General features: G+C 43.1%; 2 protein-coding genes and 2 long non-coding RNA genes across 18 annotated transcripts; 2 read left to right on the forward strand and 2 right to left on the reverse strand.

Annotated features, from left to right (window-relative positions):
* Positions 1 to 41,053: 41,053 nt before the first annotated feature.
* LOC119143014 lies at positions 41,054 to 47,922 on the reverse strand. The gene is made up of 5 exons (XR_005102548.1): positions 47,504 to 47,922; positions 46,695 to 47,061; positions 46,270 to 46,402; positions 44,140 to 44,221; positions 41,054 to 42,028 (listed from the first exon to the last, which is right to left on the reverse strand). It is a non-coding gene; the product is annotated as an uncharacterized LOC119143014 (long non-coding RNA).
* A 3,132-nt stretch (positions 47,923 to 51,054) lies between these two features.
* On the reverse strand, positions 51,055 to 65,065 carry THAP12 (THAP domain containing 12). Of its 3 annotated transcripts, XM_037376727.1 has the most exons (7): positions 64,872 to 64,983; positions 60,051 to 60,253; positions 59,440 to 59,548; positions 57,615 to 57,735; positions 55,970 to 56,077; positions 54,926 to 54,962; positions 51,055 to 54,635 (listed from the first exon to the last, which is right to left on the reverse strand). In XM_037376727.1, exons 4-7 carry the CDS (start codon positions 57,627 to 57,629, stop codon positions 52,714 to 52,716), a joined length of 2,082 nt encoding a protein of 693 aa, XP_037232624.1. In that variant the 5' UTR covers positions 57,630 to 57,735; positions 59,440 to 59,548; positions 60,051 to 60,253; positions 64,872 to 64,983; the 3' UTR covers positions 51,055 to 52,713. The 3 variants fall into 3 exon arrangements, with proteins under 3 accessions (XP_037232624.1, XP_037232622.1, XP_037232621.1); XM_037376725.1 differs by lacking the exon at positions 59,440 to 59,548; XM_037376724.1 differs by lacking the exons at positions 59,440 to 59,548; positions 60,051 to 60,253 and having other exon boundaries at positions 64,872 to 65,065.
* On the forward strand, positions 64,665 to 67,175 carry LOC119143013. The gene is made up of 2 exons (XR_005102547.1): positions 64,665 to 64,906; positions 65,501 to 67,175. It is a non-coding gene; the product is annotated as an uncharacterized LOC119143013 (long non-coding RNA).
* Positions 67,176 to 74,930: 7,755 nt separating this feature from the next.
* Positions 74,931 to 114,252, forward strand: EMSY (EMSY transcriptional repressor, BRCA2 interacting). 13 transcript variants are annotated; one of them, XM_037376280.1, is made up of 21 exons: positions 74,931 to 75,088; positions 76,224 to 76,337; positions 79,832 to 79,931; positions 80,577 to 80,651; positions 82,893 to 83,068; positions 84,214 to 84,366; positions 87,768 to 88,027; positions 92,441 to 92,714; positions 93,668 to 93,970; positions 96,086 to 96,235; positions 97,741 to 97,914; positions 100,165 to 100,301; positions 101,800 to 101,973; positions 102,882 to 103,080; positions 104,236 to 104,400; positions 104,666 to 104,824; positions 106,588 to 106,647; positions 107,675 to 107,829; positions 109,103 to 109,666; positions 110,548 to 111,060; positions 112,577 to 114,252. In XM_037376280.1, the coding sequence occupies exons 2-21, from the start codon at positions 76,307 to 76,309 to the stop codon at positions 112,769 to 112,771; spliced, it is 4,017 nt and encodes a 1,338-aa protein (XP_037232177.1). In that variant the 5' UTR covers positions 74,931 to 75,088; positions 76,224 to 76,306; the 3' UTR covers positions 112,772 to 114,252. The 13 variants fall into 13 exon arrangements, with proteins under 13 accessions (XP_037232177.1, XP_037232174.1, XP_037232180.1 ...); XM_037376277.1 differs by having other exon boundaries at positions 76,224 to 76,332; XM_037376283.1 differs by having other exon boundaries at positions 76,224 to 76,332; positions 110,692 to 111,060.
* The last annotated feature ends 29,497 nt before the right edge of the window (positions 114,253 to 143,749 follow it).

Genomic DNA, 143,749 nt, shown 5'->3' on the forward strand with positions numbered 1-143,749 from the left:
CCAGGTGATCCTAGCCATGGGACAGCCTCTTCTAGTAGCTGTGCTGATGGAAGAAGATGCTCTTCCAGATCACACACACCTGTGCTCCCTCCAGCCATCCAGGTCTGCCAGTAGGGCAGCTTATCTGGGTGATCACCAACTCTTTTTCTACTCGCAGGCTGCACTTCTACTCTATATCTCCGAAAGCCATAGCTTTGCCACCTAAAGGTTGTAGCACAGACGCAGCCTCTGGTCATAGAGGGTCTTGGTGAATCTCTGCCCTGCAGATTTAGGTGCCCAGGTCCAACACTCAAGGTCTGTGACACAGAGGAGCAATTCACCTTTCTGCAGGACATAGGAGCCCTTACCCTCCTCCGCCTCTCCTCACACCAGTCACACACTGAAGATCATACCCAAAGCATAAGAAGTGGAGTATAATCTAGGTAAGCCTCACCAGAAATGAAGTTGGTTCTCTACCCCAAGACCACCAGGCAAAGAAAAGCCAGGGAGCACAGCCACAGCAGAGGTTTAAATTGGATAGTAAGAGAAAAATTTCTTCACTGAAAGTGTCATCAAGCACTGGAACAGGCTGTGCAGGGAAGTGGTGGAGTCACTGTCCCTGGAGGTATGTAAAAGGCATGTAGATGTAGCAGTTAGGGACATGGTTTAGTGGTGGACTTTGCAGTGATGATGATCTTAAAGGTCTTTTCCAACCTAAATGATTCTATGATTAAGCAATTTGCCCTTTGGAAAGGACAACTGGTACATGCATTTAGAAGTGTTACAAGCTTTCTACAGAGTCATGCCTTGGAGCAATGATTTACAACCCTACAAATGGCATATTTATCAGCTGTGCAGGCAGCCTTTTCCCTCTGGCTAACATTTTCAGAAAATTTCCATCTACAACCTCTGCTGATTTCCCCTTACAAAATCTGATGCTTCAGGACTTCTGTAGGACACAGAAAGCCATCAGCATGGCCTTTAAGTAAAGGTTTAATCTGCATCATACGAGGCTATTCCTTTCAGTGGAGAGGGAAGGGGAGCTTGACTTGGTGACATTAGCAGAATTCCTGATTTATGCCTTCCACACACCCTTCCCAGCTGATCAGCTTATGAGATATCGAGAGCAAAGCACAAAGTCCAGCCCGTCTCAAGTCCTGGTTTTACATGACTTCCCAGAACAGAGGTTAAAGAGGAGAGCTGTGTGCCTCAGCCCTCCTTCAACCTGAAAATAGCTTGGGATATGACTTGGCCCAAGAGGGCTGTGGAGTAGGCAATCCAAGAAACACAATTGATTGGACATATAGGAGAAAGCTTTTGCCCTGTTGAAGATGATGGCAAAGTGGTGGAAGCTCAGCTGTGCTGTGGACTGCATGTCTTCCACCCAGCCAGGGGTATCTGCAATGACTGCAGATCAGCCTTGTCATGTCTGCAGGGCCATTTCTTCCTCCCACTGGTGCCCTTTCTGCAAGTGACCCTAATGATGCTCATAGTGCTATGGGCTTTGGCAAGGGTATGCACCACCAGACCAGACCACTAAGAACCTGTGAGCTCTATTTCTGCTGCTGTGGGGTGGATAGAGCAAGTTGAGCTGGGTCTTGGGGCTTCAGTAATGTCTTCAGAGGGAAATTAGGGTAGTCTAAGGATACGGTGGTGCTCCTGCACAGCACTGTCTGAGCTGACACGTTCAGCCCCAGCTGCTCAGCTCTGCAGCTCCTTGCTGTCCAGGCTCCACCCTCACCATCACTCTTGTGACTTTAAAAACTGTCTTAGTTATTCCTGCCTAATTCAAGTTGAGGGATGAGAACATGTATTTTTCCAAGTCTTCTCCCTTTCAGTCGCAGCAGATTTTCAGCTCAAATTCTCAGCAGAAAGGTCAAAACCTGCAGATGTTAAAATTTCACAGACCCTTTTGTCAGAATTAGTTGGCAATGTGTGAATGGGATAACTTGGGAGAACTGGAGTCATCAAATATTTGGGCTAGGGAGGGCTTCATGGACTGCGGTGCTTCTTGCAAGCTAAGCTAAGGGATGCCTTAAGTTTTCAGACCATCAAGTGCGGGGAAAGCTGTGACCCACTGCTGCTTTCATTTCTGTCCTGATGCACTTTGCATATTTGTTTTTGTCTTGCTTGGGTGTGATCCAGGCACACATCCTTGAAACGAAGCAAACCCATGCCGTCTGAGCATCTCTTTGCTCTTGGGAGCTGGGAGCTCCATAAGTCATTTCAGAGAGAGTGCCCAAAGATTTTTAACTTCTTTGGAGCTCAAAGCTGGTATTAAGAAAAGGCTGGAGCAAGTGGAATCTGTTTGAAGGAGATGCCAGCATCGCTCCCCTCTGCAAACAGGCTGCCCTCGGCCACAAAGCCAGCCAGTTCTGCAGCTCCCGCTGAGGCTGAGCTGGGTGGGCCAGGCTCCCGGTCTCCATCTGCATGCTCAAGTAGATCTTTCATTTGCCTCTGGGTGAAAAGCAAAGTGTCACCTCATCTGTGGGGAATTTGCATTCAAATTATACAGGGCTCCTAGCAGCAAAGAGACTGCAGCGGTGGCTGGCAGCCTATTCCTCTCTCTGTGGAGACTTCTGTGCTGCAAGTATGTAGCCACTGTGCCAAGTGTTGTGACTTGTGGCTTCCCACTGCTGGAGTAATTCAGACTCCAGGCGTCCATCCGTGTCACATAAATATTGCAGCTGGCATAACTGCAAATACATATATATTAGGGTATAGCAGGTCATGGGTGCAAAGCACCCTCCCCAGCCCCTGGGTGGGCCAAGCAGGTCACCTTTCTATTGCATGTTTGTTTGTTTGTGCACAAGAGCATCCCTCCTCGCCCTGCTGCCACCTCAGGTCCCATCCCTTTCGAATACACTTAGAAAAGCTTGAAACTGCAAGATCTAGGTATTTGCTGGGGTTTCTTCCAGCCCCAAAATCCCCTGCAAAGGAGCTAACCTCTTCTTTGCAGCACTGGACCTTCTACCATCGCTGCCTGTCCTCCAGAGGTGGGAGCAGAAGGCTCCTGATGAGGAGCTGACAGCAGCCCTCCCACCTCAGCCAGACCTATGCCAACAGGACATCAAGCACCCTTTTCACATCCTCCATTAAAACCATACTGGTTCCATCGCACATAGGGTATTCTTCCAACCTCCCTCCTTCTGCTCTTCCTCTGTAGCACAGGGGAGCAGAAGGGTGAAGACGGATTTGGGTAAATGAATGGCCAAGTAGAAATGCCAGGGACCGACTTGTGGGCAGGACTGTGGACCACAGATGTAAGCACAGTTTTCTGGCCCCTGTCTGGCAGAATATCCCAAAACAATACCTGCTGGTAAAGGTGTGTATCTGCAGCACTGAGGCTGTGCTTTGAGCTGCTGGAGGAGCCTACTGACCACAGAGGGAGCTTCAGGAGACCACATTAGGTCTTCAGATGCTGGATGAGACCACAGTGGGTCTTTGAACACTGGATGCTGATGGAACTGTTTACAGTAGCCCAAATGGGCTTGTTTCCTCTCCTTTCTTCCTTGGGGTTTTGATTAGACAATTACCCATGAAGCCTGAAGGAGGCATTTCTGAGCCTTCTTGGCAAAAAACAAGTAGTAAACAGTGGGGGAGAAGCAGAACATAATAACACCCTCTTAAAATTAAAATCCCCAAAAAAACAGTGCAAGCCAACACCATTCTAGGTGATTAAGAGAAATCATGGAGTAAATGCATATCCTTGTATATTGCTGGTTTATCAATCAGATTGCAACACAGAGGAGAAGGCAGAAGGAGGGGAGAAAGATTTCTCAACTTGGCTTCTCTGGCAGCCACCGACTGCTGTTTATGAAGCCCTGGAAATGTACAACATGCTTTACAAGACACACGTGCTGAAGGCTCTGGGCCAGGGGGGGTCTATGGATGCAGATCCTGCAGCTCCTACACCACTTTAGCTGCAGGACACCTGGAAATTGGTCCCACTAGCTGCAGAGTGTGCGGGCTGTGGATCGCAGACTCATCCCTGCAGCAGAGAGGGAATGAGTAAAAATGTCAAGAGCTCATTAAAAATATAGAAGCAGAGGGAGTGTGAATGCAAAGAGGCTGTAAGAAGCATGTTAGTTCAAGTTACTGAATCCTAGAGCTGCTCTGTAAGCAAACAACTGCTCCATAACCCGTGTTTCAGTGGAGAGAGGTGGAAACCTTCACATCGTCAAGTCTGGCAGCTCTGAGACCTTGCCTGGGGCTGGGCTGCTGACCCAGACTGAGCACCTGAAAGAAGAGATGCCACGGAGGGTTAAATTAAAAAACCTCAGCCAAGCTCATGAAGGGGCTGATTTTCACCTTCAGCCACTAACTTCAGGCTGGAAAAAGCCCATACGTGACAACCCAGCTAGGAGAAATAGTGCTGGGTTCGTGATAGAAAACTAGAGGTACTCCAAGAGAAGGCAGATAGAGTATGAGGGAGGAGCTGTTTGGTTTCAGAATTTTATTTAGGTGCCTTAGGGACCCCCATAATACTTAAATCCTTTTTTTTCCAGCCCGTTTGGGTCTGGGGTTTCTATTCAGGACCCTTGTCTCAGGGCAGGATTTATCCTTTCAGGCCCATCCCTCTGCAGAATACATTCTGGGTTGTGGCTGGCACCACATCAAACACTTCCAGCATGTGATCTGAAGTAAAACATTAAGAATTGGATACGGCCAGACTTGAATCAACACCAGCATCATTATAACAGAAAACCTCCCAGGTGACATTAATGAGCTTTTGAAGGGGGGTACCAGCAGGATAATCTCCCCGTGCCCTGCAGTCAGCCGGGCGAAGAGGGAAGATGCTTCAGTTTCTCCAATGCAACTGCTGCAAAGTGAGCAATTATCCACTGACGAAACGTGACCAGAGCCAAGGATGGGGGGCTGGGGGGAGCACTCCTGCGATATTTCATGTTTCCTCAGGCGACAATTTCAACACAGCACATTTTTGTTGTCGCTGGCGTTCAAGAGCCTCCAGAAGAGGGGATTACGGGGTGGGATAAGGCTTGCCTGCCTGTCTGATAAAGCCTAGCTGGAGATAAGGGCTCCTTACGGATCTAATTTTAAAACTGCCCTCATCACCTTTTGCTTCTCTTGATTCAGAGACGATTGGTGCTGCCTGGGTAAGAGAGCTAAGAAATTGGCAAAGGGGCTGGGGAGGGCTGGGACTCCACCTCTCCCTTTCCACCCCAGCCATGAAATGAGTCCCCATGACTTGAAGCATCTTAAGATGCCGTGTTCTTCCATTTGAACAGCCACAGGAGCCAGAAAACTCCCTTCCCAGCACAGATGCCAAGTACCTGGGGCTCTGGACCTGCCTCCTCCAACTACAATACCAATTTTTGGAAAGCTGAAGCAGCTGTGGGGCACACACACAAAACACACGAGTGGATGGAGCTCTACCCACCTACCCTCCTGCCTCAGCATCACATTATCCATGCCTCAAGGCTTCCCCGTGACTATTGAGCTTTATTTAGCTCATGATAAGGTTGGAGCATCTCCAGCCATGGCTCAAGGCAGGATATGAGAGGTGTCCAGCCTGGCCCTGAAGCACATAGGTGCTTCCTCCAACCAGGGTAGTACATCCATCCAGGGGCTGAAGTTAAGCAAAGCTTGTCTGTCCAAGCCTCAGGAATTGCCATCTATTTATCTACCCTCTCTTTAAGTGCCCTGAACAGGAACCTTAGTGTGTCCTGCCCAGGAAAAGCCACCTGCCTGGCCTGGCCATCTTCAGAAACAGAAAGGTTCATCGCACCATTTCCATCCTCACACTTGCAACACTCAGACATCCCACACAACTTCAGAGTGTTGTATTGAAATGGGGAAGATGGTCAGCTGCTGCAAACCCATACAGCCCCAGTGACAGTGATGGAAAACCCATAGGTGACAACAGTCATCTGCTTTAAAGCATGGCTTTGAGAACAAAGCCCTGGCTGTGCTCCATGGCTCCCTTTTGCCTTGCATTTTTTGCCACTAGTGGGAAGGAAGAGGGGGAGGGAGAGGGGATAAGAAGGAAGAAGAGAGGGGAAAGGGAGGGGGAAAGGAGAAGGGGGAGGTGGAGGGGAAGGGGAAGGAAAAGAGGAAGGGAAAGGGGAAGGAAAACATGCACTCAAGGTTAGTAAAGGTATAATAAAGCTGGAAGGCAGTAATACTCAGTATGGTATAGTTTTGAGAAGTCAGCAATGAACCTCTGGTATATAAATCCCGCCATGCCTGCTTTTCATGCTTTGCTCATCAAATACGATTGCTAAAGCATGCAAGCCACAAACACTGACCCTCTGGCTACTTCATGCACCACATTAAAACCATGTTCTGAAACCCAGTTAATCCCTCAGTTGGAAACAAAGGGAATGGAGGAAACCATTTAACCATCAGAAGGTTCCAGGAAAGCCCCAGGGGACGTGCCGTGGGCTCACCGGGTAGTGATGCCTCCCGAGGACTGATCTGGATAGGCAATGGAGCGTGGAAGGAATCAGAGAAATGAAAGGGAGCTGAGTGACTTGAGACTGTGAAAGGGGGTGGGATAAATGCCCTTTCCAAATTTCTGCATATATCAGCAAATGGGCTGCAGACCCTGCCTGAGCTGATGTGCCATCCTAAGCGGCCATTGTGCACTGCTGACGGGACACCAAGCGCAGACCTAGCAGCCTGGCGCATACATGGTGCAGGGGATCATTTGGTACATCACTGGCACGCTCCTGCACATGGGGGCTCGGAAAGCCACAGCTGCTCTGGTGAGGTGCAGCGTGGTGCATCCTCCATCAGCTTGGGCCCAGGCTCAGCTGGGTCTGCAGGAGCGATATGTTGTGGCTTGCAAAATTCTCATTACCCAGTTTTGGATTTCACCAGAACCCTGCTGTGGTCCCTGGCAGCAGCCAAGGCTTCAGCTCTGAATCACGCCAACAGGCCAGCATTTAGCTGATGCAGTGAAGATCCCAGGCTGGAAATGAGCATGCCTATGTGCTACGCATTCGATCACCAGCACAACTGCTTGCTGTTCCTGCAGGGAGGGCTTTTATCCCCAGGTCTTCTGGCCCCAAAAGATCTTTTCAGACACACTCACACAATTTCAGCAGAAACTGGTTCCAAAGCAACATTTAAAAAGCAGTCATATATCCACATGAGTAGAGGACACACAAAGTAATATATTCACAGGAACAGCAGAAACTCATTGATCTAGAATTATGCCTGCCTTTATAACTTTCCCATGCAAGACCTCGAAAGAAAACCAGGCTGCAAAGAACTGTCATAAGCCTTTCAAGAGCTGACATGTATCCAGAAATGTGTCTGCTTCTCTGAATGATCCACTCTGCTTAGTCTGAAAAAAATCAGGGTCTTTCAGCAACAGTTGTGCCACGATTTCCCACCTCTATTTTGGCACAAACTCAAGGCTTGCCTTCTGACGTTTCGAAGCCTTCTCTTGTGATATTTGGAAAGCAGCCCCAGTGCAGACTATCAGTTCATGTGGCCCTTTGAAAAGGCGGTCTCAGACTTGTCCTTCAGAACATTGCTAGGGGGAGACACATTTTTGTCTCCTCCAATTACTGCTGTCCAGTTTTCTTTGCTTCATATTTCAGTCTGCTCTCCAGATTTGCTGGGCTCTGTACAATGGGGTCAGAAGAAACTTGCTTTTAACTGCTGAACAAAAGTGACATTTGTGCATGAGAAGGAAACTCTTCGGGTTATTTCAGGGTCAAGGAGGCTACTATTGATTCATATGATGGAGCCAGACCCAGTATCCTTCTATATCCCTCTGGTTTTCCCTTATGTTCCTCAGCATACTCTCAGGATGGTCAGTTTTTCCCCTCATGCTTTCATTTGTAGACCTCATAAGACAATTTTGGGGTTTGTTTGTGGTTGTTTTTTTTTTCTGGTTGGCATCCTCCTATCTCTTCTGGCCCAATGCTCTTTCAGTCAATGTGAACTACCACATGTCCCTCCTCCACCCCGGTAAAGGCTGAATACAGCTGCACGGGGTCTAACACAGCACAAACAACAAGGACTGAAGGCTGAAACCCCCATTGCCCTAAAGCCAACGTAGCTTGGCACAGCTTTTGACGCTAATGCTGAAGATCTGTGGAATATATTTTCAGACAGATAAGAATGCTTCTTTCCCCATTGATTGCAGGGTTTTTTCATGGTCACCACTGCATGCAGTCAGAAGGGTTACAAGGTGGTGGGTGGAACTATGCTGATGGGCACATTTACCATTGTAATGCTAAATCCCAATAAATTCTGTCTTTCCTTCTCCAGCCCTGACCTTTGAGCACTCAACACCAAGCTGTAACAGGAGGAACAGAGAAGGAGACATGGGATGGCTGGACAAAAAAATAGAGAAAATCACTACTTTCAAACTCAGCAGGGATGTGGGGAGGGAATGGGATTTGCTCCTAGGGTAAAACGTTGCTCCCTGAAAGGACCCATTCACGGGGGGTGGGGGGGTGGGGGTGGGGCATGTCCAACCTTGTGTTTCTACACCAAAGGATCTTGATTGGTTTTCCGGCCATTGACTTCGCTGTGTTCATCTGTTTCCAAAGCCTTGAGAAGGCAAGCTGAAAAGAATCCCCCCCAAAAGCACCTTGGGGACCATCCCATTGCTTTTAAAATAAGACAGGGTAAAGCAAGAGAAAATACACTGTGAGGAGCAATTCTGCTGCAGCAAGACAAATGGATCAAAATTCTCCTAGGTCTCTTCCAGCTCTCACTGCTGGGAAACTTGAGCCTAGACCCCAGATGCTTTATAGCTCTCGATGTCTCCTGTGCCACGGAGTCACATAGATTTATGCTGCCTGAAGATCTGGCCCTTGCGCTGGAGCTAGTTGAGGAGCAAGTGTGCCCTCTAAAGCACCTTACAACTTGTTGGTGTCACCACCAGTGAGCAGGACACAGTCATGGGGTCAAGGGGAGCCCTCGCTTTTAGGATGGTGGGGTGTCTCCCTTTTTACAATCTTCAGTAAAATCTTTCTTTCTGAGTATAATTTTTTTTTCATTTTTGATGTATCATTTTTGATGATGCATGTACCAGCCCCACAACACACAGGAGCAGGAAGGGTATTGCACCTTGTGCAGCCACCTGCGGTGGGAATTTCCTTGGCTGTCCCCCGAGTTGAAGAGACAGGCATGCTGAATGGGAAAAGCAACATGTAGGGAGACAATCTTGACAATCTGGCCACCCCATAATTTGTGATGTGAGCTGTGAACATTTATTGCATAAATGTGTGCTGCGATCCTCCTTTTTATAAGGAAATTGAACAAAGTGGAGTTTTTTGAGATCCTTACAAACTAAAAAAGCTGCACAGGGTGCAGAAAATGCAATATGTGTGCTTCTTGCTCTTCCTGCCTCTGCTCCTGATTCTTTCTGTGGCCAAGCATTGCCCCTCCAAAACATTTCCCCAGTCCTGTGCATGTGACCCTGCCTGCTGTAGGGCCAGGTGGGCAGTGCCAGCCCCTCACATCCCAACATCATTTATCCTATGGGCAAACCCTAAATGCTGTCCTCAGAAGTAGTCATTGAAGCACGATTCAAGTGATGCTTCATGACTGTGACAACAATGAAGGAGGCTCCCCTTGATTTGCCAGACTGGACGTATTTCGGAGATGCATCCTCAGATGAGGTGCTCTGGCTGTCCTCCTTCCCCTTAATTCCCAGTTACTTTTCTTCACACACATCTTTGCTTAGACTCCCCCTCACTTCTGTCTCAGCCCAGCACCTTTGCCAGCAGGGCTCATCCTCCTTCTTGGAAATCTCAAAGACAAGTCTTACTTTATATGGGGGGTGTTGAGAGGCACTGAAATGAAGATCATTACTTGGGTTTTCTAAAACAATCCAGAGCCTGACAACCTAAATCAATCAAAAATTTACAATGGTTGTACCAAAAAGAGCATTTGGTCTGATTTGGATGTCACTGAGATGTCCTGAATGTATCCAGAGAGGGAAGACAGGCTTCATCGTGCGCTTACACTTCCATTTGACCCCAACCTGAGGAGCTCCCTGTGTTTTGCAATACACTCACCTCCCCCTACTCATACCAGATTGAGCCATCATTTCTTATCAAGATCCCCAAGTGCAAGGTCACCAGGTTAAACTGTGTATTTCATTACCACAGGGCATGGGGATGCTAAAAGTTACAAGCATTCGACAGTAGGACCCCAATTAATTCTGCATATCTTAACGTGGTGGACACATTGCCTTGTATATTTGGACTCAAAACTTGGCCTACATTCATCTCTCCATACCAAGGGTAGATTCCACCTCCCACAGCTGCTTCTTACTAATTATCTTTCTTCTTGGTTTGGGGAGCAAGGGCTCTCTCTTGGGTTTGGTCAGAGGAAACAAAACAGCTCCATGGACATGTTTCAGTGTGTGTCTCTCCATATTTGCCACATGCAAACACAGGAACAAGCTGCAGCCCACAGCTCAGCGCAGTCCAGCTAGCACACTAATTATGGGAAGTAAACCGCTCATATGTGTGGGACATAATCTTTCCTTGCAGAGAAATTAGTTTTGACCTTCTGCTAACTGCTGAATACATTCTTGGGTTTGGGATAGGGTTGGGATTTCTTTAACTTTATCCAGATGAAGTGTATTAAGCAAGGGGCATAGGCAGTGGATATTTTTCTCAAAAGACTTTCCAGGCGGGTGATTCAAGCCCATCATCCACAGTAAACTCAGCAAAGTGGGCTCAATATGTTCTTTTTCCAGCTCTTGTGATCACACTTGCATTTCTGCTCTGGAGCCTCTAAGCACCAACAGGATGGAAGACTATGGTGCCAAAAGACATGGCAGGTGAAAGAAATAGTCCACGGACAAGGGTGTTAGACATGTTGAACTCCTTCCTGGCAAGTGTTTATAAATTATTGCCTCAACATTATGGCTTGTAGACCTGGGATCATGCAGACGGGACAATTCACTGCCCAGTCCAGCCATCAGGACCAGCCAGGTGCTCTGGCATGTAGCACGTGTGGGCAACACTTTACCCTCCACCCAAGAGCTGTGTGGACTGAGGTCTGCTCTCAGCTGCGCACATCCAGAGATCTCTTTCACATTTCAATCCACCTTACCCTAGCAGGACCCTGCTTTGGCCTCCTGACTGTGCCGTGCAAAGTGTGCTTAAGTGAGGGGGGCTGCCAAGGACCAGACCCCTGAGCAATCCCATTCCTGTCTCAGACTCTGGCAAGGAACAAATGCGTCAGGAAAACTGCAAGAAAATCCAGAATAAGCAAACGTGGATCAATAGCAGGAATCTCTTTCTAACTTCCAGCAAATATTGACTTAAACCCCCAGTGCAGACATGGACAAATATTGCCTCATCAGACCTTGGGGGAAGGGATTAAAAATGTCTTTTCAATGGAAAAAGAAAATCTAAGCTCTAAGCTTTTTTTTTTTTTTTGTTTGCTTCTATTTGAATGTTCTGCTTTTTTTTTTTCCCTGAAAAGAAAGGTCAAGTATTTTAATTTTTTCTCTGTGCTCAGAAATCTACCTACCATCCTCAAAGCAAAAACACCATGACACATTAAAAAGAAAACAATATTCCCTGTAAAAAAACAATTGGACTTTTACATCAGATTTGTTCTGGAGAATGAAGATTTACCTCCCTTCAGAATTTTCAAATTTTCTTTGTTATGTGAAAACTGATTATTTTAATTGCTGATGCTCTTGTTATCCTCATAAACATCCACTACCATGGAGAGAATGTGCCAGGGTCACGGCACATTATTACAGCATGTTTAATTTCTTCCTGAGGCTGATAGTCTCCTAAATAGTCAGTCTTGACATTTATACAGGGAGGCATTTGTGGCAAGAAACTCAAATACATCCAACACTGAAGCTGGCTGAATAAGCAGAACAAGACAAAAAAATCTTGAAGTGCAAGGAGGAAAAGGTTGAAATAGAGAGAGGTGTTGGCAGGGTAGGGGGGTGGTGTGGGTGGGTGTCAACCAATAACTTTTACATCTGTGTCAACTACCTGTAACACCAGAATGTTCAACTCCAGAAGAATTATAACAATACAAAGCTGTGGCTGGCAAAGCCATCATCTCACGGCTATTCAGTTCTCCTGTCCCTGGGCTACTGCTAGAAAATTAGTTTAGCTTCTTCTTTAACTTCCCTGCATCCACCATTGGTTTTCAATGTCATGCAAGTACGTAGTCATCTCACCCATCCTTTGCTCTGCCGTATGATTCTTCTCTCCTTTAAATAGATTACAGTCTGCAGGATGTTGTGATGTGAGTGTCAGTCCTGCGGTGAAAATCAAAGATCATCAACCTGCAGATCTGTACCCAAAATGACCAAAAGATCACAGCGTTGTTTGGTGGGAAATGCATCTCCACTCCACTTTCTGGTGGGTCAGAAAACCACTGCCACCACAAGCCTCCCCTTAGCACTGTTCCCTGCAGAGACACTGGAATGCCAGGGAGATGGCGACGGCATCACTCCTTTCCCCTGCAGCTCATCCCTCCATCTCCAGCAGGCAGGAGGTCTCTGGGTGCCTGGTGTGTTACTGAGTAGATGAAGTTACTGGATGCTGCTGATCCTGGGTGGAGAAAGGCTCCAGGGCCATTGGTGCTAAGTGCACAGAAGCAGGAGCATGTCATCTAAAATGTACACTCCCATGCATGCCTAGTAGGGCCTGTAGCAATAGGACAAGGGGGAATGGCTTGAAGCTGAGAGAGGGGAGATTTAGGTTGGACGTGAGGAAGAAACCCTTCCCCGTGAGGGCGGCGAGGCGCTGGCCCAGGCTGCCCAGAGCAGCTGTGGGTGCCCCATCCCTGGCAGGGCTCAAGGCCAGGCTGGACGGGGCTGGGAGCAGCCTGGGCTGGGGGGAGGGGGCCCTGCCCGGGGCAGGGGGTGGGACTGGCTGGTCTTGAAAGTTCCTTCCAAGCCAAACCGTTCTGTGATCCTACAGTTTGCAACAGTTGTGATGGCCCATGCCATCCTCACAGCAGCCCCAGGTCTGTTGGGCTGTGCTGTGAACAGCTGCCACAGCTGCCTGAATCCACCCACAAATTTCCCCAACAGCAGGGGCTTTGGCCACAGACAGTCCTGGTGGGGAAGCGGCTTCTGCCCATGTGTTCTGCAGAGCTGGCTTTCTCCTAGTGAATGCCCACCAGTCACAGCTAACGTGGCCCTGGGCTTTCTCAGGTGCCCCCATGTCAGGACTTGGGAACCTTTAAAAAAGCCTATATAGGCAGCTTGTGAATCTCCAACATCTCAACCTATTCCCATTTAGGACAGCTACTCCTCCTCCTTCCCTGCTTTCCTCTTACCAGCTCCTCCTCACTCCTTCCTCAGGGTCTGCTGCCTCATCCTCTTCTTCATCAGCACCGGCCACTTCTGTGGGACCCTCTTCCCCAATCCATCTCTAACTGCTAAAGGCCTCGAGAGGATTTAACCTGTGGAAATGAACTTCACTAACAATATACTAAATAATTCAAGTAAGAATTTAATTTACAAGCAGCAACAGAGACCTGTCTCTGAGCACCAGCCTGGGGGAAGGAATTTGCCACAGCTATTTCAAACATTTAAATTCTGCCTCTTTTTTTCCCTTTCAGTTGTCTAATTCCAAGATCTCAGCAAAGTTCAGAGGTGAGTGACTGTCTACTCAAAGAGATCATCAAGATTTTGAAATAGATGGAGCTCTTCTTGCCTGGGAGCAACAAACCATCCCAGACTTGCTGCGTCTTTGTGGAGTGGGTGAGTCCTACAGCTGTGAAGTTTCTTACACTGTCCTTGCGAGTATTTGGTGGTAGCTGTTGTTGAAGACAATATGTGAAATGTGAGTCAAAGTAGCACAGCAACTCCCAGGGTCCCAGATATGTTTGTTACTGGATTTGGTCATCTCTTCTGCCCTCTCGTCGTCTCAAAGCTGTATATTTTCAAAGATCCCAGTTCCAGAAAGGCCAATTGAAGATAATTTTGGGTATAGCCCAAGCCTCAGCTCCCTCTTTTCCTGTGGCTGACCCTGTACAGGGTAGCTGCCAACTCCCAGATAAATCCTCCTTCAGTAGCTCAGGGGCTATTGAATTGCACCCGCAGAGCTGGCGGGGTTACAGGACTTCCCTTGGACAGGATGGACAGTGTGATGGGACAGAGATCATAAACATGATACCCAGACATGGGCAGTCATGATAACCTTGCAGATGGCATCTCTGTAGTGATGGACCACAGATGCTCTCCACATCTGCCACCCCATTTGAGGCGCAAAGCAGGACAGAAGTCTTCACACCCAGCTCTGTAAGTATGTCTCCTGCTAGGCAAGGTTTGTGGTGGGGAGAACATCTATTATTACACCAACCTGCCACTGATTAGTAGACAAGGTTTCCATGACACCAGGCCTTCTGCAGGTCTGAAACAGGAGCAACAAAATTCTGTGGTGGTTACATTTCACTAGCAAGTGCTCAGAGTTAAACTAGATGTGTTAATTGACTGAAAGAAGGACAAAAAAAGGTTAAGTGCAAGCTATTCATTAATTGAAAGAAGAGGGTGGCAAGATGGTTATTTCCCATGGGAAAAGAGGAAGTTTGTCAGCTGTGGGACATGGAGAGTGTGGTGGTTTGGTAGGGAAAAGAGAGAGCTGGGGTTCCTCAGGCACTTAGTGAAAAAACAGTGTGAAGAAGAGAGACAAAAAGAGAAACTCCTTCAAATGCTTTCTACCCTCCCAGACCTGAGTCATACACTGGGTTTCCTCTGTGGAAGAAGACTCCCATCCAGTCTCAGACTGGCACAGAACAAAATCATAGCCAAAAGACAGAAACTCTAATGCATTTTAGTTGAATTTTACATTATCTTTAAAGCATCGCTATCTCACCTGTGTGTCTTCTGATATTCTCCATGCTAGTTACTTAACTAAATTATTGTAGTCAGAAGGTAGAGGGGTTTGCAACGTTATTTGAAGAACTTCTCACAAGAGTTCCAGGTAGCTGCCAAGGGTCTGGGGAAGAAATGCTGTCCACCTGCTGCTTCCCTGCGCCACTCTGTCTTTATTTATAGCACACTTTGAGGAGCTGGGCTGAAACCAAGCACCAGGCTGACAGCTGACACCAGCACTGAGCCAGACTCTGGCTGATTTACGCTGGGGAACAAAGCCAAAGGGAAATACAACTGCATGAGGGGAAGAAGTTGGCACTGCAGAGCACGGATGTATGGGATCAGCCAGGAACTTAATGGAGGTAGTCAATTTTGGAGCAATAATTTTGCTCCTCCTGTACATTTTGTTTTCCTTGTGTTAACATAAAAACCACCAATGGTCACTGTCTGCTGTAACTTCACATTTCTCAAGGACATTGACACCCAAAATGTGAAAGATTAGATCACTGACTCCAGGCTTGGATCTTGATCACCCAGCTGCAAACCTTGTGTGATGCCAGTCTCTGGTGTGATGCAAGGTGATGCAGACTGTGGTCCATGAAGGCATTAAACAGACCTGTGTGTGGCCAGGCAGGATGTGGAGCCCAAATACGTGTAATAGTTTTCAGATTTCATTGTACTCCCACACAAGCCTGTGCCCTATATCTGTGCCATTAACCTCTGAACTCTCCATGACCGTAATACCCATGTTCGGGACAAATATAGCTCAAGCGCTAAGCTACCTGGGTACCTTGGTATCACCACCACAATACCGAGGGCTGGGAACATCTTAAACTTTGTTTTAAGTGAAACCACTTGTATAGCTTAGCTTTCCAATATTTGGCTTTTGTGATAGTTGCAGGCTGTAAAAGATTTTGACCTTTGTGTTTAGGAAAGTGTTTAAAGAGTTTGCAACTCCTGTCCCTGTTTTTAAAGGATGATAAAGCAGTACTTCATAGTTCTGAGAGGTTTTTTTGACTGTATGTTTCCATCAGGGACTTCCTCTGCTTTGTGTTGCTGGTTGTTGGGGGTGGAAGGTTGGTGTCGGGGAGCTGATATTGTCACAGAGTGCTGCAGCTGCTTGGTCTGGGACTGGAAGGGCTGAATCACTCTTTGGGTTGCAGTCCAAAACTTCCCACGAAGTGGTCCCTTCCCAGCAGGGGATGGAGCTTGACATTGTATGAAAAATCTCAAAGATGAGCAGGAGGAGAATTAAGTGGGTTTACTATCGTTTTTTCCTTCCACAAACTCCAGGCTGAGAAATAACAAGACAGTGGTTAGTATCATCACCAAATGGGTCATCTACATCAGTCTATCTACTTCTTGTAGGGACTATGCAAAAAGAAAGGATTTGATCTGGGTATTGATCCTAAGTAGTGCAGATGCATGGCAAGGACAAAGAACACCTTCAGCTGCTCAGGGACAAGCTGGCTCCAGATGCCCTGCCTACACGTGGCAGCTAAGGCCAACGAGGCAACAGCAAGAAGTCTAGCAGGAGCTGTGAACTGCATCTGCTAAGGAGCTCTTGAGGTCCCACAGGGAGCTGTGTCAGTCACGACAGCCTCCACCAGGACCTGCATTATCAACATGACATTTTCAGAACCATCAGCGATGAAGGAGGTCTGGGTGCTCGGTGTTTTGTTGTGAAATGTCAGACTGCGTTCAGGTTCAGATGGCCAAAGCATGGTATTGCAGTACTGTTAGGATCACAAGGTGTATTGATTGGCTCTCCAGGTTAATTAATGTTCTGAGAAATGCACAGTGGCAGTGCTGAATGCTGATCCTCAGCAGATGCAACTTGATATTCAGTTGGTGAAAACACTAATTTCAGCCTGGCTGAGACTCAGTGTGCACAGACCCGAGTGTTTCTTTCATATAATAAAAGCAAATAGCCAGGAGAAAAAAATCAGACTGCTTGCCCACCACTCCTGCAGCCCACTCTGCAGTCACCTTAGCTCATCTCAAAGGGAGGTCTTTCAAATCCTGCCTTTCATTTTCAAAATGATTAATCTCCATTCTTGCCGAGAACAAAGGGACCTACAAAGGGCTTTGCATTTAGCGAGGAAAACCAAGAAAAAGAATGAGCAACGTTTCATTTTATACACCATCAGTCATGGGCTACTGGATTTTGGTAGAAGAGCTGACAGCAGCTGTGCCAGAACCAGAAGGGACCTAGCTGTAGGCACAGCTTGTTAGAAATGACCTGGGAGCTGTGAAAAATCATCTCCTTTGAAATGGGTACAAAACAGTTTGATTTTTTGCTCCATTTAATGTGGGCTCAGCGGGAGCTAGAGATGGGTGCCAAAGTGAAGCCAAGCAAAAATCACTCAGCCGAGCCTTCCCAATAACTCTGCTGCTCGCCAGGGCATTTGGTTACAGAAGCATGAGTCCTTCTCATTTGTGCCAAACATATTGCTACGAGGTGAGTAATTTTGCCTTTATAAATTGAGCTATCACTGGAAGCAGGCAGACAGTAACGCAGAGTTGTGCACACTTCTCCCAGTCCTTCCCAGCCTGGTATCTCTGGAGTGATCTGGGTTTAGTAATATTGCTCAAAGCATTTTAATTTTAAACATTGGCCTGGGTTAAAAAGAAAATAAAAATAAAAAATCCCCAAACTTGCAGAGCTGGGGACGTGGCCTTTCTTAAGTACAGCTCTTTGCTGTGAAGTAGAGAAATGTGATTTTGCAGATTCAAAACTTGATGCTTGAGTAAGTTGATTGAAGTGCTCAAGGTTTCCCATGGAGAGAAACTGGTTGAATAAAGGCAGTTCTGGTTCACTATTTTTCCTTATCATTTTGGAACTTGAAAAATTAGTAAAACAAGTAGAAGTCTTTCTTTTCCATAGTATTAAAGTTGCTTATAATAATAACCAGCATGACTGAGGATTAATACTGTCAGCATCTTCTGTCATCATACCAGATCCTTTTAATATTTCTTTTGTCATTTCTATCTTCCATTACATCTGAGGAAGAAGAAAATTGACAGGTCCTAATTTCCACTCTGTTCTGCTTAAATCAAATTAGGCCAGTTTATAACAGCTCAGTAATTCACATTTTTTTTCTTAATGGGAAAACCTAAATCTCTCTCTGCTTGCCTTTCTAATAACAATTCAAACTATTTTCTGAGCAAATCAATCCAGCAATACGCAGTTGTAATGGAGGAGATCATACCTCTTCCTCTTCATCTCAGCAGATATGAAGGAAAATTATAAGCAGTATTAATATTGTAAATGGTTTCACTGATCAAAGAAGTTTGGAACAGAGAAGGGCAACTGAAGACTGAAGATTTGGGTCATAATTTCAGGGGAACATCACCTACTGCTTTTCCCCTGTACGAGGATCTTCGTTAGGATATATCCTTATACAAATTATCTGTAACTGGACTTTTCTCCCATCTCCATCACGATTATGTTATGATTATCATTTCAAAAGTAGACAGTATTTTAGCAAACAACAGCTTGGACATGGGAGACAGTAAAGACCAGTTGTTTTTATTTAATGGTGATGTGAATTTGAATGCAATAAGATGCTGCAAGTCAGTGATGGAAGTGACTGTCCTTTTACTGCACTCCATGCAAGCACAGAACATAATCTCTTCTTAAAAAATGGATTCAGATAATTCACTAGATCTTTGCCATATAAAAATATATGTCCCTTTTTTAGCTAATAACAGATCTATAAGAAAGAGCCGAAGTGTGCCACCACTGGGAAAAGCTTTGAGATGAACAGTGAGGCACAACAAGCTACAGAAAATGGGTCCCCATGCATTTGAAGTGCAATGGAGTGAAATGCAATGGGTTATAAGGTGTGTGTGTGTGTGTGTGTGTGAGGAAATTATATATTTATTTATTTTTATACATTATATATATATATATATATGGGTTATATAAAGGATGAATTGTCCCCAAGAATTTGAGTTCACTTCTTCAGCAACAAGGTCTATCCAACGAGCCCAGTGAGCAATGCCTCAATGGAGTGTGCATCTGTCCCCTCAGGATTCAGGACTTCAGGCTGCTCCTGATGACAAACTGTTCCTCACCCTGCCAATATTCCCACTGAAATCCAGTAAGATGGGTAAAACGGGAATCAAAAATCTGCATCTTGAGTAGCACTCCTCTCCTATCAGCTGCTCTGTTTTCATGGTGTTATAGCTGTTATTTTTGGACACAGCAACCCACATTTCCTGCTAAGACTTGTTTCCACTGTAATTTATAGTCTCATTCCTACAGCGGCTTGAAGGTTCTTTGGATTGCAGTAGAAAACGTGTTGCTTATCTTGCTTGTGTAGGTCCAGTGGTCATCTGCCTGAGACGTGGTAGGCTCATCTATCAGGAGAGCACCTTGGTCAGTGTAGGAGCTGTATACAAGCCACCTGTAATGCTCCTCACCGACAGATGATTATTTTTGTGCAAGAGGCATTTTGAAAGACAGCGAAAGCCCCCTTCTGCTGTCTGGGGGCTGCTCCACAAGAAGTCAGGGGAAGAGGTGCTAAAAGCAGATTTCACAGGGGTGAGCTGGGAAACGTCTGCAGCCTTCACGTGTCCCATCCTGTCTGTAGCAAAATTGGACGTATTTTCTAGCCTGGGCTTGCAAAAACTCCAGGAAATAATTGAATTAACAATGATGCTGGCTATGATACACATTTGAACTTCTGTAGAAAAGTCTAAACTGTCATTTGATTTATGCCTGTACCAACATTTGTGTTTATACTAATAAACGCAACACATATATGGTAAGCCCATAATGTGCAGTTATCTGCTCCGAGCTGAAAATGGCCCAGCTAACCCCCGATAAGACCAGCACAGAGGCTGACAGCATCATCTCTCCTTGCTTGCCTGTGTCCAAAACACCAACGGAAGCATCCAAGGAATGGAAAATGGGATCTCTTGTACAAGTCCTTTCAGAGCGCATTGGACAGAGCCACGAATACCCTTTAGGGCTAGATCTCCAAGTAGCCCCAAGATCTGTGTGTCCACCAATGCTCACATCTCTGTTAGCTTGGATTAACAAAACTGTCTGATTCTTATAATGGGAGGATTGGCCTCTTCTGTATAATTCATCCTTTTACTCCAGGACAGTCTTCTATGGATGTAATCTTGTTAGCAGATGAAATATAGACTTGAATGCCAACACAACCCACTTCCAGTTCAAGTGATGTGTCCCCAGAAATGGACTCGCTAGTGCTCCAACTCTTCCAGGGCACCAGGACTGGGGCAAATCCAGGTGGAAGAGAAGTTGCAAGAAAGCATATGGGGGCAAAGACTACGACAGCAGGGAGAAACCTGGGAGAGGGGAAGACACTAACTGTGTCCCAGGACCTCAGACACATCTCTATGGGGTTTCCCTACCTACATCTAAAGAAAAATTCAGCTCACCAGAAATCCTGTCATTGGTTCAAAAGGTGGTTCCAGAAATGGAAATCTGTTTTGCTGGTCCTTTCTCCATTTTATCGGTGGCTCAGAGCTGGCAGTCAGGAAATCTGTTTTTCCTTCCCAAGTCTGTTATGGGCTCGCAGTAGGGCTAGGAACACATCTCCAGAGAAGGACGTGGCAATACCAGGTATGTTAGGTGGCTAATGAGCTGAAAGTGGGCTGGATACTGCATGAATGCCTTGGTTCTTCTAGGTGAAGTCCCCAAATATTTTTAATTTCCACATTTTTCAAAATGTTCAGATACAGAGTTGCAGTGAATCAAGCCCCCGTGCTGGGGTTACCTAGCTATGCACACTCCCCAAAATACCAAAAGATGCCTCATGGGATTTTCAAACGTGTCAAGGCACCTAAACCTCACTGACTTAAGAGGCTAAAGCTTACTCTCTTTAGGAGCTTTCAAAAATCCCAGCAGCATCACTCTGAATCTCTAAGCTTGCATGTCTTTCTCCAGGATAATGCCTCATTTCTGCCACATTTTCTGATGTCTTGGGCTTATTTGCCATTACTGGAAGGTTACCCTGGTAGTTAGACTTTCCTTTCTCAGCTAAGGAGGAGATTGCTTTACACAACGCCTTTCATCTTCCCTAATATGCTCCATATTATCCTCTTGATTTCTTCCATCTGGGCAAATCTTTTGTTGACCTCACCTGAAATCTAAAACCTTTCAAAATAAACCCTTCCACTTCTGTCTTCTGATCCAGCAATGGTGGATGTGACTGGGAGGTCAAAAGTCTGAGATTAGTCGTGACCTCACTCTTGGGCTTCGCGTTGGCAGTAGGTTGGAGGCTTTGAACTTGGCATCCTGACAAATTGTTATTACTACATACCAAAAATCAGCTCACCCTCGTGTCTGTGGGAGGGTGTGGGGGGAAAGACAGGGGAGATGGATTCCTTCAAAGAGCAAAGCTATTCCACACAGCACGACACCGAGACAGGAAGGTTTAACCCAAGAACCCCAAGGTAAATTCTTGACAGACACTAACTCCTAAAATACAGACCAGAAATGCTCTTAATTGAATCCTAACAGGCTCAGATGATGTGGACAGTGAATAACCATGTGAGCTTTTATTTTTGGAGGGTGAGCTGCCAACCTCTTGTGAAAACTGAGTAGGGATCAGAATTCTGCACTGAATGACTCTCACATTTTACAAATCCAAGAATAAATAAAGTCAGACTGACACGAATATTTAGTCTGTAACACCAAAAGACATGACAAGATCTTCAGGGTCATCTGACTCTGCTATCAGAGGCAACTGCTTTGACAAAGGATGTTCTTGAACATATCAACCTCCATCTGAAGAGATAAATTTTCCTTTAATTTCATGTTAACCTTCATTATTGTCTATCTTTAGCTTGGAGAAATGAAGCTATTGCAACCTTCTCTCTGTCGGACAGTGGGCATGTGCGTGTGCTCATGTCTGCCCATTCCCACTGTAACAGCATTCGACCCTGTTAGCCAAGCTCAACCAAACCTGAAGGAGATTAGAGGTCAAAGAGTCTTTGCTCAGTATCCCCCTGAGAGCAAGGCTTTCTAGCCAGTCAGGCAGAGAGAGGCAGACCCATAACCACACTGAAGCCAGACAAATTCAACTTGGAAATAGAGTCTGTGTTTTTAACAGCACGGCTGTTAAATGAGAAAAGCTTCAATCGGACTTTGTGTCTTCTTAGGCAGCAGAGTCAGTCAGCCTCAAGACACAAATCCAGAGGAAACCTGGCTCCTTTCGATCCAGAACTACCTATTTCTTAGATTTTAAAGTCACAGTGGGCCATAAGATCATCTATTCTGAGCTCCATATAATATGGACCATAAAATCGCATACTCCAATAAGGAACCCAATAACTTCTGCTTGGCTAAAACCTCTGTTCCAGCAGGCATCTGCTCACAATTTGAAAATATCTGAAGAGGAAGAATCTACTACTTTCATTGGTATTTTGTCTCAACACTTAATCATTCCCACTGTTAAAGCACTGGGCCTCATTTTGAAATGAAATATGTCTGCTTTTAGGTTCCGGCCTTGGACCTCTGATAGACTACAAGGCTCTGTTGCCTCTGGGTGTTTTCTCCTGAGGATGGACTTCTACCCTTCTTGAGCCTCCTCTTGACCTCCCAGCAGCAAGTGAAGCAGGTGGAGAACTAGCATGAGACTCGTTTTTCCTAGGATTTTGAAACATTTTGTGACTTTTCACTTTTTTTTGGGGGGGGGGGTGCGGCTTTCAAAATAGGTTGACATAGCAATAGCTTGGACAACTTACAAACTAGATTTTTATTGATGCAGTCAATGCACAAGAGGGACCAAAGCAGGGAGAAGGGTGAGAGGTGAAAAAGCAAGAATTCAAACAACCTAAAAGTCTAATTTCTCAGTCTGATGTAGGCTTTGACAGTGCTAAAATGTTCATGTTGTTCACTATCTCCTGTCCTAAAATTCTTAAGTCAGAAACTAAGTTTTCAGAGAGAGCCAGAGGAAGAAGCAGTGACATATTCAGGGCTCACAAGAGGCTTCCACTAAGGATGAGGAAAGGCTAGGAGAAGGCACAGAAATGATAATATGATATCCTTACGGCTTGCTGAGCGTGTCCCAGAAATGGTGGCTCACATGGTTTCCCTTCTGGCGTTCTTCTGGCACAGCCTGACTAGGTCTCATCTTTTGCTCTGAAGGATGTCTAAATTTAACTGCAGTAGACAGGAGAGCACAGAGGCTACTCTTAGTCAATTTGGTGGAGTTCACGGAGGGTGAAAAGCAGAACCTGAATATTTGTGCAGACTTAAGCTCTTAAGGCCCTTACTGCCTGGCCCAGGGGTAACACAGCCCATAAATCTCTCCTCGCATGGTTTTCATTTTTAAGTTCTGCTTTAAAACAGAAAACCTGCATCTGGTGGAAGAATAAGCCAAGTATAACAATGGCTCATCGGGTGTGGTGGTAAAGCCGTTAAAAGTCTCACTGCGGACAAAGAACTGCGTATTGGAGCCTTCTTCTAGGTTCAGGACACTGACCACCTGCAACATCTTCATCCATCGCAGGTCACCGGCAGATGGGTCATGGGATGTGCAAACCAGTATTGGTGCCTTCAGCTCAGGACCAAGCTCTGGCTTTCAGCGATGACCCCATCTACAGCCCAGCCCTGTGGGAATGCAGCAGCTACTGTCACAGAGACTGTCCACGTGCACTTCTCCATTGCCACCACCAGCAGAAAGCAAGCTGAGCCTTAAAAGGAAAATGATGAGTCAGAAAAGGAAAATCAGCTGGAATAGGTTTCAGGAAGCCTAGACTGCAAGGATGCAGCATGTCCTTTCACTTAACACAATAGTTTTATTTCCTTCATTCCCTGCCCCCAGAGTTGAAGAGGAGCAAACAAGGTTTCTGACCTACCAAATGCATGTCCATCTTCACAAGCATGTTGTTGAGTGGGCAACATACCTTCACATGGGAGAAGAAAAGAGGGACCTACCCAGCACTTTGAGGCAGCCTGATATTATTGCCTCCCTAGTATATGCCAGAGGAGACAGGGGCACTTTTCCTGCAGATGCTTTTTTTTTTTTGATCCTTCTCCACTGCATTGCACTGAAGACTTCTTGTTTGTGGGTCTGCTGAGATGACATACCCACGCATCTCCTAGACTTAAAGCATGGGAGATCCTAAATGAAGAGAAAATTGGATTTTATGGGACCCTGGCCAACAAAGTCTTCCGAGTGCAATGGCACTGCTCTGTGTGAAGCGTGTGAAACAGCACTAACAAGGAGAGGAAGAGGGTTTAACCTTTGTTCCAGAGGCCATAAACCGCCATCCAGAGGGTGAAAAATGAGCAGCAACTCTATGACTATAAAATCCACGTGCTATGCTAGGCTGAGAAAACAGCACCGTTGGAAGTAGCAAATTTTCAGAGCCCAAAAGGAGCACAATGTCTTTCCAAAGGCATTAAAGTGTCCCCAGCGCCTCTTTGGAAACTTTGGTGAGCTGCCTGACTTTCATCCCATGGGGAAAGAAAGAGGCAGGTTTTCTACATTCATCCCCATTCCTGCCAGCTCAGAGGAAGGCAGAGGCTTCACCCAGCCCCACTCCATCTAGGCAAAATGAGGATCCATGAGGACATGTATTTGCTCCCGTCCTGCACGTGTCCAGCCCATTATCAGCACCAAGAAATGTCTCTCCTGATCTCCTACTCCCAGGGCCACGCTGTCATCTTGGGTGTCCCTAGCCCTGCTACCTTTAAAAGGGTCCATAATTCAGTGCCACTGGTGGAAACCACCACAAAGACTCTACCAACATCAGCAGAGGATTTTAGCAAGGGATAACACTGTTCACGCTGCAGTTCCCAGACTGTTGCTTGAAGCTTGTGGGAAAACACCAGGTCAGGCTGTCCTGCAGCAGTGGAGAGCTCTGGCAGGTCCCCAGGTTCGGTTTTCCAAGGATGGTTTTGCTGGAGTTGCACCGCCCTGTGATAGATGTTCAAGAGAGGAGAAGAAAGGATAGAAGGTGCCTTAAATATTTCAGGAACAGTTTCACCAGGTGACAAGGTCTTCACATCGTGAGCCTTCAGAGACTGGTAAGGACAGTGCTGGAGGGGAGAAGGGGAGGAAGGAAGGGCTGCTGGTGGGGTAGGGAAGGCTAAGGGGGATATAAACGATACGTTTATCACATGCTGAGATGCAGGTCTGCTTTTGTGGCTTTTTCTGTCTCTGGCAGGCCACTCTTTAGCTGGCTGGTACTGTGCTTTATTAGGGTTGTTCCCTTACACGTAGATGAGATAACGCAATGGTTTATAAATCATTCACTTCTGAGTCATCCTATATGAAATTCATGAAAGACACAAAGGCCTTCAGGTATTCCCAGGTGTGTGTACTGTAGAGACATCCAAACTGGGTGCAAAAGGAGCATACATTCATATGTTGCTATGACACAAAAGTATTTAATCCTTTAAGATTTATGCCAAAATATAACAGCATAAACTGGGACTGTCCCACTTTAGCCAGTTGCACTTAGCGAGCCAGTTCCCCAACAGCAAATGACAGCAGGACGCGGCTCTCTCCCATGCAAGCTGTTCGGTGAGCCTGCCCGCTGTCACATGAAAGCTTATCTCAGGTTTAAGCCCTGGCATGGACATCCCACCAACCACCACCTCCAACCCAGCTCATGCTCATGTTCCTCCAGCAAGACATGCTGGCACTTCCCTGCACATTTCATGATACATTTTTATTAGTCCAGGCACGTGCATACTTTTTTTTTTTTTTTTAAACTCCATATCCTACATGTTTTTGAACCTGAAAGGGAAGCATTTCTTGGTTTTACAGGTTTGGATTTGTTCCTCTGGATTTAGGGCCGTATCTCTTAACAAAAACAAAATGCTGGAGTCCAATCTGTCAAATTAAAGCAAAGATTTACCAAAGGAAAATATGCTTACAAAGTAAATATAAATTAATTTAATTGGTTCCTATTATCACTTCTATTGGAGCCTGCAAGTATAATCTGGTGCTGAAGTAATTAATTGGGTGTGAAGTAGCTACTGTGCCAAAACTCACTTGTAGGGAATGAAACTCGCAGACTTCTTGGCCTGACTGTTACCTGCAGCGTCTTGGCTTTGTTATTTTGCAGAGCGGAGCAAATCACAGCGGTGAGCTGTGCAATCAAACGCTCAGATAAATGCCTCACTTTGTGTTTTTGTGATGGGGTGGTTATGACTACAGGCGTTTTCCCACCCGGGTCAGGTCGAGATTGGTTTCAGAGGGGAAGTCAGTGGACAGCTTTAGCGCTGCTGGGATTGCAGGCACTTATTTTTGTGGTTTTCTGTGGCTTAATATAGTCTTGGCTTTAATGGCTCTGTTTTTTCCCCTCCCTGCTCTGGCCTTGCAATAAAGGAGCTTTGTCTGGTGGTTTGCAGAGGGGATGGGGAGCAGTGAGGAGCGGAGGATGCTGCGATGGCATGGGTCTGTTCTCAGCAGCAGCAGCAATGAGAGTCAGCACTCATGGCCGTCCATTGCATTTTGCCAGGACAGTCACCCATGCAAACTGGGAATTAGCTCAGGCAGCTGATCTGGATCAAAAACCAACCAGGCTCAAGTACCGCAGAGATTTTTGAGGTCCTGACACGTCCTGAGATTATGCTCAGTTGCTGCAATTGGAGCAAACAGGAGACATGGCTCTTCATGATGCTTCTTCCTGCCTCCTGCAGTTTTGGATTATTTTTTTTTTTGCACTTTGCAACGTCCCTAAACAAGAGGAGTCCCTCTTATTTTGCAATTATGGTACGTCAGCAAGCCCAGCTCTTCCCTGTACCGGGTGAAGACAGAACTGAGTCTGGGAATTCACCCCACACTTACGCATTTGCTTTTTCTCCACTGTGTCCAAAGCAAGCAGGACTGCAGCTGCTAAATACCCTCAGGAAAGCAGGTTTGGGGCTGGGACGGCACTTGGCGAGAGGCACTGGACAGCCGTCACAGGGTCCAGACTGTGCTTAAGGTACAGGAGCAAAAATCAGCTCCAAACACACCTTCTGACCCCTCCCCATGCACCTCCTGCCTACGGGGTCTCATGGGCAGTTTGCCACTGTGTGGCCTTTGGGGGCTGCTTGGAGACACACACAAAGACTTTAGAGAGACAAGACAACACCAAAAGTACAAGGACTTCAAGGTGACCGCTGTCCCCAGAGCGCTGACTAAGATTAGGAATGGGTTGTGGTGGGGACAAGCCTTTACATGCCAAGACACCAGCTCTGCTCCCTGGAGTCTTCGGTGAAAACAGCCAAGATGAAAGAAGTGCTGCTACTATTAGAGCTAACAAAAATGCTGACAGAACACTATGGACAAAAAAAAATAAAAATAAAAAGGCTTTCTGAGCAAAACCCCAACCTTAGTAGGAACAGCCTGATCACTATTTTCCAGTCTATTCCCACAAGAGAAAGCAGAGACCAGCCCTTATATCTTTCTAAAGTAGCATCAGTGCTCTGGTTTTTATTAAAAGATCTGATTTGTTGAAAATTATGCAGGTTTTGGTTTGTGAAACTTCTTCGCACCTCTTCCTCTGTCTCTGTATAAACATTTATATATGTATTGAACCAAAAACTTATTCTTAAATACAGATTTCAACAAGGTCCAACATCTTCATTAAGGTGTCTGAAGACTTTTGCTCAATGCCCAGCCCTGCCAAGCCCTCCTCTGGGCACCCTTGAGTCCCTCCTTGTACCCCACAGATTTGGCTAATGCAATCCCGCATCAGTGGTGGGACAGAGAATTAAAGGGATTCTTGATTGCCAGCCACATGGATTCTTCTGGATGTTGGATGCTCTCAGTCCTGTGGGATCCACGATCACAGGGTCCTGTCTTATTTTGGCGATAAAGTTGCAGGGCACAGAGGAGGGAGCAGGAACCAAGCTCACTCAGGATGGTGTGGATACACCCTAATGCAAAGGCACCCTGGACACATGCGTCTGGTCCCCAGCCAAACCCCCCAGACCTTGGGGGCTCATGGGGGAGCATTTGCCAAGGGCAGCACTTCACTGCAAAGCCCCGATGGACACCGGGGGGAGGAAAAACGCCAGACTGCCCCGGATAGCCTCACTGTGAACTGCTGGGGCTGGGAACGATCGCGGCTCATGGGCCAGCCCGGGCTGGGGAACCTCATAAATCATGTGGAAGTGCAGAGTTATGAGTTTCCTCAGACAAACACTGCTAATTACAGTGTGCTCTGATTGCTGGTGTGAGGCCATGTAACTCACTGGCGGGCCTGGGTTGGGGGGATGCTGGATGGGATGGTGTGATTTTTGTGGGGGCAGCTGGACTAACACCCCCCATGAGATGCAGGGCTGGAGCACAGCTCAGATGAACACCATTCCCTGCCAGCTCCACCCCAGAGTTAGCAACCTCTGCGTGCAAAGCCTCAGCCCTGCAAATTGTCTGAATGTGCCCTATTTTCCTCCTTTTGAGGCCAGCACTTCCCAGCAAAGCAAAAAGCAGTTCAAACCAGGAGGAAAGGCAAGCTGAGAGGCAGGCGTCAATGGGAGCTCCATCTGGGAAGGGCGATTACTCAGTGGTGCAAGTGCTCCAGGGCTGGGTCTTTGTAGTAAAGCAATCCTTGTGATCACTCCACGCCCGAACCGAGTGACTCAGAGTAAAAATAATTAAATATGTTAATAATTATCAGGGCCCCCTTTGATTAAAACAAATAAAGCTTGCAGTGTGTAAGCAAGGAGGAATGCATAGGTTTGCAGGGCTCGGCTCACAACCAGGAGCCGACAGCAAAAGCGGATGTGGTGCCTGGGTCAGGCATCAGAGAAGCACAGGGGAAAGCTTGAGCAAAACCCAACTGGAGATGTCAAGGGTGGCCAGGTCCCTGCTCTAGCACTTGCTCTCATCCGTGATCCCAATGTGCTGTCTCAAGGCCAGAGATGAAATGGGGGACTGTAAGCATCACATCTCCACATCTCAGCCCACCCAGGTGGGAGACCCAGCAGGTTTTGGGCAGCTGGTCCAGGAACCAGCATCACAGCAACTGCCAAGGGAAGGTGGAAAGCAATTTTGGAAGGCAAAGAAAACGTTGAATATAATTAATTGCACCCTGAAGGGTGTTCCTTCAGGATCCCTGGGCACCTGATGGGCGGAGGAGGCCACTCCTGAAGGGAGATTCACATCTCATGGGGGTTTCGTTGGACTTTTGAGGTGGCCAGAGGAAAGCCAGGCTCATGGCTTGGCCCCTTCAGTGCAGGGCTTCTAGGGTGAAGCCATACCACAAAAGGGCTTTTCTGCGCTAAGCCTTGCCAAAACGTTGGTCCTGCTTGAGGCAGGACATGGCGGACGCTGTACCGAGTTTGGAAGGCAATTGTAAAAGCTTTTCAGAAGAGGTGACTGTGCCCAGACAAGTGGCCCCTCTGCTCTTTACCCTACATGGGATGCTTGTCCCCTCTCTCCTTGGAGCCAAAGGCATCACCTGCACCCGCTGGGGTTTCTGGCCAGCAGTGGTCTGCCTCAAATGCTGAAGACCTGCACTTTCGGCCAAGGGGAGGAGATGGTGCCGGTGTAGTGCTGGCACAGGAGAGCGTAGAGCTCCTCTCCTGTGCTGGAATGTGGCCGGGGGCAGGCAGGCGGCAGGGGTGCGCACAGCAGAGTCTGGAGAAGCCTTTCTACGGCTGTTTTGATCTCTCAAGTGTAAAGGTGATAAGAATCAGGGCCTGACGTTCTGGGAGAGCATTTATAGACATAGCAAAAAGCGCCTGTGGAGCAGGGGGGCGAGTTCACACCATATCACGCTCAGGATCAGTGACGCTCTAGGGAACAAATACCAAAACCTACTGCCAGGGTGTGTTTCCCATATGAGTGCTTATGCAGCACCATACGGTACCCACGCGTGTAACACCGCATGCATGTTATGGCCATGCTGGCTGCCAGGAGCTGAAGATCTATCTGCCTCGGCTTCACCATAGCTTTTGAAGGCAAACGCTTGAGTGAAGCTGCAGCCACTGCATGAGCAAAGACAGCACATCCCAGGGAGGAAATGCTCTTTGTATCCCAAAGCACTTTTATTCTCAGGATGGAGCTCATGTGAAACACAGGGCTCAGGTTGTTCTCCCTGCATGGCGTTGAGTGTCCCAGTTCGTGAGCAGATGCAGCTTTTCCACTGAAACACACCACCTCTGGGGCAGTATGTGAGAGCAGACAGCAAGATGACCCAACTGCTGGGAAGGGGAAGCAGGAAAAAAAACCCCAAAACACAGACCCGGTTCAAACCAATGGGGAAGCTGAGAGACATTCAGTGTACCCCCCCTCCCTGGAAATCAGCCTGGGCACTGGAGCTACTGCCCCTTCACAAGCCCAGAAGGGATCCAAACACAGCCAGTAGTGGACACCACCTGCAACTAGGACACAGCTATCAGACCCTTTCTTCCCACTCCTGAAGATGGGGCATGTGGAGAGGGGGTAGCCACCACCAACACCTTCTGCCATGTGGTCTGTGTCTGTTATTTTGAATCCCACCGCCCCGCTAATAAAACAAGCAATGTCCTTGTAGTGCTTTCCAAGGGGGAAACATAAAATGCATTTGCCGTTAGCTTATTTTTTTAAAGCTCTATTTAAGAAAAGGAGAGGAAAGGAATCCCTGCAAGGGGCACAGTTGCTAACAGGAGAGCTCAACACACGCTTGACTGCTCTTTCTTGTCCCTTACTACCCCACAGACTCCCTAGGAAGGCAAAAAAAAAAGGAGGGGGGGGGTGTGTTAGGTGATGTAGCTATACAGCATATATAGCAGCAGCTCCTTAACACATGGTTGTAGTTATGCAGCTGGGGAGCGGACATGAATGTTGGGAAGATACCTGGCCAGCGTGCAGCCAGCTGTGGTCTGATATCCAGGGTAACTGCGCCACCTCATGGTCCCCAGAGCCAAAGAGTTCAGGGATGCATGGTGTGACCCCCGTTCACTGAAAAGCATCTTCACAGCCTCCTCTGACAAAAGCTGCAGCAGCTTTATTCGCTGTAGTGGTCACCTCCTTTAGTAAGGCCAGCTGGGATTTGCTCCATGGATTACTGCCTTACTTTGACAACAGTCCCAGTAATCTGCAAATGAACTACTATTCCTTCTAAAACAATGACACAAGAGCTGGAGATGTCTTTCGACACAGATGTCCCCTGCCTGCTCTGGGACTGTTCCTTAAAGCACACACATTGCTTCTTCATCCAGTCCTGCTTTAAGAGACCCAGTCCCTGTGGCTCTTGCAGTCTCCCTGCAGATGTGAGCTTGCAACCCAGTAGATCCCAACCCAGAGAAGGGCTGTCCCAGATTATTGTGTCCTGCTTCCCTTTCCTTTGATCCACTCGAAATAATCTCTCCCGTTTGGCACCCCAGGCAGCCCTTCTTTCAGCCTCCTGTTCTCACCCTTCTCACACTTGCAGCTGATTGCTGGCCGTGTTACTTACAAGCTGTCACTCAGGCATTCATGCCTGGATTTTCTTGTTTTTTCCTCTGTAAGAGGTGGGGAGGGAGTTTTCACTGACTGAAGTCCGGCAAAAGATAGTCACCTAGTGCTCTCCCACAGTGAAGAGGGAGAGCGGGGCATCATCGGGGTTAAGCAAGCCCACTCCAAGCTGGCTATCTAACACCATCCTACAACCACCCTCTGAAAATGCCTCACTTTTTCCCATGGGCCACATAAAGGTCCAGTCAACTATGTTTATTTGGAGCCCTTAAGCTGACCTGAATGCCAATGTACACGACCTATCTGCCTCCTACTGTCCTCAGGGATCAGCACCTCCACCTTTTCCCACTTGCCTTCATCCTTTCCTGCTCCTGCAACCAAATGCACTGCTGAGCCCTTGAGCTTAACTCCATTCTAACAAGGAGAGATTGTCTGAAAATCTCAGTGCCTTCTTCCCCTCATATCTAATTTGTGGTGCACAGTCAGTGCTGTCCAGCACTCCTGCTGTCTCCTCCTTATCCATGTTCAGCCATGCAGATTGCATTTCTATGGACAATTTCCCTTTGCTCCACTGGTCCATCACCAGTGGCCCTGGTCTGCAGCAAGAAAATTATAAAGATCACCATTAATTTATGTCAATGTCACACAGACTGCGTGTCCACGTATCACCGAATCCTGGCATGGGTTATTCCCGACACTGTAAAACACATGTAAAGCACAAGCAGAATACAAAATACTTCAGAGATCTGACGTACCCTAAATCTAGATACAGCTATTATTTTTTAAATTTCTCTCCCCCTCCTCCCCGCCCAGCATCTGTTCATAAAAGGCGGCTTTTGGCAGAAGATGCAGTTTGCAGCAATGGGCTTAAAGCTGTTCCAATTATTATTCTGCCATCCCCTTTACCCATCATCTCTCTTCTTCTCCTGGTACATACCTGCTCTCAACAAGCACTGCTGTTCGGTGGGAGCTGCGCGCTGGGCTCTGACATGGTGTTAGAGCTGCCTGGGGTGAAGGCTGCTCTTACAGAAAGAGGAGTCCGCTCAGGGAGAGGGATTTTACCTGCCTTGTTTAGAAATTCTGTCCCAGGGATCACCAGGGAAGAAATTCTTCATATCAGGACAATTTATTAAAAGATGTTTGAAAATCTTTTCTCTGGATTGACCCAAGATGTGATACAGAACCAGAACAAAATACTTAAAGAGGTAGCTGTCCCTCTGTACAAACAGTTCACAAGGCGAAGGAGGGATGAGCTGGGGAAACAACTGAAATACAGCCAAGGGAACCCATTTCAAGCCATTTGAGAATCTGCTGGTAAACTTTACTTGAAATCTTTTCTGCATCCTTGCCTTGAGCATCCACCCTGGATATGATTTCTTACTTTGAATTCAGTGGTTCTTACTGGAATGAAGAATTAGGGAGAGTTTTAAAGCAGAGAGGAGTGACTGACTGCTCAACTGCTGCCAGACTTTTTGACTTCATGCTTCAAGTAAAGCAGTGAGATGCAAGGTGTCCTTGGAAAGCTGGAGACATCAGCCCCAAGTAAAAGCAATCCATTCTGCTCCCTCCCCATCTCTTCCTCTGCCAGCTTTAGGATTAAGCTCCCAAATGCACTTCATATGCAGGAAGGGCCAGAACTGAACAAACCCATAAAAAGCTGAAACATTATGACCTATGCAGCACGTCTTACCAGAACACCTTCCAGAGCAGGCACTGAAGTATCTCAGTTGTCTTTATGCCAGCAAAATGAGCACCGCCAAGGCCTGTTCCCTGGCCCGATGGCCAGATGAGATGGAAGGGTCTGTACCTTTATCATCAATCTCTGTTGCTTTCCGGAGCAGGCTGGTCACATCCATCTTGTCACTGGGAAGGCTACCTTGCCTGTGCAACTACAGGACTGCTTGGGTCTGGCCAAAACTGTTCCAGGGGCCATGCACGACACTTAGCTGTATGGCCAGCTGAGACCTGGGCTGGTTGCTAACATGGATATAGTCAGAGAGTTTTATGTTCTTGCAAGAGCAATGGTGCCACAGCCTCATCAGTGAAAACTTGCCAAGCGAGGTCCAACCTCACCCCACAAGTGAGGATCAAGGTTCAGATTCAGCTCAGGAGGTCACGTGGAAGCAAAGAAAGACCAAGACTGAAATGAAAACCTTATCATCTATATTATTTATGAGGAGAAGAGGGAAAACATTAAAAAAAAAAAAATCTCAGTCCCACCTTTTTTCCCCTTTGCATTGTGTTTATGGCCTTTTTCATCCAACTAGTACTGTCAACAAATTCAGTGTTCGACTATCCTGTACAAAGCTGCTCAACATCTGTCTGGAGTCAGTGGGACAGATGGCAGCTACTGGATGGATGAGCTGATAGGGACTAGAAAAAGAGTGCGTCACATTCCCATTTGGGTTCCAGCTCTTCTCTCTGCCCTAATGTAATGAAGTAATGAGACATTTTAGCTGCTTCATACCTGTGGCTGCAACATCCTGTCTCCATCTGCGATCAAAGTAATCTAGGCATCAAAAACCATGTCAAAAGAACCACTGAATGAAAGTCAATGAGCCAGATCATGAATTAGATCAAACTAGATAATAAAGCTAGACTCATCCAGACTTCAAACAGAGCTAAAAGTCCCCTTGTAACTCCTTTTAAGTGCTAAGGTCATTATCAGTTCTCTATGACAGATCACAAATAATGCCATTGATTTCAGTGGATGCAACCACAAGTTTAAAGCAGGAGAGGTTGTATGATATTAGACTTTGATTCCTAGAAATAGTCTCTGTGCCAGAGCATGATTTGCACATATCACCTTGATAATTTTCTTCTTCAGCGTGCCACAGGAGCTCATCCTGTGCCATCTCTCACCCAGGACTTGTCAAGCATTTAAATGTCACAACCTCTTTTTGTCAATATTGCTATGCTCTGCTTTACGTTGGTCAAACAGAGGAAGAGAGATGTTCGGTGTGTTACCATACCCACGGAGTGGGAAAGCACCCCTTTGCAATTCAGAACAGCACTTAGCACTATGCCAAGGTTTACTGCTGACCTGAATCACACCAAAGAAAGCGAACAGAATAAATGAGGACAGGAGAAAAGGGATTTGCACTCAAAACGCACATCACGTTTTAGGTGCAGCTTCCCCTTTAGTGGTAGCAGGTAAAGACAGGAGAGAGCCATGTGCCCTCCCATTCTCAGGTCTGTTATTTGGAGTTGCCATATCAGACTTGGGGACCAGCCCGAGCTCTGGTTCCCACCTTCTCTTCCTGCAGCAACTGGTTTTAAGCTCAGACTGAGTGTGTTGTCATGTGAGTTCAGAAGATACGTTGACCGTATTTGCCAGTCCCAGAATTTGTATCATACAGTTGTTTGTCAAAGCCCCACCTATCCCGTGCAGCACTTCCTTTCTGATAATTGCTGCTGAGATATAGAGCTAAATAATGGAAAGGGAAGAAAACACTAAATCTCACCATTATCTTCAGGGTAGCCTGTTAAAACATGAACCCTCTGATATTTTCCTCCATGCTCCTTCCCTGAGATATGCCTCTGAGCATCCCTGGAATTTCCTTGCACTTGGAACACTGCCCTGAACTGTTGTGGGAACATGGTGAAGTTGGGAAGGTGTCATTTGGCATTGAAAGCTTCTCAGTTTTGTCAGGAATTAATGGAAACACAGAGTGGTGAGCTGCAAAAAGGAAAAGCAATGAAGATTTTTTGAAGTCTAGCTGAGTTTATCTGTTCATTGTAATGGTGAAGAGACTATAACTATAATAACCTGAGACTTTACGTCCCCCCTGCAAAGCCTACCCAGGGCACGCTCACATCTATCCAAGAGGAGAGGCGGTCTCAGGGCAGGGGCTAGTTCCTGTAGTGATGGCATCAATGGCAAAAAGCCATTTTGGACCCGGTTTCAAATCTCAGGTGAATGGCAGTGGCCTCCACCACAGCCCTGGGCTCACTTCAGTCACGAGTGCAAACACCACCATAAATGCCAGGCTCGCTCTTGTCTGTGCTACCAGAAACCGCAGGCACAGCACCGCTGTAGCATGAAGGGCAATACGAGTAACCTGCTGGGGCCACAGCTTCTACCTCAGGCACACACTGCTTAATCTCTGAGCCGGGTACCCTTTACATCTTGAGAGCTATAGTATTAAAGTTACTACAGTCTCCAGCACCTTCATTTCACAACTGTTTCCCAGCTCTCAGTATAAGCTGTCAGTCACTGGGGGCAATCCTGCAGTCACAGCCAAAGGATGCACTAAGCCCATCCACCTTGCTGTGATCCAGCAGAAGACAACCAGCTCTCTTCCAGAGGACACACACTCACCACGGTCATCATTTTATGCAGTCCTGGCTCCCAGACTGCACAGTTTGGGCACTGTCTGACACCCAGCCTCAAGCCACCTGAAATCTTGGGAGTACAGGAGCTTGGAGTCTGCACCTGATGGTACAGGTTGTCCCTATGGCTTCCCTCCCATTATTCTCATGTCTGTCACTAGCACCTATCGAAATGGTGCTTTGCTCAGACACCCTGAGCTCTACACAAACTCCCACAGCCCTTTGTGCCGGCCATGGTGCTTTCAAGGCATCACTGCTCTTAGTCCACAGCTCTTGCAGGTGCCTATGAGATCCAAAGAGAAAAAAAACCACCCTGGAAACAAGCCAAGAGATCATCAGGGAGATGGGAAGGGGATGAGAATCAAAATGTCAGCGTAGGCAACAAGTGTTCTGAAAGAGGAGCAAGGCAGCAAGTGTCTTATTCCCCTACTGGCACTTGAAAAAAAGGAGCTAGCCAAGAAAGCTCTCACAGACTCTTACCTTTGCGTTAAACAGAGGATATTATTAATCCGAAACAAACCCCTAGGAACTAAAGTCACAAGCAAGTTTTGCCACAGCTTGATTTCCACCTTGGTCTCTCCTGTTCACCAGGGAAGGGGGCTCATCGCGCGCACTGTGAAGTCAGCAGAGACATCTAGCGGCAAAATCAACATTAAAATACGCTGGGGAATACACCGGAGTGCTTTGCTTCATCTTTCAGACAGCTCGATTATCACCTGCTTTCTACTACGCGTAACGAGGCTGTATTTTTAACCGTTCTGTTGAAAAACACTGGAACGATGCTTTCCTAAATCCCCCAAACCCCAGCTTTATGGAGATAAAACATCTCTAGAACTACTGTGCTTCCTGCCTGTCCTCAGCCCCCCAGGACACTGTTCACCCCAACTCTCTCTTGCTTTTTGAGGAGTTGGAGGTATCGGTATTGTGTCTGGTTCTGGTTATGTTTTTTGGTCATGTGTGAAGGTTTCTGTATGCCATTGCTGCTGGGCTGATTGATGTGATCCTGTTACACAGCTCAGAACAATTTTTTTTCCATCTGCTCTTTGCAAATATGTTTTGTGTTAAGAGCTTTTCAAATTTTGGCTTTGATGGCACTGACTTTTGTTTAAAGACTCGCATTACCTGTTATGTTGAACATCTCTGTGCAGCTGTTCCATTTAGTCCAAATCTGTTCCTCACTGGACACAAACCACTATTCAGATTTGGCAGCTCTTTAAAAAAAACCCAACCTCTAAGAATATAACAAAGCAACGGCAAAATTCAATTTCTTAGTGGAGTAGGTAATTCTGCCAATTTACCTGCAGTGAAACTCTGGCTTATTCTCATTAAAGCCTGTAGTCCTTACTCTGCATTTATTCTACAGTCACAGATAATGGATTAAATATAATGCTGCAAATGAAAGATGTGAACACTGAACTGACAGTATAGGTAGAAAATTTTACTTTTATAATGATTTTTCAGGGTTCACATACATCTCACAAGAGACATTTGGCCAACCACGGGAGATCATTGCTGCGACAAGACTACAGTTGCTCATGCAAGAGATGACCGTGGCCCAGATTTTAATTGGTATTTTAGCAATGTTCAGTGCTGCAGTGCCCAAAGGACTTAGAGGAAGACTGGAGTGAGGATGTGAGCGCAAACAATCAAGGGCTTAAGTGAGCAACATAACAGCCCGCTTAGCAAAATCTCTGTTCATCACCTGGGCTGTGCTACCCAGCTATGCGTGCGGTCCTACCCTTGACCCACTTGCAGCATTAAAAATTTTAACTTACTGAGAGCCAGCAAGCTGCAGGCACTTCCATGAGTGAATCAGTTTGGAAAGCCAAATTTAGGCACTGAAGTCCATTAGGCATTGCAAGGTGAAACATTGAAACACCTCATCACCCAGTGGCTGGGCCACAGAGACAGTCAGGGATCTCCAGAGCAGTTGGGATCAGATACTTGATGGGATTCCATACCAGCTGCGAAACATTAAAAGGTTTAGGGGATTTCAGTGGAAAAAAGAAGGCAATAAGGGCTAGTTTTTGAGTTACCTTTTCAACTTTGGTAGTGTTTTTTTGGTAGTGGGGTTTTTTGGTTAGAGATTTTTATGGGGTTTTTGTAGCCATGTTTTTTTGGCAGTGATTCCTGACACTTTTTAAGTTGCAAGGAAAAGCACCACTTTTACCAGTAGTGTTGGCATCAAATCCATTAAGCAAACGATGAAAACTGGTTTTAAATTGTTTGCAACCTTTCAGCTGTGCTCATAGGCGCTCCATTGAATACTTTGGTCCCCTCACTGTCATTCCCCCTTTTTGTCATTCTCTTTTTGACTTGTCACATCCAGTAGAGAAAACCTCCTCCACCTCCAAGCACAAATGAAGAGGAGGAGACACAAAAAAAGTCTGCCAAGTACTGGCTGTGCCAGCAAAAGAGGGTCACCTCTCAGAAGGACATGGGGTTATCAACCAAATTAAACCTGGGGAGGATGTTCACTTCTGGAAGGGGCTGTCTCCTCTCCTGACCTCCCGTGCCACACAGACTGCAAGGTCCCTGCGCACAGAGTAGCGAACAGCACCCACTCTCCTGCAGTCTGCACGCTTGCCCCCATGAGGCAGGGCTGTTGCTGGAGGGAGCTACAGCCCTGCTGTCTCCACCAATACATCTGCACCCATCTGGAGCATCATCTTACAGAAAAATATGTAATTTAACTCTGAAGCCTTCATGGGATGAAAAATACATCCTGTCTTCTAGTAACCTGCTCTAGTGCTAATCACTCACCCTGTTGAAAACAATCTTACTCCATCCTGAACACCGCTGCCTTCCCCATCAAGTCCCTGTCTCCAAGCCTGCTAACTCTACCAGTCCTTCTCTGTAGGCAGGCAGCAACCCAAGAACAAAAGGACAACCAGTGTCTCTGCAGTTCAGAGCCATGTTAATATTAGTGGCTCCATCTCTTCTAGTAAATAAGATATTTCAGGCCCTGGTTAGTTCCAGTACCTTTCAAACAACAGATCAGCTGTATAAGAGTAAAAACACTATCCAGAGCTGTAATCAGTAATATTAAGCTTAAGGGAGGCTATAAATACCTATGGCTTAGTGTGTGGCTGAACCTCAAGCTACTAGGGAGAAGGAAGGGGCCAGGAGAAAGCTTTTGCTTCAGGCATCTCACCTTCTAATACATCCTAAAGAGATTTTTGCAGTTTCCCCTGTGTTGCTGGGTCTGGCCAGTGTCTGCAGCAAGACACTGAGCTGCAGTTTTAGAGAGAATGGCAATTTCGGCGATGCTGCAAACCAAAGACATCCATTATTTCCCAAAAGAAAAAAAAACCCAAAAACCAAACAATGGAGGAGTTGTCCAGTGTTTCTTCTCTTTTGGGAATGGGGAAGATATAAATTAAGTAACTACTTAGCTTGCAGAACTGGGACGATCTCTTTTTCTCTGTACTATTGCTGTAATGTAGGAACCAGTGAATATGGCTCTTGTCACTTGATACTTCATTTCAGTGCAAGTCTGAAGAATTCATACGCACAACAGACTGAGCTCTAAATACTTCCTCAGGAGAGACTTGGCTGCTGTTCCCAGAAACCTCTTCCTTCTCTTCTCTCATCATTACTGGACTTGCTTTCGCAGTGTCAACCCACAAGGTGGAGGGAAATGCTTGGCCAGAGAGTGGAAGACTCATAGGTTTTACAAGGCTCCTTGGCATCGATTCCAGCTCCCAAATTATTGCTTTTCACTGTTTAAATAATACAAGAACTCAGTCCAAAAAGGCAGCTTATCTGCATGGGAGAATCAAGACAATCTCTGAACCTGCAAAATCAGGCCACTTGTCTAAATATTTAGATATGAGCACCAAGGCATACAATCACTTACTGAAAAGGTAAGCAATAATTTTATTTTTATTTCTAACCCAGAAAACCTAATTATTACAATCTCTCAGCTCCTTTGATGGTTTCTTAGTGCCACCATTTCTCAGAATAGCTGAAATACTCAGAAATCTGAAATTACATGAAAGAAGACATTTTAATGGCATCTGATTTCAAAGGCACCGGCCATGAACATACTGCTAGAAAGCCTTTTGGGCAGGGGCTGCAAATCAACCAGCTTAAACCTAAGGCATCTATAATCACCAGTCTCGTTAGAAAATTTGGAAGGATTTGCCGTTGACAGATGCTCTCCTTCCTGGTTTGCCTTGCACATCCCTACTGCTCCTGACCACATTTAGATTAACGCAAAGAAGGTGAATATATTTAAATGCAGGTGGCTCTCTGTGGTAGGCAGATGACTCCGTAGGGCCATGCCGAGGACTGCCAAGCAGCAATTTAGTGTTGTCTCTGTTTGCACAGAAGGACCGCAGTGACTTGGAAAGCATAGAAGAAGGAAATGTTTTCTCCATGACATACTATGGGCTGCCTATAATCAGCATCCTTCCTCGGCAGCTGGGCTTGATGAATGTTGCCAGCAGCTTGGGAATCCTTTTGGGTTCCCAGTGTCAAGAAGGAATCTGAAGCAATCAGGCAGGGACAAACACACCTACGCCCAAACCGCCCTGGTCACGCTAGAGCGAGTCCTGGTGTGATTGGGCTGGGAGACTGAATCCTTCAGAATAAACTCAATTCGAGCTGCTTATGGGGAATCATCAAGTTTATTAATCTAGTCCTCAGTAAGTTATCCAATCCTATTATATGGATCACATTTAAAAACTAGAAGAATCCCAATGTGCCTGGCTTTTCAATAGAAAAAATTAAACTAATTACCGTATTTGTCTGCTAGAATGTACTAAGTTGCCAGGCGGAAATGGTGTTAACAGTTCTGCATGCTCTTACACATGCTATTCTTTGACATGGTATTTTTAGCCCAGTTTCTGAAAGAAAGAATTTTTAAAACCCTGCGAATGTGCTGGGGTACTTGTGTGATCTTATCGCGCCTTCCACTAGTACCTTTGAACCAAATGGCCAATTTCATACAACTATGGGGAAGGAAGACAGGTCCTGCAGAACTACGAGAGACAGTGATCCGTCAGCTCCCCCTCACTACAAGAAACTGCTGGATGTGGGCTCACCTTTTATCAGACGTCAGAGAATCCACACAGGTGAGCTCCCCTTGGAAACACAAATCAAGATGAAATGAAGCTTCTTTGGCTCTGCTAATCCCAAAGTAACTTCAAATCTTCTCTTCAAAAGGGCGAGGTGATGCCATGCCCTGTACTTGTATTTCTCTGACAGACAAAAAAAAGGTCACATCACACATTTCCTCAGCAATCCTTCCCATAATATATTTTTTTAATAATCTCTGCTCCATCAGTGTGTTTCCAGGTTGACATTTCCACTGTGTTGGGACATTTGGAACAAATTTACCTTTCAGTATGACTGCATTCAGGCAACATAAAGTGGTAGCTTAGAGGTGCTTCAGGACACACAAGACCCTTTCCAGTACTCCCATCATTTACAAACACCCACATAAGGGGGGATCTGAGCCATCCTTTTGAATCAAAGCTTTAAAGCCGTTTGTTTTGGCCTCCTTTAGAGCTGCAGGCCAAGTGAACTACAGCCATTTGTTCTGAAATCATAAATCTCACAAACTATAAAGTGGTTTCCTAATCCTTTTATTTTACAGGGCACACATTTTCTCAGTGAGCCGTGCCCCTTCTTAGCTGTGATTTAGAGAAATCTGCAGGATGAAACCATTCCAGACTTCAGAGCTGGATTTATCCAGCTGTTGTATTTTCCTTATTTTCTGGGCTGTCTGCTTCCACAAATGAGGTGCTCCAACCTGTCACAACCACCCTGTAAGAAGGAAAACAAAAAGATCAGCAGCAGCAGCACAATAAAGCTGAACCTGGAGCCAAATAAAAACTGTTCTGGATATTCAATTCACTAATCTTTCTAATTAAAAAAAAAAAAACGAAACCAAAAACCAGACAAGACTGAGACATGAAGGGGTTATGGCGGTGGCGGGTAGCGAAGGGAGACACGCTTGAGCAAACAGATTTTGAGGTCTGCAAGGACATCCTTCCACTGGGCAGGATCAAAGTAACACTGCTGGAGTGCATTAGGGAAAAAGTCACACATGAATTGGGATCCTGATGGTCTAGGAGGCAAAAAAAACCAGGGGAGGGGCTTTGCTGAAGCTCCCCGTGACCATTCCTACTGCAACAAAATCCTGCACTTTAAATACCTCACTGCTGTTGAGACCACAACGGGCAAAAAAACTAGTAGGGATATCACAAACCACATACGACATCCACTCTTTTGGTCCTTCCCGGCCCTCCTGCTGTGTGCATCCTCTCCTACATCTGCAGCACAGCACTGGGTCTGCTCTCCCACGCTGAGATGGTGGAGGCAGGTGATAGCATCCTGCCTGGCTGAGGGAAACCACCTCCAGAAGACACCTCCTTCAGCAGCAGCTTAGCAGCAGTCACTCATGCTTTGCACAGGCCTGAACGTGCTGGTCTCTGCCATATCCATCACATGATGTCATACATTCATGAGGTGGCTGAGTATGCATCTGAAGACAGGGGTTTCACTCATTTTCGAGACCTGGAGGACCTCCTCCTAGGTGTCCCTGTCAAGAGTCAAAGAGGATGGGAGATGTCTCCACAGCAGCGCAAGGGAGCTAGTACCCTCTCAGTGAACCCCTCCTTCAACAGCGCCATGCACAGGTGGAGGACGTGGGAGCAGATGTGTAGATCACTGCCCATCTCTGCTTGCACAGGGAGAGGGAGCCAAGCTCTGAGTTACCAGCAGGTCTCTAGGGAACAGCCAGGGTCATGTCAATAGTCCCCATCTCCATTCCCATTCCCTACCCCGATCCAGTGGAATGACAGAGTGACACTTTGCAAAGAACAAAGAGAATCACCAGTAATTTTCCATCTGTAATGGGATATGGGCACAGTTTATTCCTAAAAGTAAAAGCAAATAAATGCAAGAAAAATCTAGAGCTGTCAAACACAGCACTGCTCTCTCGGCCCTCCAAGTACCACAGTTGTGCAGTGCCTGGCAAGCTTCAGAGGTTGCTGCAAAATAGGTGTCCTTTTCAAACACCTGTAGGAACAACTGTTCTTGAGTGTTAAAATGTCCTTCATTACGCAGTGAGGGTTTCATTTTAATAACTCTCTGCATTGCAACGTGAGTTTGCATGGTCCGGAACAGTTAGCCAGATGCTTGAGCTGAATCGTGTATTCAGAAGTAACAACAAAATAACAACACACAATGAACACACGAGCAGCATCTTTTACGTATTAGACACAAGTACAGTGAAGTGCTGAGAGCACAGAAAAAGCCACAATTTCCCACTTAGTTCTGCTGAGCTGATACTGAATCATAAATGTGGGATAACTTTCCAGAACAACTTTTCAAGATTTAACTGCAGCATCTGGAAAGTCTGTTCTGAAACACACTACACACCGATCTCAAGAACTCCAGGAAATTTGCACATACACAATCATTTTGCATTTAGCTTGGATCTCACCTGTATAGAAACTGAAGTTTATCTGCCTACTTCACATTCCTAGTGAGAAACTGTTATTGCCATATATTTTTCCTAGTATACAGTTTTGCTTCTTGTTCCCCTTTTTTTTTTTTTTTTTTATTACAGGAAGGAAATAGAAGAACGTCAGGTCTAAGGTGCCTGCTCTGTAATACAACACACATTTTTATTCCGCACGGAAAAGGAATGCCAAGTTGTTCAAATATCAAAACAGTTCTTCCCCTCACCCTGCTGCCGTAACACCTGTAACTTATCTATAAAAGTAAGCAAAAACCCCAACCCTAGACAAAAGATTTGCTCACTGCTCAGCTGTGCACTCACTCTAATTAAACGAGCTATCTAATAAATTGAAAAGCAAAACAAAAAGAAGATTTAATTTGTCTTTATCTGTTATGCAAATTAGTTGGATTGGGGTGGTACTGACATTTGATTTTATATAGTATTCATCCAGGTTTTTCAACTGAAACTTTCTGTAAACAGAAAATTATCTGTGAACTGCTCTGTTTTCCTGCATGGCTCATTCAGAATGAATGAAACTGGTTTTAAGATGAAATATTTTATTTTGATGATATCTAACCATACAAGTTTGTCTTAATTTGTCTTCAATTTAATCACTAGAAGATTAAAAATTTATAAAATTTTGCTTTACACCAGATTATGGCTGCTTCTGTAAAAGATACCTTCCTTTTTTTACTATTCAGGATTATTGTTGAATCAAAAATACCAATTATTTTATAGCATTGTTCCCAAATTCTTTCCTAGCCCAGGAGAAGCAGTTACTCTGTAAAGGCTATAATATATTGAAATATCCCTAATTAAAAAAAAATAATAATCCCAAAACTGCATACTCCTAACTCTTTATGCCTTTAGCACATTGAAACATCTACTGTGCAGCAGCTCTGGGACAAGCAAGGAATGCAAGACACATTTTTATCTGACCTAGCACAACTCCTACATGTAATAAGATATTACCAAGTTGTCTGTAAACGAAAACCCTAGTGGATCTCTGCTCGGCTCAGGGAAAGTATCACAGTACTTCAGGAAATACTGATTTGCTGGAAATGAAGAAATTAATGTATTAATTTTTTTGTAATTAGATAAACATGGGAGGTAGGTTTCTGAGTTGGCTGCGGATAGTTAATATTTTGAATGGATGTTTCCCACCCACGCTCCTTCCCTATACTCACACTCCTGTCTCCAACCTGTTCCCACCTTCTTTTCTGCAGAAATATTCAGTTTCAGGGTGCAAGTACCGGCGTGAAGAGGAACCTGTGAAGCAGAACCATTCATAAACTGCTGGCACCGCAAGAGGGGACAGCGCTGTTATGGGAGAAGAAGCTTGAATAACCAAAACCACATGGAATGAGTTTCTAAGATTCTTCCTCTGCTGGTGATCCTTCCTTGTCCACTGCTGACAAAGCATGAACCCAAACAGAATCTTAAGTTAGGAGAGGCTGTCTTAGCTTTTATGAAGGCCATGGATTGTATGTTCATTTACCACAAAGTAACTCACCCCTGCTACCTCTTCTCTTTAAGCATTGTTGGTCGTCTTTCTGCTGTCTCTCATCATGCCGTATCTGTAAGTTTCCTGGGCTAGTAAGACATTGTTTTATAGCACTAGGCAGGGCTTTGACAGACCTTGATGTCATGTTCTGATTCACTGCAAATTTTTCATGTGACCAGATAGAAGCTATAATCACTTCAGATATCTGATAACTGGGCCTCAGATCCCAGAGACTTTACGAAAATAAATCAATCAATGACATAGACAATATTCCATTAATGGGGGTCGTATGAACATCCACATTTATATCTACATGGTCTCTTGCATACAAAAGTGAGTCCTCCTGTGTCCCAAGCCAACCAGGAATCCTGGAGCCATCTCCCCACCTGCAGGAGGCTGGGTGGCTCAAATCCTCATAGCTAGAACATCTCCTGCTAAGCACGCTCAGCAGCTGACTGCCAGGGTGACCATCACATCTCATAACATTCTTGATCAGTGAGAAAACAAACAGAGGAAACGCTGCAACTTTTTATTTTTAAATACTGTAGTATTTAAACAACAGGCAATGACTGTACCAACTGCTCAAGCCAAGAATAAGTAGCTGTTCTGAGTGGATCCTGACTGTAGCGGCTGCTGCAGTCAATGGGTAAATCACCCCTTGGGGGTTATGCCATTTAGGATCGTACATTACCGATTAATACACAACACTGTAGTAAGGGCTGTTTCCTGCACTCACCCCTGAGGGAACTCTTAGGGGACACTCCAGTGTCAAGCCTAGAAAGTTCTTCCATCAGTTTGAGCTATTTTAAGGTCACCTTTTCCCTGAAGACTGTAAGAGTAGTTCCCTTGGCTGGGCTCCCTGCACAGCCAAGGTTACAGAAGGAAAACACAAATCTTACTTAATATTTGAAGAATGCTGGTATTTGAAGAAAAGTGAAGAGAAACTGTCTGCTTTTCTACAGTTGTGTTCCATGAAGGCAACGTTTTAAGATGGAGGGAGAAACAGGAGGCTAGGTGAGAAAATGGATGGGTTGGTTTGTTTAAACCTAACCTGATACCTCTTGGTCATTATGAGAATACAAACCAGTCTCCTAAAGATCAGAAGCAACGACTAACATGTGAACTGGGATTGAGAAGAGAATGCAGCTTTGTAGACAAAAAAAACCCCAGAGGACTGTTGGCCTGAAACTGGAAGGGGAAAGTAAATGGAGTAAAGTAGAAAAATATATAGCATATATAATATTTAATAGCAGAAATAGAATACACTAAGATTCATCTATTCTCCGAACCACAATTAAAATGAGGGAATGTATCAAACAAGGCAAATTTTAACACTGTTTAGGAAGATTTCATTGTCACAGTATCTACTGAAAGTCACCTGGGGAATGTAATACCAAGGCAGTTAAGCTCAGTGCTCTACTCAAATGCTGAATTTTGTTCCTAAATGAAGAGTTTCAAAACCTGTGCTTCTTCCTGCCTTTAACTGTGCATACCCAACCCGATACTGCTTTAAAGCTCCTTTCCACGGAGCGGGATAAGGCTAAACATTTTCTAAAACCCACAGCCTTTCAATGCATTTCCAGTTGAGAAATATAAAATACAGGCATCCAAAACCACTGACCTTTGTAAAGTATGAGTTCAGAGGACAGCAAGTTAGGCATAAAATTATAGGCCATACGGGGGCAGAAAAATAGCAGCCAGGCCTGGAAAGAGACCTGTCCTCCTTGCAGCTCTTTGCATGTCAGTGCTGGGAGAACAGTGGTGAGACCTGAAGGACTATGTAGCAGCAAGGTGTGCAGTAGCTCATGCATACCTTGGAGAAGCAAATAGAGCAGAAAACTGTTGCATCAGCATTTTCAGCATTTTTTTCCCTTGAAGAGTTTCCCAAGAGCAATGGTGCCCTCTCAGATGGGAAATTACATCAGGCTGTAGCTGGATTGTCCTGCCTGAAAAGGTGCAAAGAATCAGGATTAGAGCTGCAAATCTGTTCCATTATCCTCATTGTTAGAATAAGAATGTGAAATAGTCTGGAAAATACAGGAATACCTGATGTTAAACTGTACACGTTACAAGTACTTTCCAAATCCAGCTTATACAGTAACACAGAAGGGTGCCTTTACATATGCCAGAACCCACACCAAAACCGCAGGTTTCCCAATAAACACATCTTCTGCGACGACGATACACTTACAGGATTAAAGTTTATAAGAACAACTAAACGAAGAGAGGTCTGCTCACCTGCCAAGCAGTAATTCCTTCAGGCTTTCTGCTGTTTCTGCAGACACTGAACAGGGTACCCTGTTTTACGCACAACATTGACTTGCAAGATGCAGTTTTGTACGGTGAACTTGAAGTCTTAACGTCAGTGCTCAGTTGCATACTTCCACTTAAATCTTTTCAGAGCGGAGTGGAAACTATCTAAAAATTAGCATGCATTTATGCTCATGTCTTTTTCCTAATTTAACAGTTGTGTGCTTGGATCTTAGGGTACAGGGTTCAGGAGGAGCTGGGTATGGCATGAACAAAGTCTCTCAGCAATAAGCTGTGTTCTTTCCCTCTGGGTGTGATTCTTCTTAACCAAAGCATTGCTCAGCAATGTTGACATCTGCAAGACAAAGAAGAACTTCATCTGGCTTTGCGTATTTTATCTACATATATATATACACACACAAAAAATGAACCAAAAAGTGACTTAGAAGTGTTAATTCGTTAGGCGAAGAAAAGTTCTCCAGGGTGCAAAGCCTCTTTTCTCAGTGAGGTTCCTGGCACTCATATTTTTCTGTTACTTTTTTATTATTAAAAAAAGGACTTTGAACCTGTATTTTTTTCATCTTAGTATGTACCTTTGTGGTATCCAAAGAACTCCAATAGTGATATTATCTGTCTCTTTCCTCCAGGGAGGAATTCATGCCAGACCATGATATTCCTGCTTATTCCTGGAGCACAGAGCCTCACACCAAGGTTAAGATAGCAAGCCTCCTTGGGGGCGCGGGGAGGGGAATGCAGGGGGAATGCGTATCACAGCACCATCCACTGTATAACCGTACCTCCTGCAGATCCCTCCCCTCTTCTTGAGAGCTGTTCAGCACTATAAATTAAGAGTTCAGGTCTGTATCCTACTAAGGCTGATCTCTGCATGCAGATACCCAAGGCTGTTCTTCAGCAGGATATGCTCACCAGCAAGGCTTTGCCCATAGGGATATATTCCTCCATGAATATTCTTCTCAGGATATGTACACGTGGCATAACTGGGCTGCAGCCCTTGAAGTAGTCTCTGATTTTTTAAAACAGATGATCCACCTTCAGCTTGTTGAGTCCCCCAGCTTAGAAAGGAGGTCAACTGTGCCTTTAGCTGGCTGCCTGCATGCTGGTGGACCTGCAGGAACAGATGCAGATCCAACCTTCCCAGCGCTGTCAGCCTCCTTGCAGCCACCTCCCCTCCATGCCGTGTGAGGCACCCCCTCGGTCAGCAGCACAAAGCTCTCCAGCCCGCACCGGCTCAGCCTGACACCACTGCAGGAGAAGACCAGGACCCCACCTGGGCTTAAGTCTGGGCTTACATAGTACATAGGCTTAGAGCATCACACAACCAACGGACTGGTGCCCTTGACCACCATCTCATGTATCACCCCACCCCTCTCCTGCTTCCGTCACAACCCAAACCCACAACCACTCCTTCCCAATAGCTCATAAATGCCTTTCCTCCCCCAAGTTAGCAAGTGCTAACTGTATGGAAGTGCCCTGCTGCTTCGTTAGGAAAAAGCTGTGAACTTCAAGTTCTTCTGCTCTGGGAGTAACAGAGGACCAAAAAGTAAGGTGCTGGTGCTAAGCTTTTGCCCTCAACCACCATGTCCTGAAGGCAGTAGATACTGAAGTCTCCTTGTTGCTAGATTCTACCTGCTAGAAAAATCCCACTGAGGCTTCTGTGCCATGCCAGAGGTGTTGTCTTGCTGAGTCTACCTTCTAGAGGTTCTTCCAGAAGTAAGGAAAGACAGTCCTTTCCCCAGATCCTCAGACATCTGCTAGCTGAAGAGGCAACAGAATCTGAATTTTCAGACTCCAGCAGCCACGTATGTAGTCCCAGCTCTGACTGTAGACTGTCACAGATGGTCAGACTTAGTAGTCACCTCTCAGTGAAAGATGTCATGAGACACTATTGGCATATTTGCTGAACTGCCTCCAGCCCTGCCTTTCACAGGGATCTCAATTTTTAGGTGTAAATCAGTGCTGTTTAGTATCTCTCAGCAAAGGTAAAGCTGTAACAGGTCCCTCTCCTCCAGGTGCTGCAAGGGAAGCCTGTACTCTAGTCTGGACTCCATATGGTATGCTCGCAGGCTCACAGCGTGGCTTCTCAGCAGGAAGGATCCTAGGTTGCCCCCACAAATGTTTTATAGTGTTGCTGCTGGTGGAGCATGTGGTCACGAATGCACAAGGGTTTGTTGGAGGTCTGTAGATAGCACAGGTGGCCTTGGGGGATGATAAAGGCCATCATTTAGTCTGTAGCCCAAGTTCTACAGCTAGGAAACTAATATATTCCTGAAGAGCAGTGATGTCAGTTAATATGCACAGGGGGTTGTTGGGGAGTCTTATGCAAAACACTTACAAAATAGAAGAATGGGACTGCACGGGCATCTGCTCTGTCACTGTTGCACTACTGCTTCTCAGTCTCACTGAACAAACTTTACTAGCACCTGCCTTGCCTTCAAGGACGCTTCCAGGGATAACTGTTGCCAGCTAAAACAGAAGACACACAGGCATGGTTTTAAGAAAAAAGCAAGCTTGCTACATTGAAATAAATAGAAACATCGGACAACTATAGCAATAATAAAATGAACAATTATTGCATTATGGAACATGCACATTGAATTTGATTTGATTAACAGTGTTACTCTGTAAAGCAAACTTATGATGAACATGCATCTATTTTGAAACCGCTGAAGATGTGTCTAAAACTTCCAACTCAATTTTTTTGCCAACACCTCATTACTTATGATCTAGGGTTTTCTAGATCAATCAAGATCTAAAAACCCAGATTTGTAAGTACTGTTTTCCTTAGGGAAAGCAGGCAGCATTAGAGGTCTGGAAATTACTGAATGTTAAGCCTACTTTGGGATAACACCTATTGTTATTCTAGGTTAGCAACTGCTGCCTGAAACAGATCCAGGAAAGAGATTTATTTTCATCTCCTTGGAGTAACTAGGATGTTTCTGGCAACTCGAGATTTGCAGTGTTGCACAGAAACAGCACGTGGGGGGAACAGGATAGCTGCACCCGGAATCATTAAGCGGCTCTGGTCCTCTGCTTCTTTACAGCAAAACCCTCATGGCCAAACAAGCAGGATTTCTGCAGACAGTGACAGAAATAACACTACAGGAGACAGAATGCTACATGCTAATTTTTCAAAGAAGCAATTTCTGAATTTTCTAACAGCATTTCCTGTTTTCAAACAGGAATTCTGCACATGGGAAAAGAAAATAGATTTTGTATATAGAAACAAGCATTGCTTTCAAAGCACAATCAGCTGAGCAGCTAAGGAAAACCCACTTTCACTGAAATTGTATCTCAGCAGTGATACTTAAAATAATTTGAACAGACCTGTCACTTCATTACACAGAATGTGCTAAAAGCCAGGTCAAAGCAAGGTAAATACCTCAGATATACCTTGGAAATACATCCTGCCAATTCAGGGCAGTATGTTTAAGATGATAATTCCCTCTGTCTCAAGAATCTGTAAAAAAAAAAATGGAAGCAAAGTTTACCTTCAGTGATTATTTGTCCCATTTTCAGACACTTCTCTGTCAGTCTCTGACCTGCTCTAGCAATAGCATTCTCTTTACAATTATGTTACCAGATTCTACTTCAGTCACACCCTTTTGCTGCACCTGCAGAAATAAGAAGGGAGCCACTACAGCTGCAGTAAATGGTTTTCCTCTGCACAACTCTCTTCAGTTAAAGGGGTAACTACCACTGCAATCTGTGATTCTTGTGGTTCTCCGCATCCTGCCAAACCATCGCTATTCAGACTACCTGCTACAGCTTCCTAAGCGATGCACTGATGCATCTAAAAAATGAGGCATTCCTTACCAACAGGACAATTCAAATAGGCTAAATAAGCAGCTTCTGATTGATTACAATCTAAGCATCTCTGTGAAGGGCAAAGCAACGACTGAACACAACAAGCAATCAAGGCTCTTGGAGCCAGCTAATTAGCAACGCTAGTCACAACGATATGTCTCAGCTGAGCTCCGGAAGACACTTCAGTAGCTAAAGGAGTGTTTTACTGCATTTCCCTTCTTCAATTTGCCTCAGTACATTGTAAATGAGATCTTTTTGACCACAGTCAGAAAGTAGTCTTCAGCTCTGCTGGCCAATTACACAGCACTGGGTATCAATTTTCCTTCTCTGATTATCCCTATAAGCCTGGGCTCATCCAACCTGACTTTACTGGTGTGGGGCTTACCAGCTCAGAGGTCACGACCACCTCGCTTTGTTGCATTTAGCAAGGGAACTCACAGATGTTCCCAGGATAGGAAAGATTTATTTATTTTATTAAAATTGCAATTGAGATCTTTAAAAAGAGGACAATTTTCTATATAACTTCTAATTACAAAATGCCTTTAATAGCATTAACATAGATTTGGGCTATTTTCATCTATTAAGAAGAACAGAGCAAGCTATTAGCTAAAACACTTTTTACTGATAGAGACAACAATTGCATTAACATGAAACCATGCCAGAAAGCATATAACTAATAGCAGTGGAAAGAAAAGATGAAACTTTTTAAGAGTAATTTTTACTACTCCAATGTAAATAAATGCTGCTGAAAGCATTTCTTAATATGTACATTAGCCACTTTAATATCCAAGGCTACTCAGTAAAGTGTTGGGTTGTTGGGTTGTTTTTTTCCAAATTTATTCTTACTGTTTGACCATGTTAAATATTAAGAACTGTATTTGTCATAGTCCCTATAATCATGCAACTCTCTGTTGCTGGGGGCTTTTCCAACTGTAACTGGGAAGTATATAAAAGACAACTATAAATATGTTATAAAATTGACATGCATCAGATAGCTGCAAAACTTAACTTTTCAACCATTTCAAATTTAATCAGTTTCCACCTGTTTCAGTTAGACAGAACTTCCACAATTAAAAACACTGTATTTCATGCCATCTCAAAATATTTGTTTCCTGTGTCTTAATACAATGCCACTCACTAGAATTGCAAGAACAATGGAGAAAAAATTGCCAAAACTTAAAGGTACCTTACAAAAGAACACACATTCTCAGGCACAGCTTTACTAAGAAATTCAATACTATGTACAAAGCAATTCACATTTTATTTTAAATTGCAATAAACTGTACAAAAATGTTTCATTCTTGCCAAAAATAAACAGCAATATTTTCAAACTTACTTCTAGACAAACAACAAACTCTTGTTTTAATCTTTCCTGCATGAGTTTACAAATAGACAGTAAGATGCATGGGTTTGTGTCAGTCAGGATAGAACTAACAGATTTAAATGTTTGTAAAATAAATTTTAAGTTTTTAGTGTCTTTTAGGAGTTTCAATACTCCTGCCATGCTTGTTAAAAGCCTAAAGAAAAAGAAAAATTGTGTCTCACACAAAGGAATGTAAACAGCCATCGTGAGATTAAAGAGGTTGACTCTCCCAATGAAACCGTAAACGTACCTCTATATTACTAACATTCACTTTACACCAAGAACAGTCCACAGCACGGGGATCGTGCAATAGCTGAATCCACTCTCCAAAATGCCAATTTAAATATACATCAAAGACTTTTTCAAAAAGTTTTCAAGAATAAAATCCTAAGTAACAGAACTCAAATGGATTATCCTCTTTTTTAATATCTTGTGGTGTGGGGGGGTGGTGTCCTTATCCTAATTCATGAGCAAATATATAACTGCCCCATCAGATCTACAATCACAATGTACTTTTTCCATGATGCAATAACATAAACCAGCACCTAGTTAAGTCAATCGGATGTAGAAAACACCTCTGCCAAGAGCATGGGCTTATTTTCAGGCTTTGTTTTGCTTGCATAACACATTTAATGAGACTAACAAAACATAACTTGGGTCACTGACCACAGCTTCTTCTGTTTGAGACCTAAAATAGAAATACAACTGCAATGATTTTTTTAATTTCACAATTTTTTTCCTCAGCATTGAAACTCAATTAATAAAAAGCTGTTTCAACAGATCGGTTAGAGCTTAAAAAATTAAGCATCTTCTGCTCCTTCAGAGTTGTTTGAGGTCATCTTGAAATTCCACTTTATCTGGATAGAGTTTAATGTAGGTGTCCACCATTAAATCTAAGTCATGTTTTATATCAAAGTTTATGTTCAGCAAAGCTAGGTTGCTTGACCTTTGCTCTGTCAAGGTGTTTTTCAGGTATGCCTTTAAGCGCTTTCGTCCCACTTCGTATTTTTCATTTTCCACCTTCATCACTGGAAGTATGCACAAGACTTTCAGCAGTGCATAAACATTAGGGAAAAACTTTATGTCAGGCAAGTGAAGTGCTTCGTAAATAGTAGCTGGAAGTTCAATATCTTTTCCTCTGTGCTTCCACTTGATTCTCCAACAATGAAGCTCAGCAGAAAGCGTGTCTGGATTAGGCAAGTCATTTTTGTACATGTCCGCATGATGCTCCTCAGAAGTATTGAATTTGAGCTGCCCCATGACTGAGGGCACTAACGATAAACACTTGAGAGCTTTTAAATGTTGTTCTGAGAATATATCTTTTAATTCTTGAATAATGTGCTCCACTGTGGGGACACTAAGGATTTCTTTGTAGTAGTTTTCTGATGTTACCTCAGAGTCTAAGTTCCCCTGTTGTGCCCTGCGAAATTTTCCTGGGAGTTTAATTTGTACGTCCAGTTTTGTAGCCAAATTTGTTGCTTCCTCAAACCAAAATTCATGGTAAACTTCAATATTCTCCATCACTTCATTCAGAGAATGCAACACTGCTGTTAAGCTGCTAGCTGCAAAAAACACATCTGATGTTTGTCCTTGGAGATTTTTTCCAAATGCTCTTGTAAAAGACAGAACATTTTTCAGGATTACGATAGTGACAATGAAGTCAAAATCTGTCAATGCACTTGAAAGTACAAATGCTCGACCGGTAATAAAGTTGTTCCACCTGACGGATGAGTCACTGCTTACTGCATCCAAGCACAGCACCAATGCTTGCATGAGGTCCACCAAAACCTCAAAAGTATCATGCCTGCCTGTCCACTGAGAACGGCAGATCTCCTTCAGCTCATTACCCTTCTCCTCATTGTTCTGAAAAAGAACAGAAATTGTGTTGTCCAGTTCTACTAGTAATTCTGGAGACTGATTAAACAGACAGCAAACTTCTTCAATTGTTCCTAATGCAATGGAAACACCAACAACCGGAACGGATTTTGCTAGCCAAACATTTAAGGCACACGAGGAACACAGCGTATAAACAGCTTGTGGATACTTTTCCAAGAGTCTTGTAGCCACAACTTTCATTTTAGAAGCAAACCCACTGGAGACAATGTAGGCTTGACCTCGACAGTACTCCATGTTTAGACCCCACTTTTCAGTAATAGTTGCGTGAAACTTAACAGCTAAAATTTCAGGATCAGCCTCATACGGCAAAAAGCCTATGAATTCTTCTCTTAGATTATGAGCGTCATCAACAAATCTCACCAACACTGGCAAATGTTCCTCTCCTGCTATGTCTACTACTTCATCAGTGACAATAGAAAAGAAGTGTGAGTCTCTTACTTCCCTCAGCGTCTCTTCTCTAACACAGCTTTCACAGATCTCAAGCATTTGTTTCTGCTGAGTTTTTGAACAGTACTCAAGATTGACTGCAGTCATCTCAAATCGTTTCCTCAGAACTTCGTCTCCAGCATTTATTCTATATTCCAGTAGAGCCTGAAAGTTATCTGAAGTAAAGATACCTTCTGGCAGCTCGTCAACATTATGGCCATCCAAAGGAATATTTTGTTTGCCCATTAGGATCAAAATTTCAAACAAAGACTTAAGGTAATCTTTGTTTTCTCTTTCTTCCAATGTCAAGGGGCCAGCTTCTTCCTCTTGTTCTTCCCCTCCTTCTTCTGAGACAGTATTTTGTTCATTGCTTTCGTTCAATTCTTGAGTTGCCTGTTCCCGTTCAAAAGCTTCATCAACTACAAAAAGTAAAATACTGTAAGTGTCAAGATAACATGAACAAAAAACCCCGTAAGATTTGCTTTCCCTTACTACCCCCATTACTTTTTAAGTTGCCGGAGCCCAGAGAAGAATGTTTCCAGTTTATAAGTGAATGAGTATTTCACAAAGAGTTTAGACAGCCTGTTTGAATCAAACAGGAACTCAATTATCCTCCTGATATATGTAGGAACTTAGTTATGTGTCCTGCATTACCTTGTCAGCCTTAGTAAACAATTTTTTTATGAACTCAGTTATTTTGCTCACTTACTCTTTTGTTGCTTCAGTGTTCTTATTTCATCTTCACTCTTACAAAAAAACAAAACAAAACAAAATTGTATTGATGATGTCTAGCACATGTCCTTCAAATATTAGAACACATCAAGACCAGATACAAATTCTGCAAATGAGACCATTTTAAGGGCATTAATATTTACCAGTAAGCGCTAGAAGGTGCAAGAGAAGGAGGTTTCTTCAGGTAGTGTATTGCTATCACAGCACGTATCTACTAACTAAATGACAATCACCTGCTACTACTTCTAAGACTCCCATACTTATATAAGGTGTTTGTAATAATTATTAGTAAAGAGATTCCATTCAAGTATTCTGTTTCAGTATGAGCATGCACTGTCAGTAGACAGAAACATCTTTAACTTATTTTCACTCAATAAACACTCGAACTCACGAAGAAGTTTAAAAATTGGCTGTAATCTTCCAACATACAAGCAGAGTTTAGGAGTTGAATTCCTCTTAATTGTCAGCTTACTTATAGAAAAAGTGTCTCTAGGTCCCTGTGGTTATAAATCACACAAAAGAGGTATCAGTAAGACACAATTCCACAAAAAACACTTCTTGATCTTGCTTTTATACATAGATTATCTTTCCAGAACAGTAAGCTAAAATACACATCTGAATTGGTGCAGATTTCAAAAGTTAAATGGGTGAACTGAAGATCACAATCAATTTGTAGCATGAATTTCAGGGTACCGTGCATAAGTTGTATTCAGTTAGCGCTGTAATAACAAGCAAAAGGAAGTTATGCACTTTCTTTGGAAGACAGAATCAGTTCTGGACCAACATATTTCGTTTTCCGGATTATTTCATCAAACCTTCCTTAGCAGACAGAATTTACATCAGTATAGTATTTGGGCATTTAACTTATAATCCACAAAAAGATACTAGAATAGGCAGTACAGAAAATGCAAACACTCAAGTGCTTAGTACTGTTACTTGACATTTTTGCATAAAAGTTTCACATGAACTTACTTGCCTTTATTGTTTTAATATTAAAAAATATCTTTCATTAAAAACTTACGAGCTCTTTTATCCTTTTCCTGTGTCTGCTGTGGGGATTGTTCAGGTGACTTGTAAGATCAAATATAGTTGGCACGGCATTATCCCGTAAAACTGTCCTGTAAGGGCTCTGTAAGAAGACAGACACCTAGATGAGGTATTTCTTTGGGGAATTCTCACTGCGTGTGCACAAAAAACCCCAAAAATTTCAGATGCCATGCTTTTTTTTAAAAAAAAAAAAAAGTATTTTTACTTTCTGATGTTTGAAGAACAGAAAGCTATGCTATGCAATTCGCATTTCAGGGATATCAAGAGACCACTGAAAATGAGGAGAGGTACTAAAGAAAACCCCAACCCAAACCACAGATATTATTTCCTCCCTTTTATCTTCACATCAAGGACCCCAGGTGCAATAATTTTAATTTACTGAAATATTATGATTAAAAAAAACCCCAAACATACATTTCGGATAAAGAGACATTTATGTATCAAAAAGGAAACACTTTGTTACTATTGTGCTTTGGTTTTTATCACTTATTTCACAATTCTATAAACAATCACATAAACATTTTCATTGTGAAAGTATTCAACTGGCTTCTTTATGTAGACTTACAAATTCGACAAAACACTACTGTAAAAGGTCATATTAAAGAAAAATTTATCTGCCAAAAGAGCACGAAAAGGAAAAGACTTCTAGATATCATGTAAATGTTTCTAGCAGTTAAATACTAAGTAAAACTTTTGTATTTGGATATACTGTAAACTTATGTTGTCTAAATTGACTAATTTCCAGTAAGTATGATATTTATACCTGTCATTAGATTGAAATAAGTTTCACACAAACCAAGATTCATAAAGCTTCTTTTCATATTCAGAATTACCTCCAATATTCATTTGTTTGTTTCTGAGATGCGGGCTAATGAGAGACCTTGTCACATGTAATATGACCAGGACCTCACAGTCTGACCTGCATAGTTTAATTATCCTTCTTAACTAAAGGACTGATTTTACCTATATATCAGAGTGAAATTCAAACTCGATACAGAGCCCCAGGTCCACTGTTTCCTACTCTTACGTAAGCTCTTAAAATCAACATTATCTTGTTAACAAAAAGAATTGAAAGCCATTATTTCATTAACAGAAAACACCGCCATGATTTTAGCTGGATGAAACGTAACAGGAACCAAAAGCTTGACAGATGCATGTTTAAATTTCTTGGTCACAACAGTGTAATTTAACCTGATCACACCATGTACACACTTCTGTAACAGCACATTAATGATTTTAAGTAATTATAAGTATGTAAGCTTACACACTTATACCAAATAAATTTATACAGTGTTGTAACATCTAGTGACAATAAACAAAATGAGCATTGCTTAGCATGAGGAGAACTGCAGTGAAGATTAGTGCTCCAGAAACATGTTAAACCAGCAGCAGCAGTTCTGCTCTTCTCTTCCCCGACTGCTCGTTTCCACCTCAGCCTTTGTGCCAACATCTGCGAGCCTGCGTGGTGCCCTGGACCATGACAATGATCTCAATTAAGACTAAGAGATTAATTTTCCCAGGGATAAGTTACCTAGAAGATCAAAGATTAAAATGCAGCATTCTGATGAAAAGCATTAGTCAAATTTTGCAAGATGCGATAAATGCTTGGTTTTACTTACACTTCTACATATCATAGAAGTCTCAAAATGCTTAGCACACAATCTGTAATGCTTGTTGAGTTGATCTGGAGTTTTATCTTCTAAATCTGCCCTTCGACAGTTCTCTACCCATCTTTGACATCTGCATGTAAGCAAAAGAATTAGCTAATTTTAAGTTAAAACAAAACCCCCTACAATTTCAACCCGTACTCAAAACTGGATCGCAGTGAGCCCTGCCTTTTATGTGAGGCTGAGGAAAGTTCTGTACACCTTCTGTTGTTACATACCATCAAATCTTTTTATAAATCTGTTTTCCTCCCTTTGCTCACCACTTAGCACCACCCCAGAAAATTCAGGATTCTTTTCCCTTAATTTATATATTCTTGCTTTTTCTCACACACACAACAGATTGTAACGCAGTTGCTCATGAAACCTGACCACTTAATTCTCACGAATTTAATCTTAAAAAGAAAACTTAACAAAGAGATGTGTTTGTAGACTAAAGTCATATAAAGTTTTTGAAGGCAGCTATTAAAATAGCTATCTTCTCTGCCTCCCTCCAAAACACAGCATTTTTCTTATTTATTGTGGTCATTGGGGAGTTTTGAGTAGATTTTTGAGAAGTGCCATAATAACAATTAAAAAAAGCAATCATTCTAATGACAGTGCTCAACATGCCTGAACTAAGTTATTGTTAAGATGTGTATTTTTACAACATCTACTTCTGCTTTAGATTAGTTTTCTGAGATATAACACAAAGCTAAGGAAACATTTCCCCTTCTAATACTGCTTCTCTTAAATACACAAGATATCATTTCCTCTGGTGAGCAAACCACTTGCAGTAATTGATGTAAATGCATTAGTTAGCTTGTATTTCCCTCAAAGGGGTCTATGCAATCGCTTTCTTGCTACAGATTTCTGAGCAACAACATGCAGAGACAGATGCTGCAGAGCTACTCCAGTAAAACTCACATGCCATTTCATTTGTGCTGTAAAAATACATATATATGAATTAACAAGACTCCAGCACCTATTGATATCCCTGTATTTAAAAATCTGGGGGCAGGGAAGTAATCTCCTTCCTGCAAAAATAATCCTCTGCAGCAGCATTATTTTAATGCACTTGCTTGCACCCTGTGGCATCACAGAGCCACCAATTTACAATGGCACACAAGTAAACAAAGTTGAAAACATACAATACGGAAGACTAAAAACCTTCACATGAACTCCACTGAGGATTTGTTCATTATTCTAACTGTACACAGTGCTTACACAAGCTCCTATTCCTCCTAGGGTAAATCCTTACCCAAACTCAAGAATGCCCGAGAAAACTACATTGTAAAGAATTACAGTAATACCAAAATAATTCTACAGCAAAAAGGAAAGGAACTTTCATTACAGTCTGTGACTTTACTTTAAAATCCGTCACTGTGCTACATACTTTTCAACACTGGTTCATACTTAAAAGTGTTGCGTTGTTTGCCTTTTTAAAATTGGTACATGTTGGCAATGTCCACAAAGTTCCAGGAACCTACACAGAGAAGTTACATGAAGAGTCTATTATTTCAGTACAGCAAAGTGGGTGAGATCTTCCCACAATGCAATCCTGCTGAAATTCATGAAAGTGAAAAAGCTACTCTGCCTGATTAAAAACAAAAGGCTCTAAACAGCCTTTTTCACTCCTAAATTAAAAAGAAGATGGGTCCTGACCCAAGAAACAGCTAGAAGTTGTTACTGCATTAAAATACAAAAATATTTTAAAATTATTTTTGACTACAAACATGTAAATTACTGCTCACAGGGACAAGGAGGGAGCAAAATACTTAATGATTATTCAACAACTTACGAAGGAGGGCTGTCCCCTCAGATGTTTTGGTGGGCAGCCCCAATGAGGAAATCCACAGCTCTGAATGGATTCACCATCATCTACTTTAACTGAGCGCAGTAACAGGCACCTGCGATGACGAAAGGGGGGAACCCTGAATTCTGATCTCTGCTGGGTAAACGGTTTGTGTACCTTAACTTTTAGTTCATGCAAAGTACCAAAATACCAGTGGCAGCAAGTGCCATAAAACAGGAATAATTTCTAATATTGCTCTTGGAGATCCACACATAGTATTCTTAATATGACTTAAAATAAGAAAAAAAATGGTTTAATATTTTTTTTTTTTTGTAGGACTGCAGATCTGGTGCTCTTGCCTGGACAGCAAGATCACCCCAGTAAGAGAACAGGAGAGCGTTCTTCGCTAAACCAAACTGTATAAACACAGTCCTTTAGCATGTAAATTAGATTGGATCTGGCTCTCATACTTTCTGAGTGGGTGCTGATTATTAGGTAACTCATAAACACTATCACATCAGGCTGTCACAAAGGCTGACAAGCCTCCCCTATAGCTAGTGGGGAGGGCTTCAGTCCAAAGGGGTATGCAGCAAAGAGCCCAGCCCTGGTGTTCTTACCTGCCTCTCTCATTGACCCAGTGAAGCTGAGGAAGACTGCCAGGGAGCAAAGTCAGAGCTCCTCACATTACGGTAACTCCTTTGAATCACCTCCTGGCAACCACACAGAGACAAATCGGTGGCAGCGATGGCACATCTAGAACTGGCACAGAGTTGTCAAGGACAGCCAAAAATCAGCCTGAATCCCTTCACCTCCAGTGTTGCTGCCAACCAGAGAACAAGTTAAGTAGATACCAGTAACAGCTAGGGACCAGAATCAAACTAATGAGCAATGGCAAAAGATACCATCAGCTCTTCAGAGGGGGCTTACTCAGGAAATGAGTCTCACAAAGATTAGATTAACCACCCAATCCTCCTTTCCGTTACCAACTTCTACCATTACACAGAACTGGCTATGGCCATGGCCTCTTGTGCCGAAGTCAACACTGAGTACATGATTCAAAAGAAGCCCTCAGCATGCAGTGCCCCAGTTTGCAGATCCGGCTCACACAGAGGCACCAAGTCCTCACACCCCACGGGTGCAGCAGATCAGTAACCAGAGCTCTACACATCTAGGAAAGCTGGAGCATTGACATCCTCTCAAGTAGCTACAGGACTAGAGGGAGATGGTAGAGGTTATGCAGCTGGACTCAAACACACAAACTCCATCTGAGTCTGAATTTGGCCCTTCAGTCTTGCTATGAGTTTGGCTCCAAATAAGTTTGACTTTCCGAGGAACAAAAACAAAGAAAAAGGAGATCAGTCCCCTGAAATCACCCAGCATAGCTCCGCAAGGTATTTCCCAAGCAACAATTCAAAAGATTTTAGAATAAAATTATGTATAAGATTTTGTCCAGTTTTTTGGTATTCAGCTAACGCAGACCGTACACTGTTGCACAGATGCTTTAGCTGCAAAGCATCTGGCACAAATTAAAAGCCATCTCAATCCAATATATTACACCACTGCTTAGGTATTGCTCATTAGCTTTTAAGGTTTTTTTCAGTCACAAACTTTACATTTTCAGAGATCTGCTGACATCTCATGGAAGCTCAAACGGCATTTTATTGAGGTGCGGATAGAGTGTAACTCATTTATGTTACCTCAGTAGTAGTCAACTGCAGCAGAAGAGCACCTCTCAAGAAGTATTTTGTTCTAAATACTCACACCTCCCTTCACTAAAACCACCGTGACAGTCACAGACATCCTTATTGAGGTCTATTTACATTCATGTTTGATATGAAAAGACTATGTACCGTTCATTAAATGCAGCTGGTTCTTTTTCAAAGCCTTATCTGTGCACCCCTTCTAGTTTTCTGAGGTAGTAGCAATAAAAGATGATAGTCCTAAATAACTGGTTAGCTCTCACAGAACTGCAAATACTCTGAAGATCTGACTTGAAATACCTTACTGGAACTGCTGAGCACTGAAATGGGAAAGTTGTAAAGGCAATTATTCAGTTATTGAGGAAAAACTGAAAGCAGTAAGGTAGTCAAGAAATACAATGGCTGTATTTCTCAATTATTTTTATTTTTTTCTTGATTGAAATTTATTTTTAAAGATGCATTCTAATGTCATTAGTGTCAACTTTCTCACCGTAAGCTGCCAAGTGCAGACAACACATTTCTGGCATAAAGTACTTTGCTTGCTAGACCAGTTTGACCTATAACGGTAAGAGGTTTCTATGACAGCAAGCAGTACAAGCAACACATTGTCACTGACAACTGCAGATGACTGCTGTAGTTCAAACCCGAGAATAAACCACTAACATGCTCCGGTCTACAAAGCCAGAAGGTTGCATGGATTTATAATATATAATCTGCTCTGGACATTTTAACATAGGTTTAAATGAGAAAGGCGTTAAGATATTGGGGGCGGGGGGGATGGGCAGGGAACCTGTTGAGAACTTCAAGAGTGTTATCTTTGTCACTGCATGTTTTTAAGAGCACAACAAAGACACCAGAAACAGTTTAGGTATAGCTTATCCTTCCTTTAGACAGTGCAAAGGTCTAGATGATCCTTCAGGGTAATTTTTAACTCTATTTTCTACTATTCTGTTACAGGAACATTAATCGTATTAGCATGAACTACTTCAAGGGGATTATGAAGTAGACGTGCACTCAGAAAGCATGAGAAAGCATGCTTACTCACACACTGTAGAAATGTGAGCCAGTACATGGTTCCTAAAAACATGTCTGTGATCCAGATCAACATCTGCAAAAGAAATATCCATAAATCTGTACGATTCCAACCCCCTGTAGCTGGCAAGCATTCTTTTTTTTGAAAGGGTATTTTATTTCTAAACTTCCATAAATGTTAAAAGTAGTAGTATTCTAATTTTGAAATACTGGTGTGTGTGTTTTTTAGAAATTGTCTTTAGAATATGTGCATTGCTTAATTAACTGCACACTTTTTAATGTATCTATGTATTACTACCACAGAAGACATTCATTTAAAATGTCTTTCCACAGAAAAATTACGAACTGAACGGGGCATTTTCTTCACATGCCCAGTAACCAATTTTGCCCAATCTGACATGATCCAGATTTCACAGCACAGACTCCTTACAAATTAAGACTGAAATCCAGACAGCACCAAATCTCTTCAATTCCTCACAAACTGCAGTCATCCCTTGGACTGTTTAAGTCTGTGGCTCTCACAGGACAGGGTGGAAAGTGACAACACTAGGTGAAATCATACAAACGAAAGGTTAAGAGAAGGTAATCAACTATTTCCATTTTACTCTTCATTAAAGCCATAAACGTATGTAATACTGGTTGTACTACAAAACCTCACATGTATGGGCATCAGGAAAGAGGTCTGGTTACCCTAGCATTGAATTCACTCAGGAGAGCCTGATGACATCTGAAAACACAGCTTTAAGCAGCAGCTACTACCTATAGGAGCTTTTTGTATCTTAGTCTGAAATCACTTACAGGGGACTGTTTTCTAAGAAGAAATTATGTACCCACAATTCCCAAGTGTTTTGAAATTTTCCAAAAATCAGGTCAAGTAGCTTCAAGGAAGGAAGCAAGTGGATGTCAAGTATAAATCATCAAAAATTTCAGCCTTAATTACCTACTGTTAGGAGATAACTGGTATTGCTCTAGTGCCTATGCACCTTCCAAAATTGTAAGGAGCAAGTTAAGTCAAACGATTTTAAGAATATTATCTAGATTTAAATGTGAGGTTGTACGTGGGGGTTTCCATGTCTAAATGCATGTTTTATTTTTCATGGTATTTTCCATGTCTTCTCACTCACACGCTTCTCGCTTTACCAGTGCGCCACTCCTTTTCATCTGCTGGGAACTTGAAATCCTGTCACTTTTGCTGTTGCTTATGATGCTTTGCCACCAACCACCACCCTTGCAATCCTGTGACAGCTGCCTGTCACACTGGTGTCCTATTTGTCACAATGCACACCTCACTGTCCAGCACCACATCACCTCAGTACACACAGGAGGACTGACGGACTTCCACCACCTGAGCCAGTCCTGGCCCTGCGCTGGCCACCCACAATGCGTGGGCTCCCCTGGCTCATCCCATTGCTCCCGCAGCTTCTAACAGCCACACACCCCATCTCTGCCGCACACTCCTAGCAGATGTGCAGCCTCACACACACACCCCCAGCCAGGCAGGCCCCCACAGCCAGGCACTCCATCACACTTCAGCCCGCATCCCCCAGCCAGGCAGCCTTCACACCCTCAGCCCCCCACTCCCCTCACAGCCAGGCAGCTCCTCACGTGCCCAGCACCCCCCACTCCCCTTATGGCCAGGCAGCCCCTCACACCCGTTTTTGTATATATATTTATTTATATTTATACATATAAAGCACCTACCACCATATTGATAAACATTCTTTGAAACCACTCCTGACAGTAGAGGTAAGAACAGGAGTCAGTCTCCTCACTCACAGAGCCCCCACTCTCCTCATAACCAGGCAGCCTCTCACATCTCAGCCCCCCCAACTCCTGTCACGGCCAGGCAGCCCCTCACACCTCAGCCCCCCTCCCAGCCAGACAGCCCCTCAGCACTACCCACCCTCCACAGCCCCCCCTTCCCCTCAGGGCCAGGCAGCTCCTCACATATTCAGCACCCCCCACCTCCCCTCAGGGCCAGGCAGCCCCTCACAGCCTCAGCCCCCCCGAACACCCAGGCAGCCCCTCACAGCCTCAGCCCCCCCGAACACCCAGGCAGCCCCTCACAGCCTCAGCCCCCCCGAACACCCAGGCAGCTCCCACTCTCCTGACAGCCATGCAGGCAGCCCCTCACACCTCAGCCCGCGCCCCCCGCAAACCAGACAGCCCCTCATCCCCCCCCCCCCCCCCCAACATCACTAGGCAGCCCTTCAGCGTCCCCCCGCCCCGGCAGCCCCTCACCCGCCCCCCCGCAGCGGCACCGCCGCCTGCCACCGCCACTCCCCCGTCCCCCCGGGGACAGCGGCGGCAGCGCCAGCGCATGCGCAGCTGCTCGCCCGCCTCCCCGCCGCAGGCCGGAGGGTCCCGCGGAGCCCCGCCCCCCCCGGCGCCACAGCGCGCGCGGCCTCCGCCAGGAGAGCCGGCAGCTCCGGACGGCTGCGGCCCCCCCGCGCCCCTCCCGCCCCGGCCCCGCCGCCGCCGCACCCCCGCTAGGTGAGCAGGCGCGGCAAGGGGGCGCGGGGGGAAGGGAGAGGGATGGAGACGCCTCCCCGCCGCCGTATCTCCTCAGACGGAGCGGAGGGCTGCGGACCGGCGGGGCCGGAGGGGAAGAGGCGAGCGCCTCCACACCCCACCCCCCAGCCGCCAATCTTGCGGCGCGGGCTGCCTTCCTGAGGCGGCGCCGGCAGTGCCCGGCTGGGGTCTCACCTGACCGGGTCCCGGGGGAAGCGGAAGAAGGCCAGGTCGGACTGGGTGCTCTTGCGGGTGCAGTTGGGGGCCGCACAGAAGTTCGGCATGGTCCCCCGGATTGGCGCCGCTGCCCCTTTAAATGCGCGGGCCGGAGGGAGGGGGGGTTGTATGTGGGGTGGAGGAGGAGGAGGACGGGGGGGGGGGGGGGAGGGAGGGAGGGAGGGGGGTAGGGGGGGGAAGCGGCTCTACACTGCTGTGAGCGGCCGGGAGGATTCACCGCCACCCTCCGCCGGGACAAGAGCCGCCTCCTTCCCACAATGCGTCGCGCCAGGCCACTGGCCGGAGAGTGCGCATGCGCCGCGCCGTGCCGGCGGGGCCCGGATAAGCGCTGCGCGTGCGTCCCGGGCGCGCCACCGCCCCGCCCAGCGTGCGCGCGGGCCGACACCGAGCCTGCGCGTGGGGGGGGGGGGGGGGGGGGAGCGGCCGCCGGCAGTGCCGCACATGCGCGGGGGCTGGGCGCGCCGGGGCGGAGAGCGGATTGTAGGTGTTCGCTTCGTCGGGTGTGTGTACCTTAGAAACGGAATTGGGGGCTACAGCGGAATCATAATCTTCTTCTCTTGTGTGTTTTCTTCTGTTTTGCTTTATAGGAAGAAGTTTGCCTTATGGCCCGGATGGATAATGACAGGAGCCACTTCCGTTTTAAGTAGAAGTCAAACAGGGAGTGTACCGAGCATGAGGGCTTTGTCAGGCTAAAAATGAAACAAAAGCCTAGAAAAAAGAAACAGGAAAAATAAAACTGGATAGCTGGAAGAAGAAAAATATTTATTCACCAAATGTGGCCTGCTAGTAGTTTGAGGGAGTAGATACAGTAGCTGTGAAACATATAAATTCTGATGGCAAATGGTAATTGTTTCAGGTTGGGCTTTAGGAAGCGTAATTCAAACATATTAGCCAAAGTCTGTGTCTTTTCAAAAAAGCACATAAAGGAAAAACAAACAAAAAAAAGGTACTCAATTCCTTTTGGCTAACTTTGAAACTTCGATCCTTTTTTGTTTGGTATGAGTTGGACAAATTCTGTCTTTTACATGAGGAAGCCTTGCCGTCAGGTGCCCTTCAGACTCGAGGCATGTGTCTGTCAGTGGACTAATTGCAATAACTTCAATTTATTTGGTGGTATTTCTTTGCTAGAATTCTAACTCTGGCATTCCTTTTAAGTAGTTTTGAGTAGTTGTTTACGCCAGTGCTAAACATAAGCTTAGCTGAACCTGACTGCTTTCACTTCACTGGGTGATCACCAATGTTCTTCTACAGTGAACTGTATACAGGAGTTAATCAGATCAGGAAACTTTTTTTAAATAGGGTCATTTAGCTTTAGGTTAGATTTAATTCAGGTAACTGCCATCTGATTTGCTATGCGGATTGCATAAATGTTCATGCTGACACAAGGGAACACAGAGCAGGATTATGTTCAATCGCAGTAATAGCTTAGGAGCATATTGTATAATGTTAGTGTGAAATTTAAAACACTTAAAACAGGTTTCACTAGGCAAAAAATACTTCTTCAGCATGAAATAGTAAGAAAATTGTCTTTTGCTCAAGACTGAAGGGCCTTTTCTCCTCCAGATTGATTCACCAAATAAAAGTGTGTGCATACTGAAACTCCTTAGGGTTCTGAACAGCCAGACAAGAATGTTACAGTGGCAATATTAAAAAGAAATTAACCAACGTATTTCTGAACTGCTAGTTCTGACAGAAGCATCTATTGGTATGCATCATTTCAATCATTATACAAGGATGTTATGGCTGTTATCTTCAAATGTGTATGTAGTTACGTATGAGCTTTCCTAATGAGCTGAATGCAATGGCTTGTCCAGAAAGTTAACTTACTAAATTCTGCGGGGTGATGTTTTCTATGGGGAGACTAATTTTTAAGAGATCCCCATATAATGGAAAGAAAATGAATGTGATTATTTTCAAAACCTAACAATGTTACCAGTAGCCCATTATTTTAAAAGAAAATTGGTTTACATTACTACTTAGTTGGAAAATTCCAAAATTAGCTTTTGTTGTTGAGTACAGGAAATCACCAAACCCTTTGATTTTTCTGGCAGAGTAGCCTTTGTAGTGTACATGTATAATTTCTTTCCTGGTGATTTTGTGTGTTAAGTGATCCTCCAGATCATTGAAGTATTGTTCACAGTGTGTTTCTAAGTGTGTCTGTCTGTTGACATTGAATGGACATTATATACTGTATTAGTACTGTTGTACATCTGTATTCTCTGGATAAACTATTAAAGGAATTTTGTGTTTGTGTGGATTTTTTAATAGCTGTTTTTTCCCTGCTGTGTCATTAAGTCAGCTGTATCTTAAATCCAGGATGCTCTATCACATAATAATGGTTGTAAATTAACCTTGTAATGTACTTCTGGAAATCAACTGCATGTCTCTTTCCCAGGCTGAAAGTCAGGATGCCTTTATTTTCCGATTGTACCATGTTAAGTACAATTGTGTACTCCTTCAGGTTTCCTGCTATTAAAAGTTTATTGGCAAGGGAATATTTGAAGTCTGAAATGCTTTCATGACTCTTACTACTATTATGTTACCTTGCAAGTCATACAGCCCCATTGTTGCTGGGATAACCTGTCAAAGAACTACATGGACATCAGGTTAATCCCGTAGATGTATTTTTGTAGATCTGTATCCAGGCGTCCTGAAATTCACAACAACAGAATGAAAAACAAGATGGTTCTGTCCAGGGTTTGCCTGCAGTTCTGGAGAACTGGGAGGCAAAGGTGGGGGAATAAGTCTTGTACACTGTATGACTGCAGCCCTCTGACACTGCCTGAGTGTGTGCTGGGCATGTGATACTGGTGAGCAGTGTGCAATTTGGACTCCAACCCTAAGTTGGAGCAATCCAGCATGCTGGCTCCCTCATGGTTAGCTTTTTGCAAATGAGCGTTGGCAATGTCTAGGATGATACTCAAAGGTTATAAGACCCATTTCCTGTTAGTGTTTTCTCTTGATGGATTTCTGTTAATTCCAATTCAAAGAATGATGATTTTCACAGGTTTTGTGTCAGGTCTTCAATGTAAGGAAATCCAGAGGGCTGTTGGCTTCGCAGTACTGGGCTTTTATGCGAGGGTGTGGTGTCGGGGTCTACCCAAATCGCATGATTCTATGCACAGGCTGGCTGTATTCTTGCCTACTCGCCCACTCTGTCTTTACTCATAGCTGTCTGTATTCCGGCTTAGAGATTCTCTCCCTGCATAGGAAAGCAGCCTTCTAAATTACAGGCAACTGCTCTGAGTCCAGTCCTTGCTTCCACCTGCTTCCACCTGAGCTGCTGGAGTTTCTGAAGTGTTCAGCCAGCCCACGCAGATGATCACAGCCTACCGTGCCGCTCTGTGAGTGGCACATGCTAAAGGAAAGACCTTTGTATCACCATGAAGGAGTTAAAGTGAGAAAATGTGAGCCATCATTTATTTTCCCTATTTGCTCCTTTTGCAGGAATTACAGGTTGACTTTTATTTGTTTCTGCAAGCCTTGCTAACTGCCAGTGTTAAACTCCAACCTCTTAAAAAGTACATGAGCCGACCCCAAAGTTTCAGCAAAGGGTGTGCAGTGACAAAAATGTTACTCTTTCTGGTTTGCAAACTCGGCACCAGCTTCCTTTCCTTTTCCATTGCTGTTTTCACCCTGCAACAACACTGTATGTTTAAGTGAACTTTTATTTGCAAGGTGTTCTGGGATCAATATAATTTATTGAATTCAGGGCACAGCAAATGGATGGGATCCTTCAAAAACTGTTGGGCATAAAGAGTTTCCAGATGATTGTATTGCTAGGAAAAAACAAGGTCCTGGATTGTCCAGATAAGTGAATGCCTAGTTTCATTGGCCATTAGGTAATTCTGATCATTAACTGTCCTGTTGTCTGTGGAGCTGCCGTTGTTGTCCAGTCTCCACAGTGATTGAATACATCCTTTACAGTTGATAGGTTTGCTTGCTCCCCCAGTGTTTACAGCATATCTAACCTTGTAAAAATCTTTAGTCAAAATCAGGAGCAAGTCATTCACCAATGAGTTGAACTTCAAAGCAATCCACAGTCTGTTGATCGGTTAAAGGTGCAACTGGAGAAAGAACATGTGAACTCCCCTAAAATGCAATGCAAATTAGGTCCTAGCCAAATTCTTCTAAGTGCTAAGCTGGGGTATGTTCTTTGCATTGCAGAATTATGCTTGAATTACCAATGGTTTGTAGAGCACATATGTGACCATAGATAAGGACACAAGTTGTGCAGTGGGAGTGATAACTTTAATACTGCGCTGTGATCCCAGGCTTTCTGCTCTGAGAAGTGGCTTTGCTTTCTTCCCCACAAGTCTGTACGTTCTTCACCAATACAGCACACCACAAGGAGGATGGAGGTTTGCATCTGCCTCCCCAGATTGTAGAGGATGCTAACTTTAATTTGCTCTTTGATATGCTGTAGGATGACACAATGAATGTTGTTTTCATTATCTGAGGTTATATAATAAAGTTTTTGCCTCAGTGCTTAAACAGGTGCTCAACTCGATGCTTAGTGGTGTTTTGATGGATTTAAGCCTTGCTGAATTTAGGTACTTTCAGCACTGAAGCTCTTAGGATTTGTAAAATAAATACGTATGTTGAATATAATATGCATTACTTATAATGGGGGAGGGGGGGGAATCTATGTTAACTGGCAACACAAAGCTATCTTCAGTGAAAGTAGCTGAAATATCTGTGTGGATTTAAATAAATAGTCCTGAGTGACAATCCCTGTATCTGATAAGGCTGTATATAAAAGGCTGCTCTGGCAAGCTGCCAGCACCTAAACACTGCTGAAGCTTCTGCTGTTATCTTATCCAGGAGAAAAAATGTGACGGGAAAGTGTTTGAGGAGGAAGAAAGAGTTTAGGAGTGGTCTGAGGGTGATAGAATAAAATTAAAATAGAGATGCTTATGTCAGGAAAATGTATCAAGTCACTGAATAACCTCTTTAAGAGAATTAGAAGCTCCATTGGTTAGGCCATTTAACTTGGGGGGGTGGGGAAGACCAAGAAATCTTTTTAACTTTTATTAGAATCTAGGCTATTTCTCTCTTATGCAAGACATGGGAGATAGTTTAAACCATCTTTAAACTCCCTAAAATTTAAAATTACCAACAGCATTGCATTCATCTTAGTATAAAAGCGTAGTGGGTTTCTTACGTTTCTCAGTTGCTGGAAGACTGATACAATTTTTGTTTGTTTTCCTTGGTTTTCCAATTTTACTTTTGTAATTACCAGCTTAAGACTCTGGGAAGCTGAAAATTCTCTGTTTACAGCAGAAAAGCAGCAGCTGCATGAGCTGTGCACGGTTCTCATCTAGTACCGCACTGACGCACCTCTCTTCTACCCAGGAAAGGCTGCACTGAAGAAAAAGGATTATTTCGGAGTCTGTATCAATCAGGTTGCAGCGATGTGACTGGATATGCAGTTAATAATCCAGCAAGAACTGCAGTGAGGCTGCTGTGCTCGTTTCCTCTGAGCCCCCAAAGAGCTGGGAAGCGCAGCTTTGTCCTGGTGACCTGGGCTGCATACAAATCACCTTCTCCATGTGAAAATCACAGCTCCTCCCTTGGGCCAGCTCACCGCTGATGCTTCCAAGCTCATTGTCTTCCTCCTCCTGTTGTTTTCGGCTACAGAAGGGAGTGTGGTGAGACGTAGATGATTCTGTTAGTGCCCAGAAAGTTTAACTAATTAGACCAGTGTCTGTATTTGATGAGAATCATATTATTTCAGCTGATGGGGAATCCGAGGATGTCGGGTAGAGAGACCATAATAGAAAGTAGGAGTTTTCTCTTACTGGAAGGAGGAAGAAATTTTGCTTAAATGCAGGTAATGGAGCAAAATCTTAAAAAGAATCCCCAGCACTATGCTGTTATAAATAATAATGCATGGCTTTTATGTAGTGCCATCTGTTATTAGTTTTGAAAATGCTTTATGAAAGTGGGAAACGGAGGCACAAAAGAGGTGATGGAACTTGTGTGGGTTTGCTCACTAGGCCACCATCAGATGAAGAACACTCCAGATCCTGACAAGTTTCATCCTCTGCTGGCTGTAAGGGGAAAGCCAACGGTGAGTTGCTGTTAACACATTTAGAACTAAAGTATCAGCCTAATATGCCCAAGCTACAAAGATTCAGTGATTTGCTGCTTGAAGCTGTTTTAATGATGTGAGTTCTTAGCTCGCCTAAGAACTGCCAAGTAAAATGGATTATTACAAAATACTTTTACCTTGTGGTTTTGCATTCTTGAGCCTTGCCTCCTTGGGCATTATTGCTATCGACAAGTTTGTTTCTTGTTTTACTTTTTGAACAGTTAGAAGATGCTCTGTAATTTTGGGCCTCCTTAACTTGGGACCCAGGGATGTAGGTGATGAGAACTAAGAAAGTGATTAGCATCTGGAAGGCAACTAAGACTAGAAAAAACGCTGGCATTTTCACATTCTGCCTTTTCTTTCTTTACCCACAATGACTTATTTCATATGAATTTTCTGAGAAAATGTGTGACATTTAGCCACATTTCTGTATTTATGAAGTAAGCCTAAACCATATTGTTTTTATTTTCATTTTTGTAGTCTATAACTGGAACACTCTTGACGTTTTATTCATTAGATGTAAAAAAATACTGTCAAGTCTATCTCTTATGGGTGACCTCCCTGGATTAGGCTAGAAGATCCTAAACTGGCTGCATGCAGTCATTCTGAGTCCAGATAGCCTTAATTTAGTCTTATGGAATGATCTGTGCTACTCCTGAGACTGATTAGGGCTGTACAGCAGATTGGTGATTCTTATGTGATGGTGGGACTTGATTCAAGAAGAGCCTCCTGACCAGAGCCTGCTGAGGGTGGCTCTGACGCATCTGCTGCGCCTCATCTCTGCTTCTCTGCAGGGACAACCTTGGTAGATCCATCCAAGTAGATCAACCACTGCAGAGCTCTGGCCTTGGTTCAGGTTACTTATGCTTTTCAGGACTCATAATTTATGTGCTTTGTTGGTTTATTTTCTTTGTCCATGGTATCTCAACCATCTCATTTTTATGGAAAATGGAGAATGGAAAATTGATTGTAGGTTAGTCTGAAGTAAATGGCAATGTTGGTGCCACAGCTACAAGCAGAATTTGGCCTTTGGACTTTCTGGATCTCTCTCATGTGTTTCCAAGTCTGGGCCTGAGTAAAAATAGGAAGTATTCTTGGAAATCATCTTATAACATCTGTAGAAATGCAGCAATCTGTAGTGTTTTAACCCTAGCCATTTACCAAGTACCATGGAGCTGCTGGCTAATTCCCCCTCAACCAGAGGGATGGGGAGGAGAATCAGAAAGGAATGTAAAACTTGAGGGTTGAGATAAGAACAATTTAACAAATAAAGCAAAAGCCCTGTACATAAGCAAAGCAAACCAAGGAATTCTTTCACCGCTTCCCTTCAGCAGGCAGGTGTTCAGCCATCCCCAGGAAAGCAGGGCTCCATCATGCGGAATGGTTACTTGAGAGGACAAACACCATAAAGCCAAATGTGTGTCATTGTCCCCCCTCTCCCGCCCTTCTGCTTCCCCCAGCTTATATATACTGAGCATGACACCATATGGTATGGAATATCCCTTTGGCCAGTTCGGGTCAGCTGTCCTGCCTGTGCCCCCTCCCAGTTTCCCGTGCCCCTCCAGCTTCTCGCTGGCAGGGCCCAGGAAACCGAAAAGTCTTTGATTGAGTATAAACATCACCCAGCAACAACCAAAACCATCAGTGTGTTATCAACATTGTTCTCACACCAAATCAAACACAGCACTGCACCAGCTACTGAGAAGAAAATTAACTCTATCCCAGTTGAAACCAGGACACAATTGCAGCTTCTGACTCTTCATACGTAACTGGCTTGTTTTTTACATCTCTCTTCTGTTTCATGTGCCGAAGGAGATGAAGTGTATACCGTTTTCTTGAGTACATGCATATGTAAGTATGTGAGTATCAGTGTGTGTCTGTCCACCTTGCCCATACTAACTTTTGATCCTGTGGCTAGTTTCATTCGCATTTGAAAAAAACCTAAAGATCTAAAAAAAAAGTAGCAAATTGATCTAATTAATCTTAACGAATATAGCTGCTGAGCAGGGCTGAGAAAATGCATTTGTGCTCTCTCAAACTGCGTTGTTATCAGAGATTTCACTGGAGAGCAGTATGAAAACAGTGCATTAATAAACACACAAACTGGAAGAAAACATTTAGCTAAAATCTATACCTTAGTGGATAAATTTAGGTTTGGGTAGTTTCTTGCTCAAGGAATGATTTGTTCTACAAATACAAGGACGAGCTGTTGAACACCTCAGATGCAATAAAACTGATACTCAGCTGCAGTATCACAGTTACAAGTGACAAATAAAGCTCAGAAAGGTTATTTTATTCTGGTAAGTGGTGAGGTTGTCCTGCCTGTTCCTACTGACCAGAGTAATCCAACTAAAAGGCGCATATGCAGATCAGTTTGCAGTGGAGTCTCTGACCTGCAAAGGGAGATGCTAACTTCTGGCACTAACCTGGACTGCATCTTCTTCAGTTTTGTGCAAAGCTTAGGACGGTTGTTTTTATTAAGGAATATTACACAGAGATTAGGTTTGCCTTCAGCTGGTTCATGTTTAGGAAGGCAGTAAAAAAGGAGGAAAATTGTTCTAGCTCTCCTGTACTGTTCAGCATTGTTTTCAAGTACTTCAGATTTATTCTGCTGTGAAGAACAATAGGAAATTGCAACTGAGAAAATGTTCATCAACCATCACAGGGAAGAAACATTTTTATCTATAGTTAGGTGGCAATAACAGCACTTGCAGATCTGGAAATAGGTGTTGTGATTCAATGCACACCATCCATCCGCCTTGTCTTCACCTCAGCAAACCTCCAGCTGTTTCTGGCATTCTGAAAGCAAACTATAATACACAATTTTCTGGGAGAGAGCAGAATAAGGAGGAGCCCTTCCCTCCTCTTCATTAAACTGTGCCCCCCCAGGGCGCCTGTTTGCTTCGCAAAACCAGAAAGCGTGCAAGATGAAGCATGGAAAATAAGAGCCTGCAGCAAAAATAATGACGCCCTGGGAGATGGAGAGATGGGAGCAAACGCTCATCCTGAGGGACCTTGGTGCGATTTTCCAGCCATCACCTTCCAGGCGGTTCCATGGATGGGATTTTTTTTTTTTTTTTTTTTTTTTTTTTACTTTCTCGCTGCAACGCACAGCTCTGATCAGCAGTGTTGCTTACAACTTTCAGCTGTACCCCAGAGATATTTTATTTTACGCTTCTAATCGGATCTAGGGACTTTTAAAGAGATGTAATTTACAGCTTTTCCTGGAAACCTGCCAGAAAAAAAAGTTCTGATGGCTGTTAACAGGCAATACGCAGCTGCCAGGCCCAGCGCTGCCGGCCTGCGGCCCTGCTCGCCCAGGGGTCACAGCGGGGAGCAAAACCTGCCGGCCGGGGGTGCGGGGCCGGCCGTGGGGCGCGGGTTGCGTGCCCTGCGCGTCCGCGCTGCCCGCCCACGGCCCCGCGCAGCTCCCCGCTGAACCGCTGCCGGTTTTCAGTCAGAAAAGCTGAAAACGGCCGAATGACGTCAAGGCTAATGTCGACCCTGCCAGGTTTCCTTCCCGAAGCAGCGGTCAGCCGTTAATGCCGGAACTTTAGGGGTACGTGGGAACGTTTCAACGCCGCCCCTCTCGCCCCGCGCTGTAAGCGGTTTCAGTCAGCGGCGGTGCAGCGCGCCTCAGCCCAGCCGCCCAACGGCCGCGGGGTTTTGTCCCCTCTCGCCGCCCGTACCCAGCCGCCAGGCCATGGCGGGACGGCCGGCGCCGCGTCCCAGCACGTCGACAAACGCTGAGGGGACTACAGCTCCCAGGCGTGCTCCACGCCGCCGTGCAGGGCGCAGCGTCCCCCACCTCCCCACCCCCTGCGCCATCTTGGCACCCGCTTCTTCCATCTCCTCGCTCGCGGAGGGTGGTGGCCAGGGAGGGCGGGAACTACAGCTCCCGGCGTGCCCTGCGGCTCCCGCGCATGCGCTCTGTGTCCCGCCGCCATCTTAACCCGGGGCAGCGCTGCCGCCGCCACCGCCACTAAACAAACCCGAGAGCGGCACCGGCGGGGGGAGGAGGAGCAGGAGCCCGAGCCCTGTCGCTGAGGAGCCTTTCGATGTGCCAAGCACGGCCGGGCAGGTGGGTCCCGCTCCCCGGCAGCGCCGCCGCGCCTCCGCGCTTTGCCCCGGCTGCTTCCCCTCGGGGAGAGGGGCAGCTCCCCTTCCCTGGACGGCGGGGACTCGCCGCCCCCTCACGGGCCCCGGCCCGCAGGCAGCGCCCCGTCCCCCGCCCGCAGGCCACCGGCGCTGTCTCTGTGCCCGGCGCGGGGAAGCCGCGGCCGCGGACCGCTCCCTCCCTCCCTCCCTCCTGCCGGCGGGGGCCCCCGGGGACGGCCGCCCCCGAGCCCGGTGGGGACCCAGCGCCGCTCGCTCCCGCCGGTCCCCCGCGCCGAGGGCCCTGGAGGGCCCCAAGAAGGGCGGGCGGGGAGTCCCCGGGTGGCGGCTGCCTCCGGGTGCCCTCGTAGAAGATTCTCCCTCCCTCCAGCACCGCGCTGGAAGCTGCGACGGCTCCGGGGCTTTTGTTCCCGGTGCCCAACCCCCGCCGCCCCCCCGCTGTGCCGTTCCCTGCCCGGGGCGCACGGCGCGGCCGCGGGCTGGTCCCAGCCGGCTCGCCCTGCTCGCCTCCGGCTCCTCGTTTTCCTTTATTATCCTCGTTGCAATGGGGAGATGCGCCCTCCCTTCTCGTCACCCCCGGAATCTCGCCGCGATGTGATCGGGCGAGGGGGTGTTCCCGTGTTTGGGTTTTTTTTGGGGGCTGGTGCTGGTACGTGGAAGGCAAATTTCCACGGTGTTTTTGCCATTCTGTCATATAATAGGCTAGTGCTAAATGCATTCCCCGGGGGGAAGGGGGAGCGTGCGGTTAGCTGGAAGAGTTCTTATAATAGGTACTCAGTGCATAAAGAGAGGGAGGAGACTTGAACATCAATTCGGAGAGCGTTTCAGCATGAAAAAAGGCTGGAGAAGGAGAAAGCAAACTCGGTAAAAAGGCTTGGGTGATGGATTCGAGCAAGGGAGTGCAGGAAGTCCGTGCCCTTGTGAAGCTGCTGAATTCCTGCATGGCAAAACATGCCATTACAAAGGTTGGAGCCTGGAGCTGGAGTGCGAGGGAGTATGTTGGTGGAGATGTGAGCAGGCTGAAGAGAGTTTACATTAATTGGCTTGGGAAATCGATAAATGATGGACTTGCATTTACTGCATTTATATTCCTTTTCCAGCGAGGCTGAGCTCAGTGGGCACACAAACACAAGGGAAAGATGCCTGTGGTGTGGCCAACTCTTCTGGATCTTAGCAGAGATGAATGCAAGAGGATCCTTCGCAAACTGGGTACAGTAAGATACAATTTGTGGGTCTGTATGTTTGCCCTTTTAAGATTTGCCTGCCTGCTGCTTCCACGAAATACTTTAATATGTCTACAGGCAACTTACAAGTCATTTCCTGCATTTTGCATGTGTCATTGGTTTGACAGCCCTGGCTTAAAATGATGTTTGGCAGATGCTCTCTGCCTGAGCAAAATGAATAGCACAGAATTGTTTTGGTTTGGTTGATTCTCTGACCATGGATGTCCTGGTCCATCTCAGCCTCGATGTTGCAGTGTTGTGCTGTTGTTCTTTTTATGACTATTAACGTGCAATGGGATGCACTGTGAGAGGAGGGTCTTCATTTTTTTTTCTAATCTGTATTGGACACCTTTTTGTACCAAAAGAGGTGATGGTACCCTAGTTTAACTGGCACTGCGGGACTGAGGTCAAGCAGTAAAGACTTGAAACAGGAGGAAAAAAAAAGATTGTGATGGTTTGTGATTTGCAGTTGCACAGATTATCAGGGAAGTGTGAAACAATGTTCTTACTTAACTGTCATAACAACAGCAGCTTTTTGCATTGTTATAAATGTAGATCAATATCAGAGTCCCCTGCCCATTAGATAGGTATTGGCAGACTTTTTTGTGCTCTGTCCTTGTAAATATATGTGTACAAGGAGACTTGCTTTTGTATTTTGGAAGGTAATAAAAATATTTGCTCTTTCCTTATGTATCCACTTCCAACTACCACAGGAGAGGGAATCCTTTGTTAAGCCATTGATCTGATCTTGCATGGTTGTTTTTGAGTTCTTGGAGATTAAATTCTTTTTAATTTAGGTGTTTTTTTGGTTTTGTGTGGGTTTTTTTTTTTTTTGCCAGTTACATGATGCATAATAATAGAAGAGAAGAAAAACCCCATAGATTTGGTTTCAGACTTTCTTCTGAGGAGCATAATCTAGGAGATGATGTCAGGAAGAAAGCTGAGGCTCCCTCTAACTTCCCGTGACTGTCAAGTCACAATTATTCTTGTTCTCATTTTACTTGAACGTTAAAAGATGATGTGCTGTACTTTTTAACTATGCCAAGGTTCTTGTATATTGTGAAGCCATCCACTTTATTTTCTGAGAGTTGAGGATTTATTTTCCCTCTATTTGCCCTTTTTATTTGATTTCTTGGGAATCTGGGATTTGCGTTCTGTTGAAACAGCGATGCAGATGTTGCACACAGCATTGCAACTAAGCTGTGTATCCATGAAGGCGACAACCCTGCACCTTAAGCGAGGCTCAAGAAGTATGAAAGCTAGGAGAAAGTGCAGGGTGCCAAGATTTGGACTGGGTCTGTGCTACTAAATTTTGTTAACGTAGCTCTGCTGGCTAGGAGCATGGAAAAAAAACTTCTACCCCAGCTGACAGTGGTGTGCTGGCAGAACCTTGCTGGTGCAGCCGAGCCAAACAGAACTGCGGCTACACCTCCTTCAATGACATAACCTAGGCTGACAGGAAATTATTTTTTTTTTCTTACTGGCATGAGCAGTGTCCCCACAAGAGGGCCCTGCCAGCGTGATAGAGGATTGTAGCAGCCCTGTCTCTTCTGGGGTGGAGAAGCTCTTCTGTTAAATAGATGTACCACAAGAGTGGAGGGTGAAGGAGCAGTGGGAGCAGCAAATAGCTGTCTAACAGTCATATCCAGCAATATTTATAGAGTCCCACTTTCCAGCTCTCAGCCCAACATCTTGTTTGGCTGACTGTTCAGCAATTCCATCATGAATGAAATGCAGTGGTGTAGGTGAGGCTGAAATGCACCTGAGGTGTGCAATACCTAGGGTTTTTCTGCAGCATTTGTGACTTATAACTGAGTAAGGGGGTGATGGTAGCACCTTACACTTGAAATAATGATATTTATTTGTGAAACCTGTTTTGGCTGTTTGTATGTTGTGTTGGAAAGAGAGCGCACCAGCTAGTGATTGCTATGTAGACATAAGGGTAAGGAAGCTAGTTACAGCTGTTCTGTAATCTTTACTACATTCCAAACAGCCAGAATATGCATTTTTAAAGCCCTAGTGTAGTGGATCTCTATTAAAAATGCAGAAAGAAGAAAAAAAATCTGTCCTTGCTAAATAATTATATGGTTGTATCTGAGAATTACTTTATGTTGTTAACAGAGTAAAATAATTAGTATCTTAAATATTGTAACATGGTTGTCTAAATAAATGTTGATATTAGTAATAACCATTGCATTAATTAGCAAATGTTTTATAACTGAAGCTGTAAATGCTTCTGTAGGTCACTCGGCATCCCTGTGCAGCCTGCATAGTTAACAAAAGCGACTTTGCTTTGTGTTTTGCCTGCTTAATCAGGACAGGAGAGCAGGACTTCTTTTCAGCACAATTCCTTGATTTGATTTCTAAATTAGCTCTTTGGAATACCAAACTGAAAGCTTTTCAGAATGGTATCAGTCTTTCTTTTGCAGCAAACTTCAGAGGTGTTAGGTTTTGGCCTGCCCATTTGATTCTTGCTTTTGGTTAACTGGGATCTGTTGTGGGGTTGGTTTGGGTTGGCCGCTGAAATGGGTGTGATACTTACATAGAAGGCACCTATGTAAGTATTAGAAGAATTTGTATTTCTGGTTAAAGCAGGAGTTTCAGAAATGTTTCCTTAAGCTGTGCTAAGCTTAGAATAGAAAGTCGTTCTTTGCCAAATTAGCAGACTCCATTATTTGTATTAGGTATATTGTCACTCTGTTTACTAGGACAAAATTCAGACGTTTCAGTAGTCTTAACTATTTTTTAAAACACCAATGGCATGACATTTACATAAGTCACCTGGAATTACAAATACATGTTAAATCAGAGTTGTATTTTTGAGAATTAAATCTTCATGATGGCTCTACATTTAAGAGTAGCTGGATTGTTTCTTTTGTGTTGAGCAGATTAAATTCGGTGTGTTGCATTCTTTTCAAATTCAAGCAGTTGTACATATGAAGTAAATGGGCATAAAAGATTATGGTGATCGTATTTAACAAACTAGAGCTGATGTTCTCCATGGGAATTGAGGAAGGGCATTACAAAAAAAAAAAAAATATCAGTTGCTCTTTTGATAGTATATTTCTTTTTCAAGCCAAGCTTTTCCATGGAACTTTCAATAATGGTACGTGTTAAAGATCTTCTGCTTCTGGAGAATTCTGAGCTATTCTCTCCAAATTTGGGGACTATTTCTTCAAGCTTTCTGGCTGAACTGTCAGCTCAGAGAGAGCTTGACATATTCGGTTGGTTTTTAAACTGGATAATCCTCTGTGATGATACAATTGTTTCATAGAAAAGCTGTATGCTGCAGAGTAATTGACTGAGAGAGTTCTAAATCATCAATCTCTTTTGAAAAGCACGAAATAATTGAAAGACATGTTCCTCTTAATGATTTTGAAAATTAATGGAATACTGTCAGTAATACTGAAAGTAACTACCCCACCCCCCCACCCCCCCTTTGCTGTGAGCATTAAATAGAAATACCGTTTGTTCTAATTCTTCAGAACTGGAGGCATATGCAGGTGTCATCAGTGCCTTACGTGCACAGGGAGACCTTACGAAAGAGAAGAAAGATCTTCTTGGAGAACTCTCTAAAGTGCTTAGGTAACCCTGACCTTTTTAAAATAAGGACCAATGACCTGTTTTCTTTTAAAGTATTGCATGCTCTTTCTAGTCACTACTATCACAAAGCAAATCTTAATTTGGAGGAGTAATTCTCCATCTTGTGGAGATTTAATTCTTATTCTGCTCTGAGGTTTTGATAAAGAAAACAACTGTGCTTCTGTGGCGGAAGCGTTTCTGTTTTGTGGGTACTTTGTGAGTTATAGAGTGTTAAAAGGATTACAGCTAGCTCGTGAGCATGTGCTAGCTTGCAGTTTTGTCAAGGTAGGACTTCAAGGTCTTTGGGCCCAAGTTCCATCAAGAAAGAAGGCTGCATGTTCGGTGTGAATTTTTCTACTGTATGCTTTGCATTTATTGCTCTCATTAGGAGGTTGGATTCTAGCTGTTTTGCAGGGGTACCCTCTGAACAGTAGTGTTTCTTTTATTCTTCGGTAATATTTTTAAACAATAATACATTCATTCTTTCTCACTGTGATAGCACAAGTTAAGTGACAATCTCTTAAATGTAAATGACTGTTCCCTTTTGTCTCTTGAGTAGATTATTCATAAGTTTAATTTTAGCTAGAAGTTTTAGATAAATGTTCATGTCTCCCTCTGACTAAAATATATTGCTGGTTTTTTTAATAGTATTTCAACAGAGCGACATCGTGCTGAAGTTCGGAGAGCAGTAAATGATGAACGACTAACGACTATTGCACACAAGTAAGTTACAGGTCATTTTCTACATGATTTCCAAAGGTACCCTTTGGAAAATCCATTATGTCTTATATGAACGATAGAACTTTGGAAGATTGATAATGGTTTAAAGAACAGTAGTTAAAACAATGTATGGATGAAGGAATGATGGTGTCAGACTTAAACCAGGGAACTAGAAATGGTTGTTTAGTACTGTTGCATTTTGGATCTGAAGACATGGCAGTCACTGTACAAGTACAATATAAGAAACAGTCTTTTGTCTTGAAGAAGTTCCTGTGAGATAGGTGAGAAGAAACAGAGTGGAGAAAATAGAGAACTCCATTTGCAGGATAAACATGTTTGCTTTATTATTATTTGTTTTGCCTTTAATTTTATTTAAATCTGTTTGGAAAGGTTGTATTAAGAGGGACTTTACATAGAACAAAGAGGGAGAGAGGAGGCAGAGATTAGTGGAAAACAGTGTATCAGCACAGAGGGGAAAAAAATTGTCAGAATAAAAAAAATGCAGCAAGCTAACTGATGACATCAGTGTCCACCATTCGCTGTTTAATGCAGCTGCTGTGCTGGTATTAACTGGGCTGATTCCTGCTTGCATTTGCTTTCGCAAGCTCCACATGATTTTGAGAGGTGGAGAGGAGCAAGAGGGCCAGTGCTTACATGTCTTTGAGAGTTATTTAACAGTCTTACGATTAAGGACTGTCTTTAAACAGAGCTGGATTGTATTTTTTTTCTTTTTTTGTGTGTGTTAAAAACATTGATTTTTAAGTTTGACTACTGTAGCTTAGGTGTTAGGGGGAGAAAAGAGGAAATCCTACAGATTTCCTGTAGCAGGCCACTTGAAGTTAGCCAATGTCTGATCCAAGACTTGCCAAAATCAGCATACTGTTTTGAGTGCTGCAGAAGGACATTTTCACATTTTAGTGTTTTAATGTTCAAATCTGAAGAGTTAGATGTATGCTGTTTACCAAACAACAACCACCAACTTCCTTACGCTCCTTTAAAGAAAGGGTGGGGGGAGGGGGATGAGCATTTAATTGTCAAATCAGGATTCTTTCTTGAATAGTTTCCTTTTTAAGTATTAGTCCTGTTTTTAGCGTTTTACAGAATAAGTATAAAGTTTGTCCTGAGGTGTTGAACTTCAAATGGATGAAATATAATCCAGACAAGGTGCAATTGTGAAGTGGTGCATATTTTTATTTTTCCTGGGGTAATTCTTTGTGTAAGTGATGGTTGGTAATACAGTATTTGACTTACATAATTCTCTAACTCTTTCGGAAAGCCAACTTTGTGCTAGCTTTGCTATGGGCAAAATTTCTAGTCTTACTTTTTATTTTAGAAAAGTATTTTCACTTCAGCTGATGTAGCTCTGCTTATACTATATAAATATGTATGAAGAATGCTGAAGCATATCAGGATTTAACGACAGAACAAATCCTTTGCATTTTACAAACTAATTTGTGGTAGTTTTTGCTGGAACTTATTTGCAATAGTTCACTTGAAGTTGTTTTTCAGAATATATTAATGGGTTGATTTGCTTAAGAACATAACATTGAAAAATAATTTGCTTTTCTGGTTTTGCTGATTTGACAAATGACTCATGTAAAACAGCCATAAACAGAAACATTTTTCCATCTAGATAAGAACAGCATTTTTTGGAAACATTCTCATTTGTGTGTAAGTACTAAGGTTAAGAGAAAATTAGAGCAGCAGGCTGGTTTCTGCTGAGGAAGATGCGGAGGGTGTGTTTAAATCACCTTATGTTCTGTTACCTTGTTTGGGACTACTTTAGTAAGTCTGAGAAACTCTTCTGCTTAGGTAAAACAGGATTTGCATTAAAGCAGAGGGCTTTTTCCTCTAATGTAATCAATTTCAGTAGTCTTGTATACAGTCTATTCAATGCCTAGGGATTTTTGTCATCCAGAATTGGAGAGTGTACCGACTCTATCTGAATTCTAGGTAATCTAATATGGCAATATTGAGTATGACATGCGCATACCTCTGGCCCATTAAGGGCTTTGTAAAACAAAACAGTAAAAGAAGAGGCAAATCTTACATTTTTTATGGGACGGTTTCTGCATGAGGTGGGAAAAATGTAAGGGCTTTCATGAAATGAAGAAAGTTGATGATTGCTGTACTGTGTCTTTAGAAACTGCTTTTTAGGCTTTCATTGTTGAAAAAAGGCACTTAAGAATACTGCATATTTTGGAAACTCTGCAGGATACTTACAGAATGTGCGTTTCTGTTTAGTATGTCTGGACCAAATAGCTCTTCTGAATGGTCTATAGAAGGTCGTCGACTGGTACCACTGATGCCACGGCTTGTTCCACAAACAGCTTTTACTGTTACCGCTAATGCTGTTGCCAATGCAGCTGTTCAGCACAATGCATCTCTTCCAGTTCCTGCAGAAACTGGGAACAAAGAAGGTGAGAGAAAGACGGGATTCTACTGCAGACTGTGGGAATATAAAAAATGTCACAGTTGAAATTGTTATCTTAGATGTGAAGTGTTAGATTAAAAAAAACCACCCAGATTTTCTCTTATTATATTCATAGAAATATGAAAAAATACCTTTGTTTTTACTTCTTAAAGATGCCTTTGCAGCATCTGCAGCAGAACTCAGACAGCTTTGTGTTAATGAACACAGAAGCAACTGAAACTTAAAAAAGAAAAAAAAAAGCCAGGAAAATAGGGGGAAATTCACTGGGTAACTTGTTAATTTCTATAAACTATAAAACCTTGACTGATGGCTTTAGATTTTATGAAGTTCTGTAAGTGGTGAAAGATGTTTCAGAACGCTATTCTAAGAATGTAAGTAGGTTTTGGTGAAAGTCAAGAAAATTTTGTTGGGTTTCTCCCTTCCCCCCCCCCCCCCCCCCTTCCCCCTTCAGATGAAACATACTGAGTTAACAAGTTAAGATTGCTTTCTGCTTTCCCTATACCTTTTAAATAATGCTAGTACACATTTCATCTGGCTTGGCTGAATGGGCTTGAATTAGGCTTCATGCAACTGGAGAATGTGTAACACTTCTTGAAAGAAGCTGTTTTATTCTGGTTTTGTGAGAAGTACTGGATTGTTGTTCTATTACTTATAAGCAACAGTTTAAAAGAGCTGATTAGCAAAATCAGTTGTTCATTCCTGAAGGAATATTTTGGTTTCTTCAGCTGATGCGCTGTTGAGGAGCGGCACTAGCTATTTTCTATCAGCAGTGTAGATATGGTCATTTACAGAAAAGCAAAAATTGAAATACTGAATTAATGCTAAAATGACAAATAACAGGTTGTAAAGTAAAACTTCAGAATAATACAAATAAAAAGTCTAGAATGGGCAGTGCAGATTTCTGGGATGGGTGGAGGGAGGTTAGATTTCTATGTTGTCTTTGAAGGCAGTTAATTCCATGGCTATGCTTAAGTCAAGCTGGGGAGTATTCAGCAGTAACAGGATTGCAGAGGCAAAGATGTGGATAATGACCCAATAAGTCTTTGGCTTCCATTTCTATTGTTAAAAGAGTGATAGAATAATGGGATTCTGCACTTCAGTTATATGGAAGGTGTCTTTTCTCCTCTTCAGTGGTGGTTTGCTATTCCTACACAAGTACCACTTCAACCCCAACATCTACCCCTGTTCCAAGTGGCAGTGTAGCAACAGTGAAGTCCCCCAGACCCGCCAGTCCAGCCTCCAATGTAGTCGTCTTGCCAAGTGGAAGTACTGTTTACGTCAAAAGTAAGTGATACTAGCAACTGATTAACCAAAGGGAAAGAAAGGGACAGTCTTGTGGCTGAAGCATGAAGTGAGTTAAACACTCTGACCCTGGGCAAGTCATTTAATGCCTTTGTGTCTTCATTTAATCTAAAGAATGAATTTGTTGCTTCCCTTTTTCAGAGAAATTGTGTTCAGAATAAATCCACTCACTGTAAAATGCTGCAGGGAGCAGTAATGGCAAAGTCAACAAGTGAGAGGTGTTTTGAAAATAAAATACAGGAATTGCTGTATATCAGTGGATTTCTAATCCAGCTTGTTAAGAACTAGTCTTAAAGGTGGCTCTGCTGGTTGCTTCTGCAGAGGACTTCCCTTTTCCTTCTGTTTAAATAATGCATAGTAGTCACTTATTTGAGTTAGGAAAGGTCCCTCCTTTCCACTTTCACAGTTGACCTAGATTATTTTAGAATACCATAGTTTGGTAAGCATTTATATGCTTACATTAACTATGTCTGGCCATTTTGTGATGTATTTGGAAGCAAATCTTAATGAGGTTTGTGTTCCTGGGCAACTGTGAAAACTCCATACAAAATCCCACCAGATACCCATCTTCATGTTTTTAACTTTGGAAATACAAGGTTCTATCCATGTCTAGAAACAGTCTTTTTTTTTCTTGTCTCCCCCAACCTTTTTTTCATTAGCTAATAAATCACCTAGTTCTTAAAGCAGAATTACGTCCTCATACATATGCCCAGCTCATCAAACATAGTTTTATTTAACTAATAATTAAAAATTTTTCCTTCCGCCTTTTTTGGTGTCTATCAAAATGTAGGTGATAAATACAGATTAATAGTGAAGTTGATAAGTGCTGGTTTTATGCTTGCTGTGGATACCTTTAATATTAAAAAATTATTTTAATCTTTATGCTAGATGTGCATGTTTGTATAAACTTCGAGCTAGTCAGAAATGTCACATTGTACGTAAATGTAATGTTACCTGCAAACCACCATCTTTAACGGCTACATTAACCCACAGAACCCATTACATTAAGATTTTTCATTTTTCTGATTTAATGCACTGATCACTCAGCTTTAGTTTAAAGATTCAGGGGAAAATGTTCTTAACCTCTTAAAAATTTAATTTAGAGTTCTATTGAATTATTACGTGGTAATGAGTATAAAACCAGTGTAGACACACGATAGAGGGATGAAAGGTTCTCATTTTTATTCTGTTCATCCCTAGATTTAACTTTTCCCCCACTTCATGCACTTCATTTTATTCTTTTTCTTTTTTAAAGGAATTGTGTTTTTCAGAGTATATCAGTCACATTAGTTTTAACAAACCTACTTAAGAGCAAACTGAGGAGGCCTGAGTTAGTTGTGACTTTGCCACTGATCTGTTATGTGACCTTATCCAAGTCACTGTCTGATTGAGCCATTAACCTCTCCGTGCCTCTGCTTCCTTGCTCGTCAAGTGTGAATTATGGTTAAGCTGTATTACCTTTCAGCTAAATGCTTGTGGAAGACTTTGTGCAAATGCAGTTTCTAACGTGAAATTATAGGAATAACGTTCTTAAAGCCCCAGCAGTGAAAACAGGAGATTAAATGAGCTGTACTAACATGGAATAATGTTGTGCTAGTTTAATCTTACTTTCTTACTTCTGTGGTTAATTGGGGTGGTTTTTTGGGTGGTTTTTTTGTGAATAACAAATAGCTTTATCTTCAGTATTTCTTGGTGACCCACCAAAATAACAGCTGTGTCCTAACATCCTCTCGCTTGTGGATTTTTGATTCAAATGGGTTCTGAGATTCTGAAATTCCTGCACATTTTCAATGCGATTGGAGACCTCAGAGTTGAAAGTTTGTGTAGTGCACTCACTAATACTTAAAAGCTAGTTCATAATAGACCTTAGTCATGTAACCAAATCTCTGCTTTATAGATGGAGATCACCACCGGGCTTCTTCAGGGCCATAAAGTAATTGCTGATTAGAGCTTTGAAATCCAGACTTGTAGATCCGCTCTTCATCTGTACTGTTGCAGCCAGCTAAAACTATGTTTTGGAGTTCAAAGCGAATTTGAAATAGAGCCTTTGCTTCTCTTCTCTAGTTCAATTTCCCGTTTTTATGTGAATGTAACTGTCAGCCTTCTGAAGTGTACCTGCAAATGAGCTGGTACTCATACTAAGGGCAAATCCCATTTTTCAGAAATCACTTGCTATGCTGCTGGGCACTTTCTTGTCCATGTCAATTCCTGCATCTTCACATTTTGCATGCCAGAATATTTAGTTATTTTAATTAGAGATTGACCGTAATGAGATACTGTCTGTAATTAGAGGTTGACTGCCAACCAGATTTGCTTGGATTACGAGCAAGTCTGCTTTTTGCTGTGACAGCATTTTTTGTCTTGAAGCCCCAGGCATAGGGAGCAAGATCTTCAGTCTTGTTCAGTATAGAGGAGGTAGTGTCTTTTCAGCTTATGGATGTTTTTCAAAATTTTTTTACACTGGCTAATTTGGTAAACATAAATGCTACCCAATAGCTGTAAGAGATTTTCAAGGTTATTAAGCTGTGTCTTTCTGTAATGTATACCAGTTTTTGAACCTGTTGCCTACTTTGGAAGATTTCATATGGATTCAACATTCATTGGTCACGCTGTTATCCTTTGCTCAGCTGAATATTGCAGCAGATTTGATTTTTTTTGTATGTACACAGATAGTGAGGAAGAATGAAACTCCTTGAGACTGGACTTTTGTTTTTAATTGTGTTAGGTGCCATTTTACATCTGTTGCACAAGATGCACCAAACAAGGCAGAAGCTGATAAAGTAAAGTTTGACCTTTATGGTTAAAATATATATAATTAAAAAGAAGTATCTCAAGATGCAGTTCAGATGAAAGGGGGGAGTGGTACTGTAACGATATAAGCATGGCATGAAAGCAGATGCAAAGCCTGAAATCAGAGAAGACTACAGGATGACAAGCTTAAGGGACTAGTTGCTGTTAACAAAACCACCACTACCAGTGTAGCGTGAAGTTTTAAACCCAAGTGTGCATGATGTTTCCCCACCACCCTTGTGTGTATAGGCTCATTGGTCAAACTTCTGTAGACACCATGAAATCCCTGTACTGGTTCTTAAGTCCTTTTAATCTCTTAAACTGAATGAAGTGACTCAGTAACTGAGTAGCTTGGATTTTGGTTTTTTTTTTTTTCTTTGTTTTATGGCACTGGTGGTGTGGTTTATATCAAGGGCTAAGACCGTCTGTGGTGTGGTACAGGTTAGTTGTGACTGTAAGATGTAAATCATCCTCTGTTTCTTTTTATTATATTTGAAAGTGGGTGTAACACTCAGCAAGTTTGTAGTGTTTTAGGAAGCACTGAGTGCCACAGACAGAGAAAATATAATACAGAAAAAGTACTTCTTTTCCAGGTGTTACTTGCTCAGATGATGATGAAAAGCCCCGCAAAAGACGGCGAACAAATTCTTCTAGTTCTTCCCCTGTTCTCCTGAAAGAAGTCCCGAAGGCTGTGACTCCTGTCACTAAAACCATCACGGTGCCTGTAAGTGGCAGCCCCAAGATGAGTAATATAATGCAGAGCATTGCCAACTCTTTGCCACCACACATGTCGCCTGTGAAAATAACCTTCACTAAGCCCTCAACACAGACAACAAACACGACAACACAGAAGGTATGTGGGGGAAGCTGCCAAATGTTACTTTATTCTGGTATTATCAACGAATAAGATATGATGTTTGACTCTTCCTTTCTGTGAACTGTCTAGCTGTTTTCTAAGGATTGCACTTGGGATAAGGCAATCCCCCTTTAAAAAGAACAAAGAGAAAACCAAACTCTTGTATGAATTTAGTTCACCTGTGTGTGAAAGGACCTGGATTGACAGCCGTGGAGACTGAAGCCCTCTTTTTATCCACAGAACAGGTACAGCACAGGCAGCGGGAGTGCAAGCTTCCCCCAGACTGCCCCACCAATGTGCCTCAACCCTGACCTGAAGGGACCACTTCTAGGGATGAGAGGGGATTCAGTCTCCATGCTCATTCAATTCTTGGCCTCTCTGGTGAGACTGCCAACAAGGTTGCCAGTTAGTACCATTTGTGGTGTTGGGTTTTGTGATATGGACACTAGTCCACTGAGAACTGGATCACATAGGCCACTGAACAGCCTTCAGATGGTAACAACTATTGGTCAAAGGTAATCTTTCTTATTTCTATTTTCCTTATTTATAATTATTCTTTGCAGTAGTAGAATTCCAGGAGAGGTGGCATGGGCTTTCCCTTGCCAAGCCTTTTGTCTAGAAACTAGTTTTTTGGGGTCTATAAAGGTTACTCTTGGAGTTGATCAAAGACTTGGGGGGGGCTTTATTTTCCTTTCAGTACTAGGGTGCCATTTCTCATTCTACGTTAACAGTATTATAGTGGTCAAATTCAGTCGCATTATTTCAGCGGAGCGTGCCCAGCTTTCACCAGAACGCAGTGTGTGAGAGAGGTTTTCAGTGTAAAATTTGTTTTGGACTCAGATTTTTATGTGCTTAGTCTATGGCATGACTATTTTCCCATGCTTTAGGAAGCATTTCAGATGCACCTACTTTTTTTGTTCTTAAGGTTTAAAAAAAGATTAATGGCTTAGACCAACTTCATTCTTGGTACAGTTATTAATTAAGGCAGACTTGGGGCAGGGGGTGGTCTGTGGAATTAATTTGGCCTTGATACTGACAGGCTGATGGTAGGCTGGCCACTAACAAGCATATTTTTTCCAACTGTGAGAGTTTGACTATTGAGCTCAAACCTTCACGTGGTATTTGCTTTTCTTAATTGTTTTATGACTATTTGGATTAGCAGAGTTCCCATGTCCTAGTTTTTGGAAACCTTAAAGCCAAGGAAGATTAACTGAAGTAACATGCAATAAAAAGCTTGCTTTCTGGCCTTTTCCCGCTTCAGAGCTCTTTGGTGCTTTCGTTTGATTCGCTGTTCTTTAACAGTGTCCTTAATCAAATTTAGTCTCTGAATACATGTATAGAGATCTGTGAGTGAGCATAAACCATCAAGTAGAACGTCCTGCATTCAGTGCAGCAAATCCACAGTTCGTATAGGGCTTAACCTACCCATCCTGTTGCTCTTGTTAGACTCATCTTTTGTGCAGGAAGAATTTTTTTTCCTTAAACGTCTGTAGTCTTGTATTAAGTTTCACTATTATATATCATGGTAGTTAGAGATGGAGTGTATTAAATCTCCAAAGGGAAGAGAATGGACTGTTGATACAGTCTTTTCTGTAGTTGTGCCTTTGCTTGATCTGCTGTGGAAATTTCAGGGTTTGCTTTGCATAGTATTTGACTTTCTGAACGTGTCACACTGCCCTCTTTTGTTGGGTTTAGACATGCCAAAATATGTAACTGGATTGTTTTAGTGGGAGAAATCCCTTTTAGTAGTTTTAAACTGTCAGATTTGTTACACTCAAATTGGAAGTGTACTATTTTAAACAAGTGCTGTTGGATAGGAGTGAAGTTGTTGGCTATGAATAAAATTCTTCATTTCTGCATGCCAACTTTCTGAATTGTTTTGACGTTTAGTAGGTTGGAGGAAGACTAATAATGTCACAGCTCCAATTTCTGGATTGTCTTATAATAAAGTCCTCTGTCTAGGACTCAGAAGGAATCTAGCTAGCGAGGCTTCTGGCAGTTAATGCCTTTATTTCTTCAAGGACTAGGTTTTGATGTCTATCAAAACACAGCTGATGACTAGTTTCAATGTATGTTAGGAATTTGTTTTTACTGTAGCAATTAAAATCAACAGCAACAAAAAAGCAACTTGTGGTTTTTTTTAATAATTAAAAATCAGGCAGTCTTTCTGCTGTAAAAGAGATGTGGTGCGGTTTTGGTACCCATGATGAGGTTACTTTGATCATTTCAAGGTACATGAGAAAACAGTATCTCAAAAATACAATTGTTGTGATTTGAGCTTTAATACTTCTAAATTTTTACTTCTAAATATCCAAAAAAATTTTCTGGATATACTTCATACATGCAGCTCACTGAACTTTGTTTTGCTGTGTTAATTTTGGAAGAAGAAATAGAGACCCAAACCTGCTTAGTCGCAGGACAGCAGTTATTGTTGAGCTATAATGCTTTACAAGCTTTCTTCCTTACATGATTAAATAAAGTTTTATTAAATGATAATCTTGACTGATGGTTTTATCTCTGTCTTTGAATGAAGAACAATGGTCTTCAGGAGTCATGATGATTCCCAGATTCATCCTACATGTCTGTACCTACTTGGTTGAAATGCTGAACTTGCCAGGTTGCACTACAGATTAGATAGGAAATTAAATGTGAATAATCTGCCTTTTTTAACTGCAAGTTGTCCTGTATTTCTAAATTAGTTATTCTAGGTGGAAAGGAGTTGGCTCTAAAATTCAAACACTAGGGGAGTGTTTCTAGTGTTAGCTGTCTATTTAAGAAATAGGATAAAATAGCAGAGGCACATTATAGGGTCTTTCCACCTGCAAGTCTCGTACCAGAATCAAGTTGTGTTGTGTTCAGCTTGTCTGCATGGTTGTAGCCTAAGAGCAGTTTCAGAAGGGTGTTCTGGTTAAATCAAGGTTAGGCAGAAGGCAAAAGCAAGAGTGGTGCAGAGAAAACATTCTTCTTGGAGAATGCAATAAAGTGGTGGAGCAGCAGATGTGGAATTCTTGTCCTTCAGACATTGGTCAGTTGTGGTCAACCTGCTGTAGCTTGTGGCGGTAGTAAGGTTCTGGTTTTCCTCAGGTCAAGATATTAAAGGCTTAGCTGAGGAGTGGGGACCATAAAACCAAACACTGGGTCAAAAGGAGAGGCAGAGGTAACCATGGTGGTGAAATTAGCTGCTTTTACTCCATCCATGTGGCTATTGCTTTTTTTGTTGTTGTTATTAAATGAATTATATCTTAATCTTTTAGTGTTTGATCTGTCACTAAAGTCTCTTTCTGGTACCATTACCATATTATTTATTTTCTCTATCAGGCAAGGTTTCAGAAGTCCTTGGGTAGTAGTGTAAGACTTTTGGTTTGAGCTGACCCAGGTTTTCTTTGCTCTTTCTGTACCTTTTTTCTATCTGCCTTTGTTATGTCAAATAATAAGTTTTAATTTTCAAAGTTTTAATAAATGGATTTTTTATTAGGACAATTGCATTATTAAAACAATTTGTCAACGTTCTTGCATGGTAAACTGAAAATGTTGTATTTCTGTGGTGTGTGTTTCTATTTTCACTGTAAGTACAAGGAGGTACATGTAAGCAGAATAAAAGGAATCATTTTATGTGAACAGTTCCCATATTCAATACTTAAAATTCTTAGTTTTCTAGATCAGTTGCGTAAGAACAGTTCTCTTCCAATGTTATAATGAATTCTATGTTTTTCTGTGTCAGATCAGATTCATGGCATTGTAATTGTAAGTCGCACTAGGGGTAATGTTTATTCTCTTTAGACAAATGGTTTTCAGACAGATAAGAAATAATTTCTTGTTATTGAGAGCACTAATTAAAGCAGAAATTGTTTCAAACCTAAACCAGTTTTTTCACTGATGAAATATTGTTTACAGCCTTGTGGGTCAAAAATGTTTCCTATTACTAACTCAGCAACTGCTTGCTAATTGTTAAAGAGGGGAAAAAAAAAACCCAACCCAAACATCTATTCCCTCATTGCCATTTCTTGAAATATGTGCGAAGTTTGGGAGAACGGTGTTTAAAACTTGCTGGAAATCCCTTCAGTTGCATTTAAAATGACCTTCAGGCTTCCTGGCCCAGTGTAAATAAGCCAAGCAGTTCATTCCTGTCTGTTTGTCTTCAGACATAAGGTAATTCTACTTTAATTAAATAGTAATTGTTTTCCTCGGAAGAAAACACCTTCTAATTTTAAGGAACTGTTTAACACTATTACTTCAAACTAATTAATTTTTTTTGTTGCCAGCAAATGTGATTATGACAATCTTAAATGGTCTTAATAACGTGTATCCTTAAAAGTAAATACACATAGACAGATACAGTACTGAAATTTTATGCTTTTAAATAAATGCAAAGAACAAATGAATTTCGTGTTGTTCTTTTTCTTCTTTCAGGTGATAATAGTAACCACCTCTCCAAGCTCAACTTTTGTACCCAACATCCTTTCAAAGTCCCACAACTATGCAGCAGTTACGAAACTTGTCCCAACATCAGTCATTGCCTCAACTACTCAAAAGCAACCAGTGGTTATAACTGCTTCTCAGTCCTCTTTGGTCAGTAGCAGCAGCAGCAGTAGCTCTTCCACTCCCTCCTGTGCTGCAAATACTATTGCTGTGACTGCTGTAGTATCATCAACACCATCTGTGGTTATGTCAACAGTAGCACAAGGTATGGTAATAACATTATGTTTATAAAAACTCTTTCGCTGATGAATTCTACTTTGTGTTGAGAATAGCGTAGGGAAGATGCACTGTATGTTTACATATGATGAGCAAAGCACAGGAGACATGAAAGAAGTCTACTGATGAAACTAATCCAAGATATTCCCCAGAAGTTCTTGTTGAACTCTTTTCCTCTCTACTTAAACAATTAATGTGCAGATCCTTTTTAAAGAGAATGTTGTGAGACTGTGCAGCATAGCTTTTTATTTTGAAAAGGTTTTACTTTTGCAGCATTAAAACACTGTAGTCTCAAAGTGACTGGCTTTAACAACTCTGATGCATGGAAAAATGGATGTATCCAATATTTGAAGGTGATTGCTTCTCTTAAAGCCTGATTTACAAAAACCTGCAAAGTTAACATTAAATAAATACAAATTACGCTTGACATGTCCAGTCTTAAGAATATTTCTTGTGGTAGCTAATACTGGTGACAATTCTGAAAGGTAGAGGAGTGTTTACACCTTTTTATCTGTGTGTTTTATCAGCATGTCAGTTTTCAAGTCCTTAAAAATTAAGACCTGAGGTGAGCCTGGATTAAAATCCCTAGGTTTCTGATGGCTAATTCCAACTATGTGTGCTAGCTTGACTGTTTTAGCTCCACAGCAACTAGCTAACATTTGGAAGGGCAGCTGTGGATGAAAGAAAGGATCTCAGTGAGCAGCACTTGAAAAATGCGGTGCCTGAGAATGACAAATGTCACATTGCAGTTTTTCCTGGTTCATATTTTCCATTCTTGTTCCAGTCCACAAAATGTTAGACAATCAAGTCTTTTTTTTTTCTTATGTATATCTATGTATTTTCCAGTTGTAAAGATAGTTTAAATGCAAAATTAAATTAGAAATTGTAATATTTTTCTTTTGTGTTGCACTGTGCAATCTTAAACCATTTACTCTTCCACAGGTGTGTCTACATCGGCAATTAAAGTTGCCTCTACCAGACTACCTTCCCCAAAAGGTTTGGTTGGGAATCCAACTCAGATCTTAGCACAGTTTCCCAAACAGCATCAACAGTCCCCCAAACAGCAGCTGCACCAAATACAACAGGCCCAGCAGCAGCAACAACCACAGCAGCAGCAGCCGCAGCAGCAGCAGCAGCAGCCACAACAGCAGCAGCTGGTACAGTCTTCTGTAGCTCAACAGCAGCCACAGCAATCTCAGTTGCCACCTGGCATCAAGCCCACCATTCAGATCAAACAGGAATCAGGTAGCTGGAGTTATCTTGTGTCATATTGCTGACTGGTGAGGTCTGACCACAGCTCGAGAAAGTAGGGCAGAATTCAGTCCCAAAACGTGCATGGGAAGCTGTCATGAAGGCGTAATTACTTGAGTACAAGATTTAGCATTAAACTTGGATAGAAGTAGGTAGTGAAGGATGTCCTGATGTTTTCAGGTAACGTTGATTGAAGAATTTGGTTCTGTCACTCTTCTTGTTTGGTTCAAGTATTGCAGACCATGCTTTAGGAATAAATGTTTTAACTTTAGAGATTGAAATGTGTGTAAATATCTTCAAAAGTAACCTGATTTGAAACTGGAAGACAAGAGTGTTCTGAACATCCAAGAGCTGTTCAACTGTATCAGCTAGAAAAAGTTAATCCAAGTTTTAATTCTTTTCTTGGGTTCAGAAATCAAAACCTGCTTTTGAGGTACTTGTCAAAACAAATACAATTGGATCAGAAACTGGAAGTTGAACTCTATTCTTTTTGTAACATTGATTCATTCAGTTGACTTTGGGCAAGTCATATAGTCTTTCTGTCTTGGCTTTACTCTGCTGTAGAATACCGTTCTTATCTCCATAAGGTGTACTAAGAAGTAATGCTTGCAAAGTTGCCTAATTCTGAAGGAAGAGGTGCTGTAAAAGTGCAAAGTATTTTTATCTCCCTGTTTTATATTAATCATGTCAGTAAAGTTGTTATTTTATATTCATATATTTTATATTCGTACTATTTAGATCAGATAATTCAAATAGACCATAGAATGAAGAAATAAACAGCCCTACTCCTGTCCTGTGATAAACTTCCTTTTGGATTATAGGACCATTGTCTATGAAAAAATAGCTGCTAATGAAGACAGATAAGAGGCCTCCATTGTCCAGTCACTGAACACTACTTGGTCAATAAGAGCTTCACTTCTTGCCTTCTACCATGGGTTTAGGCTCAGTGTGCTTTTTTAGTTCCTATTATTTCTGGAAGATGTGAACCAGTTTTCACAGAGGCTTTGCTTTTTACCCAGTTTTGTGTCTGGATGATGCAAAGGTTTCAGTTCCTCTTTCCCAACTTCATTGTATGGAGCTTACTGGCTCTGTACTGTTTATATAGTCAACATAAAAAGAAGGAACAATCTCTGGAGGATGTTCCACATCCTGAGTGGAAGAAATTGTTCACCTAGAAACATTTGTACACAAATACAAGTGCCTACATTTAGATGGGATTAATTTATGCTGGGTGTTTCACAGCATTTCACCAACACAATACAATGCATTTACCTCACTGTGGAACAATAGAAGATGTAAGTGCCCTGGATATACTTTTGAACAGATGACATGAATTTCCTGGTTTGCAACTGAGAAGAAAATCTCACAGTTCCCATTCCACGACACAAATAGAGAGAGAGAGGGAGCAGAATCTTTGCTGTACCAAGGTGTCCTCATCCTTCGTTCTTGCTGATTCTACTCACGTTGTTTCAGCCCAGTTCCTTTGTAGCTTTAAGATAACCAATAAATCAAGAGGCGAGTGAGCAGTTTACTTAAAACAGCCTTCCCTAGCCTAATACTACATTCTTTACACCCACTAATACTCTTTGTGCAGAAATCTTTACTAAATTTATTCACAGGGATGAAGTCAACTAGGCTAATTAAGACAGGTTAGAATTTACAGGCTAAAGAGATGAAGGTCTATTTCACTTTTAGATGGTTCATTGTGTATGAACCAATTCAGTATAGGTTGTAACCTGTTGGTTCCCGGGAAACATTCTGTTTTTCAAATCATGGACCAGAAAAGGTTAAAATCGCTACAACAAATCTGTGATGGAATGGAATCCCATGCCTCAGTGGGAGTAACTAGGAATTGAAACAGGCACATGAAAGGCAAAGATGATGAATGTCTTGTTATTTACCAAAAAAAAACAACCACCAAACCAACAAGAAAAAGGCAAAAAACTCCAACCCAAACTAAAAAAATAATTCTTTTCAGGATCAAGAATACATGGGCTCAGAATGGAAGCCTTGTGGGGCTACTTGCCCGTTAGGGCTTGGTCTGAGAAAGCATTTCAAAAAGTAACTTTTCGTGCCTGTGTTTTAACAGTGACCTTTCTCCTTTCCTAGGTGTTAAAATAATCACTCAACAGGTGCAGCCCAGTAAAATCCTTCCCAAACCAGTTACAGCGACCTTGCCCAGCAGTAGCAATTCACCTATTATGGTGGTTAGCAGTAATGGGACTATCATGACAACTAAACTGGTCACTACTCCCACTGGTAAGTTACGGCTCTGAGAAGGGAAGGGAGGGTAAACCCAGACATACAGATGATCAAACATGGTTTATTAGGGTAAAAAAAAAAACCCACTTCTCTCTTGTGAACAGTGAGTACAACAGCACGTTCAGAGTCCTGTTGATACTTGTTCTAGATCAGGATTTTTGCACTGAGTACTCTTTTATTCCTCTGACGATCTTTTTGAATTGGTACTTAAAAATATGACTGTTCCTTCCTTATTGAGTTTATTTTAAAGGAGGTTTTCTTGCAGCATATACTGATACTTTGCACTTCTGTAGCATCTTATATTAGACAATTTACATTAATTTTTTAGGTATGTCAAGCAGATAGGAATGATGCCGACCTATTTTACATATATGGACTTTAAAAGACAGGTGACTTGCTCATAGTCCTGTAGTGAATTTATAAAAAGGGCAGTAAATTGAATTTTAAACTCCTAGTGTTTTTCTGGGGATCTAATTGTATTTGTGTTTTCTTAAAGATCAGAAATAATGCAGACTGTTCAGATTGTAAACTTGTGTGAGAAAAATTTGAAGGGCATCTTTATCCTAGTTTTCAGAAAACAGTAACTTTTAGCATGGGTTGGGAATATTAGCATAAATTAATGGTTAGTATTCTTTTTTTTAAACTTTTGAAGTACTTCACAAAAGCATTCTTAAATACATTAAAAAAAATCTAGCAGGCTTACAGTTCGTTTAATTGGTAAAACCTGTATTGTGCTCTCTTGGATTTGAAAACATGGCTTTCTTGTTAGACTGTCTTGCTCTGTGATCTGTAGCAGTTAAGGTCTAATGCACTATCTGCAGCACTACAAGCAGAATGGAATTACAATGTTCCTGTAGCTGTTGGCTGATATTATTATTTTGAGCAAGTTTCTTTTGGGGACTCAGTTCTGTTTGCATTCTGAGAAGGAGTAGATCTGAAAAAAACAACACATACCATGGCAGGAAGTTTGGTTTTTACTGCTGAATGCTAAAACCGTAAAATTGTATTATCACTGTAAATGATGTTTTTAGTCTTGGAGTGATATTTAGACCAGTCATTGGTGTGTTCTTTATAAACAATTTGTCATATAGAAGAAGCAATAGTATAGGTGTCTTTCAAGAGAGAGTAGGGATCAGTTCTGGTAGTGTCATCAGATGCCTGACTCAGGTATCTAAAGGAGCAAGTGGCAAACATACAGCAGAATCTGAACATCTATTGAAAATTAAAATCTTGGGCACAAGGATGTGTATTAAAAGATGACAGTTTATGAATATGAAATATGAAAGTTTAAAATACTTTAGAAGATTCTTAAAGTTGGTATATACTTGAGTATTGCTCTGTGGGTTTAAAAAGTAGCAGGAGAATTGTAAAGGGTGGTAATAAATCAGTGTTGGTCTTTGAATAAATCTAATGCTTTTCACCTAAATTAACTGATTTTTCCACAAATACTAGTAGAGGATCATATTCTGACAGTGAACTTTCTTGTTCTGTCTTTAAAACAGGAACTCAAGCAACATATACACGGCCAACAGTTAGCCCCTCTATAGGGGCTCGGATGGCTGGAACTCCAGGGGCTGCTACTTACGTGAAAACTACAAGTGGTAGTATCATTACTGTGGTACCAAAATCACTGGCTACGCTGGGAGGGAAGATTATCAGCAGTAATATTGTTTCTGGTAGGCATATGAGTACTTTTTGTGCTTACATATCAAGACTATTTCAAAAGTAACTTCAGACTTGCTCTAACTGTTTCCGGGCTTTTTGTGGGTTACATGGTCAAATAATTAGTAGGACCTTTAAAGGAGAAGTTGTTAATTCAGAAGAAAAGCAGCTGAGGATGAAGAAAATAATGGGTAGAAGTTAATGATGTAAGGTGATCTTAAAGATTGCAGCAGTTCTTGTGTGTAAGGAGGAAGCATCTAATGTGAGGGAAGCCTGGGAGGAGAAGGGAAATGTTGGGGGAGGAGAACTGCTGTGTTAGAGGGTGGAAAGATCAGAAAACTGTTGGCCCAAATTTAAAGCATTTTATAATCTGGGTGCTGCCCTTTTCTATTCCACTGCATGTCCAAAGAACCAGAATAAAAATAAGCTCTGTATGTTAAACTCAGTGGTGTAGTCTCCACCTTATCTTGTTCTTCTTTTATTATTGTCAGCCTGTCTTTCCCTTACACAATGTTCTAACTTTAAGTTTTTCCTCCCAGCCTCACGCAGACCCTACTGCTTATCTTTGTTAGTCTGCTGACCTACCTTGATGCTCTCTGCCTGTATAGCCTCTAAATCTTTGGGACCAGGACCAAGCACACTCGCTGCAGTCACAGTTTCTTAGTATCTGATTTGGACTTTTAACAGTGCTAATGCAGAGAGGGTCTGCTGTGTTTTCCTGGCTAGGTACATATGTACAGCAAGATCTGCTGGTTCTGTTCTTCCTGTCTAGTAATATCTTTAAATTACTCTAAGGTCCCATTGTTGGTGTTTAGCAAAGACCTGGCATGGCACCAGTCAGCCACTGGAAGCTGCTGCACAAGCTGTCCAGTCAACCCCCTCTGAGGAGTAGTCTGGTAGAGGTACCTCAGTTTTTTCAGATGCTGATTTCTACAAAATGATATTTAGAGCTTCTTTGGGAAAAAGTAACTTTTTTAGCCTGTTGTGGATATCATGAATTGTTCAGAAGACTTCTAGATCTACTAGTAGGTTTATACACAAATGCAAGTATAATTCTCCTGGACACTAGCTAATGTGGGGAAGCCCATGACTGACCCTGTTAGTGATAGTAATGATTGTCCTGAAACAACACAGGTGTGGAAAGGATGCTTGCCTTTTTTATTTTTGCTTTGTGGTGGTTTTTTTTGGGGTTGTTTTGGGGGTAGGGTGGTTTGTTGGGTTTTGTTTGTTTGTTTAAGGAAGCAATCTTTAGATGCCTTTGAAGGTCACTAGAATTGAGTAAATCATGGTCTTGTCTCAGCACATATTCCCTTTCCCAGAATTAGTAAAATTATTAATCTGGAATATATGAGTGAAGTATCTACAGGCATGACTGACGGAGGGAATCCTTGGGTCTGCAGCTCTGCTGTGACTGAGTGCTACTTTCTTCCAGGAGAAAGTGGAAGGTAGTGATAAAAAGTTGTCTGAGATACTGAAATGGCAGTCTGGTAATGGTGATGACTTACGTATCGGTACATATGTACTCTTGTAGACTGGGGGGGCTGACTAGAATTACCTGTCATGGCAGTTAAATAAAAACCTGATACAGGGAATGGAACTAATTAAGTTCTGGGAGAGGATCAGAAATAGCCAGCACAGCTCTTCCTAAAAAGAAACACCCCACCCCACCCCCCACTTCTAAACGCAACTTTTAAGAACTGATTGTAAAACAATAGCATATTTTTCTTTTTTCCTTCTTCCAAGGCACTAGTTGTCACTTTCAGTGTTACAACATTTCAATGCCCAAAAAAGCTGGTATTTCTCTTGACAGATACATTCTTAGTATGTACATTCTTCTGCAGAAGAAATCTTTAGAAGAATATTTGTGAGGTCAGATAGGACCTTGAGTTGAGTATTAGTGGTGTCCTTATCTCCCCCAATTTCTAGCCCTTGAAAAGTTAGACACGTTAGCTTGAGAATATTAGGTTGCTCCATAATTTGTGAGAAGGGGCTGACTGTCCTAATATAGATTACTCTGTCCTTCACATGCCTGTTATTACTGTAGGTGAAAGGTTTGTGGAGTGGGAATTTAATCTTTATATGTTGAGTTCCATGACATAAATTCCTGTTCCAGATGCTGCTTTTATTTTGTCGTTGTTGTGCTGTTAGATCTAAATACGCTGTTAGCTCTAAACACAGTGATTCCTGTATAGCTCACCATCTTCTGTAGTGGTATATAAACATATGATAAACTACTCATTATTTCTTTTCCCACAAAAATTTAGGAACTACAACCAAGATCACTACAATTCCAATGACATCCAAACCCAATGTGATCGTTGTGCAAAAGACTACTGGAAAAGGAACTACAATTCAGGGGCTTCCAGGCAAAAATGTTGTTACAACGCTATTGAATGCTGGGGTAAGTAAGAGATTCAAGTCTCAAATTGATAGCCAAGTGACAGGCTGTGTGCTGGCTGCTGCATTCATTCTGTTAAAGTCCCTATTAAAAGCAACCTGTGTGAGCTCCTTAACAGATATAGCATGCCTTAATGTCAGGGATATTTGAAAAGCAGTTATGTTTTGTGGGTTATGAAAGATGCTTAAAACAAGCTGTGAATGTTCTCAAAGTTAATGGAAGATAAAAAGATTTTTGAGCTTGCCTTTTTGCCATGGTTAATGATTTTGTAATCCTAAAAGGATTAAGCAGAAGAAAACTACTAGAGTCTTGCCTGCTTTGTGCTCCAGTGAGAACCATGGTCCTGTTACAAACTTGCATCTCCAGCTGTTTATCTTTTGGATGTAAAGGGCAGAAATAAACTGTCCTTCACCGTAAGAGTACCACCTTTTGATCTATGTGGTGTGTAACACTGTAGCATCCTGTACCTCAGTATTGTACAGCATTGAATTATTCTTTTGGTAACGTGATTTTGGTCTTGCACGTCAGGTTTCCAGCTTCATCTAGGTTTACCTGTAAGTGCTAGTAAATAAATATGGTGATCATGCTTTATATTCCTAGATAGAGTTGTGAGTTTTAATGCATTAATCATGTAATCTTTAAAGGTCTACCTGAGTAGCAGAGCTGAGTAGGGAGGTTTGGGGGTTTTCCTAAACCTTTTAGGAATTTTTAAGATAGTGAACTTCCGTAGTTTACAAAACTTGAAGATGTATTTTCACGCAAGCGGAAATCCATTGGTGTTACACAGTAGGAACCATCAGAATGTGATGATATTTCTGAAACAAGTATGGTTCATGGGTTTTTCCCGCTACTTGATGGGAATTGGTAGGAGCACTGGAAGAACTGGCAATTAATGTTGCTCAATGTCTTTGCTGCTCTTAAGCTGTTGGGGATCTAGTCATATGTCAGCGCTATTCCAAAGTCAAGTGTTCCCTGTGAAACAGCTGTGAATCTGCTTTATTTTTTTTTTTCTTAGTTCAAAGAAAGTCCATTCATAATTAATGTCTTGGTCATGAGGATAATACAAAGATCTATAAATAACTTTTTTTTAGAATCCAAATTAAAGTTTTGTAGATGTCTTGCCGAAGTTAGTGTTAATAGAAATAAGAGGTTTCAGAAAACATTTGTGAAGGATTTGAGGAAAGTTCCAACTTATGTGAATTCTTAGAAGCAACCTTGAAAAAACTTGTCAGTGTCTCTTAGTTACTGCTTTTTGTTCACCCCTTCAGAGCTGCTCAAAAGGTAAAGTAATGGAAAAGGGGATTTTGGTAGCTTTTCTATTTAAAGCTGTAGGGTTTTTTTGTTATTGGTCTTTAAATGTTTTTTGTATCAAGTAAGTCTAGTTGCAGTAGCAGCAGTGACTTCATGGTACACAAACTTGTCTATAACTGTATTTTTTTAGAGACTGGGTCTTTCTGAAGAATTTCACCAAGTTAACCTGTAAACTTTGACTTCTCTGCAGGGGGAGAAAACTATTCAGGCAGTGCCAGCAGGAGCAAAACCTGCTATCATCACTGCCACAAGACCCATCACAAAAATGATTGTTACACAGCCAAAAGGAATAGGCTCCACTGTCCAGCCAGCCACCAAAATCATCCCAACTAAAATTGTTTATGGTCAGCAAGGGAAGACGCAGGTAACAGTGAGGACCCATTTTTCTTTTGAAATGTACCCCTAAATTTTAATGGGAAGTAAATAATTTTTCACTGTGGTGTCGTATTTGTTGCAGGAATAATATAAGTCTATGGGGAATAAGACTTGGGGTGTAATCAGTTGGCCTTGATTCTTCTTTCTTGAGCGTGGTGTTTGGGTTTGTTTCCTTTTTCTGAGCAAGCCAGAAGGATTTACTAAGTCTTTTACATAGCTGAAACTGTCTGGTTGTGTCTCTAGATGCCTCTTCAACTCCTACAGTTAATACTAGATCATGAGAAATAGACGCAGAGTGTGGACATAGGTCATCCATCAAATCTGAGGTTTTATTGAAGTTATTTTCTGGTTGATGTATGTTCAGGTTGTCCCTGCAACCATGTGTAGTAGGTGGGGCTGTATACAGAGAATCTGGCCTATTTCTGGATGCTCTCAGTTTCAGCTTTTTCTCTGGTTGCACTTAGTATTTAAAAAAGCTAAACTTGTGTCACGTACAATGTTTTGCATGTCTTGATTGTTCAAGACTGTGTTTACAGTGGGCTGTGGAGGAGAAGTGCTTGTCCTTATCAGTTCAGTGCATGTTCCAGCTCACTTGTGTAGCTTTCTCTTGTCACACCATAGTTGTATCAGCCTTGAAAAATGGTTTAGTGGTTTTGTGTTAAGTACTCCAAATTACTGAGTGAGAAGTATATTCTTGTGCATTGCTATTTACTTGGGCTTTGTGGTTTAATAATCAAAGCTGCTGAATTTACAGGTAGACTTTTCATTTTCAGTAAATAGTGAATATTATGTAGGTCTTGCACATTGATCTGTTTGAATAGCACCCTGTATTCGTGATTGCTCAGATCTGTTTTCTTGAGCATGCTTACTGAACACAAAATTTGTCTTTCCAATTAGGTTCTCATAAAACCAAAGCCAGTGACATTTCAAGCAACAGTTGTGAGCGAACAAACTAGGCAATTGGTGACTGAAACGTTACAGCAGGCATCAAGGGTAGCAGAGACGGGAAACTCATCCCTCCCAGAAGTGAAAGAAGAACCACAGACCTACACTGATAGCAGCTCTTCTTCTACAGAGTCTTCCCAGAGCTCCCAAGGTGTGTATTAGTGTTGCATAAAATACAAATGGACTGTCTCCCAAGCATGCTAGCTAGTTTCATATAACTCACTGCATCTCCTTTTAGCACGGCTTTTCACCCAGTCTGTTATAGTGAGTCACTGTTCACTTCCCTGATGGCTTTCTTTGTCTTTTATGAACTATTTACTGTATTGACTGCATTTCCTATGTGAAAAGTGGAGATAATGGTTTCTTGCTGGGTGCCAACTTGTTACAATGCTTGTGGCCTGCAGCCTGTTCCCTCTTTGGGGAGTCTGACAGAGGTAGGCAGTGTAGCAGTTTTGGGTTTTTTTTGGCAGCTCATGCTCTGCCAACCCTTTTTCCTGAGAGTATTGAAGCTTCTGTCTGCTGCGTGACTGAAAGCTGTCATGTGACCACCGTAAATTTTGGTCCTTTTATAGGCACATGTGAGTGGATCAGGACATATATCAGACAATCAGTCCTGCTGCTGTGGCTTCAAGCCATGGTACGGATGCAGTTCTTTATGTGGTAGAGGAGCATAAATAACGGGGCATAAATAACACCCAGACTTCAGTCAGGAGTGGCCGTAGGGTGTATCGCTACATTAAATAAAACCAAATATGTCTCAGTGAAATGTGTGTACTTTACTACGTGTGTTTCAGCCACCTTTTCTATATAATTCTGTCATTCTTGGTCTATACTGCCATTTTAAGTAAATTTTTTAAAGAGTTTTGAAGCTTCAACAAACCTATCAAAATTTAGGAGCTCTTAATTCAGAATGCTCAATACACGTTGATCGCCTGAACTGCTGAAATTCTCTGAAAAAAAGAGTTCATTCCAAGGCAAATTCAGTATACAAGGAAACCTGCTTTAACTTTGATTGTTCAAACCAAAGCTTTTATGAACAACTAAGATAGATAAGACCTTTTGGTTTTTTTGCTGGAAACTTCATAACATCAGCAGTGTTTTACTTCAGTAGTTAATTGTAATAAAAACTAAAGTGTTGCAGAATGAGAGTATGCATCCTTAGCAGTGTTCAAAATGCTAATGGATAATGAGTAGCTTGGTCCAATTTTGAACTATAGCCCTGCTTTCAAGCAAGGAGTTGGACAAGAGACCTCCAACCAAAATGGTTCTGCGATGATCTGATGTGCTTTTGTTCTTTTGCAAACAGATTCTCAGCCCGTAGTCCATGTGATTGCTTCAAGAAGTCAAGATTGGTCAGAACATGAAATTGCTGTGGACACAAGCCCTACAATAATTTACCAGGATGTATCCAGTGAATCTCAGTCAGCTACTTCCACGATAAAAGCTTTGCTGGAACTTCAACAGACAACAGGTGTGAAAACACATATGGTTGTTTAGGATAACTTTAAAGCTTATTAGTTGCTTAAGCAGCGGTTTGTACTAAGGTTCATAATTGAAAAGCACCTATCTTGAGTCAGCTTGATTCTTTTCTTCTTATCCTGTAACAGTTTCTTTGAATATATTATATAATGTTCCCTGTCTATTTAATTAAACTTTTGCATTTATATTGGAGGTTTATTTTATTATGGAGGTTCATATATTGGAGGCTTATTTTATGCTTTGTTTTTCTTCTGAAGCAGTGAAGGAGAAGTTAGAATCGAAGCCAAGGCAGCCTACCATTGACTTGAGCCAAATGGCTGTCCCAATCCAGATGACCCAAGAAAAGAGGCATTCTCCAGAGAGTCCTTCAATTGCTGTAGTGGAGTCGGAACTAGTTGCTGAATATATCACAACTGGTAAGTGACTAAGGTGGTGTGATGGTGGGTTTGCAGTTCAAGCCTGGGATCTTAATTTTGAACTTTTCTTACAATGGGTTTCATTTTTATGTTTTCACTGTCATTTGCTGTAGAGGAAATGAGTTTTCTTCCACTCTTGAGACCCTGTACAGGGGACAGAGATTGTATCTGCTTTTCTGGGGCGTAGTGGAGAATGTTTCTAGCTGAAACAAAGGGTTGTTGCTTCAAGACATCCTACTTGAACAGATCTTCTGTTCCCTAACCTGTCCCACTTGTCTTTTAAAGAAAACACTTAGTAAGGAAAAAGAAAACTAAGAGTACAGGAGCTGTATACTGCTTTTGTACATAACCGGGGGAGTCCAACTTTTGACTTTAACCCATGTTTGCAAAATGTTACTTGTTTACCAGGACTGAGTGGTGTTTTTAAGCCAGGTGTGCGTTTAGAGTGCTAATGTAGCCCCCCGTTTCTTCACTTTCTAGAAGGCTTTGAACTGAGAAATTTGCACGTTTTAAAGAAATTATTCAAACTGAAATTATGGTTGAGATTCAACTCTTTCGAAACTCTTGACTCTTCCTATCTGCTTGCCCATTTTGTTTAAGTCCTTGACTCCCTTGTCTCTCTGATGCTCCCTGCTACCTCAGAACACTAGCCACTTCCCACACATACATGAGAAGATCAAATTACCTATTTTCCATTTTAATTTCTGAAATCTACATTTTTGATCTACCTACTTTATTTGGAAAATGAAATCAAAAATGTGTTTAAAATCCGCATTGGAAAAGAGGAATAAAACTAGATTATATTGAATTGTGTAAGTACATATCTGTAACTCCAGTGTTTTTAGTGTTAAATGTCTTAAACAGTTACTTTAATTTTTCATTTACCTGCTCTGGATATCCTCCCCTTGCTTCCATCCCTCATATGGTCTAAGTTTAAGTTGTGTGAAATTGAAGCAGGGAGGGATGTTACTTAAAAAGTAACAATAACACTTACTGTGTCTGGCTTCAGCTGTGAATGTTTGAGTCACCTTCCCTTGGATCTCTTTTAAAACAAACTCAAAAGTACAATAAATAGTGTTAAAGTGATTTCCAGTTAAGTCAGTTATCTTCACTGACACAGACGCTGTGTGTTGAGCTTCTATTCAGGGTTCCAGTTTTTGCTGGCTCCTGCTGTAAAAGTCGATGTAAAATAGGGCCCTTTGCAAGGAGGATGGGAAATTGCAGTCAGTATCTTTATAGATTTAAGTCCTTTTCTGCAGCGTAGAAGCCACACAAAGTATGCAAGTTGAAAATTTCTTTGAGTTATGATTACTGTTTGAAATACTGGGATTTTTGTAAACCTCGAGTTGATATACAGGGATCTTCTAGAAAAATGCAGGTTGCTGAGAGTTGACTAGCAGTTTCTACTACAGTGCAAAACTGGTTATTTTGCTGTTAGATTTTTTTTTTTTTTTTTTTTGGTCCCTTCCCCCAGTTTCTGTGAATGCTGACAGGGAATGCAGGTAATTGAGTGTTCCTTTTTGTTTTAATTTTTGCTTCTCAGGATTCATCAGTAATCCATGTAGCTATATTTTTCTGATAAAAATTCAGTAGTAAGATAGTAAACAGTCTATAATCTGTTGTGAAATCTCCTGCATTCATCTAGATCAAAGGATAAGGCACACTTTAATCTATATGGTAGCTGGGATTCAGCATGTGCTTCCTTGTGAGATGAAGGGAGCGGTTCACACATCTTTGTGTCACCATTTTTTGTCTGTCTACAGACTCAGGAAGACAACACTGTATTGGTTCACATTCGGAAGAATATCTACACAACCATATAGGTTAGAAACTTTATTTTTAAATGAAATTTTCAATTGTACAGGAATTGTTGGGGGATATCCGTGACGGATCTGGCACAGCATGCAGGCTGGTATTGATATAATCAGACCCCTTTCTTGGAGTGGGAAAGTAAAATTATCATACTAGTTTAAAACATGACCTTTCTTTTAACTTTCAGGAAAGTCACTAGAAACTTCAAGTTAATGTTACAACTGAATTTAAACTTCACTTGTTCTCTTTCGTTATTAATTATTTTGTAAATAAAAAGTTAATAACATGCAAATATTTGCTTTAATTATGGACAGGCACAAAGTAATTGGATTCATGTCTTATCAGTGACTGCAATACAGAATGGTTTGTGGCTTTTTCTCCTCAGCAGATCATTTCTCTGTCAATCCACTATTTAATTACAGAGCCATCATCATAGCTCATGCTGGATCTGTTCTAAAAAGTGGCATAAACCCATTACAAGGTCTCCATTTTTTGGTCTGTAATTTCTGATCAGCCTTGCTTTCACAAAATACAAACATTTTCTAATTGCTAATCTTTCAAATTTATCCTGTGCTCTGGACAGTGTTTATTGCAGATTATCAGTGGTAGAAATTCAGTGAGCAAGGCTTTCTGTTCTTAATTGCAGTCAATTATGCAGGTAAAAACCTACAGTATTTAGCAGTGTAAAAACCACAGACTAACTTGTGGTCTGCAGTGCTGTATAAAGAACCCAGATGAAAATAAAGTATAAATTCTGCTTGCAATGTTGGTGTGTTGGGAGAGGGAGGCCAGAAGATGTTTTTCATACTCGGATTACTTAGGAAAGAGAAACAAAAGCAAAACCCCTGAGTTACTACTTGAAGAGGCTTCTCAGAATAGATCTACACTTTAAGGTTGAAGCTAGCATACAGTAAAAGATGTTTTTCATACTCGGATCTTTATTTCACCTGTGTATGCTTCCAGTTGCGGCTTAAATGCAAATAGTAGAAGTTACTGCAGTTAGTTCTGGAGAAGTGCCACTGACCTCTTTACTTTCAGTCAGTCATCGGTCCCAGCCCCACCAGCAGTCATCTCAGCCTCAGAGGACTCTGCTGCAGCACGTGGCTCAGTCGCAGACAGCAACGCAGACTTCTGTTGTGGTGAAATCTATCCCCGCATCCTCCACTGGCGCAATTACCCATATCATGCAGCAGGTTGTACCCTTTCTTTTCCCAACAGTCTACAAACAGCAGTAGGTTGTATGTGTTACATAGGACCAGGGCTTGCTCTGAAGGAACATGTCATGTTGCTACCACTGAAAATGCTAGGTGTAAGGGCAAGTTAATAACTTATTGCCTGTTTTTGGTGGTGAGGGTGGTGGGACAGAAGGGAAGCAGTTAATGAGATTGCTTAAGACTGTTAAGAGGTACTAACAAATACTGTGGAAAAGACAGTGCTTCCTAGATGAGTTCCTGCTCTCTGCATGTCATCCTTCAACAGCAACAAGCTGCTATTATATGTTGCGTTGCAAGGGCCTAGGCTCTTTAGATTATGTTGGTGTTAGTGTAGGGAGAAGAGGGATGAAGCAGCATCTGGTCAGTACAGAGAGCACATGGTGTCTTTTTCATCTGAGGGCTTTAGTTTGTGGATAGGCAAACTTCTCTGAATCAAAAAGCAAGATCTTAGACTACTGCTGTAAGGATCCCAAACACTTCAAACGGTGTAGCTTGTAGTGAAATCTTACTGAAGTCACTCCAATGCCTTTGTTCAAGACCTCCTCAGCTCTGCAGTGCTTTCACTTCTAGGAACTTCAGCTGTGGACCAGGACAGTACTGTGTTAGGGTTATAAACCCACTTCAGAGAGTGTATTTTCACAGGTGTTTGAGTAGGCTGCTGAGGCCATTTTTTAATACATTTGGACCATGGTATACAAAGCATAGTAATGCAGATGTCTTGTTCTCTCAAATCCATCACAAAATAAAACAATTTTTGTGCGGTTCCCAAGGAAAATTGCAATAAAATTTTGAGGAAGGAGAACAGAGGATCTTTTCTCAATCTCGGAATCCTCTCGAGGCAGAACAAGAATTTACTGTGCAGAAAGACTCTGGCTTTAACGAGGAGCTACTGGTTCAACTACCTGCTAATCCCTGCTGCTTCATATCCAATTATCATGCAACCTCAGGGGATCTGAACCTTAGTCTGACACGTGTGAGGGCTACATCATTGCCACTGAGGATTAGTTATGTGGTTAATGTCACATAGATATATATGTACCACATTTTAACACGATAAAAAATAGCCATGGATTACTTATGTATTGTGGAATCTTCATGTAAGGGTACCTTTTCATACGTGAATTGGGAGTCTGTAATGGTAAAATAAATGAAAGTAGTCCAGTTGAAATATTAAAAGTTATTTTTTAGATTGTGTATTCTTATAATTTATATTTCTCTTTACTAACTTAACTCTTAACTTCTTCTTCTTAAGGCCTTAAGCAGTCACACTGCATTTACCAAACACAGTGAGCAACTTGGAACTGAGGAAGGAGAAGTGGAAGAGATGGACACCTTAGATCCTCAGACTGGCTTGTTTTACAGATCTGCCCTGACACAATCGCAGGCACAAAAACAGCAAAAACTGAGTCAGCCGCAGCTGGAACAGACTCAACTGCAAGTGAAAACTCTGCAGTGTTTCCAGACTAAGCAGAAGCAGACAATCCACCTGCAGGCCGATCAAATCCAGCACAAACTCCCACAAATGCCCCAGCTTTCTATAAGGCATCAAAAGCTAACCCCCCTGCAGCAAGAGCAAGCACAGACCAAACCAGATGCACAGCACCCCCCACACCACATGATGGCCAAAGAAAGGCAACTCCCTACCTTAGTGGCACAGCCACAGCAAACTGTAGTACAGGTGCTTGCAGTAAAAACCACGCAGCAGCTGCCCAAACTGCAACAGGCACCAACGGCACAAAAAATCTACGTGCAACCCCAACCCCCCCAGAGTCAAATGCAGCTACCTGCCTCTTCAGAGAAACAGCCAGCAAGCCAGGTAACGGAATATTGATAGCATGCAAAATACACGTCGCTGTTCAAGGAAAAAAAAAAAAAAATCAAAACACCAACCCTGTTGCTGTAGCAGTGTTTTGTCCTGGCAAGAGAACTCCTCATTCCGCTGGTATTAATTACCCCATCAGAAGGTTGACACTAGGAAAGAGAAGCACATGTTCTAGGGGAAAAATCCATAGAGCTCACAAACGTATTTTGTTGGACAGTTTTTTTTGAATTTCTGCCACCACTGGTGCATGGAATTTGTCCCTAACTATTTTATTTTCATTTTTAGATATGAGACATTATTAATTTCCGTTCCCGTAGCACTTTTTATTTCTGTGGAAATAAAGATGAATACACTGCAGTCTCCTAATGCTCTCTCCATTGTACGTCTTCCTTTGTAGTTTACATCTTCCTGAAGTTATATGGCTTTCATGTACAGGAGTAATTTGCTTTTCCTTGGGAGGGAAAAAAGTAAAGACTGAGGAGCATGGAGGTAAAAAAAAATAATAATAATAAAAAAAAAAAATTTTAACTAACTCCAGAAAAGTACAAGTAGGTTTGGGGTTTTTTAGCCCTTTCAGGAATGCATGTGAAAACAAGAGGGTTAACAAACGTTACATGGGGATGTAAATCCCAAAGGAAAACGAGGCTGCTGTGGTATTATACTGCTACAATCCTTATCTAGCAGCCTAAAAAGCTGCTTTTCCCTAGGCTTCAATTAACTGTTATCATATCGTTGCTAATTCCTTTGTTAAAACACTGAGTTTCAACTGTCTTCCTAATAGCAAGTATGTTGTTTGTGCCATACTGCCTTGGAAATATTGATTAGCTTTTCAATAAATCTAGCTGTAACATGCACAACAAAAATTTGATTTTCAGGTGCAGCATCCAATTATAACGCAAGGATCCACTGTTACAAAGATAACTTTTGAGGGGCATCAGCCTCCTTCTGTTTCAAAGGTAGCAGGTGGCAGTTCTGTGCCCAAACTGGCATTGCCAGTTACCAGCTTATTTCCCATGCAGGCATCTGTGAAGACAGCACTAGCAGATATTGTGAGAGTGTCTATGGTGGAAGCTCAGATTGATGCAAATGTAGAACATGCAATAGTGGATCCCCCAAACAAGGCCATGTCCACTAGTAAACTTGCTAGTGAAGCAGAGCCGTCACCTTGTACCCAGGTGCCGAGGGTGACTGCAGTAGGGATGACGGCAACTTCCATCCCCCAGCAACAGACATGTACAGAATCCAGTTCAAGTCCTCCTGCTGTTGGTCCTACTTTAACAGAGAGGAAACTCGATGCACAAGGAATGTCTACAACAAACCAGTTTATACAAATTCAGAATATATCACAAAAGAAAGCTGAAGAGATTTCATCAGAAATTGTTATCCAGGTAAGAGAAGATCAGAGCAAATAAGGCAAAGGTTGAGCAGAGCAAACTCGTGTTTAATGTGATGATAGCAACTGAACAATGTTCGAGTATTTTTGTTTTCCTTACCCAGTTTTTGGTTCTTTTTTTCTACTCTTATGCTTGTAATGGATTACTACAAAGTGTGTAATAATTCGTAAACTGAGCTCGAGTTTGTTTAGCACTGTATCATTCACTGTGTCTTCAGTGTCTGCCTTTCTTTTTCCGTTAAGAAAATAAACCAAGCTCATCTAATTTTACAAAGTACTTTTATTTGAAACTCTTTAAAACGTGACCTTCAACGCTTACTATGGAACAATGATTAGAAATTTGTATAGTGGCTATTAGTGTTACTTCTGAATGTAAGTTAGCGCAAAAAATGGAGTAGTGGGGTTCTGCTTACTGGGAAAGTTCAGTAAATAAAGTCTGGATTCAGAAGAAAGCTTGCTAACTTCACTTACAACCAGTCTTGCCACTTCTGAGATAAAATTACTTGATCTCTAGCCCAATGCATTGAGTCATTGCCTAACTGATGATTGGTACCTTCATTGATGCTGCTGTCTTAAATATGATGTTTGATGATTTAATACGTGGTCAGAATATCAACTGAGGAAGTATTTAAGTCATCAGAGGACTCATAGTGGTATAATGTAGATCTTCGTAGGCTAGTTGGCATGGTGTATGTTCACACAAATGGTAGTGTGGACTGAAATGGTTTTATTACATATCGTATTTGTGTTTCAGTGAAAATGCTTCTGAAGTGGAAAATAATCCGTATACAGAGCTTTCAAATTTTTCATGCTACTTTGTAAAATCTTCATTGCATCAGACTTCGCTTTTGTAGAAATCATCATTTTTGTACTCATTTTTAGTCCTCATTCCCCTAAATAGACAAAGGTAGATTGCTGTTTTACTTCAAATCTGTGTATTTTGAGAATCTGTATTGTTTGTCATTGTGGCATGTTTCAAACGAGCTGTTTCAAAAGTAAAATACTGCCCAGAATGTGAGTTCTATAAAGTTGCAGATTTAGTTCCTAGAACCTGTGAAAGTGTAAGCAGAAATCAATAGCTTGGATCCATTGCATTTCCTCAGCCTCTGTGCTGCTGCAGCTCTGAGCAGGGCCAGAGTTTCTATGTCTTGTCTGAAAAAGATTGAGAAAAAATAAGGCTGAAGAAAGGATTTTCTCTGCTTTGCATTTGAGGAGTGGTGGGCACTGGTGGTGTAGCTGTTCGGTTATACCGTCACAGACCTTTAGTGAAGATCCAAGGCCAAGATCAGCACGTTAAGAGCAAGATTACTAAAATTTTATCTTTTACAGCCTAATCTGGTGAAAGGATGCTTTGAAGTTTTAGCTTGAACATAGTCACATGCAGCAGGCCTTAGCTGGGGAAAACTGCTCTTGAACACAATAAACCTTTTCCATAAGTACCTGCACTTGTGCAGATGCCTTTCCCTGTGAAAACAGTGCGTGTTAAAACTTAAATATTTTCTTTCTTTCAGACTATCCCTCACTATTCCATCCCTTGTCACTCCAGCTCCAATGTGGTAGTGGAACCCAGTGGGCTCCTGGAGCTCAACAACTTCACCAGTCAGCGCCTCGACGATGAGGAGACAGCAATGGAGCAAGACGTGGACAGTAGCACTGAGGATGGCACTGAGCCCAGCCCCTCTCGAAGTTCTGCTGAACAATCCTAAGGAATTGGGACACTGGAGTGCACTTTAAAATATCTTGGGATTTTGAGTATCCAAGATACCCTTGTATTGTGATGTCTTAGAGCACTTTGCCTATTAGAGTTGTTCATTGGACCCTTGAAGCATCAGTGTGTTTTAACAAGATGGTATTGCAAAAGCTGCATCTTAAAAATTGTTCCCAAAAAAAAAAAAAAGTTACCAAGATTTAGTAAACCTGTGACAGTGGAATGTACTCCTGTTAAAAGGCAAATCTGCAGCGAATTCTACAGCTCGTGCTATTGAAGCCGTTGCCCAGATACTGAAATAGATTTCAGTGAAAAGGGATTGTTACTTTGCTGTGTCTTTTTGTTAGCTGTTGAGCCAAACAACCATCAAAAAAAGAGGATGTTTAATAAATATTTGTATTTTTAAATAGCATGTGAGAGAAAAAGTGTCTCTGACAGTGCTGAAAAAGCCCCAGGAATTTTGGAATTGGTTAGCTTTCTTGCACTTGTGCTCACTTAGAGTTAAGATTTTTTTTGTAAACCTAAAAATATAGTTTATATTTTTTCAGTTCTTGTTGGTGAATGGTTAATAAGCAAAATCACTAACTGGCAGCAAAGTGGATTTGCTAGTGGATTTTTTTTTCATGCTTTAAAAGAAGGGTAACGGTCTATGAGGCATTTCTTTGTGCCATAAGCACACAAAGTGCTCATATACGCTAGTTAATCTTTGATTATTTATTTAAATATAAAATTCAAAGTGAGGCCAAGTTGTTTAGAAAGTTCCTGTGAAACAGGCAGGTGAGTTAATTCTAGTACAAACAGGGTGTGGGGGGTTGTATTTTGCTATAAATCAATTTTTCAAAATTGGGGATAAATGGTTCAGCATCTTTCCAAGTTGAACCTCCGAATTTAGAAGTGAGCTAAGGCTTTTAAAATCTGTATTTTACTCTTACATGCTGTTTTTAAAGTGACCATTTTGGTAGTTTAAAAGCTTAAATCAGTATACAGTGTTAGGTTTCAGAAATTAGCCTTATGACTTGGCTTGTTGAAGCAATACATTGGGTTTTTGTGATAGTTACGAGCCACAGAGAGGGGGTTGCGTTCAGATGGGATGAGAGAACCAGTTTTAATACATTCTGCTAATGAGACAATACTTTTTTTCCCAAATGTATATAAACCCACGTTTTTAACTGTTTTGTATAGATTTCATTATAAATAACTAAGCATTTTAAGACTTTGACATATCATTTAATTGTATATACATCTATCAGCCTAACTGCCCACTTTTTGGTGCTGAAGTACTACTGTAAGTAGATTTCATCCAAAGTCTAATACAGCTTTTTGCGTCAGTCTTTTTTTAAGTTATGATTTTACTGTTGATATTGTAGTTAAGATTAAATTCCAATAGGGTAACTCAAACTAAAAATACAAAACCTAAAAAACTCACTTACCTTACTTGTCCTGAGTATCCACCTGTGTAAGAACATGCAGTAACCCCAAGATGGTGCTGTTGTTTTTTCATGTAACTTCAGTTATTTTATAATTTCAGTTCTTATGACTTTCATACACTTTTTATTCCTTCTGTTTCCTTTTCCATCAGCCTTAGTTCCAAAATAATGTAGCTTATTATGGTGGAGAAGTGTCCTGATAAATTCAGTGTGCAAATGCCAGAATAGTGGGTTAGGAAACTAACTTTTTGCATTACCTTTACATTGGAATAGGTATTGGTTTGGTTTCTGCTGTACTGAGTGCTCAGGATGGAAGAGAATAATATATATGAAACGAAGCATACCATATTTTTTCCCGTAGTGGGGGGAGGAAAAAAAAAAAAGCCTACCACTATGCCATTCTAGATCGTTCAGGTTTTGATAGTTGTTTGGGAGCTTCTGCTCTTGCTTTAGTGAAATAATGGTGACCAGCAAGAGTGACTAAGTTACGATCCAAGTCCTGAAAGTTGCGCGTTGCTGCAGAACGACAAAGAGCAATTTAATACAGGTTTTATTGCCGGTGGGATTGGACAGTCTGTTGTGCTTGCAGATGCCAGCATAAGGCATTGTCTGTAGTTTTCCATGCACAGTTACGAAGAGCCCAAAGCAGATGACAGTTCTGGCTTGTATCAAATTATCACCTGAGGTCTTGCAGTATTTTTGAGCATCCCTGACATATCTAGGACTAAAAGGCCATGAGAATATAAAGTAGAGCAAGATTTTTCTTAGTGCTTGTGCCCGAGAACTTTGCCTTAAATTATGGTTTCTGGTTTAGGTGAATGTATATGCTCTCTCCAGCCGAAAGGGGATACTAAGAAATGGCACAGGGTGAGTTTGATGCTCCTAATGCATGAAGTGTGTTGTTGAGTTGTGGTCCAGCCTACTCCGATATTTTATGTAAGGCTTCTGTTTGCATCTTTAGTGATGACTTTACAGAAAAGTTATGAACAACTACAGTGAATTATTTAACAGATCCTTAAAGACAGCAAATCTCTTTTTTAAAACATGGAAGGTTTTAGAGTTGCTGTGAGAGCTAGTTGTTTTCAAATTGGCAAATGGAAGCACGTGGTGGGGAGATCTAGGGCTCGTGAGAAATTTAGAAAAGGGACTTTGGTAATCAATACATTCATTCTTGAAACTTCTGTCTTGATGCTTTCCCAAAATGAGCTGATTGTTTTCAGATTATTTAATTTGTTCCAGCATTTCGCTATATAATACCTTTAATAATAAGGAATATACAAGATGAGCTAAAATGTAGGGTCAAGATGTTAATTTTTTTCCTAGCTACTTGGTTTTTGAGAACAAACTATAAGAAGGTGTGCTCAGAGCATTTGGCCTTCTGCCGCTTTTCATGAACTCCAGGCAGCACTGCCTGTTCTGTGTCCTGCCCTGCAGGTACGCAGATTTTTCATACCTGCCGCTGGGATACTTCCTGCATCTCCTGCGGCCATGTATCTTCTCCTTATAGCCTTATAAATATCACTAAGCTGCTAAAAATAAAACATCAGAGTGTAAGGTAATATTTGCATATCCCTTTTCCCTAATAACGTACATCTTCCTTTCTGAAATGGATTTGTTGTCCCTGCTTGGAACAGAAGGAAAGGTGAGCTATGGTGATGATCTTTGGTACTAGGGATTAGCAGGTAGTAGCTGTGGATGAACTGGAGAGCAAGTGAAACAGCATTAAAGAGTTGCTTTGAATTCAGTGTTCTAACAAATGTGCTCTGGCACTGCAATAGTACAAACCTGAACTTTTAAAAAAAGGCTGAGCAAAATGAAGTTAGAGGAAGTACTGAATCGAGGGAGAAATATTTAAAGATGGGTGCGATCACAGAGGACTATGCGCTTTCTGGAAAGGTTTAACCACTGGGGTAACAGTATTTTCAGTCTTAGTCTTTCTCCTGTGGACAAAATGAGCTTTTGAAATTTCGAGCTAAAATAGAAGAACAGAAGCTACTTGCAGTTGTGTAACCTTAGATGTGGAGGACCCTTTGAACTGGATGCATGACAAAATAGATGGGACTTAACAAAATCCCAAACAGCCACCTAAGACCTTTAGAAAAAAATCAAAAGTCTGGGAAACTTAAGACTATATGCTTTTGTCTCTAGTATATAAATAGTTCCTGAACTCTCAGGGTTTCACTAATGATGGTGATTATGCATCCCCACAGGTACACTGCAAAGGCAGATGGTTTCAGCTTGGCAATGTGCAATCTAGAGAAGACTGATCATAACCTAAGATAATGAACTATAAAAATCATACTATTTGGGGGTTTGCCTGTGCTGGAAAAATAGTATGTTTGGCACTTGTGTGTCTGTGCTGGGCTCAGGACTGGCTTCTTTCTCTAGGCTGGATGTAAACCATGAGGGGTGATCGTTAACAGCCTGTGCAAAGTTTGCATCCATGCTATGGGGCTTCGAGTTTTTCCCCTACCCAGAGTCTGTCCTGAAAATCTGTGAATCTGGTTTCTTCCAGCAGAAGTGCAACACACAGCTTATGATAAATACAGAGTTTAACAAAGCTAATCAAAGAGAAAGTTAGGGAGGAAGTACCTTAAGATGTATTTGTGGGTTCTCGTGCAAGAAGAAATTGCCATTGGGGACGTTTTAGTCTGGTATAGAGTCATAGAAACAGAAACTTGAAAAAAAAACTAATAGTAAGATTGAGGATAATTAATTAGGGTTACCACAGAGCACCATGTTTCTTTGTCATTTGGAGTCTCTTCTTTCCAACAAGCACAGAGGCTGCAGGTTGAAATCCAGTGACCTCATATCTGATGTAGTGGCAATGAAACAAGGCAGTTGCATTGGTATGTTAAGGCTTTAAACTATGAAAAATGTGTAGTACTTGGTGGTACCTTGGGGCAGCTAGAGCTATGACTGGCAAGTGGAGGTGATTGGTGATCTCAGGTGGGTTGTGGTGGCGGTGGTTTTTTTCATGGTACTGGGGTGAAAAGTTGGTGGTGGTGTAAGTAGAATGAGTACCTGGGAATTTGTTAACAATTTCTAGAGAAAAGGGTCTTTGAATTATTTGGGACAGGAAGGAAATCAAAAGGTTTTAAACACAGGGGACTGAAGAGTAACAGCATGGCTATGAATCATTTCTGGAGTCCAGAACTGTTAGAATTGTCCCATAAATATTACTTCAGATCAGGTCTGACTCAAAACTTCGTATGATTTTGGTTTTGCCCGGTACTTGGCCACTTTTGAAAAACAGAATTTTTTGGGAATGATATCTTGGATGTTTTTCTCAACTTCCCATCTTTCAGTAATTTTTTAGCAGTTCTGAAATTTTCTGGGATCCCATTTTCTGTAGCTGCCTTTATTAAATGGATTTTATTGTAAAGAAAAGATACTCCTGTCACCTGACTGGGTGTGGGTTATTAGGACCGTGGGCTGTTTGGGTTACCCTTCAGAGGGTGCTCGGCATGTCAGCCAGTCTCTCATGGACTACGCGTGGGATTTAGACTCCACAGAATGGTTTGGGTTGGAGGGGACCTTTAAAAGACCAGCCAAACCTAGCATGAATCTTCTGTGATGGATCTGTTGCAAAACCTGAGAATTCTTAGTGTGAGAGCCTGTCTAATTTATTACTCGTTAGAGCAAATGCTGTTCAGGAATTGCTGTGTTTCATGGTAACAAATCCAGTTTTTTGCAGCCGCCAACCAGAACTGTGCAGAGGCTCACAGGACCCCAATACTTTGGGACATCCCTTCATGTCAGTCTCTAGGAGAAGACAACTCTTTGGAGTTTGGAAGTCTCTTTGCACAGGCTTTTATTGCTGTTAAGGATGCTGCTTGTTTTAATATTTGCATATGCAGTGTGCAGCAGGCTCTAGGGATGATGGTGCGTCTGTCACTGCTGCCCTGTAACGGTCACCGTGGCTGTTGACTGTCTCCATAGGTGTAAACCCTTTGAGTTGGGTGCTTGGTCAGGCCAGACTTTTTCTGAAGACTAATTAATTCTTAACTGCCAAGTTACTCTTTGATATTGTATCCTTTCTTTAAAAGCAAAGCAAGCCAACATGCAGGGTATCTTTCTTAGTGTCTGTTTCAGGTCTCTTTTTTTCCCAATTCTCTTTGTTCCTAGGAAGCTGTTTTCCCCCTTAAGCTTAGTTTGGTTCTGTAATCTGCTGCTGTCTCCCGTAACTGCCATAATTTCCAAGGAGAGAACGGGAATGCTTGCATCCCTTCCTTAGAATGGGAATGCTTGCATCCCTTCCTTTCAAGAAACTTCTCAGTGCCCGAGACCTGAATACAGCAAAGGCCTAGGAACAATTATTCTTGCACTCGTGGTCAGTGAGGTTGGCAGGAACCTCTGGAGATGACAGTCTAGTCCAACCCTCTTACTCAAAGGAGGGTTTATCCCCCCCCCCACCCCCCACCCCCGCTTTTCTTCTTTTCTTTTTTCTTTTTCTTCTAATGTGTGTGCTGTGTTTTGTCTTTTTTCCTCGGTTTGTTTTGGATATGAAATAGAAATACTATATTGGTTTGAGAAGACGTTAAAAACAGCATGAGAACAAACCACAAGAAATAGGAAGTAGCACAAGTTTAGTGAGAACAAAGTTTTGTAGCTGCAGTGTTCCCAGAAATAGGGATATTTGTTTTCCTCTCCGGACTTTTACTCGTACGTTCTTCCTGCAGCCACATTTGGACTGCGGTGACGCAAGGAACTAATAAAGGACTGTAGCGAGCTCCCACTTTCTAGTATTAATACTGAAAGAGTGTCTGGAGAAGGATTTGGGTCTCAGATGTTTTTTCAACTGTGTCAATCTACGGTTGGATGCAGTAGCTGTTAGTGAGCACTGTGCAGCCTCCTCATTTTGCATGCCAATATATTATATAGATCCATGGGTGGCCATGGCACAGGTTTAGCTCTGACTTTTTCCTCAAACCTACCATGTAAATGTGCGACACGCAAGCCCAGAAGGACTAATTTGAGAACCAGAGGGCTGCCTTCCCTGTAAAGCAATGATTTTGGTCAGGATGGAGCCTGTCTAGCTTTGCTTTGAGGACACACAAGCTCATTCGATTGCTGGTACTGCTTCAGTGCCTCCCTTTGAATTTGTCCTGAGGGATGGGTGAGTTCTGCAATAGATAGGTTTGAGGAGACCAAAATAATAACAAAGATCTGCCAAAGCATCTTAAGACAGCCCAGGAGGATGCTGCAAACCAGAGCTGGCTGAGTACCAAGGCCACAGGATAGGGCTTTATTAAAAATAATTGTTACCAAGTGGCTTTATTACAAATAATTGTTACGAAGTTAGACTTGTATTATTGCGTGAACTCAGTGAGCGATTGCCTGGTCTGATCAGCTGCTGTGAATATACCATGGGGCTCGGAGTTCCCCTTGGGTTAGGGTTAGCACAGGTGCTCTATGGAAGATTATTTTGACCGTGTTTGGAAATAGAATAGGGGCCTCGAGCTGAAATAAACTGGGGCTGGGGAACGGGGTTTGCAAACTTTGAACCCGAGGGTAAACATAACCTGGATCATTTCAATTCTCTCAATCAAGGTGCAGGAAGACACAAAGACATCTCTGGCCCTGGAGCTTTAGTCCTCTTGCGAGAGTTGAGTAGAAGAAGTGATCTGGGAAATTGCTTGCCTTGGACATATGTGGTATCTACAGATGGTGAGTGGGATGTGTGAAATGACAGCAGGCAGGTGCCAGCCGACAGCTGGAGGGGGACTATCAAGATCCCCTCCTGAGAGCTGCAGCTCCTGTTACGGTGAGACACGGTTAGCCCCCAGATGGTTGATTTGGTGGCGGCACGCTTATTTGCAAAGCTTACAAAGGCTCTCAAAGTAAAATAAAGCTATCGAATTCCTGGCTGAGGTGGACTAAGCACCCCATTACATCATTCCTCCTCACCTTCTACCCCTAGAAAATAAACATTAAATTTCCCAACTTCATTCTGAAAGCTACCAAAAATCACTTTTCCTGTCTGACAACTTTCTTATGAGTGTGAGGTTTGTTTTCATCACAAATCACACCCTTGTTCTTGGTTCTAGCAGAAAGGATGTCCTTTGTGTGGTTGCCAAAGAACTTCATGGTTTTTCTTTCCCTTCTTCTCTGTCCTTCTCGTCCTGGAGTTTGTGGTCACGCTACAGTAGTCACTACAGCGTAGAGATTAGCAGGATGGCTGTAAAGTAATGAGTGGAGGTTTTCGGGTCAAATCTAAGTGAATCATAAAATCACAGAATGGTTTGGGTTGGAAGGGACCTTCAAGACCAGCCAGTCCCACCCCCTGCCCCGGGCAGGGCCCCCTCCCCCCAGCCCAGGCTGCTCCCAGCCCCGTCCAGCCTGGCCTTGAGCCCTGCCAGGGATGGGGCACCCACAGCTGCTCTGGGCAGCCTGGGCCAGCGCCTCGCCGCCCTCACGGGGAAGGGTTTCATCTTAATATCTCATCTAAATCTCCCCTTTTCCAGTTTAAAACCGTTACTCCTTGTCCTATCACTACAGACCCTACTAAAAAGTCTGTTCCCCATCTTTCTTATAAGCTCCTTTTAATATTTAAAGGCCATTATAAGGTCTCCTCAGAAAGTTCCCCCTGGAAATCATCAAGAAATTCCTTAGTTGGTTAGGACAGCTCTGCAAAAGCATGAGGCTGCTTACTTAAGTAAGTCTAGAAGTTCTGGTTTCTTATGCCTTTGAGATCACCACACAGGAGAGAGGTCTGCTGAGGGATGGGATGTTTGGGAGGAGTGTGTGCGGCGTGCTGACTGCATGGCACAGAGCAAGATGCTGATGTTATGTGTTGTCTTTGGAGAGACCATGAGCTATCCCACCAGTAGATTAAGCCCATGTGCCATTGAGAAGCAGGAGGGAAGAACGGGGACCTTTCTGGGTCTAGGACCTGTGAGCTCAGTAGGTGAATTGACGCAGGAGCTTGCAAACTTGTCAATCATGCCATCGAGAGGTGTGGTGACATCAACCATGCAGTCACTCCCACTGTCCCATGGGATGTGTGAAGAGTCCTGGATGTGATGAAATTTTACAGTGCAATAGCAAGGACAAAAATGATATGAACCCCCAAGGACCTGTGGAGTCTCCTGTGAGGAATCTAATGTGCCTTCATCCTTCACCTTGATTTTTGGTCTGTGTGCTCTTCGGTGATACAGCACTGTTCTCTAGAAAGGAGAGGGTCTGCACTGCAAAACCATTCATCCTTCCTGGACTCCCTGTTTGCTCAATGACCTATGGAAATATCCCATAAGTATTGACACCTCCTTCATTGTTTTTTGGGATCACTCATGAACTGTGGAAGATAACAGGCAGTGGGAACGCCAGGATGCACCTGGATTTTGTTCCTGTGGAAGACAACAATTGTTTCTCCTACAGACTTAAAGATTCCTTTGTTCTAACTTAATGTTTTGTTGATTTATCAAAATTCAAATGCTTGTGATTTGAGCCCTTCATTTAATATATTTCACCCATGTTGTTCATCATACTGTTGGTTGCAGAATGTGCATCCCTTGTTGCCACCAAAGCACTGCAAGAAGCCCAATGAAACAGAGCAGTCTCACTCCTGCAATTCGTGCTGTCTGGTGTGACTTGTCCACCAGGCTTGTCTTCCCCTTCCCTTGGCCCGACCTGTTGCGTATTGCCGTGTAGTAAATAGTAACTTGTGTTAACGTAACGCTCACTGTTGCTGCTGTTGGAGTCTTGCCACAAATACTGTTTGTTTGTCAGATTTTAATACCAAACTATATAAATTATCCAGCCCATGAGAGCTTAGTGTAGATACCTTCTGGCTGGCTTGGCAGGGACCCAGCCTGTCTGTGTGTTGACACAATGCGCTCCATGCTGAGCATAGTGTCTTGGCTACAGTCTTGTTCCCTCCACGTCTGTGGCAGGGACGTTCCCACTTTGCTGTCCTGGTGTATTCAAATTCATCCTGTTCTCCCACAAACCATCCGGTTTTGAAAAGTTTCCTCTTAATGCTAGTGCCTTGTGCTGATCCACCTTCTCCTGACCAGAGAGGAGTCACCGTGGAGGCTGCTTGTGAAAGAAGCTCTGGGAATTGCTCCTGCTTCCTCTTCCCTACAGTCTTGCGTTAGCACAGTTTTAGTTTTATATTACTGTTTAGGTGGCACCAGTCTCTTCTGAACTAGGTAGGATACCGCTAGCTTGTGGTAGTAAAAAAGCAAGGACTCCTTGAGGTTTCTGATGCGCTAGGGACAAGGAGGAGCTCCCAGCCACGTGTAGCGTGAATGGGATAAACCAAGGAACTAAAGGCCACTGTGACTGTGGATTTCCCTGGGTTTCTGTGCTTCAACTTCTGTTTGCTTTTAAGTTCAGCTACTGAAAATTTCTTGTTTCATAAAAGACCCAAAATTGTTTTGCCAATATAATAGAACTTGATTATAACGGAAGTGGAGAAAGACTGCTGTTTGGGAAAGACTGACTCGTTTAATTGGATGCTTCATTTCTGAAACACGAGCCCACAATGTTGTACGTTTGTGTTTTTCTTTTATGGATGCTGAAGGACTGAGCTGGCAGAAAACATACATGAGTTGTGAACTAAACCTATGATTTCCCGCCCTCCCTGAAAACATATTTACTGACGTAAAAGACAAATCAAAGGGTCAGGTGTCTTTATCGGATGCCACCTGCGTGAAGCTCTCTAGGAATGAAGCCAGGCCTCTGCAGCCACTGTGCAAGCTCGCTCTTGTTTTGCAGGAACATAAACAATTCTGTGCAGATGTTTCACAGCGAACCCAAGCCGGGACAGCACAAACTGCATCCTGCTGTAAACACAGTTTCCTGTGAAGAACAATATAATACTTAATCACTTTTTTATGTTGCCGCTTGAGCTTGGTGGCAGGCTGGTCTCCTTCATGATCACTTGACAAAGGAAATAGCTCAGAAAAATCAAATTGCTACCAGAAAAACCCCAAATTCTTTAATCTAGTCATGCCATGTACCATGACATTATAAATATGTGTTCTTCAAGTCTTTCCCAGACTCAAAGAGAGAAATAATGCTTTTTACCAATCTGCATTTAGTTTCTTATTCAGCCATTCATGTCTTGACATTTGAGGTGATGTCCAAGAGTGAACAAAAACAGATTCTGGTGAAAGTCCCTTTTAGTTCTTCGTATGGTTTTTTTGCAGCTCCTAAAGGGCAACATTTTATCAGTGATACACACAGGAATAGAAAACCTGGTATTATTCTGATCAGAAGCATCTTGAACAGACTGTTCTCTGAAGCCCACGGTTGAAAAAACTGCGATGGGATTAACTTCCCAGGTTAAAATATTTGTGGAAAATCCTCTGTTATTTGTCCTTATGGGGAGGAGGAAGGATGGTATTGTCCTATAATGGAATCAAGTGCTTATGTTAGCCACTGAAGGCAGTGTATGTGAGAGAAATGAGGAATGGAGGGAAGCAAGCAGAGAAATCATAAATTCTTGCCTGCATGCAGCAAGTTGACTTTGCTTAGGGTAGCAGCTCTCCTGGTGAATATCACAGGGTTTCTTGAGAGATGGAACTGAGCAAGGATAACATTTCCTGGTATTTAGTCCAGTGCACTTTCTGTTATATTCTGATGGAGTCTTAAGGCCAGGTGGTGGAAACCATAATGAAGACTCCTGGGCAGAGCAAAACCATGGGGCATTCTGTAAGGAACCAAACACAAACTTTCTGTGAGTCATGGAGATGCCGTGGTTAGTGGCCTGGTGTTTATTAAATTTCCAGGGTTGTGATCCAGCTTACATTTCAGAGGTTAATGTAAAATGCTGGTGGAAGAGAGAAATTAAAAGCTCCTATTTCTGGAGAAGTAGTGATGAGTACCCATAGCAGAGGATGAGTTCTGACTGTTGCGTAGATGATGCATCTCCTGTACTCTCTTTTTTCAGGTGGAAATTCATAACAGCTTCTAAACATGAAAGCCTTTTGCTGAAGCAAGGAAGAGTGTGCTGGATCCATGTGACTGGGACATCATCCAGCAATGGTTGATTTTGCATCGGTACTAAGCAGCCGGCCTAAAAACCTCAAGGGAGTGCTTCTGTGTTGGTGAAAATGCATCACCCTCACCACGCTGTTCAGATGGTGGGAAACATACCTGGGAAACCTGCGGCTTCCAGATCAGGAAGGATGCAAAAGTCCTTTTCATGCAGACTATGGAAAAAATCCACGGATGGCCATAGTGGACCAATGTCTCTCCTCTCATCAGGACCCATCCCATCACCCTCTCTCACGAACGGACCCAACAGTGCTGTGCGGATGAGCTTTGCCCTGATGTGTGGACATATATAATAACGTAACTTTTTTCCCAGTGGAAGACCTTTATAACAACAAAGTTATTTTTATGTGTATGTGTGTGTGAAATTTCTTTCTATACTCTATCAGTGTTTTTCTTATCCTCAAGCTTTTCTTCTCAAATAAATACCGGCAGGTTGCTGACCAGCTTCCCTCCTTCGGGGAAAGCATGCCTTTGTGGTGAAGACGCTGAACTAGGTCTCACATCAGCTGGGTTAGATGGTCCCTATGACCCCAGGCAAATAAATCAATTGCTCTGCTTTTTGCCTTGGCTCCCCGAGCATTTGGCCGTCTCCCTGCTTCACAGGGTAACGTAAGGATAAAATCCATTTGTGATTCTGAGTTGCATGGTTACTGTGTGGACTTGGGGCTAAATAAAAAAATAAATAAATAGAAAAGTGCATCTTCTAGAGTCTTCTCTCTGGTCTCCAGCTCTCCTCACATAATTAACCAACCACTGTGTCTTTCCTCGGGCCAGTTTGCCATCCCAAGCTGCTACTCATCTGGTGTCCTCGCTCAGCGGCTCCCCGCAGGGCCCTGCAACTTCTCTCCCTAATTGGCAGCTTTTAATTGGCAAATCATTGCCCTCTTCCAGCACAATTCCTCCCTTCCCTGCAACATCCCTGGGTGATGCCTGAACGATAAAACACAACTGACATCCTCTTGCAGGGCTTCCCCACACTGTCTGCTCCTTGGAGGAAGCCTATGCCATTGATAATGAGCAGTGCTCATTTTTAGCCTTATTTTGCTATAGGTTATATATTATATAGATATATAAAAATAAAAATATAATCTTCATTGCCTAATTCCAGACCAAGATTATGAACTAGACTGAAGAATCCTTAGAAGTCACAGCTACAACCACACAAATATTGCCATGCAGTGATGTCTGACGTTGTTGTAGATCTGTTATAAGATCAAATGCTTTGCAGGGCTGCACCCTGCTTTTGCAGGGGTGTACACCCATAAGCCCATGCTGATGGTAGTAGAGCTACCCTAGCTGAAACCTGCTCACAAGCCTCAATTCCAATTAATTATATGATGAGATTTATTTTTCAAACGAGAAAGAAATGACATGTTTTACCTTAAATTTTAGTGTGCACCAGTACATGCTATAGGAAAATACAGACTTTTAAATACCATTAGCTAGAAGCCAGGTTTGCAGAACTTCTGGCAACTGTTATATTTTGTGTATATATATATATATATATAAATGCATATATATTTTTTGAATGGCGTACACCATCTGAGGGTTGGTGAAATATATTGTTTTCTGAAAGCACATGACAGCAACTCCTTGCTCCTCCCCTGAAACCACCATAGTTTGCAATGTTCAGCAACTGATGATACTGAGATGCTTTGGGGAGCATTCACAGCAATTGGGCTTTATTAGCTGCTGATAATATTTATTTTCCTTCCTCCTGGCCCCAGCACCAAGGCTACACTTGGAAAGGCACCAGGGTCAGCCAGAATCTCTCTTCACTTTGGTGGATTATAGGCATGTTAGGAACAGATGCACATTGTAACTTAAATTTGCAGGGAAAAGCAATCTAGGTGCTGACTTCATATGCAAGATACAGCAGCTACTGCCATATGTTCTGCTAAACCATTTGCTGAGGGTGGCTGGGCAAATGCGGAGTATGTTTGCAGCGATGTACTTTTCAGAGCTGGAGCGTGCTTCAGGGGGACTCTAATACTATAAGCTGCCTTCCCTTCTATTCCCAAATGATCTTCCTACTGCGTAGAAGGTCAGGAGGCACCGCTTCAGTGACTGTAACAGAACTGAAGGTCATCCTGGATTCTTCTGTTTTCAAAAGCTACTTTTATCTTTTCTATCTCATTCCCTACTGTCCTGACTTATGGCAGTACATGTGCTCCCAGTAGCCTGACTTCATGGGTCACAACTCTCCCAACAGGCCAAACAGGGTCAAAGCACGGTCCTGTGGTTGTCAAGACTGTAACTGTTAGCACAGCAATGTGAGATGCTTAATCACAAATCTGAGCACATGCTTCAGAGTAAATTCCTCCTGGATGGAAGCAATGAAGCAAAACCCAGCTGTTTGCTCATACGTAGCTGCAAATAATGATTTCTTTACAGTACAAAGCAAAATCTCACTTCAAAAACAATCTCTTCTTGTCACTGTGTTCTGTGGTTTAGGTTTTAAATGGTTAACTGCACATCTTAGCTGGTCCTCCTCATCCTTTTGTAGCTGCTCATAAATACACTGCAGTGAATTCCATTTGTTAGATAACATTTGCAGAGTAGCATAGATGTGAACAGTATTTCATAGATTACAGATAAGGCATACTCCCTCTCTAGGAGACTTTGAAATCTAAAGTAGTCAACTTACACACATGGAAGAACACGAGAAATTTTTTCACTGCAAGGATTGTCTGGGTTGCCAGTGATTAGAAAAGAGGAGTGCTGCTTGAAAAGCCAAATTTTAAGCAGCGATTTGAAGAAAAGAAGATGTTTGACAAATGAACATAGAGAAGGGGCAAAGGCACAAGGCCAAGAATGTGAAGAGAGAAAAAAATATTAGATGAGAAGATAGAGGTAAGCCAGTGCACTGTGAAATAATGGTCTAGATCTTGGTCCTGGCAGGAAAAACTCAAGTTGTCAAGGTTGGGGGGCACTGCAGGTAGAAAAGGAGAGGTCTTAGGACAGTTGTGTTTATAACTTCAAGTGCACAATTGCATACCGTGTGAGGTCTTGGTCTTCAAGAAAGAAAAAGACCTCTTCATGAAAGAAAAGAGTGACATGCTGCAGCAAAGACAGGAAAGGAGGCAAAAGAATAAAAGGTCTGGGTGTCAATGGAAGGTTGAGAGATGGGATTTGGAAGGAAAATGTGTTCATTTCTGGAAAAAAGTGTGTTTGAAATGCGGGTCTTGGTGGGGGAGGTCCCCATGGGTAGCGTTAGGATAGAGAGGGAAGAGAGGTCAGAGCCCAGTGCTGAGGTTCAGCATTGTGGCTGTATGGCAGGAGAAGCATAGATTAAATACATCAGGAGAGGAGGTGGATAGAAGGAAACACAGAGGACCAAAATCAGGCTCCAGTCCAACACCAATACACAGAATAAGAGTAGAGATAGAGGAGCCCTTGCAGAAAGGTCTGTAGGAAAATGTTCAGGAACACCTACTCCCTCTCCATTCTGTCGCAGACATCGTTCCCTCCATCTGCTCACACCCAACATGGAAAGACCAGCTGCTTCTCTTTGGATTTGGTTATCATTGCTTATCTATTAGACTTCCAAAACCACAAGTCTGTACTTTTCCATTCTGTGCCTTATCCTTGATAAAATTCCCCCACAAACACCCGCAGATAGACCTACACCGTCGATGTTGCAGAAACCTTGATGGCTTCTGGTGGGCCTGACTGCTGCTGGTTGGTCTCAGTGCTTCCTTGTGCTCCCCTGTCTGTGTTCATCTGTCTGCCCCTTGCTTTATACTTTGACTGTGAGTCAAGGAGACCCTTCAGTAGACCTTCAGGGTGCTGTGGTGATACAGGAAAATCATGTCCTGGTCTAGATTTTCCTCCCTGATAGCTGATGAAGAGTGGGTTGTCACCCTTCTCCTGGCAGGATTGGTGGAACTCTCTCCCTTGGGTATATGTGTCAAAAATCACACAATCTTTACATTGCTGTAATTCACTCGAGAACCTGAGAAGAATTTAGCATGGCAGTAGGGATTCAGGAATTGGTTTGGGGCAGGTACCCAGACACAGGATCTGGGAAACCCCCTGATTTAGCCATATGGAGACACAATAAGCTGGCTCCAGCAGCACAGAAGTTAACAGAGGACAAGTATCAGCAATCAACGGGGGAGTAGGTGGGTGGATTAAAGACAAAAATACAGAAACCCATGAAAAAAACAGTTAGGAAGACAGGTTTTTTCTGTCTGTGCTTGGTGCAACAATTCCCAGAAAAAGAATGAGGGTAGAAAAATAACACCCTTCCACAAGCCAAAATTTCATTGTGAGTGGAAAAACAAACTCCTCTAACAGCAGCTGCTGTTTTATATGTTGGCCATAAAGGACATAGTATTATGAAACTTGTAATAATATTTAGCAACTGCAGTAATCTCATTAATTTTTTGATAGATGTTCACTTACATCCTGTTTATAAGATGTCCCTGAGCATCTGCAATATTACAAAGACATATTGTCATGACAAGGTGATTAGAGGAAATTGTTTGCATGGGGTGGTGGTGATTAATTAGAGTTTGATTTACAGTCTAGAAAATAAGTGGAACAGGATAAGACTTTGGTTGATATTAGGACAGGTCTTAAGCTAGTTCAGCTTGGCCTGGGTCATATGAAGACTAAATTCTGGTCTACTTTTCTGTTCTTGGTTTTAATCAAAATCATATACAATACCTTGAAATTTGTTTGCCTATCTATTTAAGGTTTTCAGCATTATTTATACCGTGTTTTATTTTTATGTTACCCAAACCATGTAGATCAAGTCTGAAACTGAACCTGAATGTTTCTAAAAAACCCAGGTATTTACCCTCAGAGGTTTCGACCCACAAAGTCTGAACGAGATACATAATCAGGAGAGAGTTGTGTAAAGATCCCAAGTTCAACGCAAATTACCCAGATTATAAAGTTCATATCAGCAAATGTTCCCATACAAGGCTGTCCTAGGAAATATCTGTGCATGATTGAGGAATGTCGTGCTGCTTCTGGGATTTGGGGTGACTGGGGCAGGGCCAAGTGCTTACACAACTACTTGAAGGATTGCAGATTTACCGGGTAAGCAGGAGGCGAAAGACTCCATTTCTTACTGACCTGAGCCCTGAGCAGCTTCATTGACTTGCTGGAGGCGGCGAGGTGCAATTCATGAACCAGCTTAGCGGGGTGGGCAAAGCTTGTAGCCGGTTTCCGTGCTGGCACAGCTGATCTCATCACTTCTTGCAGCAAAAGAAGCAAATATGGAGCAGAAGCAGAGGTTCAGCCTGTGCCTCACTTCAACATGGTGGTGGCTGCAATTTGCCCGTGTAGAGTAGGGACAGCATGCATGGCCATAGCCTGTCCTCCCCTCATCCTGCGGACAAACAAGAGGTTTCTTTCCCAAGACCTATTTGGCAGCTTCCAACAGCTCCAACGTTTTTAGCAAAGAACTGGGGTGGGGGAAACCCTCACCCTGATCAGTGTGCACAGCGGTAGCAGTGAGTGTTTCCGATAGCAGCCAAACGTCTTCTCTTCTGGTGTGTGTGGGTGTGCAGGAGCGAGTCCAAAATCAATAATACCCAGAAACATAACAACAGTTAGCACACATACATAATTAAACCTCCTTGCCTAAAATATCAGCTCAGAGCACATATTTACCTACTCATGCTTCCCACTAAAAATAAACAGATTGAAGTCACAAACCTACTGTGTGAGTAGGTGGGGGGAAAAATACCACATGTGAAGCATAGCGTGTGACAGAAATTCCTCTGTGCAGCGTGTTCAGGCTCCCCTCCCATCTCACCCTCCCTTCAGCACTTTGGATTGAGTTGCAGGACAATTCTTGCCAACAAATATTGGGACAGCGTGTCTGCTTTGTGTCTATATTGTTATCAACTATCTGCAGCCACCACAGCCACATTTCCAGGCAGAAGTTATCAGAAATTCTTAGTTTTGGGAGGTTTTGTTTGTTTGCTTGCTTTTTCATTGTTGCTGGAGACGCTGACCACCAGGTTAGGACTCAGATCCTAATTTTTCTGCTTTGCCACTGATCCACTGGCATTGTTGGGAACAGGTTGCACTCATGATCTGTGGAGTAGTATTGTTCTGTGCCCATGCAAGGGGTTTTTCATCAAAACCAAAATCATTTGACTAGTGCCAGCACTGTTCCTTGAGTTCTTTCACTGTCAGCTTTGTGCAGCTGGGCCAAATCTCTGAAGTGGCAAAGAGGGGTGTTTGCACAGCAAAAGCAAGGACGAATCAGGTTGCTGATGGGCCTTGCCATGTTCCCTGCGTTTGATCTAAGAAACGGTAAGCAACGACTCAATATCTTTTGATCGTGACCTCCATATTCAACCCAAATAGCTAAACATGCTGGCATTTCTGCGAGTCCTTTCCCTGAAGGCATGACTATCGTTTCTGTTAGGCTCAGGAAATTACCGTGGAACCTCCCTTTCTTTTGGGTTGAAGCTGCACAAGAGCTGTCCCATCAAAAAGCCCGAGTTATTTCTGTCTCCCGAGCATGCCTTGAGTAATTCATTCTCCAAGGCTATGTCTACACTAGGAAATTGAACTTGCCCATGATTGCTCACCAGCACTGAGGCCAAGTGGCACGGGACAGCCCGTGTCCATGCTACTAAAGTCTGTTTGTCACCAAAACATACTGTCTGAACATCTTGTGCTTTTCCCCAAACCAGTGGCACTTTAGGAGAAAGCTGGTTCGTCCAGGGCAGAGGTGTACCAGGGACAGCTGAGCAGCACTGACACTGACAGACAGACTCTGAATCCTCATAGCACCTAGTTTACTAGAGCAGATTATGCTTGAAAGACTGTTCTGGGTTGGATATTAATTTTCACAGGGTATTTGCTTATCTTCTGAAGACTTCTTGATGGCAGTTTCTTCAGAAACTGGATAGTCCTTGCCCATTTCTTACCATCTAGAGAAGAGGCTTCCAATTATTTGGGACCACAAACCTTCAAAGTCCTTGAAATGTCATAAAAACCAAGCTGCACCTTTCTATCAAACTTTAAACTGAAAATATTGTGAAGGTGCTATCATTCCTGATCCTTTATGGCTCACTAGATATGGCTTTGCACACCACATCTTGAGGTGCTGTGCACCTCATGTGAGGCGGGTGGGGAACTGGGAAAGCCTAACTGTGCTGTGGTAGTGGACTGCTGAAGGGAATCCAGATGAAACACCATTTCAGTGAGAAAACAGCTAAATGTGTGCGGAGGGACCAGGGTCCCTCCTTTTGAGGGATCTCCCTTTTGAGATCTCCTTCCTTTCCTCCCAACTGAATCTTTACCCAGGACTGGGGTCAACCCCCTTCCCCAGCTCTCCTTTTGGCCTCGTCAGTTGTAGGACGTGTAAGTGCTGCACGGTTGGCCTGGTCAGTGCGAGGAGAGGCTGGGACAGGGATGTCTGCTGCACGCTTGGGCAGGAAGGCAGGGTGTGGGCAGGGAGCCCTGAGCCCTGCCTTGGCATGGTGAGGTCATGGTCTATGCTCATGCGTTGTAAGCACACCCATGTCTTGGGAAACTCCTGCTTCTGGCTCAAGTGTCATGGCATGGATGGGAGTGGTGTGTGCCCTTTCAACCACCGCTGGTTCCACACATGGACAGCTTGGGTGCCCAGCTGGGCATCACAGGATCCTTCCAAGCTGTCTTCCTGAGGGCCATGCGATGGGGCATGTCACAACACCTCATGTATCACCCAAGTATCCTTCTGGTAGAACGGGGGTCTGATTCCTGTTTGTCTTAGTAGAAACAGGAGACAAAACTCTTAGTAAGACTCAGGTGTGTTTGGTACAGCCCAGGTAGAAGCTAGGTACGCAAGTTCAGGAGAGAAACCAAAAGCCTCTTGCAAACTCTTCTGGCATTCTTGAAAAGCTGAAGACGTGAGTTTATTTCAGAAACTTGGTAGGGAACTAAAGCTACATTAAACGTGGAACATCCCTTACTTCATCTGGGCTGATTGTCTACCAAGCTATCTAAACTTCAGGCCAACTGCCTCAGCCAGAAGACCTGCTGGAATGTGCTTTGGCTCCCTCCCGGTACACGTATCCAGGTTTTCCTTCTTGCTGGGGAAACCAGCACAGGGAAGAGTAGGAGGAAGGGTGCAGCTGGGTCTCCTTCCAACACGCACTCAGGAGCTGAAAAGTACTGCCTGTTCCTACTATTTTTTCTGTTCCCCTGATGCTCATGGCACGTTCCAGCCATTTCAGGGTACACGTAATAAGTGACCTTCTGACAAAACTCCTGTTCCTTCCACACCTGTTCCTTCCACCCAGGTATGGGTTTGGGGACCAAGCTTGGGCATCCAGTGATTAACTCAAGGTAATCTTCTGTTGGATCCCCATTTAATTCAGGGTGCAAATTCTTCTGCTGTTCATCCCCGAGGAGATTATTAGAAATACTACCTTGGTGCACCTGTGCAACCTGCACAGAGGAGCAACTAGATGAAAACCTGAGCTGTGGAGCACAAATTGCTGCTGCCACTGTCTTCTGGATGAAGGTTACTTATGAAGCTCTCCACTTGCCTTGAACATTTTGTGGTTGTTAAGTCCTCTTAAAAGCCCCATACAGAACCACTGTTACAGTCTTTTTTTTTTTCTTTGAGAAGAAATATCTTTTGTGGTTTATTTCACTAACAGCAAGAAAATAGGTAACAGATCTCTTAGTTAAAAACTTAAATGAAAAATCCATCATGCAGCAAAAAGAGCTTTGAATGATATCTTCCAGACTAACTCTGAGAAAGGCAAAGAAGGTCCCCTATCTCTTAGTGATCCACAGCCCTGAACATCTGTCCCAAAATATTCAGCTCCAGGCTGCCAGCAAAAAAGGACTGGAGGTTAAGGGCTTGACCTTCCTGAAGAAACTATACTTGGCCAATAAAGACTTTGGCTACAAAGCTTACTGGGGGATGGATGAAGACTCATCTCAAAGCAGAAAGTGATGCCAGTGGTTTGCTCAGATGTAACATTTTAACTGGAGATTTATTGAGGATTTTTTTTGTTGTTGTTTTGCTATTGCTTCTCTTTGCAAAGTTGAAACTTGTCCAGCAACACTCTGTTTTGGTCTTTTATATGGATTATCAGACACTTCAGAAGAACAAACTAACAAAAATATAACACAATTTGCCTGTGACATCTGCAGTTTCTTTTAACCAAAAAAAAAAAAAAAGAAAAAAAAAAGAAGAAAAAAAGAGCATCAGCAAGTTTGTAATGAAAGGAGGTGGACTGGGAGATCTCTTAACAAACTTTCAGCTGAGATCTTGGCATAACAAAAAATGAAGAGTTGTTTTCCTTAGTTGCTGCCAGCATTTTTAATGTTTCCACCAGCTTCATTGGGCATCAAATGGGCACTAAATTGGGATGATATAATTTCCAGCACAATGCATGATGCATGACTCCTTTAACATGTGGGAAGTATTGTACCTTGTGGTCTTTAACTAAACACAGGTGAAACTCTGGGTTTATTCCTAAAGGCTGGAATTACTTTGGCCATCATCATGGAACAGAAAGATAAACAGAACTAATAAAGTAATGAAGCTTTAAAAAATCCTCTTGAGACTTCAGCCCATCTGTAAATTGCTCAGTGATTTAACAGAAACTGCACATGTAGAGGAAGAGAAATACGGGGCTCTAAAGCCAGTTGTTGGGGCTGTGTGACAGTTTTGACGGGTAGGCAGAACTCCCTCCGTATGTCCAAGTTACTGTCTATCTAAAGGCATCCCTGAATCTGTTCTATAACAAAAGAGAGTGTCACTGAGTTCAGGATCAGGACCAACAGCCTCAGAGTTGCAATGACTGACTCTCTCCATCGATTTACGCTGTTTATTTAAACCCAAGCTTTTTTTCCTGGTCCAGCCCAGATGTAACCAAGTGTAGCCGGCAGCTCTGACCTTGTGAAATTTCCACTATTTATATCTCATGGGATTAACTTCAATATGGACCCAAACCTAGCTGTCTCCTAGGCTAAATTTTATAAACTCCATGCTTTAATTTATGCCTAATCCACATCCATCTCCCACACTACCCTTGAATCCCACCCTGATGGAGGGAGTGGGAAATTTTGGATAATTTCCTTATCCAAAACCTGTGAAGTACCCAGGAGGACTCACGATGCCCATGATGATACTTCCATGTGGTTATACCAAGTTTATGTTTGTTCCTGCTTTGCAACAGCAGAGGGAACTCGCTCAGGGACTTCAGTATATAAAGCACCCCAGCTGGCACCTCTTGTCTGCATTAAAATTCAGAGTGAAGACGAAGGTGTTGAAAAATAATAGCAAGATGATTGTTCCCTTAGGAGGACAATGCTTTTACTCTCTTGCAGCAATGCGGAGAAGAATAAAATCTGCTTTTCCAGGGAAGTTGCCAATCAGTGGTTCACAGCTGGAGGGGATTGACTCACAGATATAAATTGAAGGGCGTTTAGAATCTGAAACAAAATAATAAAAAACATTGACCTTTTTTTGAGAGGGAAGTGAATTTCTGCTCAGGATGAGTTGTATAAATGGGCTGGAATAATCATAAGATATGATTATTGATTAATCAGTGTATTGGGGCAGTCAGGAAAGACCAGGCTATGCTTCAATGACATAAACAGGGAAAAAAATTTCTTCAGGGCTCTCATTAAGCAGCAGAGGGATACAGTCGGTGATGCCATACCTCCATCCCTGCACACCGGTGAAATTCGCTCAAAGGGTAAGTAACCATGTAATATTATTAATTCATGTCCAATCTCAGTGCTTTCCACTTTTGTTCCCAGACTGGTGGCTGCTCTTTCACTTGTTCCCCAGATTCACATCAGTACATCTCCATGGGAATGGAAGTTTTTGCTGGAGTTAATGTGGCAAAGCATCAAGGAAAATCAGTGCACTGGTCACTCTTCCCGATCAAGCCTGTAAAAGGCACAGTTGGTGTGGCACTCTCCCCACCACGATCCAGTGCGGATGTGTGGATAGAAATAACTAAGCAAATAGTTTTTTTCCTCTACTACGCTGGGAAGCCAGCACAACACAAGGTTCATCGACATTTATGGAAATCTCGGTGACCCTGAAGTTTTTCTTCCCAGAGCAATCCCAGCATATCTGGGAACTGCTCATAGCATCGGTGTGACTATTAAAAGCCGGGCTCCGGGCACCTGCCTAATGCCATACCTAATCACCTCCCATTGCACAACGCAGACCAAAGCTACAGATTACCTTTGCACAAAGAATTAATCCTGACCGTTGCTACCTTACCACCATTTCATTGGTTTTCTACCTTATAAACGCTGCATGCATCCCACAGTAAATGACACAGATGCCTGCGTGCCCAGCTACGCTTGTGCATTGGTTGGCTTCTTCTCTGCAGCCCTTTAGCCCTAGCTCGCTGCTGTAAACTCATGACTCTTTTTCTCTCTGAGTGTTTGCTTTTGACCTGGAATTGCTGGGGATTTGCTGTTTAATAATTATTTCTCAGGAAGCCTACACTGTATGGTGATTTGTAAACATCACGGTCTTTTAATCTGAAAGACCAATCTTTTTTGGTGTGTGGGAGTAATGTGTAGAAGTTGCTCATCAACAACTTTTTTTTTGGTCCTTTCTTTAAGTAGCTTCAAGCTCTATGGCTATATGTAAATTGTTGGGTTTCACCATATAAGCTTCCCCTCATTTACCTGTAAGAATAAGAAGGAAGCTCAAGGGGTCCTAGAGTTATCGGATTTCAGTATTTTCTGTCCCAAAATATATCAAAGCAACATTGTTTCTGGTGTGCCTGGGTCCTGTGGGACAAAAGGGGTTGGCACCATTTCTTCACCTTCCCTGCACAGCCGCTGTCAGTGCTTCGAGGAGCCCCTGCGTCTGAGTTACCACCTCAGCAGGCTGCTGAGCACCTCCTTGGTGGTTTCACCTCTTGTGGTTTCCAGGCTGTTAATCAGCATGCACACAAAACCAGCCTCCAAGGCAGCCCCTGGGGATGTCCCCACACCTTGCACATTTGAGGCCACAAACTGTCTGTCCAGTGGTGCTGGGGTCTGCACAGGTCCTTGCAGCAACATCAGGAGCCGAGCCTCATCCCATCTTCCTCTTCTGCAGGTCAGTGGAGCCAGGCAGCGATGGAAGAGTGGGAGCACGACTGAGCCAAGCACCGTCTCTGAGATGTGATACTTGGGTGTCACGTCACCCATCGCTGGAGTGCTGTTGACTACTCTGCTGTTGGGTGGTTTGTGAGCAACGCTGCCTTGCAGCCTGGGAGGAGGGATGGAGTGGCTCTGCCACTCTGCAGGGGTTTGGCAAAGACTGGGCTTGTCATGAGCAAAAGTGATCAATGTTGGGGATTTATGTCTTTATCTATAAGATGATGGAAGCCTACTGACCTGCTTTTATAGTGGATTTGTTTGGAACAGCTGCTAAACTCAATTCTACACAATACTGTTTAATAAAATATACTGAACAAAAAGTAAAAACCCCACAAAATACCATTAAAACCCCAAAATTGTTCTTTGTAGCTCACATTGCCACTAAACTCAGTTGTCTGAGTCTTGTGTTGGGCCAAATTTTCTGAGGCAAAATCAGTGTATATTTTGTGACCGGCACAGTTTTTGATAGCCCAGATGTTTTCAGGGTTGTCTCAGCTATAATTAGCTCTGAGGACTCACAGCATGAGGAGGTTTAGCAGGATTTAAGACTACCTTCCCCTAATTTGTGGTAGTTGTTTCTGAGAAGGGCAAGAAATACTTGCAAACCTGCTGCTGCCTTTGCACGTGGGTAGAGCTCAGTGTGAGTCTAAGCCGGTTGCAGTCGGCATGACCCCACCACCAGCAGATCTAGAGGGGAAAAACTCCCCCAGATGTGCTGCTGCCACTGTGGCTGTGCTCCAAGACGAATGATGCCAGTCAGAGGTATGATGAGATGTTTCCTCCAGCAGCGAGGTCTCCATTGCATAGGCTGCTTCCATTTCTTCATTTCCTCTACTCTAGCCTGACGTCGTCTTCTGCTTTCACTCCTACTTAGTGACCTTTGCATCCTCAAAGCAGCTTTCATTTTAATTGCTTTTATCAGTACTCGCTTTCAAACCAAGTCTGAGGACGCCTCATGTCTGTGTCTGGTGGAGGCTGGGTGCTTGTTCACAAAAATGGGGCTGAAGTGTACTATTTCAGCATCGCACCCAATTAACTGCTTTTGAAACTCACCGAATTATAGGTTTGAAGGCAACGCACACTTAAACTCTTCACTCCTAAGACCTCTAAGGGATGCTTGCAGCCTCCAGTGTGGGATGCATTCACATCAAGCTTTGCTGAGAGGTCAAGTTTCTTAGGCGGCTGTTGCAAATTTGGTTGAAACTGAACATAAAGAAACAGAGCTGCTGTCTAGGACTTGTCTGATGGTCAATAATAAGGAGAGCCTAACAGATAGGAGCCTACAGATCATTTAAAAAGATTAAACACATGACACTGTGGTGTCCTGCTCTGCCCTTTCAGACCGTGGGGAGGCTGGACGTCTGGGATATGTCTGCACTGAGCGGTAGCGTCTTCCTAAGAACTTGTTGCTGCCAAGAGAAATCATCTTGTGCAAATCTTTGCTTTCTCAAAACTGTTCCTTCTTACCACATTTCTCTGGGCTGCGCTCCCACTGCGAGGCCAGGGGAGAGCAAATCACCTCAGCAAACCATTGACTCACATACACTTTCACCTCTAACTGGCAAAGATTGCTGAAAGCCGGGCCAGACACATTCGTTGCACAAATGAAAACAACTTGCAGCTAGATTTTTGCTGCTTTTCCTGTTGTTGAGGAAATTTTTTCATACTCCAGATTCAGTTGGTTACAGCTCATTTTGTTGCTTGCTGTTCTGATGCTGCTATAACGCCTTGGAGGTGCATGTTATTTGTGTGGCTGTTGGTGCAGAGACAATTCTATCTGCAAGGCTTGGTTTGATCCCAGGTCTTCTTACTGGAGCCACACCACATGTTCCCACTTCTTGGCAATGGATAAGGGATCTCAACAGTGTTTTGGAAGAGGTGGGAGACAGCCTCAGGACCTATCATCTGACCTAATGACATGGTCACACGCAGCGGACCATGCCGCACATGACTGCAGTTGATACGCAACCCCAGAGCTCTGGCTGGGTTTGCTATGAGGAGCAGGGGGCTTTCAGATACACCAGGGAAGGCCACCAGATGCTTTGGAGACAATGACCAGCAATTGTCACTCAACTTGATGTTGGTCAGAAGAGCAGAGATGGGATCTGCAGTTTCCTCGGGAGCCCTTGTGAGTGAGGAGGTGCTCTGCAACATGCTGTGCATCTTGTGATGGCTTAGAGGCAAGTACAGACTGCTCTGGATCAGGCCCAGGATGCATCATCGTGGCCGTAATGTGTGGTAAAGTCCTTTTGTGTACATGACTCTGTTACCAAGTAGGGTTTCTTCTAAGGATGTAACTGGTTGTGCAGCAAGATTGTGGGCTTACAGGGAGGGGACAATATGAGCTCATTAATTTTTTAAAACCATGCATTCTTCTCCCCTTCTTTTCTTTGGAGTTTAATTTTTAAAATGGTCTGTCAGGTTTGTTGCCAAATACCGGTTCATCACTTTTTTTGTGAAGTCTTTGCAGCTGGGGACTTTCCATGGGATGGGTTGTTTGGAAAAAGTGATGCAAATTGTAAATTGTGTCTTAATTTGTCTTAAAATATCTAAGCCTGGGAAAACGTGTCATCTTACTGAAGATAATTCACACGCTCAGAAACTCAGCAGGTATCTTTTGGAAACACACCAGCAGTAAAAGTCACAGTTATTTTTAAAAGCAATTGTTAAAATGTATAGCTGATCCTAAAAGGAGATAATTACATTTATGCATCAGATAAATCTTTTTTTCCTCCCTAACTTCCTACTGATAATAAGACCATACAAGAGAATAATTGGGCAGAAATAAATGACAACTGAACCCTCTTTAATGAGATTTCGATAAGCAACTGGTAAGTTAGCTAGTTTTCTTTCAATTTCTTGCTCCAATGCAGAAAAAAGCATGGCCTGGAGTTCAAAACCTACGTCTTGAGCTAAACATAGAATCATAGACTCACAGAATGGTTTGGGTTGGAAGGGACCTTCAAGACCAGCCAGTCCCACCCCCCCCTGCCCCGGGCAGGGCCCCCTCCCCCCAGCCCAGGCTGCTCCCAGCCCCGTCCAGCCTGGCCTTGAGCCCTGCCAGGGATGGGGCACCCACAGCTGCTCTGGGCAGCCTGGGCCAGCGCCTCGCCGCCCTCACGGGGAAGGGTTTCTTCCCAATAACTAATCTATATCTACCCTCCTCCTGTTTAAAACTGTTACCCCTTGTTCTATCACTACAGGCCCTTCATCTTTCTCGAGGGCCCTTTTTAGGTACTGGAAGGATGCTATAAGATGTTCAACAGCACTGGTCCCAGTGACACCCCTGAGGAATGCCACTCATCAGTGGTCTCCACTTGGGCATTGAACTGTTGACTGCAACTCTTTCAAGAGCAACCCTCCAGCCATTTCTTTATCCACCCAGCTGTCCATCTGTCAAGTCCGTGTCTCTTCAATTTAGAGACAAGGATGTCACACAGGACAGCACCAAACGCTTTGCACAAATCCGGGTTGATGACATCAGTTGCTCTTCCCTTATCCACCAACACTGTAAACCCGTCTTAGAAGGCCACCAAACTTGTCAGGCACAATTTGCCCTTAGTGAAGCCACGCTGGCTGTCACCAGTCATCTCCTTGTTTTTCACATGCCTTAGCATAGTTCCCAGGAGGATCTGCTCCGTGATCTTTCTGCTCACAGAGGTGAGACTGACTGTCCTGTAGTTCCCTGGGTCTTCTTTATTTCCCTTTTTAAAAACGGGAGTTGTGTTTCCCCTTTTCCAGTCTGTGGGAACTTCACCAGACTGCCATGACTTGCCAAATATGATGGATAGTGGCTTAGCCACCTCATCTGCCAGTTCCCTCGGGACCCACAGATGCATCTCAGCAGGTCCCATGGACTTATGCACATTCAGGTTCCTTAGATGTTCTTGAAGTGGGTGGTTCTTCATTCTCCCAGTCCCTGCCTTTGCCTTCTGTGACTTGGGCAGTGTGGCTGGAGCACTTGCTGGTGAAGACTGAGGCAAAAATCTGTTGAGTACCTCAGCCTCCTCTATGTCCTGGGCCTCCAGTTTCCTTCCAGAGAGGGCCCACATTTTCCTTAGTCTTCCTTTTATCACCTATGTACCTACAGAAGCTTTTCTTGTTGCCCTTGATGGCCCTGCCCAGATGTTATTCTATCAGGGCTTTAGCTTTCCTAACCTGGTCCCTGGCTGCTTGGACAATTTCCCTGTATTCCTCCAAGGCTACCTGTCCTGGCTTCCACTCTCTGTAGGCTTCCTTTTTGTGTTTGAGTTTGCCCAGGAGCTCCTTGTTCATCCACGCAGCCTCCTGGCATTTTTGCCTGACTTCCTCTTTGTTGGGACGCATCGCTCCTGAGCTTGGAAGAGGTGATCCTTGAATATCTACAGCGTTCCTGCGCCCTTCTTCCTGCCAGGGCTTTATCCCATGGTACTCTACCAAGCAGATCCCTGAAGAGGCCAAAGTCTGCTCTCCTGAAGGCCAGGGTGAGCTTGCCCTGCACCCTCCTTGCTGCCCTGAGGATCTTCAACTCCACCATTTCATGGTCACTGCAGCCAAGGCTGCCCCTGAGCTTCCTATCCCCCACCAGCCCCTCCTTGTTGCTGAGAACAAGGTCCAGCACAGCACCTCTCCTCGTTGGCTCCTCTAGCACTTGGAGAAGGAAGTTATCATCAACACATTCCAGAAAACTCCTGGATTGCTTATGCCCTGCTGTGTTGTCCCTCCAACAGGTACCGGGGTGGTTGAAGTCTCTCATGAAGACCAGGGCTTGTGAATATGAGGCTGTTCCTATTTGTCTATAGAGGGCCTCATCTGCTTGGTCTTCCTGGTCAGGTGGCCTGTAGCAGACCCCCACTATAATGTCACCTGTCCCTGCCTTTCCTTTAATTCTGACCCATAAGCTCTCAGTCAGCTCCTCACCCATCCCTAGGTGGAGCTCCATGCACTCCAGCTGGTGACACCCCCTTGTGTCTCCCCTGTCTGTCCTTCCTAAAGAGACTGTATCCTTCCATTCCAACACTCCAGTCACAGGAGCCATCCCACCAGGTCCCCCTGATGCCAGTGAGACCATAGCCCTGCAGGTGTGCGCACATCCCTAACTCTTCTTGTTCATTCCCCATGCTACGTGCATTTGCTGGGCCCCTGGTGGAGCTGGCTTACTGGCTGGAGTGGCTGGAATTCCTTTGCGCTGCTCTTCAGGCGCTCTCCTGCTGACCCGTGATACATCTCCAGGCCCTGGGCATCTCTTGCTGGCACTGGCATCAAACTGGTAGGAGTGGGATGGATTGAGGTTCCCCTCCCCCAGCAACTTTAGTTTAAAGCCCTCTTCTCCAGCTTGGCAAGCCTATGACTGAAGATGCTCTTCCCCTTCTCTGACAGATGGACCCCATCAGCCCCCAGCAGACCAGGTTCCTCAAAGCCAGTCCCATGGTCTAAGCAGCCGAAGCCCTGGCTGCGGTACCAGCCCTGTGACCATCTGCTGATTCGCCAGATCCAGCTGGCCCCTTCAAACCCCTTCCCTGATGAAAAAACTACCTGCGCTCCAGAGCCCCTGGCCGCCTCTCCCAGGGCTCTGTAACCCTTCTTGATGCCCCCGACTGGTCCTGGCTGTGTCGCTGGTGCCCACGTGGAACAACATCAGTGGATAAGAGTCAGTGGGACTGGACGGGGCTTGGTAGTCTCCTGGTGACATCTCTGATACAACATTCTCATGTGATATATTGCTGTTTAGGAGAGGGGCAGTTTGAGAGATTCTGTTGTTTTTTGGTGGGGTTTTTTTTGGTTTTTTGTTTGTTTTTTTTTGTCCCAGATGATCCCATTGCTCTTCTGAGTATTTCCCAACAAAAACACAGGACAGGATGTTAAGCTTAATTCAGCCTGTAAATTCATGTCATTCAGTGAAAATTCATCATAGGTCTTGATTAAATGGCATCTTACCGAAGTAAATGTTCTCTGCTTTCGAAAATTGGCATAAGGGATGTGTACATATTTGTACATATTTGTTTACTCCAGCTTTATTACACAAGAGAAGTAAAAACATAGGTCCCCAAGATGTGCATCTTGAAGGAGTTCATAGGACTGCACTCAGATACTTAAAATAGTGATTTTTTTTTTTTAAATTATTTAGAACAAGCTTCCCCCAAATGCAATGAGACAACAAGTATATGACATTAAAAGTAGTCAAACAAACGTCTCAACACTACTGAAATGCAACTGCTTGGTAGGTGACGTATTCACAGTCACAAGTATTTGATAGTTCACTGCACTAGACCTTTTACATTCTGTAGATATGCAAGGGGAAGAAAACCTAAACCACAGAATTTTTTAGACCAACATTCTTAAATTAGGTTTTAAAACCTATATTTAGATGCTTGAAGTCTGATAATATTTAAAAGGTGCTAAGAACCTCTGCTTTCCCTTGACGCAGAAGACTTCTCAACACTTCTCTGAATGAGATCACAGTTCTCAGCAAGCCTAAATATGGCTGTAGGCATCCAGTTTTGACTCATTTGCCTGAAAATTTCACAATAAAACTAAGTCTCCAAACTAGAGACTGTAAATAATTACTGAAGCAAACCCAAATACTTCAGGGACTTACGAAAGACACGCATGGTAGTTGTTATCCCCTACAGGGGAATGTGGGTTTTTCAAGGAATTTGATCAAAAAAGTTGGGGCAAAGACACCTCCAGGAAAGGTAATCAACAGTAATAAAAGTTATTTATAATTGACTCTCTCGTGTACCTATAATGTAGGAGCCGGTATAGGTTTCTTAGAAATTGTAGCACAATCAATGAAGCAGCACTTGAACATCACTCTCTATCCTGGTACAGCCAGGGCCATCCCAGCAAAGAGCAGAGTTCATACCAAGGTGTGGAAAAACCTCCTTGTTGGGTCTTTTCCATCTTCTTATTTCAGTTGAAGGCACCACTCTGCCATTTCAAGCTTTCTGGTGGTTTCAATCTAAAGACATTGTGAATTCCTCCACCTCTTACAGCTCTCCATGCTGTGTCTGCCGGAGCCAGCCTCGTGACAAGGAAAAAGCAGTCTCTGAGGACAACCAGGAAACTGGTACAGCTCCAAGCAGTCTTTTGGAAGTGAAAGCTGCCCCAGGTGATCAGCAGCTAGGGTCACAATTTTCCTCGTGGGCACCTGACCACTGTTGAAATGCCCTGAGACCACCAAGCACAGGCTAATGAACCATCTCCAGATGATAATACCATTTTTTTTTACCACTGACTTTCTCTTAAAACTCACAGCTCATAGCACTGGTAGGGCTGGCATGGTTTGGGCTCGGTCTCTGGAGTTCACACCATTTGTTCCAAGTACCATATCCATGGGGGATGTGCTGGAGTCCTATTCCTGCTGCCAGGAGGAAGCTCTAAGAGCAGTCCAACTGCTCCACTGCTGTTTTGAACTCAGAAGCACAGGAGTAACTGTGGGAAGGAAAAGTAATACAAAAGATAAATTGCAG

This window comes from Falco rusticolus, chromosome 2, assembly GCF_015220075.1.
Source record: "Falco rusticolus isolate bFalRus1 chromosome 2, bFalRus1.pri, whole genome shotgun sequence".
Lineage (NCBI taxonomy): Eukaryota > Metazoa > Chordata > Aves > Falconiformes > Falconidae > Falco > Falco rusticolus.

Excerpts from the sequence above, each read along its gene's own strand:
- THAP12 (XM_037376724.1), bottom strand. The coding sequence starts at position 64,960 with ATGCCGAACTTCTGTGCGGCCCCCAACTGCACCCGCAAGAGCACCCAG. Across the intron at positions 57,736-64,871 it reads TTCCCCCGGGACCCGGTCAG|ATGTCAAAGATGGGTAGAGA; the intron begins GTGAGACCCCAG and ends GCTTACATGCAG. Across the intron at positions 56,078-57,614 it reads CTTCTATGATATGTAGAAGT|AGCCCTTACAGGACAGTTTT; the intron begins GTAAGTAAAACC and ends GTCTTCTTACAG.
- EMSY (XM_037376277.1), top strand. The coding sequence starts at position 76,263 with ATGCCTGTGGTGTGGCCAACTCTTCTGGATCTTAGCAGAGATGAATGC. Across the intron at positions 76,333-79,831 it reads GAGGATCCTTCGCAAACTGG|AACTGGAGGCATATGCAGGT; the intron begins GTACAGTAAGAT and ends CTAATTCTTCAG. Across the intron at positions 100,302-101,799 it reads CAACGCTATTGAATGCTGGG|GGGGAGAAAACTATTCAGGC; the intron begins GTAAGTAAGAGA and ends ACTTCTCTGCAG.